This window comes from Homalodisca vitripennis, chromosome X (genome assembly GCF_021130785.1).
Source record: "Homalodisca vitripennis isolate AUS2020 chromosome X, UT_GWSS_2.1, whole genome shotgun sequence".
Lineage (NCBI taxonomy): Eukaryota > Metazoa > Arthropoda > Insecta > Hemiptera > Cicadellidae > Homalodisca > Homalodisca vitripennis.
This window is the reverse complement of record NC_060215.1, coordinates 143,964,189-144,108,367: the sequence shown is the minus strand read 5'-3', so window position 1 is coordinate 144,108,367 and position 144,179 is coordinate 143,964,189. Positions and strand designations below refer to the sequence as shown.

General features: G+C 34.1%; 1 protein-coding gene and 1 pseudogene across 1 annotated transcript; one reads left to right on the top strand and one right to left on the bottom strand.

Annotated features, from left to right (window-relative positions):
* Nucleotides 1–66,345: 66,345 nt before the first annotated feature.
* LOC124369653 lies at nucleotides 66,346–70,467 on the bottom strand (annotated as a pseudogene).
* Nucleotides 70,468–80,287: 9,820 nt separating this feature from the next.
* LOC124369652 lies at nucleotides 80,288–143,660 on the top strand. Its single transcript, XM_046827704.1, has 3 exons — nucleotides 80,288–80,509; nucleotides 120,514–121,335; nucleotides 138,220–143,660. The coding sequence occupies exons 1-3, from the start codon at nucleotides 80,288–80,290 to the stop codon at nucleotides 138,238–138,240; spliced, it is 1,065 nt and encodes a 354-aa protein (XP_046683660.1). The 3' UTR covers nucleotides 138,241–143,660.
* Nucleotides 143,661–144,179: the final 519 nt, after the last annotated feature.

Sequence of the window (144,179 nt, the reverse complement as noted above, 5' to 3'; positions counted from 1 at the left end):
TCAACTCAAAGACTTTCAAAATAATTTTATATATTAAAAAAATGAAGTAGCTTAAACAATAACCGACTTTGTCCTCAGAACATTTATACATTTGAAATATTAAATACCAGCACCGTACCAGCACCGTGTTCTAGCACCGTAATACTGTGCAATCAATTTTGGTTGGATTGACTTTAAAATATTTTTTTTTAATCTTTTGATTTCTCTAAGAGGAATTACAGGCATTCAAAGAAGGATTCAAAGTTGGGCAGTATTATCGTCGAGTACAAAGTTGGTACTCTTACATGCTTTTAATTGTGTAAGACTTCAGAAAATTACGGTTTTTTAAAAATAAATTATTACCGAAGTAAATGTAATTTTACAATATAAAACATGGTACAACCTTCAGTCTCCTTTCATATACATATTGTAAAATACATCAAACTCAACCTTTTCCATTTTGGGTTTTATAAGATGCTCCTTAATTACACTTTAAACACTTATATGTCCTCATGGTACTCCAAGTGGACATATAATTACTATAATACTATTTTTAGCTTTCCTTCCTTCATAAAATGTATCTGAAACAACTTTGACTAGAATGTAAAGACATTCTACTATTTTTAAAAGTAAAAACAAAACAATATTCCAAACGAATACCAATTACACCACTATTATTTTTTTACCTTTACGTCATAGTCTTTTGTTAAACCTTCTCTGAAGACCAAAAATAGAAGACCTTTAATGCAACATGGAATTGTAGGTGTTGAAAGTAATGACTGTGAGTACCTTGTAATCAGGTTCGCAGAACAAAGGCTGAAGGTAAGGGTACGAAATTGTTACAGTATTCATGTGAAAGACGACACAATACAGAGTAAGGACTGTAGTGTGAGGGTGACTGTAGATAAAGCTGGGTGACTGCAAAGTGCAAAGTAGGCTAATATAAATGGTACAAACGTTAAAATATACTATGGCGTATTTTAGTGGGACAGCGTATTTTAGAAATGAAAATAAAATAAACCAGACAGTTATATTTTACAAATACAATTATATTCAACACTGTTGTACAATTTCCTTGATCAAATATACCTAACAAAACACGCTACAGCAATTAATTCAGTAATTGTAAGTTCTAATTTCAAGAATGAAACAGGGAAAATGGATAAATTAATATGTAATAAATGTACAATACTAAGCTTAAGGGGATTATGTAAAAGTTGCAATTTTAATTGTTGTTTGTGTAACAGTACTCGTGATTAAGATTTATTTATTTATTTCCAACGGTAAACCATTATAATTCTTACAAAATATTTGACACAATATTTCACACAGTAAGATGGCATAGCTTACAATATAGGACATAGAAACAACTGACCAGAAAGACTGCAATAATACACTTACTAAAATATAAATATAAATAATAATATTACCAAGATTGCTTTCCTTGTAAACAAGTTCTCTCGCAACTCTTCTCACCAGTGTAAACATAGTTTCAGCTATGTTTATACTTGATTCTCTGTTAGGACTGTGATTGCAACGGGTGCAAATAATGTGGCAAACTAATCTCTTGTATCTAAAGTGGAATTATTAAACAGGGGGAGGATCGTTATCATTATAAACGTTTTTGTATTTGATGGTTTTGTTGCAAATTCTTGTGTAACGTCTGGAGAAGGTCTGTTATATTACACTTCAATATCAATGGCCGTTCTTTATGCTCGAGAGTAGGGTAGTTAACAAGTCATTAAAGATTAAATTATGAAGAGACGTCGATAATCCTTACTTTTGGGGCTCGAGTGATCTAAAACATTAAGGTCTTCAATAATTAAAATGTCCAATATTTTATTCAAGAAACAAATCGAATTTGTCCTACGATGTTTGAATAGGCCCATTAAAGAGAGCTAGAGGGTTCAATAACTTAGATTATTCCGGGTCTTTCACTGACAATTTTTAAGATGGTTTTGCAGACAGATTGTGTTGTATCTATAGTTTTTATTTGCAAAAAGTGTCAAATAGACATTTTTTAAAGTTACAACACTTCAAAATTCTTTCTAAAGTCTTTTCAAGGAGAGGCCGATCCCTTTTTAACCTTGTACTGTCCGTCCTTATTGGCCAGCGGCTTTGTACGAGAATCTTATAGAACATAATAATATGGAGAACAGTTCAAGGTTTAACAGTACTGATAAAAATGTCAACGGTAACGTGCAGGTTTTGAACCTACACTGCAGCTAAACCTAGACTTCTCTACCTATTGGCCAATGGCGCAGTGTAGCGGGTACAACGGTTATCGCAAGATAACCAGAACAAACAACGTCGAGCGTGGCTGCTGCTTAGATGGGTGGCCGCTGAGCGATCCTGTCCTTTCAAGCAGCCCACCTGCCCAGCCATTGGTGGTGGTTCGGAAGTCACCTTTAAGCCGTTGGTCTCACGGTCTCAATTTAAGTGTTAGGGAGGGCTTCTTAGTCCTAACTTTGACTGGTAAAATAAGACATCTTTACTTTACTTTATCTCTCTAAAGGCTATCTCTAAATTCCGATGGCTTTAAACCACTTGGCAACTTATTCTCCCAAAGTGTATTACTATCTCAAACATAGTCATAGCTGGAATTTGTAAACTGTGCTGCTAAAAACTGTGCAGTCTCTATCCATGTAATTAGTATTTCCAGCTTTAATAAAACAATGTTTAATGTTGGGTGTTTGTAATAAAGATTAATTGAAATAGCTACCATAACTTATATGTATTCAGACCTTAACAAAGTAAATATTAAATTGGATGTTCAGCTTTGAAGTTATTAGATGTTACTAATGATTTAGTGTGGTTTTTATTTAATAGTATCCGAGGTGTAATAGTTCTAATAGCCCGGGAGTTAAGAGCCAAGTTACATTGTATAAGCAAAAAAGGTGGGTTTTTATATCATGAAATCTTTATAGTAATTTCCAATGATAAAGAAGTTGATATTCAGGCATTATTTGTTATATTGATACCTAAGGGTAAACATAATCAAACGACAATGTTCAGATCGCATTAGCTTAAGACACCTTCGTCAAACATGTAAATAAAATTTAAATACTAACGTCAAGCAAAGAAATAAAGAGATCAAAATCGTTTTCAGTCTGTCTTCAAACTATTGATTGACGTTGATTTCATTTATGTTTCGGCTTCTGCTGACAGGCTAGTAGTTGGATTTATACAAATCTAGGACAAATGATTATAGACTAGGAGTAATGTTAACAAAGCCGTGAGTCGAATGTGTTGAATTCTCCAGCGAGATCATTTAAGATCAAACAGCAGATGTTTAGTTTTTATTTCATTATACTCCAAAATACAACTCCAAAAATACAACAGAAATTACAACAATAAACCAGTAGAATATGCATATCACATAAAAAAAATTTTAGCATCATAAAATATTAGTGACATCATGTTTTGTTTGCACTTAAATAGCGTTTTGTTTTTTGAAAGAACTGACATAAAAGGAACACACATATGTATACTGTTTTATTATACTTTACTTGTGCAATTAAAACTTAACACAAGCAGATAAATAAGCAAAATTGTAAAAGTAAAAGTAAAAAAGTAAAGTAAAGAATGTCTTATTTTACCAGGCGAAGTTAGGGCTAAGAAGCCCTCTCTAACACTTAACCTGGGGACCAACGGCTTAAAGGTGACTTCCGAACCACCACCAATGGCCGGGCAGGCGGGCCGCTTGCAAGGACAGGATCGCTCAGCGGTCACCTGTCCAAGCAGCAGCCACGCTCGGCGTTGCTTGATCTGGTTATCTTGCTATAACCGCCGTACCCACTACACTGCGCAATTGTCTAAGAAAATTGGATCTCAAATTGAATCATGATTACTAAATAAGAAATCACAGCTGCAGCCATCGATGCTAATGTTTTTCTATTGATCTGGAAACACCCTTCTGCAGAAAATTGTGCGTTTTCATTGAGTAACTGCAGCAAAGACGAGTGTAACTCTTCTCTCAGTTCCGAGGCCAAGTCCTGGTTGATCAGCCTGCAGATGAGCGGTGCGGTCTCAGCGGCCGCATCCGAGACTCCAGAGCTGGAGAGCACCATCAGTACTAGGAACGTGGCGTCGGCAAACATCGAAACTCCAATTAAACCTAAGTTTATTCCAGTTACCTTCAAAATACTAAGGAAGGAGAAGTAGAGAGATTCAGTAATGTGATGAATGTACAAAATATGGTTACCAGTAGTAGGTCACCGTAGAAGACATCGCCTTGGTACACTGCGTCAACTTACAGGTGGTAGGCGTTCATGAGATGCCTGACCTTCTTGTAGGATATGCAATCTTGTCTGGTTTGATGCTGACGTTAACGACTCTGAACCTCTGGGCAATGCCGTGGGTGACTTGTTGGAAATGGACCAATACACCAGTTCGCCCGCAGAATCCAATCGTCATATATACATACAGCAAGGTCTGTCTTATGACGAGTTTCTCCTCCTCCAGCAATAACCGTGGATGAAACATCAAAGACCGTACCAAAAATATTGGAATTGCTGTCGAAAGGATGATGATCGGTAAATTCACTGTACTACAATACTCCGGTGTTTCCAGTTGCAGATTGCGATCGAAGGTTTCAAGAAAGTTACATATTTCCAGGAATTTAGGGTACTTAATGGCGTAGATCGAGAACACAACTAGTCCCATCATTAGGTGGATAACAGTGATCACAGTGTGAGTGAGTAAAAAGATGTTGGAACCCATGTCGACGAATAATACCGAGTGGTTTCCCATATATACCGTAAAAAGTTCGAAACACAGAAACCCAAGTGGTAGTAAGCTCAAGGTGAAGCCCCACCAAAACACTGCTGGGGAAAAGATGAGTCTACTCATTCCCGCATGCTCTGGCGTGTATGTCAACGGAAACCCTATGGACACTTGGCAATAAAAGAAACCCTTCTTGGACAAAATACCCATTCTAGTGGAGTGGCTTGGTTGTATAGCAGCGCTTAAGGCATCAGTGCCTTAAAGACGATCTATTTATCTGATTCAAATTAAAATTAAGGCAACATGAACGCTCTTGTATTTTATTATCAGTTATCGCAGCCATTAAAAGATTTGCAGTCTACTCAAGAAATGTCTAATCGCTAAAGGTAGATAGCGTAATAATTTTGGAAAATATCTAAAGCACTCACATAAAAACTTGAAGTTCAGTAAGTATATAATGTAGTAAAAGTGAGAATTATACCGCCTATATATTGTTATACGATGTTGCTTTGTTTACTGTTACTACGACAAATTATGTTACTGGTCACGCAAATGTTGCTAAGCAACAATAATTCCTTAAAGTAATCACAACGGCTTTACATGTCAAAATACGAATGTAGTGTTTATCCACAATTCTTTATATTTTCAATTCAAGTGCACTTCACTCATGCAGTATTTGTAACTATTTGAAAAACATCTAATTAATGCTTCACGACTAGGCAGCGATGCTTCAAAGCTGTTCGATAAGAATACTAAATTTAACTATTGAAACTGTAATGAAAATGTTCTAAAGTGTTTTTGTTCTGTGCACTGAACGTATTCTATGTATTGTTTGTTTCTGGAAAAGATGATACTAAAAAAGAATATTGACAGAAATAGTAAACTAAGTAGCTACTATTATACACCGACGGTGTTACCTTTCTCTTTATTACTCTGCGAGTCTGAAAGAACAATATTAATAGTAATCTATTTTTTTCAATAACTCTTACCGTAATAGTAACCATGTTTTTGCATGTACAATGCAAATTTCCTTTCGGCTCCTCGACTTTCAAATTAATTAAAATAAAATGTTTTCAGTGTAAAATATTAAAACATTTTAATATTTCGGTAATCAAAGTTGCTTACGAAAATAATTAGGAATTCAAACTTAAAGATTTAAAATTTTAATAGGAATCTATTCAAAACACTATTGTGTTGTTTATGTGGGTGCACTTTTTATTTGTTGAAAAAATATTATTGAAATATTCATATACACAGATTGAAATTTACGTTTTGTTTCCTGCCGTATTTTCATCTTAACAAGAGTTTCACAGATCTTACTGCAAACTGTTTACTGGTTTATAGCATCAAAAGAACTTCAAAAACAGTTAAAAATTTAATATTTTACGCTGAAAACATTTTATTTTAATTAATTTGAAAGTCGAGGAGCCGAAAGTAAATTTGCATTGTACATGCAAAAACATGGTTTTGCTCGAAATCTACAGAGGAATCTTTCATAAACAGGAAATTAGTCGAATCTATAGTAGATGGAGGATGAAATGAGACAGTTTTAAAAGGGCGGGCAATATGAAACGATAGTTTTTTCTTGGTTTGATAGATAGAAAGAAAAATAATAGGTAGGTACATCTTGTAAAGTTAAGCGATAGTTTCTCTATATGATGAGACAGAATTTTAAATGTACATTACAACTGTTTAAAAAAAGGATATTATATTGTACTTATTCTAAATGTTACTAGAATAAAAAACATTATTTATGTTATCTTAAAAACCAACATAAATTAAAAACATTAAACAAAACACTTTTTATGCTTGATAAGTCAAAAATAATAATGATATCAGTTACAAAAACATAGTAAGAAAACAGATGAAATCAAATTTAATTTCCTTTAAAGCCAGTTTAAGACTGTAAAGGAGTCCAACTTACGATTTAATCCCCAAGTTATAACTTTCTTGAGACCTTTGTTGGAAATCCCCGGAAAGTGTAACATCTTGTTTTGGGGTGCAACATCTTGTTTTACTTTTGCTGTGTACGTTCACCGCTTTGTATATTAACAAAAATTTAATTTAATGTCCCAACATTACACACTGCCTTTCAGTGGTTGTCGTTCCGGCAATGATGCTCATATTGCAGTGGTCTACTGCAGTTTCCAAGTTTGATTATGGTATAGTAGCGTGAGCTAGGTTGGTGAAGTAGTTGGTTGGGGCGTAAAGAATTAGAACTGGTTTATAATATTTTAAACTCATAATTACTTAAATGATATACAATTTGTACATACACTTTATTGTAAAATTAGATTACTAAATCGCAAACATGTAAGTTCTCCGCATTCTTACGATACTAGTTACAAGTTCAGGAGAGATACCTGAGTCGGATACGTTATCTTGGGACTGATCAGTAGACTAGTGACCCAACAGCGAGAGATTGTCGGGCGCTATTTATAGTCCGTTATCACTGATTTTTGTGTTTACGATGATAACGGTTGATAAGAGTGGGCCCTAATTTAGTAGACTGGTTCGATCGTTAATCTCCTCTATCTTTAATGTAGGATAAACATTGGCTAGTTGATAGCATACTGCAATATCACATTCCTAAAAGTACCTAACGATAGTCATAAAAGGTATTAAGAATTTACCAATAATTTATTATGCCACTGCATTTGTCTAAGACAGCACCAGGTTGTCTCTCTGCTCTTAACTAAGAAGTTTTCTCAAACTCCTTACTTCATGGGTAGTAGTCTATACTTGGTTTACTTTCTCTTGTTTCTCCAAGAGGCAAATTATATTTTTACTTTTACTTTGATGCAACAATTTGATAAGAAATTCATGTTTTTATAGGCTGAAGTTGATGTACTAAATGGAAACAAAATGTTATAAGCCCGAAGATTCAACTGTGTTGGTCAAAATTAAACCCCAAACCTAAATATTGATACTGTTGTTACAAAGGGACTGTCCTAATGTATGATTTGATGCCCCAAGCCTCTCTTCTCGAAGATAGGCTCTACCTTAGCTGATAAGTCGCTCGATCTCTACATCGCAGAACTTGTGCTTATGCAATCCGACAAGGCTTTTTAGTGTGGTTACAGTACGTGCTCCCTTACTTTTCACTTGAGTATGCACAGTCTGGCAACACTGCGCGGTCTCGATATCACGTTCATCACATGATGACTCTGATGACTCACAACTATACTGAACTATACTGTTAGTGAAAACCACACTTATTATGCAAAATTTGACTCAAAAATTAATATTAAAAACTATAGTGTCAGAAAAGTCTATTTTTTGTCAGAAAAGTAACAGACGTGATAAAAAATATTAACACTCTTACTATTTTACGGGGAACGTTTTAATGTTCAAGTTCAACAAACAGTAATTAGCTTAAATTATTTTAACATATTTATCATACATAAAGCAAAGCCAATAGCAGCATGCATTAAATTAGTGAAGGAGAAAAATTTTCAACATTTGAAGTTAGGATGTAGTATACTCGTGAATCCTTGATAAGAATATGAGAGCGTGTTTTTTAGTGTTGCTGGTCACCAATCTCTTACTAAACGGCTACTGTCTTAAATGAAAAAAACGCATGTCCTATTGGTTGTTGTTTAATTCAACCTAATTCTCAAATACAACTTCGTTCTTGGTTAGGAACGAATTGGGACCATGTTGACAATTTTATATTTTGAACAGTTTGGTAGTAGGTTAATAAAACACTTAGGTACATTTTTTTAAATCAAATGTACCGTGACATCAATGAACCAAGACAGTCGTTGTACATCTTCCACATTCAGAGGGGTTCGCAGATCTATAATTAAGAGTCGGTTAGTTACTACTGGTGTAATGTTTCTTAAATGTTACAAAAAGGTAACTTTTTTGAGTAGATTGTATTTCGAGACCACTGTTGCCTTCGGGACTGCTTTATGAAACAATGAAATATTTTGTGAAAATCAATAGTCTCCCAACAACGTTTTGAATTATAATTTTGCTGGTTGCAGCCCAGTACCTTCCAAAGCTGAATTTTGGTTTACCATTTTCACCACATAGTGTGTCTGTATAAAAGTCCTCGTTCAAACCTGTATAAAGATAAAATTTATATTTCAGGCAAATACACTACTGAAATTGTAGTAGAGATGACAACGTAGAGATAATATTAATTTATAAATAATATTATCTTTTTTTAATTTAAAAAGTGAAATTATATTTGGACAGGAACCACAAAGTTTTGTGTAATATTTACTCTTAGTGGTTCATTAGACGATTAAAATGGCATAAACTATATCTCAAAATTCTTTAAAGGATTCATTTTTATTTTCAATAAAATAAAACTGAACCATTGTAATCTGACCCTCACCAGTATAATCTCTGTGTTGAAATATTGGAACGCAGTGTTCTGTGTAAAGTGAAAAAATGTGTTCCGCATTTTGCGTATGATTTACTTTTTCTTGTCTCTTGCAGACGATAAACGACGTTTCGGATATACATAATTTTAGAAATTTTTTTATTTCCATCTATTTGACAGAGTAATAATAATAATAATAATAATCAATATATTTTCCTGGACAGAAAGGAGGAACATTTCCACCTTTTTCTGAGAAACTTTCTCAAAATTCATACCAACGTGTGTGATGTATGTCTGCCAACATGTCAACTAAATGAAACAATGTTTGAGGGAATTTTACATGAACTGCTGCTGTGTTTATGTCATCAACACAATCAAACCTGTCGACAGTGCTATAAACCACGATACATTTTGTTGAAGGTTAATATTAAAAACATAAAATATGACTTCCTCCTCAAAACATTTTTAAAACGAATTTTAAATTATTTAATTAAACATTGTAGCATCGAATAGTGTAATTAGTTCACATTTTCCTATAACTGTTATTAAATATGAAATTGAATTACCTATACATTTTTTAAATTTTTATAAATTAGTTTACACATTTTACTCCATTCTTAGTTACGAATTACAATAATTATTTGTAGGGTTTAATGTTTAACATGTTATCTTAAAACACTCTGGTGCTTTAAATTTCTTCTTCAGATGTTCAACCATTTTAAATTAAAAACGAACTTCATTATGTAATACCGATATTTTCAAAACGTTTACTGCTATCTTACGCTTGTTGTTAAAATACAGTTTTAAAAAACTAATAATGACATTTTTTCGGATGAACGATTTAATCTCATTATTTTTCAATACGTTTTCCAACAATATTTTCCAATAACATAATCCAAGCCATGATACAAACGTTCTACATAAAATTATAAAACATACAAGTTTATTACTTTTGATTGTTAAAAAAACAGAATACTCTGAATTATGAATATATTACTTTTTCGAAATTGCAATATTTATGTACATTGTTTAAAAAATGTTTAATAAAATAAAAAAATTAAGTATATTATTAACAGTACCATGCTTAGTTTTATGAACCTGTTTATTAAACATATTTAGATTCAACCATACCGTATAATGTTATTGGGACATCTTGATATTGCATTCAAATAATTAAAATTAATATTTTTAGTATAACGTATAACACATTGCAGGTATTCATAATACGTTCGGCTTGAAGGAAAACATGGGCCAAATGGCATTAATACATTTTTACATGTCTGGTTCTAACGGAAGATATTCCTCGTAAGTATTATTTTTACAGCATAGTTTTTGGCTTGGTTAGTAGCGAAGAGCCAGCAGTTACAGATTACAGTATGATACAATTGCTATGTATATACCGGACTGTAACTTCATACATAATTGACAAAATAGTAACTGAAAAGTATTATGTACGACCAGTATTATAGGTATGTATTCTCATGAAATATCCATAAGAATTACGCTATACTACAAAAGGAAGTAATACGGTCAGATTCCGTTATATGCCCCCAACGCTTAACCTTTTTCAATGAACTTAGAACGTTATAAAACGATGTAGTTGAGTAACAGAACTGACATTCCATCAATCAACAAGCATTTCCAGGTAATGCGATTGGTATTGTTGTCGCTGTTATCTTATCTTTCTCGAGAATCCCGATTACGGCAAGCCGCGCGGCATCTCATGATTATTTAAGTTTTTTGCACGGTACATAATTAATTGCCTTTCCATTACAATTCAATTTATATTTCTGACCAGTCCCTCTAGAATTTGATATTTTACTGATAGGTACTATCTCGAGGGATGTTTTCTTTCGTTGACATCAGCTCGGGCTTTGGCAGCACCTTGGGGGCCGGAGGCACTCGCATTTTGGGTGGCAGAGTGTGATCAAGAATAAAAACAAGTTTTGTGTGTTTTTTTTCAATATAGAGTTTAGTTTATGTTTGGTAATGATTGTTTTTGTTGAATTTTTGTGTTTGGAGAAATGAAGGGGTGTGGTCGATATAATACGTAAGTACCCTTTTTTCTTAGCTAGTAACCAATTGTAATTCATTATAATCATCCGTAAATGAAAAATTAGCGTTGGGGGCATAATGTTAATTCTGTTACTCAACTACATCGTTTTATAACGCTCTAAGTTCAAACGTTGGGGGCATATAACGGAATCTGACCCCGAAAAGTGTAAAATTAACCGCATGATAGGAAGGATAGTTATTGCGTAGTGGTAGAAATAACCATAGTGAAATAACAGGTCGGTTATTACTCATAAGATTTATTGTTTTTAGACCTGATGGGTCAAAGCATTGTTTATATATCTACACAAGTATTTAAAGATTTTCACCTGAAATTAATTGACTAAAACACTAAACTTACGACTACTAAGAAACAGTTTTACGACGTTATCAGTGAAACTATCCGAGTCAAACGTCTTATCGCTGGAAAGATAACGGGCTTGCAACTGGTCAGCCGGGCTTGGAACTACAAGAACTAACTGTTCCTGATTCGGAAAGGTCCCAGTGATCTGCCTATTCTTTGTTTTATACAAACTTATTTATAATGTACAATAAGAAAATCACGTGGGCTTTTCCGAATCAGGAACAGTTAGTTCTTGTAGTTCCAAGCGGGGTTTCTCGACTACCGAGGCTATGTAAATGTTTTGTAGGCATATAGGGCCTATTGGTCTTGGACCGGCTAGGTGAAGTTATTTATTACTCATAACAATGAGTATATAGGTATAGATATACTACATATTACTTTCATAGCCAATTGCCTCGTTATATGGATGATTTATTAGTCACTTATAATTTATAAATTATTTAACCGTTCTAGTAATAACTGAATTAGGTGTAATATATGGTTTTACCATAAACAAAATTGAAAGTAGGATGGGCCGATTACAAAAAATTGATTCCGATACTAAATTGTGATTTGGTCTCGATTCTGAATTTGATGCCGATTCCCGCGCAGATAAGTCAGAATACAAGGCAACATTTCAAGTCAGTAGCTCATTTAATTCTTGACACGTCTTGCGGATAGACGGGCAGACAAACAATCAGCATACAGGAAAGAAATTTTTAAATCCCATGCAACGACGTGCATAATAATTATATAATTCATTTCTGTTCATGTAGAAATTAAGTTTCATATAAAGTTTCAAGTCTATAGGTCCTTTCTCGTGATATTGTGAGAACCGTCAGAAATGCAACTTTTCCATCCCGTCGAGTAATAGGTTTTGCTAACGCTCAGCCAATAATGATTAATAATAATAACTAAATATTATCAATAATTTACAGCTAAATGGTAAATGAAGAATTTGGGTAGGATAAGAAGAGAAATATCCTTCCTTCACCAGACTGAAAGAATATTCCTCTTCTTACACACATTAAAGAGAACACACTCTACCAAGGAGAAGAGGAATATCCCTTCAATCTAGTAAAGTTAAGTCTACTCTTTATATCCTATTTAATGTTTCATGTTAAAACATATACGTATACACCAAAATATCAATAAAAGTAGTAAAGTTTCATGATACTTGGCGGTTAACTAATTTAAAATTACTGATCGTGCGCTTGCTTATGTACATAATGAATTATTAACCCGTCAGAGGTTTACACGGTAGCAAATTTATCATACCGATTCACAATTATTTAATATACCTATACGATTTGGCCAAATAATTTACTGCAATTTTAGATTAATTAGATAATGCTAATAGTGTGTAATATAAAGTAAAGAATCCTAGAAGTATCCAATATGTATATTTTCAATCATTGCAATCAACTTGCTTAATCTCTAGAGTTTAGTCAGCAACAGTAAACATACAAATAAAGTATAAATACTTTTCAATTACAAACAAATAACTTTAGTATATGCCACCTGAGATCACCAACATGAGGAGTATATACCTTAAGTATACAGTATTATGGTATTTGTGAAACTATATTTAATGTGGACCCACAAGGCAGAACTGTAAAATAAATTACGCTTGCAGCTTTAGTTCGGTTTGATTTACAGTTGTGTAAAATCCACGGTAGTAAACCTGCAGCATAAAAAAGTTTGTTTAGCTTTCGTTTTGAAAAATAAGAACCAATATGGAAAACATATATAGTTTATATATAATTCGTTCGTGTAAGAAAATTAATTAATTGAAGCTTTGTTTTAATGGGGGAGAGTGGTAGGGAAGGCTTTATATTGAATTAAACTCAATTATCTTTAGTACCTTGGACAAACTCGGCGTACTTTTTAAACCCCTTTCAACCCGAAAATTGTATTAGGGTAAAACGCCGAGGAAGACTTTAATATTGTAAGATGACAAAATTTAGTGCCTTTGGCAAAGAATTTGTCTTCATAGTTTACAATAGGTGCCAGTGATTTTGGATATTCATTTATGATGTAAGGGAATTAATTTTTTTTTAATTAAGTACAATATTACCTTATCTAAAACTTAAATTTACGAATTATTATCACTTTGTAAACTAGGAATAATACCGAGCAGGGGTCACTTCTGGCTGGTTTATACCTTCCAGTTGAACATATCACTGGGCACAGCAAAAACCGTTGTGTCACTTAAATCCGGGCAACCTTATGGATGTCCAGGAGCGGCGCATCACTAATCGCAAATGTCGAGATTCTGGGGTTCATGGGCAATTCGATAGGTCTAGTCTACTGCGGGAGATGTCTGTTGGAGTTGGGGTTCGTTCCCTAAGTATCAGAGGTTCTTGTTAGCCTCCACAAGGGTGTGCCACCCCTGCCTGCTTTGACCGGAGAGGCTGGTTTAGATCTGGCCTCCCTTTCTTCCGGGGGGACATGACTTTAAGATTAGTGCCCTAATTATTCCTCATGGATCTCGATGGGATGCGGCCCCTACCCTCTAATCTTACCCATCCTGAATATCCTGTCATTCAGGAAGCAGCGCTAAGGTTCTTACAGGACAAAGAGCAATTTATAAGCTTCTTGTCCTAAAAGAACAAAAAAACTAGGTATAAACATTCTTACATGTAACTTATTTTGCTTAGGACTGGAAACTGAGTTAATCTCTTATTACACTCACTCATAGTCCTAACATGATCTTTGCGCTTGGTTCTGGAGTGACAGGATATACCGTGTACTTTCAGGATGTATGGTCAAATTTAGGTTTTGGGACCGCCTCCAGTTGATATTCCATGTTACATCCACCATGATGATGGATAGCAAGCACTGTATCTCAGCCATGCCACTTTGGAAAAAGGGAAGGCTTGCTATGTTCCAGCCCCTTGTAGTTAAAATGAGTAGGGGAAAGAGAGAAAGAGTTTTAACGAGAAGAGGGCCACACTCAGTTCAATAATCATCATCCACAGTAAACTAGTAGTAACCTATCGATCAACCCTTAATGAGAGCAATTGGTGTTAAGTTGGAATATTCTTTAAGTATTGTCTAAGCCTTTTAAACACGCATTTTGTGAATATAGAAAAATAGGAATTTAAGTATAATGTAGTAATATCTTACAAATAGGCCCATAGAAAACTGTTAAAGATAAGGATATGAATTTTTGCAGTAATTACATTAAAGATAGCATGGAGGGAATGTCAATCTTAACTAAAAAAATATACTTTTCCATGAATTTAACAATTTAACAAAAATTCTTGTAACTTTCTTAAATTATATTTAATTAAAAATATGTATTCCTTCAGGCGTAAATAATTGAGTACGTGTCACTATCTGGAACTAAAACCCATGGACTTAATATAAAAAGTCACACTTTTATCATGAAACTATTTTATATAAACATGATTACAAAATGTCCCACATTTCACTCTTTAAATGCCTGTAATTCCTAGTGGAATGATAAAAACAGTGGTTTTTATACTTTTCCAACACTATGGAAGTTACTAAAGGTCTGTGACTTTGAAATAAGACATTTCTCAGCCAAAAAAACCAATCGTACCACCGGAACCTCCTTATCGACATTTACAGCTGATGATTTGTCACTCCTTCATATCACTGAATTGGTCCAGGGTTTTGCTGTACCCAGTATACATTCTACTGGCAGAAAAAAAACACTAAATATAAATACTAAAAGGGTATGAATCAATTTTGAATATAATTACGAGTATAGGCAGGACTATAAGATTTTTGTTTCCTAACATCAATTGATTTTTACATGCCATATGTCGTAAAGTGTGTTTATATCACCAAATAGAACGTTTTGTTCAACATATCTTTTTTCATCTGTATGATACTGAAAACAAAAATTAAAAGTTAAATTATAATTCATCGTGGTTAGCCAATGATCCATTTTAATTACTAAAAATATAACAGGTTATATCCTACCGCCAATTGAATCCAAATTCATGTGGTCTTAATGCTTATGAGGGGGTAAATTATGGTATAATACCTGTTTAAAGCTATTTGAAATAGATTTGTACACAACAGTTTGTATAAACAAACACTCAAAAGCAGTTTATATGCGTACGGTATATACACACGTTTAAATATTATGATTAAATATTGTTTTTTTCTTGTGGGATAAGTCCCCAAAGTCCTTCTGGGTTCACTGTTAGAATTGGGCCAAAAACTTTTGTTGATCCAAAACATATAAAAATGATGTTTTATAACTCATAGTGTACTTAGCGTATTTAGCTTTTTATCTCTTTCAATTTACTGCAGGATGCTTCAAAGCAGATGATATACTGTGTTTTTTTATAACAATATGATTCGTTATAATGTAAACAAATAATTTATTAAGAAACGTAAGGTTTTTAATAATTGGTAAAATGTAAGTATGCCCTTATACGAGGGCATTGTATTTAGTGATAATATCCTGAAAATTTGGCGTAAGAATTAAACCATTTTCATGTACCAATTTGCGCAACATTTTCACAACAAAATATTTTTCGTGACCCGTCGACCAAACACCAATGAGAGCAAAAGAATTCCTCGATTTTACGTCTTCGGAAATCACTGCCTTGTATGCTGTAAATCCGATTACAGTACCAAACCACATCTTTGAGATAGATATATAAAAATGTGCACAAAATCTAGATACGTCCAGGATTCATATATCTGTGATATATTATTATAATTTATTAGGGGCCAATAGAGAAATGTTAACAAAAAATGTGGCCTAATTCTAAATTAGCCTGGAATCCAAGTTTACTACGTTTTATTATCATACAAGGAGTTAGAGGAGGCGTTTCTTCACGCAGGAAATCAGTTCTAATCACGCTAGGCTAAAATCAACACCAAAAGCCGACCTCCAAGTAGATTAGACTTACGCCACCATTTACAGTAACCAAGTAATTAACCATAACAGGCTTGATGTAGACCACCTTTCTATGTAGAATTAGTCAATGGATGGAATCATGTTCTTACCATATTTTGTTATATATTCTACTGTTCAAAAATAGGTAACAATTTCTTCAACTCGTTCTATTTAATACGGCTTTAGTTGTCATTCCTTAATTTTTTGGCAAAAAAACCTGCAACCCTCTAAAAGTTTTAGTGCAAAGTAACCTGATATTTTTGAAATTTCTCATTCTTTCGTTTTATTTTTCTTAATACCAAACCTCAATACAGAGGTCTTTTAAATAAAGAATTAAGCAATTAAATGTTGCCACTGATAAAGCATTTATAATTAGTACTTCACTTGTACTTTGAAGAACAATATAATTTAAACCGTGAGGTGCCAACTGAGAAAACTGCGACAATGTTGGAACGGTTCAGTAAATACAATGTTTGATATGTGAACGGAAACAGTTTATTCTGTAATTTGGGTGTATTTATTAATCTTTAAATTATCATCGATTTTTATGCATATTATTATTGTTATGTTTCAATTACTATTATTCTGTGTAAGGCCTGTTAAGTTTTATGATTTTTAAGATTTTCCGTAAATTTAATTTTATAGTGAAACGTAAACAATCATTACGTACAGAGAAAAACAATACGATGGTAAAAACACTCAATTTTTTAGTGAAAAGATCCATTTTAGAGTCACGGAGTAAACAGTGGATATGATGCGAGAAGCTACGCCCCTGCCTACATTCGCACGCGTGTTTTTGCGTACCTGTATGTCTGTAGGCGTCGAGCGTGTTAAAGCTGGTGGGCTCTGAGTAAAATTGCGCGTGGTTGTAGATAATACTTATTGATACTTGAAATCACAATATTGATTAAAATATACGCTCCATATAGAACAACTTATCCGAATATATTTCATTTTGTGGATTAACACTTACTGTTGTTATTCAATTTAAGTTTTAAGATCTCATCCAATGGGCATTCCATTAAAAGAGTATTATATTACATCCCCATTCATTTAAAGGAGTGGGGAGTAATATTTTGTTATATACATAAAAAACATCTGTAGGTGATTTTATTGCACTTTTCCAAGGTATATTTGAAACTATTTTAGAGTTTAAACTCTACCACACATGACATTGCACGAGTAGAATGTTTGAAACAAATTTCATATAAGGGGTTACACAAAAGTCCTACATTCCACCTTAACTTTAAAGTAACTCAAGTTACGGTTGTAAGCAACTAAAGTTGAAGTAACTTCAAATTTAAGTTGTAAAGTAGGACTTTTGTGTAACCCGTTATATAAAATTTGGTACAAACGTTGTAGAAGAAATAATTTTCTGTTGTGTGGTCCAATTAAATTACAACCTTGATCAGGAACCATATAAAAGGCGTGATTACGACTAGGATTGACGTATAATTAAAGATTATCAAAAAGAAACTTTTATTTATTTTTAAGACTTTCAACCCAGTATTTTTAAATCATTAAATAAATCACGTTTATTTTAATTTGCAACAACTTTTCCAGGGATCATTGTCTTATCTTGTCATTTTACAGCTTTCAAAACGTTTCCATTATTGCTGAATCTGTTAAATAGAATGAGTGTTCTGCTCTGTAAGTGAAAAGTTTTGTATTATATTCTGACACTAGTTATAAACTTGAGTTGTATTTCACCTTATTTTTTAATTATGGGTACGCGCTGGAGTGTAAAAATTAAGAATATGACGATTGGCCTGTAATTTGCCAAGCAGAGACGCAGAATCCTCGGACTGTGTGATGTGCATGTGGGCTTTCTGAGTTTAGAGCAGGAGCTCGCACGCCCCTCACTATTGACCGAGAGCCTCCTCATCGTCCTCTCATAGCCTCATAGTACTCATAGTACTCATCGCATCATCTGCAACAACTCTACGTACAGCAGCGTGGCCTGGCCATCCGCAAATGAGTTTGATTCGTCCAATTAAGAATTAATGTTTGTACTGGAAATAGTTTGAATTTTTTAAGTACGGAAGAACTTATAAATGGTACAGTTGCATACATGTTAGTAATACAGATATGTATCACGATAATAATGTATAACGCATGGATATGTACCGGGTGTCCCACGAAGAGGTGTACACGTTTGATTTTATATTACTTGCCCATTTATGCACCGAACATTTTCAAACTCTACACAATTTATTAAGTAAGGTTTAAACATATTATGTGAAATTTTCAGGTCTATAGCAATTGTTGAAACAAAATGGTGGCATTCTGAATAACTATACATAAAAAACAGTATGTTTGGTTTTGTAAGATTATTTATTGTCATATTCTAGAGAAATAAAGCATTTCAATCAGAAAATTAGAACGATATAAAATATATAGAAATAAAATCAAACGTTTAAACCTCTTCGTGGGACACCTGTATATTAGAGTGCAGTCGGTTTTCGGTTAGAATATGTTTTTAAAGGACATTTTTGTCACAGCCTTATAAGTACTATTTCTGAAGGCAGGAGAAACAGAAAACAATTTAGTTTGATCGTTCTACAAAGAGTGTAGCGTGCTAAAGCAGCATATAATCTCAAATATAAATATAAAATATTAATATAAAACTGCCTAAATTTCCTACGTCATCACCTGTCTCATTCCTTGTGGGGTGGTTCAAATTCTACTTTTTCTGTCTTCAAGGAAATCTTAAGGGCTATGAATTTTTATACAAAAATATGTTCCTACCAAAATCGATTGAACTACCTTAGTTTTAATGAGATTGCAAAACGTTTTATTGCTTATTTATTATAAGTAAATTTTAAATTTGTGTCATATTTTGTTTTCTTATATTTAGATTAAATGTATTTCGAACTGAAATATTTTACTTTTTAAGTAACTAGATATAACCTTCATACAACTTTAGATTAAGTACCGTCCTGTAAGACTATTGAAAAAACAGTTTGATGCTTTAGAAATATTTATTTTAAATAACGTGCCATGTTTATTATTAATTCCTAATGGTTAATTAGATAATACTATGAAACATGTGACACAAAACATTCAGCTACGTATCGTTTAATATGTCTGGGTCTGCAGTATACAAATAAATTACTACTGTCACATTATTATTTTTAGGGTTTTTATTTATTAAAATTAAAAATTTAAAGTATGTCTCATTTTACTGGGCGAGGTTAAGGCTAAGAAGCCCTCTCAGACACTTAACCTTGGAACCAACGGGTTAAAGGTGACTTCCTTACCACCACCAATGGTCGAGCAGGCAGGCTGCTTTCAAGGACAGGATCACTCAGCGGTTGGTTTTACAAAAGATTTATAATTAAAAAAAAAAAATCATATTTTACATATTTATTCCTGCACTTTAATTTTGAATATCTATGTATGTGTCACATGTTTAAAACATACAAATCTTGATGGTAACGACCAGATAGATGAAAACGTTCGCCTTAGTCTAGCGTCGTTACTGTTTTTAGATTTCATATTTTTCAAACAAATAAATAAATAAAATCTATAGTCCACAATACTTTAAACGTTTTTCGTCATATAATAAATACTAAGGAACACATATAATATTCGAATAATTTAACTTACAAAATGTGCAGCTTTACGTAAAATTCAGTCAATATTGCAAGTGAATTTTTCAAATAAAATAAAAACTTATAAAACATACCTCACTTAAACTTATATAATTCATTAAAAAATACCAACTCAACCCACAAAATTAATTGGCTGTCACAATTAGGACGGCCATGCATACTTTTTTAAATATTTTTTATAAATGGTAGTGATATTGTCATGATTTATTTAGAAAGGGCTTTTTGTAAAGAAAGATGCTGAAACAACTGAAACAAAGGTTAAGGACATGCTTTGTTTGTTATGCTCTAACTGTATGTTTTTGGTGTAATAGAAAGTCAAATCCTGAAATAATATTTGCGTGAAATGTTTTTAAGAATCGTGCTTCTGTTACACACGGCTCTTCTATTCAAAATGTAATAAAATCCTATTCTTAAGTAAACATGGTTCAGATAGATGCATATTACATAGTAAACTAACAGGAAATTGCATACATTTTATGCCCCAACTAAGGAGGAGGATTAGTTTATAACTTGATGTGTCTTAAAATTGGAATATTGCTTCGACTGATTTACTTGTTAAAAACGTACGTGTCGAATTAAATATATAATGAGTTTCAATACATAAATACATAGAATAACCACTTTGGTTCAACTACAACTACACAGTAGATGTTGTCACTTCGTTCTGGATTAAGCTTTCCCCAGTCAATCCGCTTTCAATGAGTGGGGCATGTGTTCACATCTGTTTTGTTACACCGTACATATTCTGGCACTTCAATACGGAACATTCCCCAGTTGTTCTGATGTTCAGCTGGACAGATTTGTAAACATAAATACTGTACTATAAAATTGTGCAATGGCGTTAAATTTACATCGTGTTCTAGTGTATATAATTTTACGTGATTCTACAAATACTTTTTATATTTATAGTTTTTATTATTTTAAATCTCGAATTTTCAAAACGAATAACATTATTTGGGGATATTGTGTAGTCGAAGAAAAAACTGATTGTGTACGCTATTTGATTATCTCAACTTTTCTGAGTTGAGATAAAACCAAACACAATTTTTGATCAAAACTTAAGGATACAATTAAATACTTTGATTTTCATTGTTAGTGAATCAATTCACTATTTAAACGCACTCTTTGGGAAAATCTCATTTTCCTCTTCAGGCGTTTTTCTTTGATTGCACAATCGCCCAAAATACCTAATTTAAAGTTTTATAATAATAATTATAAGTAAGTATTCAAACCCAGACGCAAAACGTAATTTAAACTTGTTAACATAACACTGTATAGTATTAAAATTAAAGGTTAATGGCTAGTATATTATCTTATACATTATTACTAGTTAGGATACGAGTTATGTATAATAATAGCATACAATTAATAATATCGCGAAATTTATTACACAAATTAAAACAACGCGTAAAGCTGTATCGTCAGGATTATAGAACAATTATCCGGTACAAAAAGACATTTTAAGATTAAAGGTGAAAAATTGGTAAAGTGCAAACTAAGTATCATGAAGTTGGCAGCGATAGCAGGCTAGATAATTGGCAATTCGGTCTGAACCAATATTGAAAACTAAGTTTGACGCAAAGCTTCTGATAGTTAAAAGTTTGTGCCCTTCCTCCATTTGATTCCATCCCACTTCCCCACCGAACTTCACCCCCCCCCCCCCCCGCCACACCCGACAATCCACCAAACGACACACAATAACGCTTTCTCTGAGTTTACGTTGTTACATTTAAGCTTGAATGCTTCCATTTTCTTATGGGTAAGGCTTTTCACTGTTGCACAGTGTCACTACAAAAGGTGAACTGTATTGTTCACCTTTTATAAAAGTGTATAAGGAATCACAATGTACTAGTCGTTTATACTATGTCTGTTTGTGCTTTTATTTCAAAAGTCATAATTCAAAGATTTTAAGTAAAGATGTATTTTTCATAAGTAATAATCTTAACTTTAAAAGTAAAAAATCTGTCCTGTCTAAATGGTCCGTTATAAAATTTAAGAGTAGAATTTCGAGAACTTCATAACCGTGAATAATAGTAATAAACTGTTACACATACAATAAAATAAATTAAATCTAAATAGAATACTCTTTGTATTTTATTAAAGTTATGGGTACAATCTGAAAAAGTACAGTTACTATTGCTGTAAGTCCCTGTCTAAAACAATATACTGGATTTTATCGGAACTATTTAGATTTCAATTTAAAACAATAACCTTCTAAGGAGATAAAAACCAATCTTATAAAATTGCAGAAAACTAATAACTTTTTAAGAAGTGAATTGCGTAATCAGCAACCTATTACAGAGCGCTTGTCTGCCATTTCCGCTTAAATTGAACGTAGGTTGAACTTACAAAGTTCTCTGAAATTAGGTTTTAGTAGCCTATGCATTACAATCACCAAAAGTGCCATAATTTGGTTTAAATTTATCAGATATTTTTGTAACGGGGCAATTATTACTAAATCGCATTTACACCCTCAAAACCACAATTTGCAATGAATGCAAATACATATTTCGAATATTTATAACTGTTATTGGTTGTAACAGGGCACTAACTGTAAACGACATTTGAGATGACGTATGATAGTGATCCATATCAGAAACTCATATTTAAATATTACAAAAAAGCAATATAATTATGTTAATACGCCGGACAAAAACCTTGTTATAACATTGCTTATGAAAATGGAGTATATACACACAAGGCCCCGAACTATTTACAAGCCTGCTCATCGCTTCTTGAGACATCGGTGGAAAACGGAGACAATATGTCTCCGTTTAGGTTTAGGTTATATCTGGTTTATACAACATATATATGTCGTGCAAACATCAACTGATAAGGAGAAATCCCTGTTTTAACATCTAAGGCCCTTTTCATTTGTTTAATATGATAGTCAGCCTTTTTCAATATCCCTTTAGCAGACATTATTTTGGTGCCTGACGTTCGGTTTATAGTAAGTGTACTATAATAAGCACCCACGTATTGTTACTGATCAGAGAGCGATAGCAAATGTTAACCCTCTGAAGCATTGTAAATTCCAAGGCGTTTAGGTTATATATGGTTCAGACGAGAAGAGATATAGTAACACTGAACAAATTGGCAATGTTTAGCTATTGGTGTTAAATATTAAACAGGCCGTATTATTTTGTGTTAACAGTTCACCCATACAGGTATACTGATTCAGAATAAAGTAAAGTAAATAATTAAACTAAAGGTGTCTTATTTTACCAGGCTAAGTTAGGGCTAAGAAGCCCCCTCTAACACTTAACCTGGGGATCAATGGCTTAAGGTGACTTTCAAACCACCACCAATGGCCGGGCAGGCGAGCTGCCTGCAAGGACAGGATCGCTCAGCGGTCACTCATCCAAGCAGCAGCCACGCTCAATATTGCTTGATCCGCAGTTGTACCCACTACACTGCGCCATTGGCAAAAATAGATATCTGCGCCAGAATAGATTTAGAATAAGTAGACGTAATATATTTTGTTGTAAAATAGGTTTTTAATAAAGTAATCATTAAAACCCCAACCGCTTCTCAATGTCTAGAATTATAAAAATTATTCTTATCAAATTCCACTAGTACTAAACTTTGTTCCACCTTTCATACCCTGGTCTAATATTTTCGGTCAGACTACTGTTGAATCATGATAATGTAAAATTGATATGGGTTATAGATAGCTTCAAAACTTTTGCAAGAGTTTTCACATTTTGCTTGTTGTATCCCCATTCTCCTTTCTTCAATCCACAACAAACGATATGCATAGGTAAAAAGACCTATGCTCACATTTAAGTTTTACACTGGTTCTAAATGACTGTCTCCATAAGAAAATGGGCATGATTGAAAATTTACATAGTTGAATTTTGCCATACTATAGCGTGGAACCTGAAAATAAAAACTACTGAGGTCCTAAATTCTAATCATACCTATAAATCTAATCAAACATTTACCTAACCGGATTCATAGTTTTGTTCTAAACTTTTGTAAAACAGAATGTTTAAAACCTTTTTCCAGAGACTTTTCTTTGTGTTATATACGCATTGTACTTATGTTTCAGGTCCGAACTTCAGACACCAAAATAATATTTGCAAAAGGGATATTGAATAAAGGCTGAATATCATTTGAAACACATTAAAAGGGCTCTACATGTTAAAACAGGGATTTCTCCTTATCAAGTGATGTTTGCACGACATATAATGACTACCTTAGACTTACTACGTGAAAACCCTTTAGAATTAAAAAAAAGGTTATGAGGGAATTTAAAATTGGACAATCAGTACTAGGTTAAACTTACTCTACAAAATTAAATTAAAATGGTGTTTTGGAAAAGTTTGAGAAAATATATGTATTTACTTGAAATATAAAACGGCGTTAGGCGGAAAAAGACATGTTGAACAGTTAAGGAAAGTGTAATGCGTATAAACTTAAGTGGGGAGAGTTTATATGTTGTTTTAACACATAATTAATAATGGTGACATTGTTTTATTATTATTTGTGTTATAATTATTAGTAGATGAATACATTTTTTCCGAAAGTAATATTTTTATTTTACTATAAGGCGTAATTGGTTTCTTGCACAATTTATTGTTTAATACTTGTAACCTTTTTACCTCCGAATTCGGCAGCCCCACTAAAATTAGCGTGGTTGACGATCGATTTCTTTTTTATTTGAATGAATTTTAATATAAACTGGTTGTGTGCGTACATAACGCAAATAGGCATCCGGACGCATATGCGTTTACACTGGCGAGTAAATAACTTTGCAACTGCTGTCACATTACAAGTTGTGAACAAAGATAAGAAAAGCTAATGACAAGTACTTGCGACAGCTGGTTGTTGTGGGAGTCATTGCAGAATCTGTTCACGCACGACATTGATATCAAGGCAATGTTCGAAATAGAACATTTACTGCCCGTCACTGCTCCCCAATACTAGTGTACAAGTAGACGACATTAGTTGCTACACTGCCCATGGGTGATGGTCTACAAGGAGTTCGGCAAGTAAAGTAAGCACAGCCCACGCACATTATTTTAAACGAACAATATTTGATGTGAAGAGTCAATAACTAACTACCTTAAAACTATTTCTTAAGTCCAGTATTCATTTACTAAGTTTAACTTTCACAACTTGAGCCAAGACAAGAATAATACACCACTTAGTACACGACCTACGTTGCAAATGTTTCAAACTTTAAACCTGCGTAATTTTTTAAAAAGCAAACCTTTTCAGGGTGGATTTGCGGTGTTGTACTCTAATAATACAGACCTTTAATTTTATGTCGGCATATGCTCTAATTTAAGATTTATTATGACTCTCACTCTTTGCAGCCATCCCCCTGACGTGACAAAAAGTGGTAATTATTTCAAAAAGCGTATTTATAGGTGCAGTATTGATGTACCATGTTTTATTGCCTTACCTGTGATCGTTCAGGAATTACCAAGCTCCCGCGGGGCTTTTTTAAACCCTGTATATAAATTTATTAAGAATGCTAACGACTAACACCTACATTTTCCGGTTTACACAGCGTTGAAGCATTACTAACTAAATTCAAATCTTAAGATGTTGTAATTGTGTTAACTATCTCTCCATGTGGTATGCAGCTAAAAATACACGATAGTTAGGAAAACTGGCATCTTAGTCAATATTGGATGCCACAATAATAATAATAATTTTAATGAATTATTTATACTAATAAAATGAATATTTAAACTTATTAATTACAATAATATAATTAAAATTTAAATTAATTAATAATAATAATACAATTATAATTTATATTAATTAATTATAGTGATATAATTATAATTTTAATTAATTAATTATAATATTAAAATAATAATTAATTAATTATAATAGTTAAATAATAATAAATTAATTAATTGGTTTTTAATTATAATTATTGACAATTTCCTTAGTTACAATTTAATAGTTATTAAGCTTTTATGTCATACCACAAGTCATTTCGTTAAAACCGGTAATAATATGACTAAATTATTAAATCATAAAAATAAAATAAATCAAACTATTAATTATTTAGATATGTATTTAAACGACAAATATTAACTTTACCTACTACTCCGATTTAAAAGTTTTCTCTTTTAAGTAGATTATTTGTATGATTATGATATACATATGTTTTTTAACATTTTATTTCGGTATGGTTCTGAGATTGCATGTATAAATCCTACATTATGTACTTACAGCTTGAGGAAGCCAATTTACTCGTATTCTTGCGTGACCCTCGATTACAGCATTGGCAAACGTTCACTCAAGGAAGTGAAAAATCCATTAATTAATTTATTGTATGTGTATGCAGTCCTACAATGTGATGTTTACTTAATCATTCCATTATACTTGGTATGACCAGCCATACCTACACTGCTAGTTACAAACTACGTCTCTCGAGATAGTATCCATTAGGTAACTAACATACCAAAATTCCAGGTCTGATTACGAATGCCTTCGCCAATTAGTGCAATACCTTCACGAACCTTCCAGTATCACCATAGAATGCTATGTGAAATATATTTTTTAAATCAAATTCTTGATATTTAAGTTTGATCAGTAAAATACAGCCTAAAAACCAATTTGTTATCGAAATACGGGAAGGATTACTCATTAATAATTTTGATTTAAAGAGTACAAGATTTAAAAAAAACCACTTCTCCAGTATTTTGAAGATCACTCTTCCCTTATTTAAACGATGAAACGCCATTTTGTTGAAATACGTTTTGTTGCTGAAAATAAAAATACTTGTTTCTTAAAATTATCTATAGAAACCATTGAACACTTTTTTTCAAGCGATAAGACATTTGATAGGTTCACTGATTCTTAGTAGTTACCATTAATGTATAATATGTGTATTAATGTATAATAGAGTATGAAATTGTTTTAGCGTTAAATAGTTATATTGAAAAACTCTAAGATTTATTGCCACATAACATATGTTGACCCTTTTAGGAACTGATCGGATAACAACCAAAAGGTTTACTGACCTTCCTGCTTTTCATTTTTTTATTCTTCTTTATCTTTGAGAGTTTTTTGTTAATAACTAAGCCAATCTTTAAATATATTTTATAACTTGATTTTATATATAATATATAGGACATTGAGTAATTAAATAATTTTTTCACGAACATTCTCTATGTATTGACTCTTTGTCTCCATTATAAGTTGTGGCTTGCAGGAAAGAAGTCTTACAAATATTTATTACTCTGTATCATCCTCTGTATACACACATGTACTCAGAAACCATCTGTTGCTCAATAACATTTGCATAGAGCTGTTTATAAAACATTCGACAACCGTAAAAAGTGACAAACACAAGCTGTTCCTTACTACTTCTGTCGAACTGCCAAACGGAAGAAGGTTTTGACCACTTATAATCCGCTATATTAGGGCACTCAAGCCTAATGTTCTAGTTGGCAATACCTACGCCTTAGCTAGGAAACAACTTGGCAACATCACATGATGTTTATTAGCTGGTTGTAGAACACGTCACTGACAGACTTCTCCTTCGATGGACTTAATGGCTGAAACTTCCTGTACAATATGTACGGTCTGTGTTATTTATTGATCCTTTAAGCCCGTGGAATCTCGAAATATATTTTTCTGATTTCCTGTGTAAAACTTTCAGCTAAAACAACAATTTATTGTTATAAAACGTTTATAATAACTTGTTATATCGCACTCGTTACGCGTTTATCTCTGAAGTGAAGGGATTATCAAATCGAGGTATAATTAAACAGGAAATTCAATTTTTATACAATTGTTTTAGCATATAATATTATTTTGTTATGTTTAATTTACAGGTTTTCGATAACTTCTGGTGTAAATTATTAAAATTTATTTTGTTTAAATGTTGTAATTTTAAAGTTATAACCCACAACAGTGTGTTAAAGCAGGTTTTCGGTTAGTTTGTTTTATAATTTTCAAAACCGTTTTAGTTGTACCTCACAAAGAGCATTTCCACGGAGAAAAAAAATCTAAAACCTTTTTGATCATTCCGCAAAGAACTGTAACAGGTAATATGCGATCCATCTTGAAACCAGGCTGACAAGATATGACATTTTTGCAGTGAAATATGAAACAGTGAATAAGCGTTTCATTCAATAAAATAAGTAGTTTTCTTAATTCATGTTTACTTTAAAACTTGCTATTCCTATAATTCACCATTCATCAAGACTTAAGTTCTATAAAAATAATATCCTATAGCTTTTTCTCAAACGTTAGTAGGACTAACAATTGTGGACAGCAGATGATCGAGCGATCTAAGACGTAGGCTTTTGGAGATTTTTATCAGTACCATGGACCTTGTACTGTGTCGACTCTTCCCCTTATTTTGTTTGATAAGACCCTCGCAGAGGCCATATGCCCATGAGGACGGGCAGAATGAGGCTGAGTTTACACTGGCAAGTAAAGTTGCGCAAGAACTTGAAACTGCAGTCGTATACTATGAGCTGTCGAGTGACGTCTTAAGTAATTGCGACAGGTGCTGTCGTCGTAAGTAATTGCGACAGGTGCTGTCGTCGTAAGTAATTGCGACAGGTGCTGTCGTCGTAAGTAATTGCGACAGGTGCTGTCGTCGTAAGTAATTGCGAAAGGTGCTGTCGTCGTAAGTAATTGCGACAGGTGCTGTCGTCGTAAGTAATTGCGACAGGTGCTGTCGTCGTAAGTAATTGCGACAGGTGCTGTCGTTGTAAGTAATTGTGACAGGTGCTGTCGTCGTAAGTAATTGCGACAAGTGCTGTCGTCGTAAGTAATTGTGACAGGTGCTGTCGTCGTAAGTAATTGCGAAAGGTGCTGTCGTATACTGTGAGCTGTCGAGTACCGTCGTAAGTAATTGCGACAGCTGCTGTCGCTGGTTGTTACGTACGTCAGTGCAAACTCTGTTTACACACGGCAGTGTTATCTCTTTAATGTTTATTTTTGAAATTTTAATGTCCCACACCATTCTCCAGTTCTCACGAACGGTTGTCCGACTCTAGTAGGGACAGCATCTTCTTGCCAGTGTAAGAGCAGTTGGAAAAGTAACTCGTTTCGCTTTTATAATAATGACTGTATAACTGTTACTTTTAAAGGCGATTAATTGAAAAATGGTGTATTAAAATTAACCTTGGTAGTAACGAATCACAGGAAAGACTCAAATTGAACTTCATTTCAATAATACTTTTAATTAAAATTAAGACTGCTAATTTATTTCTTATTAAGGAATGGGTTTCGTTGGTTTTAATGTTTTAAAATATCATAGTCCACTACAGCCAGAATACGGTTGGGTTAGGAAGAAAGATTGTTACTGTATGTAGTAAGTATGTAACTTTATGTAGTAAGTAGGTAACTGTATGTAGTAAGTAGGTACTTGTATGTGGTAATATGTAGTAAGTATGTAACTGTATGTAGTAATATGTAATAAGTACTTAACTGTATGTAGTAAGTATGTATCTGTGTGTAGTAAGTATGTAACTGTATGTAGTAAGTTTGTAGCTGTATTTAGTAAAAGTATGTAACTGTATGAAGTAAGTATGTAGTAAGTATGTAACTATAAAGGAAATTAATTAATTTATATCATAGTTTATCTAAAAGCGTGCCATTTTAATACGTTATATTAAACTTTTGAAATTGTATTTATGAAATAATATTTTATTAAAACAGTTTTTCTTTAAGTTGTAATATACGTCGTGGATATAACGTCCCTTTTTTTCACCCGTTTTTATACCGGAAAATATGTAATATTCTGGGGTTATTTTTTTTAACATGTAATGATTGTTCTACATTGTATTTATATTCACCTAATATGTAATTTTCTCAAGATATAAACCGTTAATAAACATGTCACTCCCTGAAGTCATCATTAATGACTACAAAATCCACAATTATATCTTTATCCATTTTTTGAATCTGGTTACAAATATACCCAACATTACGACTGAAAACGCTTGTAATTCCTTGTACAGTGATAATAACATTTGTGGTATTTTTGTCTTTTAATAAATTATTTTTCAGGGAAATTATGCTGTATTCCGTACTGGTTTCATTCCAAGAAGTTGTAGGTTTAAATAATTATACTACACGTATAAAAAGTTATAACAGCACATACACTATAACATATTTATAAATACACTTAGCTCAGTGTACACAGATCTACACCACAACGTTAGATCCAGCGTCCGTTGTCCGTTTCGGTGTCTTGCTTTCTCTCCGGCTATTTTTCTTCTTGTTATCTTAGGACGAGAAGCTTATAAATTGCACCAGTCCTAAAAAGACCTTTGCTCTTCTTCCGGTGTGACAGGCTATTCTGGATGGGTAAGGTTAGGGGGTAGGGGCCACCTCCTGTCAAGATCCACGAGGAAGAGTTTAGTACGTTAAAACTCAGTCATGTCCCCTCGGAAGAAGGGTAAGACAGCTCTGAACCAGCCTCTCCAGTCAGAGCAGGCAGGGGGTGGCACGTCTGTATATCCAGGCTCTAGCAACAGGCCTTAACAGTTGAAGAGTTCCATCAACTCCAAGAGTCATCTCCCGCTGTAGACTAAACCTATTGAACTACCCTTTCACCCCAGAATCACATTTGCGGTTAATAATGTGCCGCTCCTGGACATCTATATGGTTGCCCAGATTTAAGTGACACATAGGTTTTTGCTGTACCCAGTGTGGGTTCAACTGGAAGGTATAAACCAGCTAGAAGTGAACACGCCTGGCGATTCTGTCAGGCTTAGGTTTTATAATGTGATTGGTTGAGCCCTACGACACATCTCAAAGCTCACATTCAAATGCTATTTTGCCACTTTGTTGCCGCATATTCTATACTGTTCCTTCATATTTATTATTAACGTGGAACAGTACCTAATATAAAATGTATCAACACAGGAAGATATGGGTTTTGTTGCATGTATGTGAACCTGTCAATTTTGAACGAATTACTCAATAACGGCTAAAACCTATTATTTAATGCAAACCGTAATTGAAAATCATAAAAAATTTAATGTCATTGCAGCTCAGCTGCTAATTGATGCATTTGGAAATGAGGAAAGCTTTAAATTAATGCACACACTGTTATAATCGTGACTGTTGCCAATATGTTGTCCACTCAAACGTGCCAGATGATCAATATCACGTTTGATAATTTCAGCAATCTAGGATCAAACAGTTTTACAATTATACAATTACCAATAACAACATAGGATCAACTGTTATTGTACAACGAATTGTATAATTAACAATCACATCACGGATACCATTCCAAATACAAGCTCTCAACACATTCCAACTAAATTAAATTTCATCTCACCAAAGTGATGTGGTCGATGGTTGGACATATTGCTCCAATAAATTTAGAATCCTTTATTATATTTGCCGATTGAATTGTTGAGGTAACAATAACAAATACCTACGCCGTACTTTGCTTTATTAATTTCCAAGGATAGACAGACTTCGCCACGTGGAATGCTTCAGCAATTTACAGTATTTTCGTTATGGATTTTATTTACCAGGCAGTTTTGATTGAGTTTTTACCAAATTCAATAATTAACAAAATTAATATTGAAGTAGCTTCCGTTGTATGCCTACAAATCGTAAACTTACTTCTATAGGAAAATAACAAAATAAGAGAGAGTCACGTGAAAAGAAAAACGTGCGTTATCCAACTGACTCTCTCTTTCAGGAATCCTCCCTACTTTCATTACGACAGTTATATATACAAAATTTACTAATTCACATTTACAAAAGTGTTACTACAATATTTCCAGAAATTTTGCACTCTTACCAAACAAGATATTCAAAACATGTTGGTATCCATGTAATCAGATTATATGACTCCTTCTCAAAAACCATTTCCTACTATACTTCACATATTCTATTTAGAAACATGTGTAACAATTTTCAACATTTAAATTTATTTGAATCAGGTACTATTCAAAATAATGGCAAATTTTGAAAATAATGTCACAGGACTGTTGTTACAAATTGGAGTCCAAGGATCCGAGAATTTCATTCACTCAGGCTGGGAACCAACCTGACCTTGACCCCACTCCCTCCCTCCACAGTGTCTAATACAACAATATTATCTCTTAACTCCTTCATCACACAAATAAATATTTCTACATGTTATGCCCCAAAATACACCGACACATAACAGTAACAATTTTTTTGGCATCTAGATAACATTACACTTTTGGTCAGATTCCACTGTATGCCCCCAACGCTTACACTTTTTTCAATGAACTTAGAACGTTATAAAACGATTTAGTTGAGTAAACAGAACTAACATTATGCTCCCAACGCTAATTTTTCATTTACGGATGATTATAATGAATTACACAATTGGTTACTAGCTAAGAAAAAAGGGTACTTACGTATTATATCGACCACACCGCACATTTCTCCAAACACAAAAATTAAAAAAAAAACAAACATTACCAAACAAAAACTAAACTCTATATTGAAAAAAACACACAAAACTTGTTTTTATTCTTGATCACACTCTGCCACCCAAAATGCGAGTGCCTCCGGCCCCCAAGGTGCTGACAAAGCCCGAGCTGATGTCAACGAAAGAAAACATCCCTCGAGATAGTACCTATCAGTAAAATATCAAATTCTAGAGGGGCTGGCCAGAAATATAAAATAATTGAATTGTAATGGAAAGGCAATTAATTATGTACCGCGCAAAAAACTTAAATAATCATGTGATGCCGCGCGGCCTGCCGTAATCGGGATTCTCGAGAAAGATAAGATAACAGCGACAACAATACCGATCGCAATACCTGGAAATGCTTGTTGATTGATGGAATGTCAGTTCTGTTACTCAACTACATCGTTTTATAACGTTCTAAGTTCATTGAAAAACGTTTAAGCGTTAGGGGCATATAACGGAATCTGACCAAACTTTTTAATACGACTCAGTCTCTTTAAACTGTTTAGTCTACGCACAGGCTGCTTGCCCATGTAGGCTAATTTCCATTGCAGACATTATATTTAGCTGTAATATATAGTTTTATAACTCATATTTAAGTTTGATTAATCATATAACTACTATAACTACTACTGTTAACTACTGTACTGATATTTAAACTGTTTTATTTTATCGCCACTTACTAAGTATTGTAAAAGGGTAACTTACAATTTTCACTTGTATATAGGTGTATATGTTCTAAGAAATTGATAATTTGTTTATTCTAACGCATTAAAAAGTGTCATACATTATTCTACATTGTTAACGACTGCCATACCGAGGTTTTTAAAAGTACAGTTACTGTGTCAAAGTGGTCTGAATGTGTCTCACATAATAACTGGTAAATAATAAGAGATGACAGGGCAAAACCAGCTATTGGTATTCCCAGGACTTCCTAATGGGCTTCGGCCAGACAAAACAAAACCTAATAAATGCTAAAACCTAATCACGGTTGTTGTTGTTTGTTGAATAACTTGTTTCATGATTTCGTGTCGTAAGTTCTCAAAATAACTAGTGAGTGAATGTTTTATCTGTCCTACAATAACTTTAACGAACAAACTGTGGGGTTTTATACAAAATTGAAACTTTAATTAGTCACCAAATTTGATAGAGTAACCATTATGGACCTCTAGTTTGCGACACAATTCTTCTTTTTTATACTACCTTTAAAATGAGTTGCCACTTGCTAAGGGTTCCTCTTGAAATATTTAGAATTTTGGGGGGAGGGAGAGAAAAATTTCAATACGCTAAAAACTACTATGTCGGTGTAAACATCCCCCAAAGTACATCACTCCATCCCAATTCATAAGAAAGTTAACAGGGTGGAAGAGGGGAACTTTTAAGACAACCCAATTATATGAATTAGTTTTACGGTGTTATCAGTGAAAATATCAAACGTCTTATCGCTATAGAGATAACGATCTTAAAACTGGTCGGCTAATCTTAAAATTCCAACTAATCCTATAGAATACAGGTGCAGTTGGGTTTATACTAGTTGATAGTTTTCTAAGGCATTTGTGATCACACCCACTGTAACTTTATTCTGTTGAGTTATATGCACTATCTCGAAGGTTTCCGCAGCAACCCAAACTGGTGGCTGGGGGCATTGTAGTGTCATACCCTTTAGTAACTAGGAATACTTTATAATTTTGTGGTGACAATTATAAAGACTCTTAGTGTGATTTGCTGTTTCAGTCGTTTTAGATCGTTATGTATCTATAGAGAAGTTGAAGATTTGGGGGCATACAACTGAATCTGACCATACTGTATAGTAAATATATGAACAAACCGCGAGTCACAGTATCAAATTAATGCTCATCCTCTCGTTTCCAGCACTCAAGTTTCGCTAATTAATCGATGCCCAGTTTATCACTCATTATTTGCTTTAGTTTAAACTTCTAAATTGTTCCCAAATACCAATGGCTAATATAAATCAATGAACTATTGGGGCTAATATCAATCAATAGCTGTGTAGCTATTGAGCTAGACAGATTGAAATTGAATAAGCACATAAAACGCTGCTCCGCGCATAGTGAGAATTGTATGGTGGAGGAACCTGTTCCCAATTTTAATTTATTATTCTGGATGTAATAATTCTACAATCATTTAAAAAGATTGTAAGCTACTATCTGTTTACTAATAACACCCCAAGAGGAGTAATTTTACTATTTATTTGCAAGAGAGCTTTTTGCCCGTATGGTCAGCTACGTGCCAGGCAACATCTGGCTCCGGCTATCCGTATCGTTATTAGTTTTATATTAGTGTTGGAATATGTTTTTGCACGGACAACACTTGAATACAAATGATAATATGTTTTAAAGTAGAAAATAAATAGCTTTTTCCTAAAATGTTACAACAAACTATTATAATTCATAGTATATGTAGTAAGCGACACTTTTACAGTAATTACCATTATTATTTTTACATTGATTTTTATTTATTTTGAAACTATATGAAATTAATTTTGTAGATGAGGAATCATAATAAACTGGTAAATAGAACTTCAAAATTTAATAATACTTTTGAAATGTAACTTAACGTGAAAAGTGTTACTTTACTTCCTAAAAAGATTGGGTTTCGGGTGAGTTGGCTTTTTATTTTCTAGTCACAGCGTTTAAAGTAGTAATTTTTTTCAACAATCAGGGTCACCGAAATACGGCTGAAGATAAAAATATATGATTTGATTCAAAATATGGATAAAATGTAACTGATATAATTGGCATACACAATACTATGTCATTATATTAACTTTATTTAATTAACAATAATGTACCTCTTTGTTACCGACATATATAATTCCTATAAATCATACTTAATTTTTCCAAAAATCTCTTGTCACAAATCATATATCTTGAAAAATTACATATTTTTATCATCAACCATTTTTCTTCAAACCTGATTACAAAATTACTTAAAGTACAGGCGCGCATTATGTAAAATTGCAATTGTGCTATATTAAAAGTTTTGCATCTTGAATATTAATATTGGTAATTATTTATAGGCCTATAATTTTTACCTATGTGATAATGTAGCATAGTGAATAATTATCATATCTTTCTCAGATAAATATATATTTGTATTGTACACCCTGCAGTTTTTTTTTTGCTCAGTAGCAACAATTTGTGTAATTGTACAAATTTAATTTAATGTTTTTGTTCAGTTAATATAAGCATGCTGGCAAAGCATCTAAATCTGTATAGTAGTTAACTGAAACACGTTTTTAAATAGATTGTACAAGATACTAGTAATTACTAAGACAACCACCAATGAAGACTATTGGACTATTCGGCCATGGGAGTTGTGATGTGCATGTGAGCTTTCTGTGAAATGACCAGAGGGTCGCAAGCACGTCACCAACTTCCCTCGCCTCTTCAACCATCTACGGCAGCCTCATCAGTGCAGCCTCAGTAATCTGCATCATCAACAGTCTCTGCAGTCTCTTCGTTTTCATACAGTCTACAGGGGCATCAGCAGCACGTACATGTTCAACTCAGGCAAAATAACTCCTCATACCTTGCTACCGATTAGTTACTTTAGACCAAAAACCATTTTATATCCACAAGACTTCTAAGTTGTGTCATAAATGTTCATTACATTATTAAACATTGTTATAAAAATCCAGATTAATTTTTAAGAAATTTGGGCGACACTTGCTCAATGTTATTTATTAATAAGGTGGACGGTGGATAAGCATCAGGAACTCCTTATCCGAAATTAATGTAACTGTATGTCTTGTTACAAGAGTAGCCTCAATTCATTAAAACAGGTGTAGGATTTTTGAACGTGTTTTTGAGGTTCTTCTCTCATTTGAGGGAAGAAGGTATACCGTGTACCTCACCAAGTTAGTTTCGAATAGAGTAAAATAATTACATCGTACATTTTGACATAAAGTAAAGATGAACAAGTGTAAAACTACAACATTTTGAAATACAACTTGAAATATCTGGTGTAATAATCATCTTTAAACCAAATAAACTTACGTGGAAATCTATATATTACAAAAAACCTCAGTTTTTAGCTAAGCAAACTATTGTAAAAAAAAAATAGTCAGTTGCACATTCTATATATAAGTCTATTCCTTATAGATCTTTGTAGATTTAAAGATTCCTTATAGATATATTTATTATAGATATACGTATTTTATAGAGATTTGGCAGAGGCGTGGTCAGGAGAGCTGGCGGGGGAGCAACATAAAAAATCAGAAACAACGAGGGAGATGGAGGAAGTCGAGGAGTGGATTCGAAAAGCAACGATCGGGAGTGCCGGTGCTTGTGTTTGTGTGTGACAAAAATCTTTTAGGCGAAATAGTGTCAAGTGCAAACAAAATGTAAGTTAAGAAAATCTTGTATTAAACTTTAGGAATGTAAAATTATATATCAGGGTTTCATTAATCATTATAATATGTTTCATTTAGTATTCCAAGGTACCTGTACCTAAAGTGATTAAAAGAAAAATATTATCATGTAAATCAAATTAATAGTTTGATATTGAAATTTTATTTTCCTATTCCATATATTTTATTTAAATTTTCTCAATTTGGAAAAGTCACACATTTGTTTTAATCATGTAAATTTATATAAACGTTTAGATATTATAAAAGAAAAATTTCTCACGTTTAGTTCATGAATACATTTATTGAAACACTAAAAAATTTACTATGATGTTTAACTAATAAATGTTATAAAATAATCAATGAAACATAACTTGTAATAAATAATTCAATATTAAACACAATTCATAATTGGTATTAAAGTTTTGTGTTCAATATATCTGTTGATGATATCCATTGTTATTTAAGAATTAAATTAATTTGATGAGAAGTTACTATAAATAAAATACGTGTTTCACTTGAGTGAGTTGTATTGCTAATCGAACCTACTATTTAAATCCTCTCACAACAGTCCTAGCTCATAATACATTTTAATATTTCACAACCCAACAATTTAAATCTTAATCTAACCATAAAACCTTAAAATATATATGCTATCGAAAACTCTCAGGACAAAATAACAGTTTTTAACGATCTCACGTGTAAAAGCAAATAACATCACAATCAGTAATCGCCTATTATTTTTTTATTGTTTAAATGCGCATTCAACAGTCCAAATTCATAGTGACACAAACTGAAAGATATAAAAATCTAGACTTTGGACGATCCTGACAAAATGGTGTTAATTAAAAGTTCTTGACTGTTGAATATTAATAAGCCATATAACTTCCTCTTCCCCTTCGTTAATCTTTGGCCAGACAGATTTTTCTAACTGTATTGGCCTTATAACATCGTATGTAGTTTATTCATTTTGTGTGCACATTCTTATAAAGTTTCAAATTAAAAAATAAAACTGTAAGTAAGCTTAAGACATAAAAATAATCAAAGTTTTATCTCTTTTTGGTAGGAGGCCATAGTAGGTATTGGATAATCTGTTATTGACTATGAAAGTTTATGTATATTTCATTGGAGGAGTTCCTCTTATTGGAAAACACTATTTTCTATTATTTGATAAAAGAAAAGTCACAATTGTCCAATAATTTTATTTTTGTCACACGAGGCCTTTCGACATCAAAGACTCCATCTTCAGGTGTTAAACAATAATTTTAAATAATATAATTACTTTACAATCTAATACAATTACCAGCTGAATAAAACTTAATACAAGATTTGTTTAATTAAAAGTAAAATAAAATAAACATGACTATATGTATAAAAGTTTTGGTCAAAAGGAATTTAGTTATATTTCAAAGGAAGAGTGTATTTGGAATTGGTCCAAAATCATTGTTTAATATTTCATCTTTATGTTTTTTTTTATGTATAATGTTTTATAAGCGTCGAGTTCTTCTTGTTTATAGACTTGTTTTAATAATGTAAATTTTTTAAAGACGTGATTTGTTTCTAATGCATGTTAGGCAGTAGCTGATTTTTGAGTTTACTCTTGTTACTCTGAACAATGCTCCCAATGACGTCTAGGTTTATTTCATCGGCTGGTCGAAGATCTACGTAGCAAGGATCTTTATTCATCAAAGTTAAACAGGCTGAAGTGAAACCTAGGTAGTCTGTATCTGAAGTTCTAGCTTTAATTCGCGCTGCAACTTCTTCAAATCCTCGCTTAACACAATTCCTTCTGGATTACTGTTGAACTTAAACGTTGTTTAATACAAGAAAGTCTAAACTTTTTGACTTAATTTTTAATTACAATATGTACAGCCTCTGGAATATTTGACCGACGTGGTAGACAGCTTATACAGAAATGTAATGTAGTTAAGATGTATGAACTAGGTTAAATAATTTATATTACAGATATAATAATGTAACTTAAACTTTATTTAAATTATTGTTAAATCACTATAACAGCTAACGTTTAGATGGCACAATACAACTATACGCGATTGGTGATGTCAGAATAGTATTAATTAAACAAGCAATAAGCAGACTTGCCACATTGCAGAGCAGCGAAAATGAATGGACAGCGGCAACCTTTTATAAGGTAATGTACTATATATAAGGTAATGGTTGGTTTCCTGAGCGTCTATACGAGTAAATAGATGATTCACCGGTATGGACTTGCGTCCTCACTCATCTCATTGCTACTAGGATGCGCCACCGTCTGCAGCATGTTGTAGCGTTTTTCAAGACTTCTCTACCAGGTACATCAGGCTTATTGTTCTGCACGAATAAAATGTCCCCAACAAATCCAGTGGCGTCCTGTGAACGTAAGGGCCAGTGGAATTTAGGAATAAAACATGTTGCGTTAAAAATTTAAGCACGCTTACTCACAACTTGCCTCCGGGGTCTAGTGGTCAAAGCGATCGTATCACATTAACAGGGGACCGGAATCAAGTCTCGACCAGCTCGCACACACTTTTGCGTAGTCACTCATCCGTTCGCTACCATGCTGCGCCACCGTCGCCATCACCACCAAGATATCCCGCTATGACAAGCCAAAGGGGAGCCCGTTCTACTCAGTCTTTGTCCGAACATTTTTACCGCTAAAAAGAATAAGAGGGGGGGGGTCAATTTGGTAAAGTGCAAGATAAACATTAGTAATAAAAAGTACTGCCAGCAATGACAAGTTCTAAACACGCGCTATCTGTATATCGTACCCAAAGTCTAACTCCCAATTAGACCTTCCCTAATATATATGGAAGGTTCCTATATTGTTACGGTCATATCGAAAGATTTTAAATTATTTAGTACCTGTAGTTTACTAAATGTTTTACTAAATCAATTAGTATAGAGAAGTGAGAGCAATAAAATAATGTTACACAAGTGGGGTACATCTCTTAATTTATGTACATCGCCATAGCCAAATTAAAGGGAGTAGAAATAAACATAATTTTAAATGCATGGTAATAATGAAAAACATTACGAAATAAGCATATATGGTAATTAACAACAACCAGTATGGATGTCTATATAATAGTATATCCATAGGTAAGAGTGAACCAATAACAACCAAGATAACAAAAAGTAGGATGAAAAACACTAGGCAATGAAGTCACAGCGATCAAATAACAAACGAAGTAGTATGAAAGAGAGAGGCGTGTGTTTGTGAATGTGTGGGAGTTCACCTTAATACTTTCTAACCCCCTAAAGGCCTACCTACGTAATATATTCTCATAAAACTATACCTCCATCACTTAATTTATTAATTTCTTTAGCCTTTAGTATCATAAATATATTTATATGTCATGTTTAAAATTGATAACGTTTCTAGAGTTGATATTATAACCTTTAAGTTGGCGTCACATATGATAGTACCTAAACTTACATTTGAAACTTTCACGGATTACAATTAGGCCAATGCAAGAGGTGAAGAAAGAACACTGAAGAAATGTAACAGCTTTCTAGGTTCAGTTCCATTTTTAAACGGTGTTTAACATTGAACATGGTCTAATTCCATTAGCTGACCAAAAAACTATAGCTAGAATAAGATAGGAAATACATTTATGTAAATGAGTTTACAAATGCAATAGCTCTCTGAAGCATTTGTGATCTCACCCTCTAGAATTGTATTCTGCCACGTGAAATGTACTATCACTAGGAATTTGTGGGCTGCCGAGTCCGCATTGATGTCTGGAGGCCCTAGTGTCTGACGGTTCGGCATCTAGAAATACTAGAGAGTATTTTCTGAACAATCAAAAGGTTTTTTTTTCTTGGTGTGAAATACTATTTCAGTAAAGTAGGTACTGTAGAAAAAAGTTTTAAGTTCTGCGAACAGCTAACGATATTTGGCCAGGGTAAACGAGGCAGGGTCTCCGCTCATCGCACAGCAGCCAATCTGATGCCTATGGAGGTTGCTGGACGTGCTGCAAGGTTCACAAGACCCTGACACTTGGGGAGCTGTTGTACCTGTACGAGAGGGTCATGTTCCGGGAGGAGGTCGCCTTGGGTAGCACCTGTCAGAGCAAAATCTCCTGTGATTCTTAAGCTCCAGAGGGATTTTTTTTGTTATTTCGTACCGGCATTGTATAACTTCCTCCCCTGTGGTCTTAAGTCACTGCCTTTATCTAGTTTTAAAAAGAGACTTAAGAAGTAGTTTAACAGAAATATCTAAATTTGTATTTTTTCAACTGGGCCATTTTTTAGAAATATTTTAGTAGTTAATTAATGAAGTGTAGTTTTAAGGAATCTTTAGCTGTAATAATTATATTAGTGACGTAACTTTGACTGGACTTATTTTGAATAATACAATTTGCTTGAAAATTGCTCAACAATAAAGACATGTTTATTTATCTATTTACTTTCAAGGATAGTGATGTTGGTTAAATAAGCTTGAAAATTTGCATTTTTATCCCTGCTTAAGTTTTATTTCAATATATTTGTTCTGGTGTGTACAGTTTCAAAATACTTTAGCGGTGATTAAAACCTTAATAAAAGTTTATAATTTTTTACACTGAGCATCATGTCATCAGGTGTTACTGATATTAATTGTTATCAAACTAAAAAATTGAATACTTGAAAATACATTATGGTATAGCACCACGCTAAAAATAAAGATGATGCTGGTTGTTAAAACTACTTATTGGTCATCTTTCTACGCCACCAAAAATTCTATGACAAAAAATGTAACTTAACAGGCAAACGGTGACATACAAAAATGTAAGGTAAGAATATTATATTATATCGCAGAGTGAGACATCATAATTGAATTAGAAGTATCTTTGTACATATGTAACCATCACCGATCTGTACAAAGCAAATTATCCTTAAAATAACTTATCAATTCATTCATATTTATAACATACTTATCTACATACTGGAGACCGTATCGTTCTGCTTCAAAATCTTTACGGTCTATATATAGTCTGTTTAGCTCGAGTTAGAGATATTCGAGTACGCTTACAATACTCGAGGTAGTAGGGGCATCGCCGAAAGCAATATACAAACGCATGCCTGCCCTCACAAGCACGTGTGTTTTTGTCAACAGTCTCTCAATGAGATGAAAAGAGTTCAGCATGGATTAGCTTCAGTAGCCTGGAGGAGTTCCTATCCCACGATAGTGGGGAGTTGAGACTGAACTGGGTATGGGTATTTGTGCAACATTATGATCATGGAAGTTAGAATGCTAATTGAATGGCACGTGATCCATGTAGCCTTGTGATGTAATTTATGTAACTCGTATAATCAGAGCAATGATTCTTAAATTCGGTCTATCTCTGAACTCCAATTAACAGTTGTATAATACCAATGCGCTCTATCCTGAATGGTGTTTATATATTCTTCATTCTTGTTTTGAGCTGTATTATTCAATTATATAATAATAGAATTTATCCCACGATAGTGGGGAGTTGAGTGCCTTTTTTGAGACTGAACCGGGTAGAGGGATTTGTGCAACGTTATGATCATGGAAGTTAGAATGTTAATTGAATTATTGCACGTGATCCATGTAGCCTTGTGATGTATTGTATATAACACGTATAATCACAACAATGATCCTTAAATTTGGTCTACTTCTGAACTACAATTAACAGTTGTATAACACCAATGCGCTCTATCCTGAATTGTGTTTATATGTTCTTCATTCTTGTTTTGAACTATATTATTCATTTATATAATACCTACATAATTAAATTCACAATCAGTTTTCCTGTTCGGCTGATACAAACAGGAGACGTGAAGACTGTCTGAGTGAAAGTAAAGAGATACGTCTTTAATAGTTCAATTATTATAATCATATTAGTGAACACACTGTAATTACTAACGTTTTGAGAGAATATAGCTTTAATAAATATTAACTGTTTGGAGTTTAAATATTACGAATTTAAACTGGCGAATGAATTATATGCAAGTCTGTACTTAAGTTTTTTAAACTATTTTGTAGGTTTCATCCTTAAGCATTTGATATAATGGGATTCTCGCATGTATTAAAACAATGAAATTCTAGCTGTAGCCTAGTTAACAATAAAAGTAATTAATTGGCTGGTTATCAGTAAAAGGTGTAAGCTACCTTCTCACGTATTCATAGCACCGGAATTTTCTAAGGTCGCTGTAGCCTAGTTAACAATAAAAATAATCCAATTGGCTGGTTATCAGTAAAAGGTGTAAGCTACCTTCTCACGTATTCATAGCACCGGGATTTTCTAAGGTCGCTGTAGCCTAGGTAACAATAAAAATAATCCAATTGGCTGGTTATCAGTAAAAGGTGTAAGCTACCTTCTCACGTATTCATAGCACCGGGATTTTCTAAGGTCGCTGTAGCCTAGGTAACAATAAAAATAATCCAATTGGCTGGTTATCAGTAAAAGGTGTAAGCTACCTTCTCACTTATTCGAAGCGCTGGGGTTTTCTAAGGTCGCTGTAGCCTAGGTAACAATAAAAATAATCCAATTGGATGGTTATCAGTAAAAGGTGTAAGCTACCTTCTCACTTATTCGAAGCGCTGGGGTTTTCTAAGGTCGCTTTAGCCTAGCTGGCGATCAAAATGTATATATTTTTTATCGATGTTTAGGTGTAGTTCAGTTCGGTCGAGTGTAAATGTCCTACTGGAAGTGTCATTTTTATAAGATGTAGAGGCTGGTTTTAAAAGGCTTGAAATTGATTTCTCTTTAAAGATGTTATAGCGTTATTTATATGAAGTTTTGTTACGTTTAAACTTCCTCTGAATATTAGTTTTTGTAGAATATGGTTTAAAATTAGATTATAAATTATTAGTATTAAAGAATAACGAACGGTCATTGCTGAATTTTTAATTTGATTGATAATATAACAGAATTCACGAATCTGAGCTAGGGAATTGTATCATTATTTAAGGAAGTAATTGACGTGAAATTGAGCGCATAATAATTTTAGTTGCTAACTAGTGAAAGTTTATTATAAAGTTTAACTCACTATAAATATCATCGTCACTTTGATATTTAGTTTTACTTCAATTAATAACACTAAGTTAAGTATTAATACAATTTACAAATACTTACTAAGTTTAAAAAAGTGTATTTGCAAATCATTGTATACAGAGAACTTAACAGTGTAGTTTTGAAAGCATCATTAGAGTAAGTTTTTTACTTCAAAGTCATTGAAGGAGATAATTAGTCTTCTGTTCAAATGCAACAAGAATAAGCGTGAAGTAACGTTTTCCTGTTGAATATTTTATAGGTTGAACACACAATGTTTAGTCCACTCCACAACCCAACTGAAAATCTGGTCTTAACATTAATTATTCTTTATATCTTTTACGCTTGCCTTTCTATAATCCGCTTGCCTTCTTTGTATGTAATCAATTATACAAAGCATTTTAAATCAACACATTGTACAACAAACAAGTATATTATGAGGAAAAAGGGACCCATTATGCAAGGCATTATTTCAATTTTTTACCTTTTAAGGATTTTGACGAGTCATAGGCTTGCAACTACGGACTAGTACGTATGATGGAGAGTTCTTAGAGAATGTTGAGGTTAGCTTCAGTTAACCTTCCTCTTAATGCAGCGCCTGGAATGTGATGCTGTCACAGACTTGACTCCTGGAATCTGGAGCCATGTTCGCCTCAAGAGACGAAAAAGCTTAAAATGATCTCTTTACATTGTTTCGACCTCAGAGTATATGTGGTTCTGCAGAACATAGTGTAATCTAGATGAAGAGGTTTCTCATTGTCTCATGAGGCGCACAACGAGTACATTACGATGTTTTAGACACGATCTCTAAGCACGGTGGAGTAACCGAGTTTCTATACGCCACTAAGCTATAGCGGAAAGGTTTAATTAAATGCGAATTTTTATTTTAACTCCAGTTTACCTCCTTTTTTGTGCAGAATCTGAAATGTCACTGAACTTAAAAAAGGTGTATGCTGGCAATCGAATTTCAGTGTGCGAATACGTTTTGCTTCAAGCATTTAGACCAATCACAAAATTGATTTCTTTTTCATTACAACTATTACTTTTCTGTCTCTTTTGCCTAAATTATCTCAATTAAAAAAAATAGCCTTGGTATTACAAGCAACTACCGCCCAATTTCAATTCTCTCTGTTTTCAGCAATATTTGTGAAAATCGTTCCTATGAAATATTTAAAAGCTTTATGGATTAAAAGCTGAATCTGAAAGAATTTGGTTTTTTCTACAAACAGATTCACAACTGACGTTATGAATCACCTTTTACAGTATGTTGATGGGTTTGAAAGCGTAAGAACATGGGGTATAGCATTACTCGATCCGTTCAAAGCTCTTGACAGTGTAAGACATTTTTACATCATTTAAGTGAAATCTAATTTGTGGTTTCCTTACTAATGAATCACTTCTTACCTTAAGTACAAACATATATATTAGAGGAAACAGGATTTTTCCGGACATTTGCCATCGTCCATAGCAATTCATAGCAAATGTGTGTTTGCCTCCTAATCACGCAGGTAGAGCAAACACAATATAAATGTATACCATTAGTGTCTGCCACCGGAAGTGGATGGGTTGGAAACAAATCAGTAACACTACGTTTCGAGATCTGAAATCTGATCTCTTCTTCAGATCAGATTTCAGATCTTGAAACGTAGTTTTACTGATTTTTTGTTTCACTGAACGATGGCAAATGTTCGGAAAATATCCTGTTTCCTTCACAATCCTTCCATCGTCAAAAATAAACTTTAAACAAAGAATATATCTTGTCTTCTCTTTGTTTGTTTTTTTTTTTTTTTTTTTTTTTTTTTTTCTTTGTTTGTTTTTTTTATCTTATTCTGTTTGTCCTCTAGGGACTAAGTTCGGCAGTACTGATGAAAAGTGCAATGGTCAGGATTATAACCTGCGTTAGGAATAAGTCCAAAGTCCGACACCAAACCGTGAATCCACCGGCTCTCCCAATTTATATTTCTGATCTACGTTAATATGTTGTTTTCAGTAGGACATCGTGAGAAACTAATTGAATTTGTTGTTGACACGATAATCTGTTTTTAAAATCAATTCATGAAAACGAGTATTTAGTATTTAATCATACCAACTAGAAAACGAATCAGTAAAATCAAATTTAAATATATTACCTTTGTAAAAATACAGCCTGATGTGTTTTGGGGTATCTGCTCTTAGAATAGACCAACTTCTGGGGATTTTCTTAGCGAAGATACTAGTTACTGAATATTTCATCTAATATTCTTGGATATGTTGCTGACCTTCAGCGACGACCTTAATATATTAAACGTAAGAGTCAATGTGTGTGAATTTATAGCTGAGAATGTTTATATTCAATAAAATTATTTACGATTTTGATGCAATGTAACATTGTGTGTATAATACAATAAGAAAATTATAATCATTATGGTTGCATTGGATCCAACCCATCCACTTCCGGTGGCAGACACTAATGGTATACATTTATATTGTGTTTGCTCTGCCTACCCACGTTCGCGTGATTAGGAGGCAAACACACATTTGCTATGAGTTCAACACATACACCCACCTTGTGCGGATATGTATCAAGAATTATACACTTGTACCGTGTCCGGTATACCAACCCAATCAATCAGTCATCTTTTACTGGCTTTGACATGAATTACTAGTATGTCCAAGGCCAGATTACAATAATATACGTTATACACAATAAATATATCATAATAATAACAAATCGTAAAATAGAATACTAATACTAAACAAACATCATCACATTGAAATATATATAGCACATCCCACATATCTTCCAACTAACACATAATACCTCCCAACATCTTGAAAGGAAAATCGGGCCAAGTACTCCCCAACTGAGTAGAAGCTTTCAACAAATACACTTGCACTGAGTCCGGCACAACCACCCTCCAGGTGCTTCTAGACAGCAAGAGCATACATTGCAATTGTTAGGTACCCGCAACCTCCTTGTGCTGATAGACAGCAAGAGCATACATAGGAATTGTTAGGTACCACACCCTCCTTGTGCTGATAGACAGCAAGGTCATACATTGGAATTGTTAGGTACCCACACCCTCCTTGTGGTGATAGACAGCAAGGTCATACATTGGAATTGATAGGTACCCACACACTCCTTGTGCTGATAGACAGCAAGATCATACATTGGAATTGTTAGGTAACCATACCCTCCTTGTGGTGATAGAGAGCACGAGCATACATTGGAATTGTTAGGTACCCACACCCTCCTTGTGCTGATAGACAGCAAGATCGTACATTGGAATTGTTAGGTACCCACACCCTCCTTGTGGTGATAGACAGTAAGATCGTACATTGGAATTGTTAGGTACCCACACCCTCCTTGTGCTGATAGACAGCAAGATCATACATTGGAATTGTTAGGTACCCACACCCTCCTTGTGGTGATAGACAGTAAGATCATACATTGGAATTGTTAGGTACCCACACCCTCCTTGTGGTGATAGACAGTAAGATCATACATTGGAATTGTTAGGTACCCACAACCTCCTTGTGGTGATAGACAGTAAGATCGAACATTGGAATTGTTAGGTACCCACACCCTCCTTGTGGTGATAGACAGTAAGATCGTACATTGGAATTGATAGGTACCCACACCCTTCTTGTGCTGATAGACAGCAAGATCATACATTGGAATTGTTAGGTACCCATACCCTCCTTGTGGTGATAGAGAGCACGAGCATACATTGGAATTGTTAGGTACCCACACCCTCCTTGTGGTGATAGACAGTAAGATCGTACATTGGAATTGTTAGGTACCCACATCCTCCTTGTGGTGATAGACAGTAAGATCGTACATTGGAATTGTTAGGTACCCACACCCTCCTTGTGGTGATAGACAGTAAGATCATACATTGGAATTGTTAGGTACCCACACCCTCCTTGTGGTGATAGACAGTAAGATCGTACATTGGAATTGTTAGGTACCCACACCCTCCTTGTGGTGATAGACAGTAAGATCGTACATTGGAATTGTTAGGTACCCACACACCCTCCTTGTGGTGATAGACAGTAAGATCGTACATTGGAATTGTTAGGTACCCACACCCTCCTTGTGCTGATAGACAGCAAGATCATACATTGGAATTGTTAGGTACCCACACCCTCCTTGTGGTGATAGACAGCAAGGTCATACATTGGAATTGATAGGTACCCACACCCTTCTTGTGCTGATAGACAGCAAGATCATACATTGGAATTGTTAGGTACCCATACCCTCCTTGTGGTGATAGAGAGCACGAGCATACATTGGAATTGTTAGGTACCCACACCCTCCTTGTGGTGATAGACAGTAAGATCGTACATTGGAATTGTTAGGTACCCACATCCTCCTTGTGGTGATAGACAGTAAGATCGTACATTGGAATTGTTAGGTACCCACACCCTCCTTGTGTTGATAGACAGTAAGATCGTACATTGGAATTGTTAGGTACCCACACCCTCCTTGTGGTGATAGACAGTAAGATCGTACATTGGAATTGTTAGGTACCCACACCCTCCTTGTGGTGATAGACAGTAAGATCGTGCATTGGAATTGTAAGGTACCCACAACCTCCTTGTGGTGATAGACAGTAAGATCGTACATTGGAATTGTTAGGTACCCACACCCTCCTTGTGCTGATAGACAGTAAGATCGTACATTGGAATTGTTAGGTACCCACACCCTCCTTGTGGTGATAGACAGTAAGATCGTACATTGGAATTGTTAGGTACCCACACCCTCCTTGTGGTGATAGACAGTAAGATCGTACATTGGAATTGTTAGGTACCCACACCCTCCTTGTGGTGATAGACAGTAAGATCGTACATTGGAATTGTTAGGTACCCACACCCTCCTTGTGGTGATAGACAGTAAGATCGTACATTGGAATTGTTAGGTACCCACAACCTCCTTGTGGTGATAGACAGTAAGATCGTACATTGGAATTGTTAGGTACCCACACCCTCCTGGTGGTGATAGACAGCAAGATCATACATTGGAATTGTGTCCGCCACACCCACCCTCCTTGTGCTTGTAGACAGCAAGAGCATATATTGGCAGAGTTCGGTACCTCCACCCTCCATGTTCTTTTTATATTATTTAGTTCTCTGTAAATTAAAAATAAAATTTTAGCTCTGTGTCTCAAACTATCACCAAACCATAAGGTCTGTATGAAAACAACATACGTACACTTCATTAGTGCGTAAAAATTAAAACCATTAATCCATTGAAAATTTAAAATACAGAAAGTGTTTCCCATAACCGTTCTCTGTTTTTATAACACACTGTACTTAAAAATAAACAACATATTTGGAACGGTTTCTTTTCTCAAGTTAGTTGAACGATTGAAATTCCATTCATTAACCCTATGTCTTTATTATGCATGACGAAAAATATCCATGTGAAGTTGAACTTATTGGTTGTTACACACTTTCAAGTAAATAAAAGATAAATAATTATAAGGCAACAAAACCAGACGCACCGTATGCTTGTGATCCAGAGAGTTCTTGCATTCAGATTTATAATATTCTTATTCTACATATCAAAGCAATTCCAAAATAAAATGATGTTTTCCTATATTTATAATTTTCGATATTTAATATATAATATGTAATTGTTTTATTTTAGTAACATGTATATGAGAAAACGTTCTGCACATTTTGACAAAAATGGATAAGAAATAGTTCTACATTGTATACAGTCTTCACAAAGTACTTTGCAACCCATGTAGGAAGTGTTATGCTCCAATGGCGCAGTCAATTACGTATATAAATATAGACGTATGCATATAAAGACGGATAAATATTGATATTGTTCGTCACTTGTCGAGTATTTGGCTTTATTACATTCTACTGATAAATATAAACCCATTTCTACTAATCCCTAATTTAGTAGTTCAGCCATAAGATGTAAGGCAAACACCTAAAGACGTTTTTCGTAGACCATTTAATGTCATTTACAAACCTTTGTTTGCACTATGACCTATACAGTATGGGATATATCCAGTTTGGAATATAAAGAACTATTGAAAATTGGGTTCCTATTTGTCTCCTTGTAACTGTCAATAAATTCAAACGACATCACAAATAACCACAATATTGTTGATTACTTTGTCGTTATAACCTCCGAAAACTCCAAATTTTAATAAATGTTTGCATTATAGGATAGTAAAAAGCATGCTCGTGATTCACAACCATTGATGCATACTTTTCATTTTAAAAATACTAGGTTTAGAAGTCTGATGGTGCTAGGTAAGTCCTGTATGAGGGATAAGGCAAAACATGGTGTGACGATTGGTTTGAGGTCTTTAAACTTTACGAGTTTCTTCCAAGGTGACACGACTGAGCTACAGCCCGCTACCAATCCTCATGGTGGATATAACCACCTGGCCCCAATCTAGCCATCATATATATTCTGTCACTCAGGATGTAGTATAAAGGTCCTTTTAGGAACTTCTCAGCTCCTTATCCGAAATTTACAACAAAATTGTTAGGAAACTATTTTTATATCTTTATTGCGGTCATTTAACGTTCTTGATACCCACCATGCACACACTTTGCTGTAATCCTGATGTGGTAAAATCGTTACACGTCATACATAGTCACCCAGCCGTCACCACGAATATAATTATGTCACCGACTTGCGGTATGTTGCATGATCCACTGCAGTCACAGGCCTGTCGTTCTACTTATGGTCAAGACAGAGGCAATGAATTTTCTGTTCCTTTACAGCGATGAACACAACTTCAACTTCATTACGATCGTGTCAACCATTTTTTTAACGGATGCAGTATTTCCTCATGCTGACAGAAAACGAGGCTATTGCAGTTGATTGTGAAAGAAGGTTTTGGAATTGAACCAAATTCAATTTTATTCACGTAACTGACACATTATTTTAAGGAGAAAAATACTAGGTGTCATACCTTATTAGCTGATCCTTGTAAAGAATATTTTTATAAACAACGTGAATTTTATTTTGGTCACAACTCCGCAAATAAAATATAGTCTTTTGAAAGTCGGCAGAAATTTAGATTTTTAGGTCAAATTTCGGGGTCTTTTGCGTTATACGACCTCATTTCTTTAAACGTTTTCTACGTTTACTTAGAGTGTTTAACTTATCTGAAATAGTGATTTGATGTAGTGAACAAATGTTCTGCACTATATTCTACACAAAAAACACTATATTTCAATAAAACACACACACACACACACACACACACACACACAACATAACTTAACCCTAACGAACTTAACAAAAACGAATTCCTTGAACTGCTGATGGCCAAAAGCCAACTTATAAAATAACAGTATAAAATATACTATTAGAACTATAAAATATAATGGTTTTGAATGACAATTTACTTCCCTACAACCACGTGCCTTTCCTAAAACCAACTGCAACGCGACATTCTTTATTCTTGCATCGCCATCTGTCGTGTTTGTCACTCAAACTGAGCGCCATTTAATGTCTACGCGCGTATTGTGGAAAATACCGACCTTCAGTAAATATGCAACAGCTTTCTCCTTGGTATAAATTTCCCTTACAAGACGTTACAAAGACATCAGTACTGCACACACCGGAGCGATACTTTATCGCTGGAGCGATGCGATACAATTCCTGGAATTTATCTGCGATACTTGGGCGATAATATCGCAGCGGAAACAGGTGCTTCCACACCAGAGCGGGAAAAGAGATGCGCGGGAAAGCCAGTACACCTCAGTGGAGCGTAGGGTACAGTGGTTGTGTGACTCTCTAGACGTAAAAGTGTTGTGCTATACGAGTAGTTAGTGGTTGTGTGACTCTCTAGACGTAAAAGTGTTGTGCTATACGAGTAGTTAGTGGTTGTGTGACTCTCTAGACGTAAAAGTGTTGTGCTATACGAGTAGTTAGTGGTTGTGTGACTCTCTAGACGTAAAAGTGTTGTGCTATACGAGTATTTAGTGGTTGTGTGACTCTCTAGACGTAAAAGTGTTGTGCTATAGTTAGTGTTTGTATACTGTACGGTGTGTTTTACTTACCATGACATCGTATGATGAAGAAGAAGAGTTGCTGTTACTAGCCGTACTAGAAGACGAAAGATGAAAGAAAAATGTGGGTACACGACATAAATAAAAGAACGGCTGCAATTTGGGCGAGTACCATACGCTCATGCCCAAGTTTAAGAAAAGATGAAAAAAAGATTCTACATATATTTTAGAATGAATCAGGAATGTTTTGACGAGTTGCTGAGTTTGATTGCTGACATTATTGAAAAGGAAAGTACCCACTACCGTGAAGCGATTAGTGCCTGAAGACAGGTAGCAATTATTTTAAGGTAAGACTTTAAACTTTAAGGTAAAGTTCACATAATTTTCTGTTATCTATAGATACATTGTTTTGTTAAATCTCATGCCTTTAAATTTTGAAAACTCGTAAATTCTCTATGTATTTTTAATTTTTTATTTTACATCATGTGGTTATGTAATAGTTACTTTTTTGTTATTATTGTTACTTGACCTGAAGGTACTAGCATCGTTAGTGTAAGATCTTGTCAAAAAAAATCAAAATTCAAGAGAAGCACAAAAAATAAATACTGCTTTTGTTACTTGAAAGTTTTAAATTAAATATTATTATATTTGGTTTTAAAAACAGGGGTTTAAAAAAAGGGTTAAAACACAGTTTTGAACTTCTTTTAAATTTATTTATTACAGATAAATAAGATCATTATGTCATTACATGTATCAATATTTTATTTAATTAGGAACACAAATGTAACTCTTCATTCAGAAAAATCAACACAAACATTGTACAGTCCTAATTTAGTCAAGTTTTAAATTTTCTAACAACAGAAGTACAGCATGTTGCCTACAAATTTGCAAACCTGTCATACAACCTTGATTTTTGGTCTTCTAATACTGTCTCAGTAAGGCAGTTGAGTTCCCGAGTCAACCCCAAGATCCCGTAGAAGAGCTACATTGTCTGGAGAGGTTTTCTTCCTGGATCTGCTCTAATTCAGCTTGATTTAATTATTTGTGCTATTTTGAACTTGACGTCTGCTTGACTTGCCGAGTGAAAGTCTTTTATAGTTTCCGAATATCCAAGCATCAGGTGATCTGTTTGCATCTAGAACAGGTTTATTTTCCCCTCTAAATACTGAATCACCTTATCTACGTTGCTCCCCAGGTGACATAGGGTTCCTTCTTTTGGCAGCTGGTTCAGATGGACTAGCTGTAGGATAGTTTCTAACAAGATTCATATTGATCGGTTTCTTCGTGGATGGACATTTCTCTGCGTGCTGGCTTTCTTGATTGTCACCTCCATCGTCAACCACTTCATCGGGTTCGTCAACAAACTCATCATGGTTTTGTGTTGTCGCCTTCAATTTCAGGTGCTGTCACGTTAGACATAGTTTTGGCCATTACCAAAGTGCTTCTTGGTACCAGCATTTTTGATACTTACCAGAGGTATTCAGTGTCTTTCCGATGTCCTCCCAGATCTTGTCCTTCTTCCGTATGTTCTTATAATCCTTGTGATTTAAATCATAGAGCACCGGGTATGTATATACAACTTCAAGTAAGTTTTCAGTGATACACGACATGTTGTTTATACGTGCACCGGACAGACAAAACTCACATAACTGAGTAGTTCAGGTTTTGGCCGCATTGTATCGCTGCGATAAAGCGCTGCGAACAGTGCATGCAGCGTTACTGCGATAATATCGCTACAGTATCGCAATCGTCTCGGTATCGCGTATCGCAGTTCGTTCTGGTGTGTGCGGCTCCATAAGCCACCATGGGTATCGCACGGACCACTGGCATCGCAAGAGAATTTCCAAGAAAAAGTATCTCACCCGCTCTGGAATCGCACGGAGTAATCGCTCTGGTGTGTGCAGGACTATATTCCACAGTTTTCAACCACTGTAGAACAAGACACTGTGACTGCATAGGTAGACAGGGACCTGCGCCAATACCAGATAAAACCGGATTTGCGATAAGATAAGGAAACAATGATTACTGGTCGCCGCTCACTGATTACTGCTTATCTACTTTCTTGTATTGATGTAATATAGGTCTAAAAATGTGTTCATAGCATTAATGCATCAGAGAAACACTCTTATTAAACGTAGGAAACGTTTAAAGAAATGATGTAGTATAACGTAAAAAGACCCAAATTTCGTTTTATGGATCTAAATTTAAACTTGTTTCTACAGAAAAATAATGATTGAAACAAATCCAATACAGTACCCTACATTTTTTAACAACTACTGTATAAGAATCAATTACACGAATCAGTTTTACAAATGTATGTGAAAATATCAAGCGTCTTATCGCTATAAAGATAGCGATCTTAAAATTGGTCTGCCGGGCTTAAAAATTCCAAATAATCCTATAGAATACAGGTGCAGTTGGGTTTACACTAGTTGATAGTTTTTCTAAGGCATTTATGATCACACCCACTGTAAACTTTATTCTGTTGAGTTATACGCACTATCTCGAGGGTTGTCCGCAGCCCAAACTGGTGGCTGGGTGCATTGTAGTATCAAACCCTTTAGCAACTAGGAATACTTTATAATCTTGTGGTGACAATTATAAAGACTCTTAGTGTGAATTGCTATTCCAGTCGTATTAGATTGTCTGAATTTAAAGATTTGGGAACATATAACTGAATTTGTTTAACTTCGAGGGCATTTTGTAGTGGCTACTAATTGGTCTACTGCCTCATAGCCTACTATCAAACATTTTGTAACAAAGCTCCAAGTATTTTCAACTTGGTACTTATTGCCTAGCGTGTTTTCTTATGAATCCTTACACAATATCTATAGAACATCTTTGCCCATTTAGAATAAGATACCTCATTAAATATCCATAACGGCCATTTCAATTACTGGAAGATCCAAGGAATTCAATATAAAAACCCACTTTACAATAATTAATAAAAATGTTTAATATGTAATGCTAAGTCCCTTGTGTGCGATTGGGTATAATTACGAACGTAAGTTTCAGATTTATGAGAAAACAGATTGTTCCAAACTTGGCGAATCCGACATAAAGTACAGCTGCTGTAGTCCTTATACAGAAAAACACAAACTTTGAAATGTTTGTCTTTATCCGGAGTACGTTACGCTGCTTTACTACGCTAGTCAAACTTTATAATTGATTTTAAAACCTCTTCTAAATAAACTAAGTATTTTCAGTTTATTCAGTACGTTATAACGTGTCTCTGCAAGTTATTTTCAGTTCAGTATTGTGCAGATACTTTATGGTAACGAATTCTGATACATGTATAGTTCAAATTAAATTGTTGAAACTGATTTAAGCATTTTAAACTTAAAAAACCCATTTTTTAAACTGCGAAATACTCACTATTAACTTAAGAATGATTTTAGATCTTCAGATAAGGTTTAACTTTTCATTTGATCCGTACTTTTCTACGCAACAATTCTACTATCCAAGCGAAATGCTTAGAAAGCTGCAAAATGCAAAATTACGCATAGCCTTTCTGAGTCACATACATTAGGGTAATGTAATTGAAATATGGTAAACCCGGTTTGTAGTATGACCTCAGTTTTTAAGCAGCTTACTGTAATCGTGTTTTTAACTTTTGCGGTACGCTATATTCATATCTATTTGGAGGGAGCCCAAAATTACTAAAACAGTAAGAGACATGAGGTCTAAAAATGTTGCTCTTCTCAACACTTGCTTTTCCAAAGAAAAATAAAATTTTCTAAATTTAAGTCAATCCGTAGTACAGCAATTTAAAACGTTTTACGATGGCCTAATTTTATTATCTAAATATATGCTCTCCTACAAAAAACACCAGTGTTTGTCGTAAAAGGGCGAAAAAGGGGATCACTAAAGGCATATTATTTTCGAGAGAAACTCAAATTTTTCTCCGAAATCAATAAAAATACCTCTAAAGAATATTTCAAATGTTTATTAAAAAAGTATAAAAACACAAAGTTATCTAACCAGCAAACACATATGATCTCTCAAAATCAATAAGTCCCAGTTCCACAAACAACTACAGGCATGTCTCAATTTTTCCAGTTTTGAGTGAAGCCTCTGAAAAAATATTTTTGACAAGAATGCTGCCGTAATTGGATAAACACGACCAACTTTCAGATGAACAGTTTGGTTTCAGAAAAGTTAAATCGACTATAGACGCTGTTGTGAGTCTGGCCAACTTGGTTGTCGAGGGATTAGAAAATCGAAATACCACCCTAGGTACGTTTCTTGACTTATAAAAGGCATTCGACTGAGTTGACCTAAAACTCTGCTGGAAAAACTGAAATCACATGGCACCCAAGGCGTGCCATACTTGTGGCTTAGATCATATCGAAGTGACAGAACTCAAGTTGTCCAAATCTCAAATCAGCTTTCAAATCCAATCCAAATGAACAACAAGGTCTCGCAGAGATCAAACCTCAGTCCAAGTCTATTTCTCATATACGAGTATGTCAATGACACTGGGTCATCACTACTGCATGGATGCATGGAATGAGCCTGCAGAATGCTGATGACACGACTCTCTGTTTCAGTGGAAAATAAAAATAACTTTAGGAACAACAGACTTTTGTTTTGAATCAGGACGTGTTCCTGCCGTCATGTTAGCATATTTAATTCTAGAATAAGTCTACAGCACTAAATTCCATAGATGGAGGGTTAACATGGAAGGACCACGTTGACCATGTTTGCGCCAAATTATAATCAGGAATTTATGTTTTAGGGTCTTTAGCCAATTATTGCCCAACTCAGTTTCTGGTGACGGCGTATTATGGCTTGATTAATTCCAACCTTACCTACGGAGTGTTATTGTGGGGTACCTGTGCAAACAACCAGTTGACGAGAGTGTTCAAATAGCTGAAGCAATCGACTAGAAAATCGCTCAATAGAATTTCAGAGTTATGTAGAGAAAATTGCAACTGTTGACTCTGCCAAGTCTCGAAACAACTCTGTTCTGTATGTCTAAATGTGCCATGATGACTGGGTAAGACATTCATTCGTATGAGACCAGAGGCAGAGGAAACTACCGAACTGGTAAACACAGAACAGTAGTTTATCAACATCTGCCCTCACCGGCAGGTGTTCACTTCATCAACGAGCTGCTCAATGGGATAAAGAATGCAACAAACCCAAATGAACAAAAAACTCGTTTGAAACCTGTTTTAGCATCACAAGCAGTTTATAATGAGTTTTTTGGCATTTGACTGGAAGATCGCCCTATCAGGAGAACTATTTTGGTGCTGTAGGTGGAAAATTCGCAAATAGATGAAGGATGCATGAATTTCAAATTATTTGTTTTTAATTTCACACAAAATTTTAACTCTGAACTCTAATTGTTGACTTTTGTTATACATGTAAATCATGTCTTCGCAATAAACATTGATTGATTGATTTGCTAGAGAACCGCAGGTTAACAAAACTGAAGCTGTGTACTTTTGGAAACTTCTAACACAGACTAAAAATATTTCTGTCTTCTTATGGATAACTGCTTGTTAAACATGTTTAGACGAGTCCTTGTATCCAAAATTACCAAATAAAATTCCAAAATAAAAATTATTCTCTCATGAATTTCTTATTTTCACTTTTGTCTATAGCAAAAATAATACAATTTTATTCGTAATACGTATATGTTGTTCACGTTTCACCAAAGTGCCATAATATCAAATAATACATCAAAATTTAAATCCGTAAACCAGTTTTTATTACTTAACTTCCTTTTGAAATAATTTTAATAAATGTCTCACCGATTACAAAATATACAGGAATTTCATAGTGCGAAGCATTTAATTATCAAATTTTAAAAGTTTGAATGCTATGGTTTCTTATCACCTATGTTTGAAATTAATTATCAAAATAAAAAAGTTTTTATTCATAAGTTCAATAATAAAGAAGAGTATTTGAAAAAGACATCATACAGAGATAAGTCCTAAAAATAGAATTCTTTGTTTACAACTACAGAGATAAGAAAGAGATCTCACGGATAAAGCACAGGTCAGATGGCACGAATTGAAGAATTTATTGTAATTTAGGATATGCTGGTCTGGATGTTGGATTGTTGCGACAGGATGTTGTGCAGATGTCACGTCCAAGGTTGGTAGACCTCCCGCCACAGCCAGTTAGTTAAATCGGGCGAATTTGTTCCATAAATTCACTGTAGTAACCAGGGTCTTACCTATCTCTGTAAATGTAAATAAACAAATCCTTTTGACAGTCCACTGTTGCGATTTTCCAAATACATGCCTCCCAATCTAAAGCATATCCACGAGGAATCATTAAAAAACATTTCATTGGTGTATAATTTCAGTTTCATGATTTTTTGTTAGTAAATGATTCATTGAGTAAATTATTAGTTAGTGGCCAATCATTAACTCTTGGAGTTGCATTTTACGCAATAACTACAACTTTAGTCTATCCAGAAAATTTTAATAAAGTGTTTCCAAGAACAGTTATAGTGCGTGGAAAACTCACGTAGCGGTTTCTTAGTTTTAAAGTCAGAACTATAGTACTACTTGTTGTTTGTTCGGGTTTAGGTTCAAACCAAACTAACAAAAGTTATAATTTCCCGCGTATTCAAATTTATAAACTGTGGTGGATGGTTTTCTCTCGTCAGATGAGTGTCCATTGATGGACAAAGACGGAAAAATGAAACTCAGGACACCTCTCTAGGAAACAAAAGCGAACCATTTCCCCAAAATGGGCTTTAAAACTCTGATAGAAACCTTAATGCCGAAGTACACCAGGAAATGTTACAAAATCAGGTTTATCCCGTTAATCAAGTAGGAACCAACAACTGTAATGAAGTTTGGTTCCAGCAGGATGGAGCACCAACACGCTATGGCCCGCATGTCCGTGTATTTAAACAATATTTTTCCAATCCAATTATTATTATTATTATTATTATTATTATTAATCACTGAGAATAGGCAGAAGAGGAAGTATCGAGTGACCATCAAGATCGGCATATCTATCTCCACTTGACTACTTTGTGTGGGGTCACATTAAAAACGTTTATAAAACGAAACCCTAGTGCATTAATGACCATAGTGGCAAAATAATAGTAGCGGAAATTCGAAAAAGTCCCGCATGAATCCATACAGCGAGACATTTCAAGGTTCTACAACAGGATTGGACATTGTCAAACTGTCCTGGCATAGCAGTTTGAGCAGTTGGTATAGTGCAGACTGATGAACTCGTTTCCCCACACACAGGCTGATGCCCATGTAGGGATAATTCCTTCGAAATATATTTTTAATTTATTTTAATTACCCTGTACGGAAATTTAGCAAATAAATGCAATCATCCAATTATTTGATATAAAAAACACAGGTTAGTAAATTTTAGCCGTGTTATTGCTTAAAGTAATTGCAATTACTAGTACTACTGTAACTTTACATTTAAAAAAATGTAAACTGCTCCTTAAAAAGCTCATTTTGGAGAAATGGTTCGCTTTTGTTTCCTAGAAGGGCGCCCTGAGTTTCATTTTTATATCTTCGTCCATTGAAGGTTGATCAGGATCCAACAATGCTTTTAACTTAATTAATTTCAATGGGCTCCATTCTATACTGGTTTGAGAGAGAAGGCTCTAGTTTCCACGGTTTTTCTTCTTTTATCAAGACATTTTAAATGAGCTGTCACTAAAAGTTTTGAGCCATTCCTCTAAAATCCCATTTTGAGGGAATGGGAAAAGTTGTAACAGTGAATAAAAAGTTCACTAGATTTCCTAGAAAGGTGTCCCGAGTTCCATCAATCTATCTTTATCCATGAAAAACTAAACAGAGTGTATCCATACTTAACTCACACTTTATAACAGAAATTAATATATCAAGAGTGCAGCATACATAGGTATAGATTGAGGAAAAATACTGGTGACAAAATTTTAAGTAAGCCAACCATAAATGGTATTGCTTATTGTCAGCTAAATACAAATTTATAAAGATTGTTGCTATTTTCTAAAACAAGTAACACAGAATGTTCCGAAGACAGATATCTGAAATACTTCGCACGATTACGATCTAACAATGTTTCTTAACTGTGTCCGATTGGAATGTTAACCCACCACAAAAGGTACTTGTATATGGTCACAATACTTAAAATTAATACGCGCGCGCGGTGAAACTAATAACAACGTTGCCACTGAACTGAAGGCTCCTGTGCGTTCCAAGGGAGGGGAGGAGTGGAACTGAGGGAATCGTGTTGAGACAGGCTCGTCTTAACCCACCACATCTCACACTACCTGATCATGAACAAGATGTTTGACACTACTCAGATTAAGAGAATAATTGACAATGTACCAATGCCAGTTCGTTATTAGGATTACGCGGCCGGTGTCACGACTAGTATATGTTTTGTAGTCTGGGTGTCTCTGATGTCGAAACGATGCGGGAGGTTTGTTTTGAGCGCCTTCATTCTTCGTCACCGACTATTTTCGGATCCCTTCAGACGAACATGACTGCAGATTTCATGAGTCAAGTTTGCAACAGCATCAGATTTCAGATGCTGCACGAAAAAAGGTGAACTGTAGCTAAATTCTACATTCTCATCGAATCAGTCCTTCCCACCATAGTTGCGTTGTGTGTAGAAGACTCGGTTGCTCCACCGTGTTTTGGGTTCGTGTCAGTCAACATCGTAGTTCGCTAAACTGTGCACTTGATGTGACAATGAGAATGCCTGTTCACTTAGATTACACTACCTTTTGTGGTCTGGGTGTCTCTGACGTCGAAATGATGCGGGGGGAGGGGTTCGTTTAAGCGCCTTCATTCTTCGTCACCGACTATTTTCGGATCCCTTCAGACGAACATGACTGCAGATTTCATGAGTCAAGTCTGCAACAGCATCAGATGTCAGATGCTGCACGTAAGAGTAAGGTGAACATTCACATAGCGTATGTTTTCCCGTTCACACCGCGTCGAATCAGTTCAAACAGCGTCAAACAGTCAGTTTTGGTGAATCATCTGGTGAATGAAGACTTCACAGTAATACCAGAATATTTGATGAACTAAATTGTGCAAGTAATGTTATGATGTAGTGTAAACAACTGGAAAACTTAGCCTAAAAAGCTATATGAGACAGAACTTTCATTTTTAACTTATTATCTTAAATTAATATCCATATTATCATATCTTCCAAAGTTTTTTTGTATTTATCTTGTAGAAAACTTCACAAAACTTTGATCAAAGTTAAACTAGTACAACTTGGGAAAGATATTGTATATACCATAACTAAATAATATTATCTAAGTTTACCACCCTCGATGGTAAAAGCCAGGAAATTCTGTTAGGCTTCTCACTGGAAACAGAATGTACTGGTGTTGTTTTGACAACACCAATGTAAGAACTTGACAAAAATATCAGTTTGCTGTTATTGGAGGTATTCACACGAATACTGTATTACTCTCCAGCGGTCCATGAAACATTTTGATTTTTAAACCTTTACTTTTAAAACCCACTCACCACGTACTTTTACGTTATTGTTTATGTCACATTTTACAGTATTAATTTAGAATAATGACATAACCTTTACACCTTAGCGTTTTGTATTTAGGACAACTGGATTTGTTCTAAATCACAATGGCCTACATATAGAAAGCTATGCATTTTGTTATTACAATTAGTTTTAATTCACAGCTGCATGTCCATAACAAAATTACAAACATTCATATTTTGATGAAACTCTATGGATTTATTTGTGTTTAAAATTGTTTCCAAATTTACCTATTTTTCATTATATTTTTCTACTGCACATTAAATTACAACATACAAAATACGCGGCCATTGTTTGTTGGCAAAGCCCAAAGAAAAGTGTTCAGCCTTAAAATGAGTAATGCCGACTTTCATTCCTACGTGACAAACATTCATTGAACTGGAGTTCTATCTGAATAGCGCATCAAATAGCTTTAATATAGAAAATGGTAGGAAGCGTCTTGAATATCGAAAAGGTAGAAAACTTATTGAATATCGAAATGGTAGTAAACGTCTTGAATATCGAAATGGTAGAAAGCGTATTGAATGTCGATATGGTAGTAAACGTCTTAAATATCGATTTGGTAGAAAGCGTATTGAATATCGAAATGTTTGAAAGCGTATTTAATACCGAAATGGTAGTAAACGTCTTGAATATCGAAACGGTAGAAAGCGTATTGAATATCGAAATGTTAGTAAGCGTCTTGAATACCGAAATGGTAGAAAGCGTATTGAATATGGACATGGTAGAAAGTGTAATGAATATCGAAATGGTAGAAAGCGTCTTGAGTATCGAAAATGCTGAGCTCCGAAATCAATAATCCAATGAATAACCCACTCATATTAAAGTCAAGTAACAGAAATATAAAATATTTCACAGACTTCGGCGTTGTTTTACTATTAGAGCTATTCTGATATTATATATTTACTTAATATTCTTACTCATTAGCCACTAACTTTGTACTATTTACATTTATGCAATGTCATTTAAGACATTAATGTTTACTTCGTACTTGCAGTAAACAATCTTATAAAAATGTACACAACATTATTGTTGGAGTATTGTTGCTTTTCAAATGTAGTATTTTTGAAATGCTGTGAAAATAGAATTCCATTCATCGTCCGAGATTTTTTAGAGTGCAACACTACGAGTACCCAAAAGCACAAAGTTAGAGTGAAAGGTTGGACTTCTAAGTAATTGCAGAATTTATTTATAGAAAACACGACTGGCAGCAACTTCTATTGATAAATAGTGAGTTTTCCCTTGGACTCAGAAATGTTTGTGAATAGTACGCTCACCGTCTGACACTCTATGTAATAAATAAAAGTCCAAAGCGCTACCACTAGCTCCATACTGTATAATAAATGGTCTTTGGTGTTGTAACAAATTTAGCTTTTAATACTCATTCACGCCCACATAAATGTTTGAGAAAAAGAAAAAGAAACCTGTAATAAACACTTGGTTAAAAGTGAACAAAGTTAATTCAATATTAACTATTCTATATTATTCAAAATCATAAACTCCAAATAAAAAAAGATTTAATCACACACAAACGTTATTTTAAAATGAAGATGAGCTTTACGTGGTAAAACGTCAAAAAAATTTAAAATTAAAAGTTATTTATGCAATTACAATGATTAACAGGGACAAAATAGAAACTGGGTTTTAAAACTCTCCGAGGAAATGTGCTTTTTAAACTAATTAGCAAAAGTTGAAAAATCGTAGAATTAAAATTCTGTTATGACTTTCCTAGCACTAAAACATAAATAGACATATTTCTAAAATAAATTATATATTAAATATAATTTTCTCCTTTAAATCTTTACGAACCTACAAAATGTTAGGTAGCATTGGAATAATGGCATCAAAAAGCTCTTAATTATTTTTGTCACACTGGAAAAGGTTTTGTAACTTTGGCGGAATGTTACAGGGTCTATTGCTTTATTAAATAAAACTGTCAGATTGTTCATGCTGGGGGGGATGCAGAGTTATATCTAGTTTCGAAGAGTAGTTATTATTCTGAGTATAGTTATATATCCAGGCTAGTAGTATGCCCCAAGGTTAAATCCTAGATCTATTGCTCTTTTGATCATATGTAAACTGACAAACCATGTTGGTATCATCTGATTCAATACTTTGAGGATAAACGCGTTATTTTAAGATCAAAGTCATTTTATTCTTTGACGATCAGATCCTCTCAGATCTGAGCTCGTGTTCTGGAATAGTGCAGCATATGACTGTTTGAAAGAGTTTTTATCCTGGAAAGCATTATTATGCGGCTTAAATGGCATATAATGCATATATGCTGGTTTCGACAAGATCGTATTATGATTCGTTCCTTTTTTATTCTCAGTGAAAAATATTATTTATAATGACCCGCACGTTTTGCCAATAATACTCATTTGTGTGTGTGTGTGTGTGTGTGTGTGTGTGTGTGTGTGTGTGTGTGTGTGTGTGTGTGTGTGTGTGTGTGTGTGTGTGTGTGTGTGTGTGAGAGCGCGCGCGTGTGAAAATAATGAATCCAAGTTATCCAATTTTTGTCCAACAAATTTCTATATACGAGTTTGATAAGTCAGTGACTTCTTTGAATGAAATACGTTTTTTGGCAAAGAAACATTATATTTTTTTAATATAATGACCTTTTAGCTCGATATATTTAGTCCAGCGTTTTTCTAATTTTTTTAATTCCCTCCAAATAATAGGTTTTCTCAAGGCTCTCAAAATAAGCGTTTGTTTCAATAATAGCTTCTTCATTCGACCCAAATCTCCTACCGCCAGCCATTTATTTAGTTTTGGAAACAGGAAATAGTCGGATAGCGCTAGATCAGGAGAATATGCAGGATGGGGGTTGCAGTTCGTGGCCCATTTCATAGATTTTTGCCATCGTGACCAGACAAGTGTGCAGACGTGCATTGTCTTCATGGAACAGCACTTTCTTCTTCGCCAAATGCGGCCGTTTTGCTTTCAACCAACGTCGAATCTGTCCAAAAACTCTGAATAATATTCGCCGGTGATCGTTTTACCTTCTAAAGGTAATTCATGTAAATGATGCCCCGTGTGTATTACATCACATTTTAAAATACTATTAATGTGAACTTTAATCTATGACTTGAAAACATACAGAAAGAATACTGTACTCGCTAAATGCTGTTTCGTAATCTGTAGAGAACGGTGTTCAGAGAATAACTTGACTTTGAACTATAATAGGAAACAGATAAATGTTTGAGAGCGCTTAATCTCACTACAATGTAAGAACTAGAAATCCTGAACAGACTTTCCCGGAACTTGCAGTCAAATATAGATTGAAAAGTAATCTCCCACACGCAATTACAGCGATATGAAAACCGATATATCCTATACAAAAATATTTCCATGCATGCAAGATCATACATTGTCAAAGGTTTTGCTAAACGAGAGAGACTTCTTGAGATAAGGTGCTAAATAAGGTGGCTTATGTCACGTGACTGAGTAATGTGTTAGTACGCCTACTGCTCGAACACGATTGAATGCTTTTTCTACTATAATATGACGCCAATTGAGTTCTAAGAATCCACATCGAAATTAAAGGAGGATCGTGATCGAATAACGAGGGCTTAAATGTCTTCTTTCGTTGAAGTATACTTTTATCTGCCTTCTGCTCAAACATAATAAGTTTTCTCTATACTGGTTAAAAGTCCCATTCCCTTATTAACTTACTTATAAACAAAGACGGAGTGATTTACTTTCGGTGATGTTTATATGACCAAATGAGGGGTTTTTGTCATGTATGAATATTTTTGACTCACCTCTCTCAAATTGGGTATTTTGGTGGTAAGTAAAAATGTTTAAATAAACCTCTAGCAAGTGACATCTCATTTTAAAGGTATTGAAGAAGAAAAAGAATGGCATAAATTAGAGGTCTCTAATGTTACCCTATCACATTTGGTGGCTAATTAAAGTCTAATAAACCCCCGTTGCTTGTGAATAGTTTTGTAACGAAATTAAATGGTAAAAATTGTTACCTCAATTTCACTCAGATGAGATGCTCGAAATGACTACCATGTACTTCTTGATCAAGTAAAGCCAGGATTCAAAACCGTGTCTCACATTCAGGTGTAATGAGGTAGCAAGCACCTTCTATCTTTGTCCTTAATTCATTGAGGTTTGCGTGTTTTGTGTTATAAACTTTACTTTTGAGAAAATCCCAAAAGAAATAATTCCAGAGGCGAAAGGTCAGGTCACTATCATAGCACCACGTCGACCTATCCATCTGTCTGCAAACGTTTAGTCTAAAAAGATTCGGAAAAGCACATTGTAATGTGGTGGAGCACCGTCCTGTTTATTTACGAGTAAATTAAATTCATAAAATTCTAAAAAATTTTGTTGTTGAAAGTGAATTATTGGCAATTGAACATGGTCGGTTGTTTTGATGAGCGGTGCCGAGTTGATACTTTAGAGATTTCTGCTTGACAAAATCTAGTTATATTGGCGGCCATCTTTATTTTAGTCTTATCAGAAAAATGTTAAACCTCAACAAATTTTACTATCTTGCTTTTGGTCGTAGAGTAAGAGGAGTAGCTCTTATTTCAAATATATGCCTAAGACGCAAACATAACTTTTGCGATTCTTAGTAGTTTTTTTTTTTATCTTTGTTGAGGATTAAAAAAGGAGCCTTTGTTCGACATTGCGTGGATGCTCGAAAATATCAACTAAGTAAGAGCATTAATTTTATTGTTACGTAAATTGTTACTCTCATTTAATTATTACTACGACTGTGTATTTTAATAGTAGCAACAAATTAACAATTGATGGATATGGACTGTTTTTCAAGAAATATTTAAGAATGTCTGTATTTTTATGTTATATGACGATTGCATATGCATGATATATTGCAATTGGCATTAACTATAATATTGTATTAATAAAAACTCCCATAATCTACAACCAAAAACAAGAGATAAAAGTTGTGAATGTTGAGATTAGTTCCAGTTAACCTTCCTTCCAGTGCAGCGTCTGGAGTCATGCTTTCAGAGATTCCAGTCACTGCACTAAGAGGAAGAAGAACTGAATCTGAACTCAACATTCACATTGAATCAACCCTTCCCACCATAGCTACGTTATGTATAGAGACAAGCGTTTTGAAGTTATGCATTGTTAATATAGTGTAAAACTAAAGATCGATCCTCAAAACCGATTAAAACGGATTCTCGACATTCCTGAGATAAATTACTGTGATGTGAGTGAGAGGTTGAAGGGAAGGTTGCCTCGGGGAAACAAGGGTTTCCTTCTGCGTGGTGTACGGAATGTCAGGTTGGATTCCTCGACCTGTAGCCTCGGAAAGAATGTCACTGCTTTATACATCCAATCCCATATTGCATGTAAAACTCGCTTCATATCACCAACATTTCTCGCTATTCGGTCGTGGGAATTGATAGAACTCGCTTACATTACATTGTGAGTTCAATAATACTGTAACAAGATCACCACATTTGTTTTCTAAAGATTTTCAATATATATCACGGTGCCACTGACTTATCATTAGGCCTCTTTCACACACATCGAATTTGGACGTCCGATAAAATAACGGCACGATATTTTATCGTTTGGGTGCCACTTGCACACACATCGATTTTTTAACCGTTCAGAAAGTTATTCGAGTATATGGTTGTGCTGTAGTGAGTGTTGTATTGCTTCTCTCTAATGAATAAAAAAACGTGTTGTGGCTATGTGGTTCCTATACCGCCGTATAAAGCGTCGTAGGATTAAGCGGAAGTGCTGGATACATCCGATTAATAAAACAAGGGAACAGGTGGGAACCTTTCACACCCTTTTTGAAGAACTTCGACGTGATGGAAATAAGTTTTTTAATTTCTTTAGAATGTCTACGGTTTTCGTTTGATGAACTTCACGACAAGTTAAAAGATGTCATCAAACACGAAAAACACTAAAATGAGGAATTTGTATTCCCACACAGGAAAGGCTTGCTATTACGTTAAGGTAAGTAAAAAAATTATTAAAAATTCTAACTACCACTTTTTAGAGCTAAACTTTAATTAATAATGATAATACAAATGTTTGTTTAAAATTTATTTTAGTTGAAAAGAGAAAGGCTTTCGACATGAAACAATCTTATTTTATGTGATGCGTCAAACTCAATTAATTTAAAATCTGATATTAAAAAAAAAAACTTTGGTTATGAGCTACAAGCTGTTTATACTGTACGTCAAGGGCTGAAGTTTCATCGATATTACAATGGAACTCTTCAGAGTTAATTTAATTCATGTGTACAATTTATAAATTAACTTGATTAGTCCTAAAGATGGCACTGCAAAATTAAGAAACGTTAGCAATTAATGTACATGACACAGTTTGTATCGCAAAAGCAACTTTAATTTGTATAGCTGCTAGCTGTAAAGTTTAACAAAAGTATTATACAACCTGTAAAACCTATGTAACGCAATGATTAGGGGGAATATAAACTAACATGGTATATAATAAAAATTATATTTATTTATTGCATTTAAAGAAAGAACCAAACAAATAAATTGAAGCGCATGAAAAGTCAACACATAATAAGAAAAATTGTATAATCTATTTATTGCGCAATAGAAAAAAAACGTATTATTAGAAGTGTATGGAAATTCAAAATATAATAATATTTAAATTGAGGAAATCATAAAATATTTCTTGTTACAAAACAACTTAATTTTTTAATGTAAACTAAGAAAAAGTCCAATCCAATAGAGTCGGTGCACACGGATAGGGATGGTGAAAAGGCTCCCCGAAGGGGTATTATCTGGAGATGTTGCTGATGCTGAAGTGTTATCAAAATTGATGATAAAACGGTGAAGTATTTTGTTGCGTCTGAGTTGCTGTTTCATCGAAGAACTGACCTGCTGATTAACAGGTGTATTGGGAATGTTGTTTTTCGGGGTGATAAACCTGTTGGTGGGGAAAATGCTGCATTTAACTGATTTGCAAATAACTGTGGCGGATGATTAGGAAAAGGCGTTGGAGGATGGGAAAACGATGGAGGTTGTGAAAAAGGTATAGGTTGGATGGTAGTAGGGAGGTGCTTGGGGTGGTAACTGAGAACTTCTTTTTTGTCATTTATTTTAGAAATCACTTGCAGCACACCCATTTGAAATTCAAGAACATCATTGTCATCAAACTTACCAAGATGAGGTAAAAGTCCTTGGAAGAACGACATGTGGGCATTTGGTTTTGGCTCTTCTAAAGCTTTTAAAATTTTTAACTCCACGTCATCTGGGCGGCGGCGTTTTTCTACCTGAACTTGCTGGATTCTTGCATTTTCGCTTTAGTCCTACTACCTCTTCAGTTTCTTGCAAACCTGGATGAATCTGCTCGACTTCATCACCTCCGTTATCGTTGCTAACATTAGAGTCTTCCAAACTTTCAGTTACTTTCCTAGACTGATACAGTTTGTCCAAAAACTGCATTTGGTCCGCGTACACATATTTTTTTTATGGTAGGTGCTCCAGATCCCACTTTTCTTAATGCATTTCAGCTTCTTTTTGGATTTCGAAAAGGCATCGCGGAGATTGGTCCATCTCTTCGTTACTGCCGTTCCTAAAACAATAAAAATTAAATGTACACAACAATTTTATAATTAGGGGGCTGACTGAATAAAAGGAACTATTAAATGTTTTAAAGATTGTTTTAAATCTCCACAAGTGTCAATTATTTTATTTATTTTAATTTTTCAGTGTATTATCATTTATTTATTTACAACAATTGTACACAGAATTTTATTATGTATTTCAGTAACGTTACTTTTTCCCATCTGCTGAAAACTTGTAAACATAAAAACTAAAAACGACGAGAAATACGAAATGATCATATTAGCTGAAAATTATATACTTTATGCACTTCAAGTTATAAAAAAAATTTACTAGTTTTTAAATTCACTATTACAAATTTGATTTATACAGTCTATAATAATACTTGAAACTTTTTAGTAAAGCAATGTTTTACTATACTAAATTGTTATAATGAAATAGCTTATTATTAATGTTTTTTTCCCAGATATCTTGCAAGTGGTTGCACCTTCACTGATCTACATTACTACTTCAGAATTGGCATCTCTACTGCAAGTGAGATAGTGAGAGAAGTATATGCGGAGCTATTTGGACATTTTTGAAGAATGAATGTATTCCTGAACTCTTCCAAACAGAAATTTGAGTCCATTGCTTCTGATTTTTGAGAAGCATGCAAACTTTCCACATTGCTTAGGGGCAGTCGATGGAAAGCATGTTCGCATAATTTTGCCCAACTAGAAGTGGATCCATGTACTTTAATTACAAAAACTATTTTTCTGTAGTTTTAATGGCAGTAGCGGACTCAAAATACCGATTTGTCTATGTAAACGTTGGGAGCTTTGGCAAGGATTGCGATCCCTCTATTTTCAAACAATCCACTCTTTGGCAATCTGTAATTACAAATTCATTGCCATTACCCCGAAGAGAAATGCCTATCGGGAACCGAATCTCCAAAAGTTCCCTACTATTTTGTTGGAGATGAGGCATTTGGCCTTCATAAACATTTGATGCGGCCATTCGGCGGGACACATCTAACAATCGAAAAGAGGATATTTAATTATCGTTTGTGTAGGGCTAGGCGTTATGTCGAGTGTGCTTTCGGGATTTTAAGCAACAAATGGCGTATCTTCCACAGGCCTATAAACGTTGAACCTGATTTTGCAATTGACATTATAAAAAGCGTGCATCGTTTCTTCACAACTTTGTTCGTGATCGGGATGGGTATTTACCAGAGGATACCACAACAATCACTGGATTGGAGGATTTGCCAAGAGAAGCTACAACACGAGGTGGACTTCAAGCCAACAACGTATCGAAACATATTAAGCCAATACTTTGTAACAACTATTGGCGCTGTTCCCTGGCAAATGAGTAAAATATAAATAATAAAGATGAACATTACAGTTTACAATTACTAGTAACTTAAATATAAATACCTAGTAGCTTATGTATACCTTAAAACTATCGTTACCATTAAATAATATCACAAGAATTTCATTTCGATTATATTAATTAGTTTAAAAAGGTTATTCTAGATTAATATAATTATATTTAAAGATGCTGTTAAAAAGAATTAATAAAGTATTTATAATAGTGTACTTACCGAATATATTTTTTCTTTTACCTCCATTTCTTCAAAATCACTATTGAGTACACAGCACACTTCTCTCCAGGCATCTCTGGTCGCATTCCTGTCTTTAAAAATATCTAAACTTTTGTCCCACAACACTGGTTTGGCTTCCACTAGGGAAATAAGCACGTCATTATCAATAGCAAATTCTCCATCCATATTAACAAACCAAGCTGGGCACAGTTACAGTTTAACAGCGATTGTGTAGGGAGAAGGCGCAGTGAGAAGTTAGAGAGTGAGGACGGACGGTAAAATATCGATATGTCTGGAAGCGCACGAATGGACACGTACGCCACTGTAAGGACGGCAACGGCACGGTGCCGTTGGTCCTGCAGTGGCAGTGGACGGCTGCTAAACGGCATTTTATCGTTGCCGTTCAGAGATCGTCTCTAGTCTGAAAGCTCCCGTTTACTGCTATACGCCACTATTGGAATTTGGACGGTCGATAAAATATCGGACGTCCAAATTCGATGTGTGTGAAAGAGGCCTTATTGTTTTATTACATTTTTGTCCGTTTCCTATAGAGGCGTCACCTAATGGTCACTCTTAGATTCAAAGCGAGGTGTCGTTAAGATCACGGAGCCAGAAATTGTTGGGAGAAATCGAATGAGATTACTATCGTAAATCCATATTTGATTCAAGTTTTAATAACGATCTGAGAGTGAGGATTACTTGAGATATGCAGCTACCAAACGATAAAGATAAAACGAGTATTAATACTTCCTTAGGGCTGAAACTAGAAAGTAGGCCATATGGCAGGAGAATAGGCCCTTAATGTTCAAGAATAGAACAAATTGTCTGAAATTACTTTTAAATTAGTATTTATTTTGTAATAAACTTTTTTGACTTTCTATTCGATTTTTACTCAGGTTTCAATTTTTCTATTAACAACAAAACAAGTGAGAACCTAATAAGTGAAGTAAATCTTTATACTAAACTTAATGTTATGGCGATTTCCGAGGATATTTAAAATAAAAATTTGAAAGTTTAATGTATTTTATAAAATCCTTTTTTGGTCCTAGGTATAGCCGAAAATTTATGAATATGAAACGTGAAATCGTTAAAGAAATGTTCGGGTTTTCTTACTTGGAACATATTAAAACCGTAACCCAAAATCACTTGCACATCTAAGATTTCGTGATCACTGAGAATATGTGCAGTTTTAGATTCTGTAATATTTTAAAAACTGTTTCTTATCATCTATGTATGAAATATTATTTCATCTAAATCAGTTGGATGGGTGTAGAGAGTTCGTAACATACACGGTGCCCCACGAGTAACCCGACAAACTTCTCATGTACATTAACTTCATTCAATGGGTGATAAATATGCAAACTTGTTAACTAAAACTTTTAGAGAATTTAGTTATGAAGAAAATGATAATAGGCCAATAATACACAAACACAATGTTTAAAAATGAATGGTTAATTAAATAAATACAAACAAAAAATAAGACAGAAAATACAGTGTACGTTTGTTAAATGAACTTTCTTCGTAAAAACAAAACATTTTAATTGCTGATCTTTGCTAATCTTTTATTCCAATTTCCATTCCTTTTAATGTGTTCAAAACTACGTGTCGTTTTTCGGACAGCATCTCGGTCATTCTTAAATAGTTTACAAGCGTTTAAAATTCGGTTAAATAATTCTTCATCGGAATTGACTGGTTCTGCGTATGTATACAAGTGGATTAAAATGTATACAATTAAAATTAAAATTAAAATAATCTCCCTTCGAGTATGCTAATAATCTAGGATTTAAATAAGGGGACCTAGGAGGCCAATTAATTGGTCCACCTCGACCGATGTATCTGCCTGGATAACTTATCTGCAAGCGCTCTCTAACATTTTTTAATAATGTGCCGGTGCACCATCATGTTTTATATAATTTGAAGTCTTCTTTCAAGTTTAAGTAGAACTGGCAGTTCATTCTCTAAAAAGTCTTTGTACACAAGACCAGTAAGACGGTTTTGAAAAACAAATGGGCCGTTTAACTGGTTCCCAATGATACCACATCATACAATTATCGAAAATCGAATTGAAAAGTTTGACTCTACAACTGATTTTGGATTTTCAGTTGACCACCGGTGACTATTTTTCAAATTTAGAATTCTGCATCTTGTAAACATCGATTTGTCTATTAATAAAAGACAGCTTACATTATTCTATTTTCTAACACCCATCGTCAAAATTGTAATCTTAATGCAGTGTCACCTGGATGAAGATTTTGAACTCTTTGTAAATATATGGATAAAAATTGGTCTTTCAATGTTCTCCAAGACTGTACTACGAGATATATTTAGTCTACTTGAAAATCGGTGAGTGCTAAGTTCAGGGCCGCGTTGTATCGTGTCAATGATATTATCTTGGTCGCGTACAGGCTGTATTACAGGACGTTCTCTCGAACAATTAACGGTTAGAAAAGATCCATTTGTTCGTAAGTCATTGAAAACCAGGACTTCTATTTGGAAATCGTCTTTCATATTCACGTTATGCATGACTATTTCCATAGGCAAAACCATAGACGGAAACAATATTTGCGTAGTATTAATTTGAATATGTAAATGGCACATCGTCGTTACAAAACATGAACAAAGTACAAATAATACAATAATACACATACACTGCACTAACAAAAGATGATAGACGAATTACTGCAACAGCTGAATTGTTGGACAGCTGTACAATAATAACTTGTATTCAGGCATTGTTGCAGCAGTGTTGCCAACTCTTGATTTTCAATAAACAAAAAGCATTTCAATTGATGCTGTATTTTTAAAATCTTGTTTCTAAACCTACAATGTTTTATACTGTAAATGTTTTGTAACTATTTACTTGACTGAAAAAAAACATCTTTAAATGTTTTGTTTTTACGGAGAACGTTCATTTAATAAACGGTTATTGCACTTTCTGTCATATTGTTTGTATGTGTTGATTTAATTAAATATTAATTATTTAAACTTTATCTTTGTTTATTAGTAGCCTATTTAACATTATTTTCTTTATAACTAAATTCTATAAAAGTTTGATTTAAAAAGTTTTCGTGTTTATTACCCATTTATTGAAATGAAAACTTCAAATCTAAACAAAGCATGTTTTTCGAGACAGAGTTTTGCATATTCTTTCTGATATCTCAGAAATGAGTGGCAATACATGTCTGAGACATACATATCTTATTCAATTTTTCAGTTCATTTTATATAAAATCTAATAAATATAACACTAGTTTCGCATTATTTCCGCCCTGCCCCAGAAAATCGGGCGAAATATTTCGTTAACCGTAGCTCGCTAACAAAGCGTTTCCGGACATATGTTTAAATTAACTTTTTCATTATTTCGATGAGATGAAACCACCTGAGAAGTTTTGTCGGGTTACTCGTGGGACACCCTATATATTTTATAAATGGCATTTGGAATTTATAGATACAGAAAAATTGAATCTGAACTATCTTTCAGACGGATATAGTTTGTTAGAACAGTAAACGAGTATTCAGTTTCTACAAATTAGTGCTTATAATTACACTTAAGCCATGGGCGTATATAAGGGTGGCAAGGCTCGGGGGGTTTAAACCCCCCTAATTTTGAAAAACATACATTAAAATTGTACCCAGTAGTTTCTTTTAAACTGAGGTTTTAAAGCTTTCAGCATATGGTTAGTTTCCAAGGGAATATTCCCGAGCTCCTATTTTTGGGGTGTATTTTACACCTCCTAAAGCACCCAAAAACTCCTAAAAACCCCCTCCCGAAATAATTTTCGAGACAGAGTTTTGCATATTCTTTCTGATATCTCAGAAATGAGTGGCAATACATGTCTGAGACATACATATCTTATTCAATTTTTCAGTTCATTTTATATAAAATCTAATAAATATAACACTAGTTTCGCATTATTTCCGCCCTGCCCCAGAAAATCGGGCGAAATATTTCGTTAACCGTAGCTCGCTAACAAAGCGTTTCCGGACATATGTTTTAAATTAACTTTTTCATTATTTCGATGAGATGAAACCACCTGAGAAGTTTGTCGGGTTACTCGTGGGACACCCTATATATTTTATAAATGGCATTTGGAATTTATAGATACAGAAAAATTGAATCTGAACTATCTTTCAGACGGATATAGTTTGTTAGAACAGTAAACGAGTATTCAGTTTCTACAAATTAGTGCTTATAATTACACTTAAGCCATGGGCGTATATAAGGGTGGCAAGGCTCGGGGGGTTTAAACCCCCCTAATTTTGAAAAACATACATTAAAATTGTACCCAGTAGTTTCTTTTAAACTGAGGTTTTAAAGCTTTCAGCATATGGTTAGTTTCCAAGGGAATATTCCCGAGCTCCTATTTTTGGGGTGTATTTTACACCTCCTAAAGCACCCAAAAACTCCTAAAACCCCCTCCCGAAATAATTTTCTATATACGCTACTGAAAAAAGTCATACAAAGGTATATGCAAAAATCACTGTAGTAATTTTAGCTAAATTATGCCATTACAAAATATAATTACCATAAATCCCTCCCTAACAATTCGTATTATTTATGAACAATTTCTGAACAAACTAAATCACTACAAGTCTGTAACCTTCTTCAGTAAAGGCAGGGTATAAATGATCTGAGAATTCACTGCATTTCCAGTTAATTTTCCGGGTTAGTTCACCAGAAGTCTCCACGAGTACTTTTTATAGGGAATTAACGCTTTAGAGTGGATTTCTTTCTTTCTTGTTCGGTTTGTTTTTCTCAGCCTTAATATTTAAACTCGCATAATAACTTCTACTCCTGGCACTAAAATTGAACATGAATCAACCTTAAATCGATCAAGTAATACATTTAACACCTTAGACAATAACATTTCTTCAATTGTTTGGCTTTACACAATTCCTGATAAAACATACACCATTTGGTGTACATGACATTTCAGTAGCGATAAAGCAGTACAGTATTCAACTAAATGGTTAGAGAGACAATAGTGATCTACATGTGGAGTAACAACATATGTTGATCCTCGATATTGAACTCGGTTCCAATGTCGCGGCGATGAAGCGTGACAAGTTCATTCTTGAACACTTGAACGGTGCTTCCACGTCTGAGTAATTATGTTTCTGTGCAACACAATTCAAGTTTATAACGACCTAGATTCGCTTATGCACACATGTTATTTTAGTGTAAGGCATATCATTGCAAGCCTGAGTTGTTTATTTTATTTATTCATCAACGGTACAACCATCTCGTAACAATATACAGGGTGTACATAAAGTCCTGCACGGGTATAATATTTTCTGAACGATAACAGATAAAGAAACAAGATTTGGTACATCAATACTACACCTAAAAATCTACTTTTTGAAGGAACTATCAGTTTTCTGTAATATCATGGGGACGTCCCGCAAGGAGTCAGAAGGAAATCTTAAATAGGAGCATAGGTCAATATGGAGATCATTTTAAAGGGCTTATCTAGCAGAGTTTAATGCCGCAAACCGCACTCAAAAAGATTGATCCAGTACAAAATGGCGGCTGTTCAAAGATTTTACTTGGTTACATTTTATTAGTAGCCATAACCCCAGTAAAGCAAAACTGCAACCAAACGAATACTGCAGCTAACTACTACATTATGCTTGTCAGTTGTACAGAAGTGAATTATGACATTAGTTATCCTCAAGAGTTACAAATTTGGTCCTAATATATTGATAACGGGGATAACCTGATAACAGTAACAATTAGAAATCTCAGCGAACTATGACGATCGGAAACACTTCCTGTTTTCATAAAGTGTTGAACAGTTCTCCCTACAGTTGTTCTAGAAATTGGCTGCCTCTCGTGAAAGTAGTCATTAAATAAATGGCATGCTTCCTCGTGTGATCGTCTGTTATTTCCCCAACCATCATAAGAAGTGTTATACGTTCACGTTCGTCAAGCGACATAGTGTAGTTGAAGAACTATAAGCAATACGACAAACTCTTTTGTACTAAAGCGCACTGATAAAATGGATGGACAGCACTACTAAAACAAGAAAACTAGAATAGCCTACTATGAATAGACTGGCTAATAGGAAAGTCCTAACTGCGACCCAAAGATAAGAGATTTCTAATCGTTACTGTTATCAGGTTTTCCCCGTTATCAATATATTAGGACCAAATCTGTAACCCTTGAGGATAACTAATGTCATAATTCACTTCTGTACAACTGACAAGCATAATGTAGTAGTTAGCTGCAGTATTCGTTTGGTTGCAGTTTTGCTTTACTGGGGTTATGGCTACTAATAAAATGTAACCAAGTAAAATCTTTGAACAGCCGCCATTTTGTACTGGATCAATCTTTTTGAGTGCGGTTTGCGGCATTAAACTCTGCTAGATAAGCCCTTTAAAATGATCTCCATATTGACCTATGCTCCTATTTAAGATTTCCTTCTGACTCCTTGCGGGACGTCCCCATGATATTACAGAAAACTGATAGTTCCTTCAAAAAGTAGATTTTTAGGTGTAGTATTGATGTACCAAATCTTGTTTCTTTATCTGTTATCGTTCAGAAAATATTATACCCGTGCAGGACTTTATGTACACCCTGTACATATAACAAACAACGGTCAGATTCCGTTATATGCCCCCAACGCTTAAATTTTTTTCAGTGAACTTAGAACATTATAAAACGATGTAGTTGAATAACAGAACTAACATTCCATCAATCAACAAGCATTTCCAGGTATTGCGGTCGGTATTGTTGTCGTTGTTATCTTATCTTTCTTGAGAATCCCGATTACGGCAGGCTGCGCGACATCACATGATTATTTAAGTTTTTTACACGGTACATTATTGCCTTTCCATTCCAATTCAATTTATATTTCTGATCAGCCCCTCTAGAATTTGATATTTTACTGATAGGTACTATCTCGAGGGATGTTTTACTTTAGTTGACATTCGCGCTGATGGCCGGAGGCACTCGCATTTTGGGTGGCGAAGCGTGATCAAGAATAAAAACAAGTTTTGTGTGTTTTTTTTCAATAAAGAGTTTAGTTTTTGTTTGGTAATTTTGGTTTTTGTTGAACTTTTGTGTTTGGAGAAATGTAGGGGTGTGGTCGATATAATACGTAAGTATCCTTTTTTCTTAGCTAGTAATCAATTGTAATTCATTATAATCATCCGTAAACGAAAAATTAGCGTTGGAGGCATAATGTTAATTCTGATACTCAACTATATCGTTTTATAACATTCTAAGTTCATTGAAAAAAGTTTAAGCGTTGGGGGCATATAACGGAATCTGACCCGAACAACAAACATACAACAAGAACAATGAGAAACACAATAAGATCAAAAGGCACACATTACAACAATTTTAACAATACAGAATCCTGTCCAAATAAGAGGGAGTTTTCATTCACGTGAGATTCAAAAACTGGAAAACTCTACTCTTAAAAGTGATGACACACATTTCTTCAAAGAGGTCCAATCTAGGAGAAACTTCATCTAGGCGTTGGAGTCGAGGCAGATGAGCAAAGTACTCATAGTTTCTATGATGTTTCCTGCTACTAAAGATGTTTCTAAAGCGAGTTCCGGTAGGAATGCGGAAATCCATCCGACTGAGGAGATGAGAAGAGTCAATAAAATAGTTGAGAAGCTTGAACTGAAATGTGACGTCATGAAATCGTCTTCTGTTGTGTAAGGTCAGGAGACCAAGGTCTTCAAATGGCAGAAGGGGAAACCAATTCTTATTCCAACAAAAATGAATACAAAATGTCCAAAATCGGTTGTCAAATTATGGTTGTCAATTTATGCATCCCAACTTTTGATGGAATCATTCAAAGCCCACAATAAAAATATTCAGAAACTGCAACGAGTAGCATTTAGTGGATCATGATCTCTATGGATGTACATTAGAAGTAGAAGTAGAATGCATTTATTTCCTCAAAATATAATAAGTATTTACATGTGATTCATTTTAAATTGAAAAAAGATTAAAATTAAAACTCAAATGTCTTGTTGCCAGATTTTTTTCAGACTACATAAGCCCTATTTAAGAATAAACTTAAATTAAATTAAATCAAATTAAATGCCAGTTTAGTTTAATAGCTTTAAAATAAAATAAAAAAGAGGGCATTAATATAAAAGCTAAGCCCGTTTGGAGGTTCCATCAATGTATACAAGAATCCATATTCAGAATTACAGAAAAATAAAATTCAACTTCTCGCTCAAAAACAAACAAAACAAAACAAGCATCTATTTAATATGCTTAAATTGTGCCATAAAATGTAAAATGAAATAACTCCTTGTAAAATATGCATTAACACACATATCTACATACATACATACATATAATAATAAAATAATATTAATACAGCCATTACGAATATAAAAATATAAGAATCAAACAATTAATGAACAATACCTGCAATGTATGCTACTATAACTTTAATTTACTTCATCCAGGAATCCAGGATGTGTATGGACTTTGGTTACGTAGTTCAGATATTTTCTACGGCTTGAGCAGAAAGTTGGCTCCTACAGTGGATGGTCATCGTCACTCAATACATGTCTAATTATCTTAGGCGTGTCAAAATTTACTCTTATTAAAAGGTTTCACCCAGCTAAACGAAGGTATGCTAACATCCAAGGTTATAGTTTCCAGAGTTCGTTGAAATGTTTAATTCTAATAATAAGGAAAAAATTATTCTCATTGATTCATAAAGGCTATTTTTATCTAGCACGACAAATCCGCCTGTTGGCTGGTTCTTTGTTAAACTCACTTTCCAATATCCGGATTTAAAATCAACTACTGAGACATTTTTCCAATAACTGAGATTCTTTAAGTGATTTTATAGTCATCTTTTTTGATCCGCGAATTAACCTTTCAAAGGCCAATGCGATGACGAAATATTTTAAAAACTGTCTTTGTTAGAATAACTGGCGAACTCTATGTGCTACTGGATTTGTTCAGTTGTGTTATCAGCCAATGTTGAATCGAGTTATTCGTTAATTATTTCCTGCGTAACAAGGGTTCGTGAATCAAATGTTTGCTTAATTGGTTCGTTACATTTGTCTCATGTTCCATTATTTGTAAAAACAGAAAAGCCCCAAACTCACGAACTATTTCTTCAAGCACTCTCTGACTTTTTGTCTTAATCCTACAACAACGCAAACATTCGTACTTGGTAGTTATTTTCTAAAACTTTAGAATCTTCCTAAACGAAAAGTCATCCTAAAAGATGACCTGATTAATTCGTTCTTTTCAATAATAACCATATCTACAAGTATATAGGAAGTAAGACCTCAACAGTTAACTAGCTTGAGAGTATTCCTCGCGTCCACTAAACTTACTTTAATTCTACACGTCTTCTTACTTCAGTTTTTATCTGTCTGCCATTTGAATCTGGATCATTGGGTCGTACTTGGAACCCCTAATTGAATTAAGTTCCAGAGTCGATCAAATACACCACCCCATGCACGTGGGTTCGAATCCCGTTTAGGGTTGGATACTTTGCACACTAACAAGTAATCAATCACCTGAGCTGTCAACAACGCAACGGCCCTCGGGGAAGTAAAGGCTCGCTTGCACTGCCGTGCTTGCGTCTGTCTGCCAGAGGGAAGGTAGCTCACATACCACATGATTACATAGGACTGTCTCACAAAAGCACGTTTATAAACCGTACTGTGCCGGATTAGAAATTCCCTTCTTCTCTGAAATATACGATTTTTTATTTTGATTGAGAGAACAATCGTGTAGAATCATCTGAAAGGGTTTTGAATACGCCTTATGAGGGAGTAAATCTTGTTGACGTCAGGGAATTTATATTACGATTCGGGAAACGAACGAAGTCCGCGGTGGGGGTGGTGGGAGGCTTGAATGAAACGTGTTATAGGGACACCAAAGTCCAGGGCATGAATGGCGGACCCGGCCCCCTCCTCGGCAGTCAGACCAAATATTATTGACCCGTACGTACATCCGGATATAATGCGCCATTCAAGCGAAGTAATTGAAACTCCATAATACAAAAAGGGAGATGTTGCCGGGAGTGGTCGATACGCGCCGAGGGGGTCGGATCTGCGCTGTAGCGGCCGTTGGCCGGCGGGTGGAGGGTGGTGGTCGGTGGGTGGCGGGTGGTGGGTGGCGGGTGGCGGGTGGAGAGTGGCAGGGCGGCGTGGGAGCCCGGCGTGTACACTACGGAGGGCTGAACAGCGGCAGGCTCAGTAGCAGACTTGCGGTGGTGGCGTCAACTGGACAGGTGAGTGGCTCACCACCACGAGCGGTGGACATCTGGTCTGAACCAACGCTCTTCATGTTTCATACTTTATTTCACAATTATTTACTTATGAATTCAAGAAATGTTGAATTATTTAAATTTTAGTACAGTATCATAAAACAATATAAAATGTTGATAACAAGTTTTTAGAGCAACTATTTAAAAATTTGTAATTTTAAAAAATATTTCTGGCCACATAATTTTATATACAAGCGTTTAAAAATGTATTTCCACTCTGCGTATACTGTTCATGAGTACGACATAAAAATAAAATAAAACAAACATTCAATTTTATTCATTCACTTGAAAAAAATAAAAATTCACCCTTAAGCTAAATTTTACTGAACAGTGGAACAATATCCTGTTATGTTTGAATGTAATGTTGGTTGACAGTAAGATAAATAAAATTATTAAAAAATTGTAGAAAAAAGGGTGAGATTGATGCTCTGAACTACAGCTAGTAACGTATTTTAGCATGTAAGAACCTTACAATTAAGTATAATATTTAGAGTATTATTATAAGTGTATTACTCATGAGTTTGGTAGTCTTCTATGCATAAAATTACGTGTATTGTTGTTAGATAAGTAATCCAGATAATACATTTTATTTTTATAGCATGATATAATAGTTTTCAGGAGATAAAAATGCTTCCGGAACACGCTTGAGAATGAAAGATATGTGTATATAACATTTCAGTTTCAATAGAGAAAGATGAAACAAAAGTACTGGCCAACAGGGATTCGAACCCGGTCCCTCACTTGCCAGAAAAGCATTTTAATCACAAGACGCACAGAGCCTCGACTTCTTCCCATTAGCTCATATTGTGTACTTGGTATAATTATATATGTCATAATTTCGTTAATATTCAATCCTCCAGTTTCATTCTTTGGAAAAATCATCTTGAAAATATCATAGGTTCCTTATTTGTTGACACCTGTTAAAAAGTCAAATGATGGAAAATAAATAAAAATGTCTTTAATGCGAGCGTTTCGCAGACATATTTCTGGTTTACAGAAAAACCCAATGTCAAACATCATATTTATAACTAATAAAAAAAATAAATAATCCTGCTAGTCAGGTACAAATCTTTTAGATGGCTGTTAAATTCTAAACTGGAAAGATTCCATAAATTTCGGGGAGGTCATTATTCATGATGGAATCGAAATAAGAGAAGCTTCTGCCCACCTCCAGTCTCACTTTTCGGAAGTGAAGCTGTTTCTCATGGTGGGCTCTACGCTGGGAGACCTCATTCTGGAATCGCAGCCTCTCGCACAAGTACTCTAAAATTTTATGCATCATGCAGTTGGTCAATACCCCGCTCAGCGTTTCCATTTGAATCATATTAGTACAAAGCCGATAAGAGGACACGTTTCTAAAATATTTCAAATTGTAAACATAGCGTAATGTTGTGTTTTCTATTCTCTAAATTCTATTGGTGTCCTCCATCGATATGCTGTTGCCATAAGCGTTATAGCAATAATAGAACACTGAAAGAACCAGTGACTGCATGATCTGTAACTTGATGGATTCTGGCAACAAGTTTCTAAATCTTTACAGGCCTTTCAGTCTGTCTATAAGCTCACTGAATTGCGTGGGCGAAGGATCAGAAAATGTAAGGTCATTGTCAACTATGACAGCTAAGGTTCTTACTTTAGTAATAAGCGACAAGAATTTACCGCCAAGTTGAACCCTCACGCTACTATTGTACCATCTGTGTTGGGCGAATCAAACATCTAAACTAATAATGCATTTTCAGTTTGACATTTCGAGATGAACCTCATGTGAAATCTACCTTTCTTCCGAATGAGCCAGAAGGGATATTTTAATTTCATGTCACCATTCTTATTTTTACTTGAAATATTAAATTAAAATTACCCTAATAGCCTGTTGTGGTTACGGACCAAGAAAAAAGTCACCTTGCTGGCTACGTATATGGATTTCCCATAAATAAACCAAAAATGAAAAAGACAAGACAATGTTAAGTGGGTTTGCAGAACTTTGTATCTTGCCAATGTGAGATAAGGCTAAGTTTATGTATCTTTTCTCAGAAGTCACGACACATACAGTTTACGGTTTTAGTTGTTCCCCACCAAAAAACATTTATTCTATAAGAAAATTATTTTTAAAACACCAAAAATAACTTCTTATTGCTTTAATTACCAAAACCAAGGTCAACTATCATAAAGGAGACAACAGGCTACCTCTATTTTAATAAAAGGCTCGTAACGATTTAAAGCCCTAGCTTGAACAGTTCTGAGAAAACGTACACTATATATTTAAAAAAGCAAAACTTTTGTAAAAGGAATACAAACATTTTTTAAGATAACTACCTTTATTCAGTATTGCAGTATATTTTACGGAACAAATTGTATACTATGTTCCATTTACAGAAATGATTGAATATATATATATATATATATATATATATATATATATATATATGTATGTGTGTGTGTGTGTATAATTTTAAGGGGAAAGAAACCTACATTTCTATGTCAATATTTCATTTAATTATTGAGGTACGCTAACCCCTTAAGAAGTGTACCTACAGATAATACCTATGATTATATTAAAGATTGAAGAACTTTACTTATATACTTACAATAAAGATTGCCACATGTATCGATGCTAGAAAAGTATGTTTTTAGGTCCAGTATCGACAAGTGGGGTTTTAACGAAGGGTTAAACATTTTGAACTTGAACTTTAAATTTGCGTATAACCTTGTATACCTATTTACCTAATATTAAAAATATAATCTGCTTGTATAAAAATACACTACACGAGCTGTAAAGATGGTTCTTCGCACATAATATTAGATTAAGTATTAATACTTCACCAAGCAATTAATTCAGAATAATGTTTTTCTTGTCAAGAGTCCATATGTATAAGTTTAACTTTTAAACTTCAATTGAAGATTGATTGTTTTTCACTACAAGGATTCATTCCTGGTTGGTTTTTACACGTTGTTACAAACGCTTTGGGCTCGTACATTTTAGAATTATATCTCTAATGTAGGTATTAACTTACAATTACTTTTTAATTTCGTCTTAGTTTATCTGCTAGTCACAACTGTACTATATTTCCTGAATTAATGAAATCGAATAGTAGTAATAAAAAACTAGACAATGTATTATTGCAAGTACTTTGAGTTTTAAGACTTACCTTCACTTGTGAGTGATATTATATTGAAATAACGCATCAACATTATTTTGCATTTCGTTAATCTATTTGAAAATGGGAACTTTTTGCATTGCGAAAACTGAATATTGCTTAAAAAGAGTAAATCTACTTAAAGCTTCTCAATATTAAAAACAATAACTTTTTATAACAAAGCCACTGGTCACAAAAATGCTGAACCCGGATATTGTTGCAGGAACAGTACAAGCTCAGGAATCTGCACTATGTTCGCCATGCAAGAACGCTTAAATAAAGCAAGCAATTAGTCACTGTGCATAAAGCAGCATCAGAGTAATTTATTTATGTATTCCTTAAATATCAAGTATATAGATTCAACACTTTTGGTGTAAATAGTTTTGTAAACTATTCTTTGTTTTAGTTATGTCGTTTTTAAGTTCTTTTAATTTCACAACTTATAAAGGAGGCTATTTCAAAACCGATAAAAAATAGAAAATATTTACAACAATTAGTTCGTTACGTTTTGTATAATTAATTGGGTAATTAAGGAAAGTTTTTGAATACATAAAAATTCACTGGTGCCCAAACCTAACAAATTAAACATGGTAGTGAACATGTATATTTATAAATTAGATGTGCGATCCGAAATGCCAGGTAAACATTTTTTCAATATCCTTTCCTCTGCCGATTATCCGTATTAAAGATGGGACAGCACCCTTTATACCAGAGCAGTACAATCGATACCCAGAAGCGACATTTCTTCACTCTGCCCTTATCCAGTGTTCGTGAATTACTTGACAGTGGCCCTATGATCGTTGCAGAGAACGTATGTTGACGTAGGGATGCTGCCGTTGATGGTAAACAGACATACATCTGAGTGACAACTACTTCTGCAGCGTCTTTCATGCTTCCTGAGTGGTGGGCGCACTATTCCTACTTTTCAAGTGTTGAGCCAGAGTCTGGATTTCGGAGAAAGGGCGGTTCCCCCAAAATCGGATTGCCCTTTTGGAAACTTGTAGGATGTTGAGTATAAAATAATGAATTTTACATCTTTTAAAAGAGCATGATGCCATAGATAAATCGGTTTCACTTTTAAAAGCCGTTGTACAATTTTACAGAACGGTGGCCACTGTTTTTAATGCAGCAGCGCGTCATGCACATTTTTTAACCTAATAACATTTCGAATCCCCTTAATTTGTCTGTAAATGTAATGGAAATTACATTCGTATAAAAATCCTGATGTAATAAAACCGGCTTTAAAAAGATGGCTTTTCTTTATTCTAAACATGCAGGGTGAATAAAAATTAAGGATCCCCCCTCTAATTTTTTCTAGGCTTTATGTAATGAGATATTTATTGGGTAGTGGTGCAATGTCGAAAGAAAGTTTCATTTAGTAATTTTATGTCTCCCAAAAATGTGGGATTTTGAGGGCAACTAAACATTTTCAAATTTAAACTCCTCTCAAGTGATCCCTCATGTTTAAGAGCATAAAGAAACTTAAAGACTTGTAGAAACCAGAGATCGCTATCTCTTCCGCATCCAAAATATTATTCAGTGTTATCAGAACAATATTTTTGTTATCTCACCATGTTGACAAGCCAAATAAAATGTTCAAACTGAAGTTTTCGTACTATTTGGCAGCGAAACAAGCGTAGGGGTAGCTCCTTTCTCACGTTATGAAAAGTCTGAAGGGGCATTTGGTTGCAGGCCTCAAAAACCAGTTTCTTAAATATTCAACTTTTCATACTGGTGTTTTGTAAATGTTAGGCTACTGTAAAGACTTCTTTAAAGTTTTAACGACCTATAATTTTGGATGGGAATTAGAAAGCAATCACCATTCATTAAGTTTGTTTATGCTCTTCAAATTAAGGAGTCACTTGGGTGGGTTGAACATTTGGAATATTTGAGTTGCCCCCAAAATTTCGCATTTTTGGGGGAGACTAAAATGTTCAAAATGATCAAATTTAACTTTCTTTCCAATTTGTACTATTACCCAAAGGATATCTCCTCATATAAACTAAAAAAAAAATAAGAGGGAGGTCCTGACTTAATTCAGCTTGTCTATTCGGTCATTGATAACAAACTGTCTACGAAATTTATCGTTTTTTGTTTATGGATCATTTCACACGCACTAATGAATTTTAACGCGGTTCGGTATAGTACTCTGGAAACACTACTAGAACAAAAAGGTTGCCGCGTGATGCGTTACCTCTCGATAAAGAGCTTACTTAGTTGCGAATTCTACGATCGCATTATTACTCGAATGCGGTATTAATTTCAAAAAGTTATATTCTTAAACGAGTCACTGATGTAACCGTGTCTACAGTTATATGAGGCGAGATTTAGAAACGACATTAGTACGCTTTCTGAAAGCCATGTCACATTTGAATCCTACATTACATACCACAATCGGTGTTTAAAGAAGGTGACAATCTCTATCAATCACTTGCACACCTAACCCATCTCTAATTAAAAATTGAATTTTATGATTAATATCGTTGCTATCTTAAACTCCGATACTTACTTGAATCAGAATCGATTAGAATCCAAACTGTCGGAATCTGCGGGAAATATCTTGATTTGGAAACCATTGTTTGTACTAATGTTATACTGACGGGTTTGAAATGAAATGGAAATTAATAGTCCATTACATTTCAAACCCGTCAGTATAACATTAGTACAAACAATGGTTTCCAAATCAAGATATTTCCCGCAGATCCCGACAGTTTGGATTCTAATCGATTCTGATTCAAGTAAGTATCGGAGTTTAAGATAGCAACGATTCCAGTTATCGAGGTAGCCTCAATATCCAATTGGTATGGAGCAATCTAATCGCCACTGTAACGATGCCGACTGTTTCAGATACGATAATACAACGCTATCAGTTTATCGATCGACCTTTTTCCAGTTAAATCTTTTTTTATGCATATGAAGTTTCCGCGGCAATTGAAATCGCCCGAACGTTGTCCGATGGTAATTTTCCACATTTTTTGTCAATAACCAAAATTGTTTTCAGTGTTGTAAAACCACGTTGGGCGCCAACCATTTGTGCATTTTGAAAATTTTGAGATTCGAACTTCTGTTGTTCACTGTACAACACCTTCAGTGTAAACTGCATTTTCGTGTAGTTTGAAACTATTTTACCACATTTCCCATATTTTATTTGTAGAGGGGGATAAGTACAAGTTTATTTATATTTTTACGTCCAGTGATTTGTCCTAAATAAATTTTATATTTTTAAACATCTGATATACAGTTTAACCATCAATTCACTTTAAGAGCTCAAATGAATCATGGGACATTCGTATGCACTTTGTAATTGAAATACCCATTCGAATATTTTACCATTTATTCAACTATTCGAATATTTTAAGATCTATTTGAATAGATATTAAGTATAATAAATCAAAGTATTTAGGCCACTCGATACCGTACAGTATTATAACTATTCAACAAAACTACCTCTTTTACTTAAAACACCTATTATCGACGTGGCATCGAAATAAAAATTGTAAGTTACATTAAACCCTTACCCTTAATTTACCCGAAGAAAGTGTGATAAATGTATGTCAATTTAAAATTAGCCATGCAATTTTTATTAAAAGTGCTCTAAAAAACCAATTAAATAATAACAGAATATTAAATCTTACATAAGAGTAATGCGATTTAGTACGAATAAAAATGTTAATTTTGTGAATTATCGTTGCCTTTATTTACATTTTTAAAATATTCATAAATAATTCTTCCTAAGACTTATTGGTTAAATATCCATGAAGCGAAAATATTATTAAGTAACAATATTTTTATGAATTTATAGATGATGAATGAAGTGTATGTTTTTAAGATAACAAGGAGGTAATACGCTGAACATTCAAACATTCAAAAGTTAAGGTGCAGTAGCAAAGCATCTTTACCATTAACGAGATTTGCGTACACAACTCTTAACAGTTCGGTTGCACTCAAGTACACTTTTAACTAAAAGGATTTGTGGTGGCGATAGTTAATGTTTCCTTCACTTAGTGTTACCGTGGCATACTCGCGTGTTTAATACTGAGTAATTCTTCTCATAGTTGCGTTCCCATCATATTATTCATAACAAACAATCATAGGGTTGTTATGTCTTTATTTACTTGAAAACTACAACCATGAGGTTCCGAAATTTACCGGTAAATTCCCAGTTGTGTAAATAAATATGTTATCCTAAATGTAAAAAAAATACATCAAAGGACGAATGAAATGGGATATTCAAACCGAAATGCACTTGGTAACGGAGACTAACAGATTAACGAGAGAAATTCAATCGTTATTTATACATTATATGTAATGATGAGGGATGATTAAATATTGAATTATGTTTTAACGTTCTACCATGAATACAGTTCTTTTCAATCATGATAAAATATATGTTTACTATATATTAAAAGTACCAATTTGTTAAAAGTAGTTCAAAACATTCATGACAACAAACATAGAACAAACTTATTCGAAACACCTCATCACTAACAACGGAGTCGATCTGTGTTCATGCACTTCTGGTAATGTATGAACAACCCCTCTGGTTCATGTTCGTAAGTGAATGAACAAAAAGGCTCTCTTCATCTATAGCAGTCATTCGTAACCTTCTGAGTGCGTAGGTCTCTCAATGCGGGCGCAGATTCAGAGGAGACAATAGAGTTCTCAAACAATGTAGTCAAGTGTATCTTACTGTGAACATATTGTCCGGATTACCAACATCGAGTGTTGACAAAGCATTTATCACTGGCTGTCATGGCCTTTGTTTCCTCAGTGTTATACGCAATTTTATTTACATCCTTCTCTGTTAAACGGTTTAAAACTATCATTTGATGTAATATGCAATACAAATAGTGCAATGCTGTGTTAAAAACAGTTCATTTTTTCATTCTGAGGATATAGATACCTAATTGGAATAGTTATATTAAACGCTATATTCTATATAATACAGAAAACATTATATATTACTTGAACATAACCCGAATTCATTACAGCGGTATATACAAATCCATGGACAAGTTCTCAATCTTCCATTGCAACAAGGCAGAACTCTATACGTAGTGCCTCAAGGCAACATAGGCCTACACACACATATATATATTCTCACTATGTTAATTTAATGTATGTGGATGACGTGTCTAACAATAGTTTGCAAAAACTACTTGTTACGTAGTATGGTTATTAACACGAAAAAAATTAATGGTTGTGAACTTGCAGTATGACATGAATGTTCACATCTCACCGTGAACACAGAACGCAATTATTCCTGTACTTAATAATGGTAAATATCAAAAACTACTTTACCAATAGATAAAATATTTTAAACGGAATGCATATAGTTTACCTTCTTCAATAACTCACTCTCAATATTTGTCAAATTTTATCGGTTGCCACTAAATTGTATCGGTTGCCACTGGTTTTCTATGGAATTTGATACACAGAACGCTTTCTTCTCAGTCTATGTGTATCAGTTAGATGCACAAAGAATGTCTCCTCAATCCATGAGAAACTAAAGTGAAAATGACTCCTCACCATTTCTTTTTATAGGCGTATAACAAAAAAAGCATTGATAAAATTTAGTACTACGTATCCCTAAGACTAAGTTCAATAAATTGATTATTCTCTGATTACTATTTTATGTTTCCACTCAGTACAAACACCATTATCGACTTTTGCACTTTGTTTGTTTGAAGGTTATTTTTGACGATGGAAGGATTGTGAAGGAAACAGGATTTTTCCGGACATTTGCCATCGTTCAGTGAAACAAGAAAACAGTAACACTACGTTTCGAGATCTGCAATCTGATCTCTTCTTCATTAAGATGCAAGCTCTCAAGGTCTTTGATTTGTTTACTGGTTCCGGGTCCGTACCGAGAATCAATTCTTTGTTTGAAGGTTATTTTAGACGATGGAAGGATTGTGAAGGAAACAGGATTTTCCGGACATTTGCCATCGTTCAGTGAAACAAGAAAACAGTAACACTACGTTTCGAGATCTGCAATCTGATCTCTTCTTCAATTAAGATGCAAGCTCTCAAGGTCTTTGATTTGTTTACTGGTTCCGGGTCCGTACCGAGAATCAATTCTTTGTTTGAAGGTTATTTTTGACGATGGAAGGACTGTGAAGGAAACAGGATTTTTCCGGACATTTGCCATCGTTCAGTGAAACAACATGTAGGTTGTGATTCCTGACTTAGGCGTGCCACAACGCTTTAGTAAGATTTGTTTATTTTAACCTAGTTTGTAATTATGTATTAGGTTAGTTCTTTACCTGAAGAAGAGATCAGATTGCAGATCTCGAAACGTAGTGTTACTGTTTTCTTGTTTCACTGAACGATGGCAAATGTCCGGAAAAATCCTGTTTCCCTCAATAATAAGTATAACATTAAATTTACTTTCAAATTATAAGAATATAAACTTTGAGTTTTTGTAATAATATTATTACATGACGTAGTTATAAAACAAAACAAAATCGACCTCACTACATCTACAGTCATAAAATAAAAGTGGGCAATGTTTTGTCACAGAAAATCTGCTATAAATCGGTTATTTATTATTCGATTTAAATAATTTTGGTGTCATTAGATTAGTGGTAAAATATTCTAAAAACTGTTATTATTGCAATGGTTGATAAAAATTCAGATTTTTAATATATTCAAAGTTTAAAAGTTTTAATGGCCGCCATTTTGAAAATACTAAGGACAATTTCATGTTTTTTTCAGTAACTGGCCTTGTTATCATTACATTTGATTCAAATTTGGTTTAATTTAATTTATAACTTTTTAAGATATTGAATTTTTATAAAAACACATACAGACAGACAGATGGGAAACTAAGAATCGGAGACCCATGTTCATATGGTGAAATATGTTTGTCTTGACCTGAGCAATAACGTGGTATACCAGATGGTTACGGGACACTCTGTGTAATGTATAACTGAAGGCTGAAATTCTCTCGTTAATCCGCTAGTCACCGTCGTCAAGTGCATTTTTTGTTTGAGTGTTCTGTTTTCCTTCGACCTTTTATGTACAGTATATGCTTTTTTTAATGTTAAGTATAAGATTTTTATTTACACAACCATGCAATTTACCGGTAAATTTCGGGACCTCGTGGTTGTAGTTTTCAAGTAAATAACGATATAACAACCCTATGATCGTTTGTTATGTATAATATAATGGGAACGCAACTATGACAAGAATTACTCAGTATTAAACACGCGAGTATGCCACGGTAACACTAAGTGAAGGAAACATTAACTATCGCCACCACAAATCCTTTTAGTTAAAAGTGTACTTGAGTGCAACCGAACTGTTAAGAGTTGTGTAGACTACCCAAATCTCGTTAATGGTAAAGATGCTTTGCTACTGCACCTTAACTTTTGAATGTTTAATGTTCAGCGTATTATCTCCTTGTTATCTTAACAACATACACTTGATTCATCTGTACCTTTATACAAATATTGTTACTTTAATCATATATTTCCGCTTGATGGATGTTTAACCAGTAAGTCTTAGGAGAAATTATTTATGAATACTTTTAAATGTCCAGAGTTGCGTATCTAAACATCGTTGTTTCTGAAGGGGTTTTACTACTTCAAAACTAACTTTTATCTCTTGGTTATTGGATTTATCGACTCAAAGTTATTGTTGACCTATTTTATTATTTGTGATTTTGAACAAATTATTTTTGTAAATTTGTTCCGAACCTTGGTGCTTATTTTTAAAATTGAGACATTAGGAAGATAGAGTGATGAAGGTTACCTCAAATCTCTAAATTATGAGGCAAATAATAACGTTTTACTTTATTGTAAATGTCTAGAAAATCTATTACAAATTAATGTGACGTGACTAAAAAAATCAAGAAGTGCGTACCGATCTTTACTGATGTTTTAGTAAAAGCTTAACTAAACCTGAGCGTTAGCCAACCATTTTAGAATTTGACTGAAATTGGTGACTTTCAGTCTTCAATCTCGTTGCCTGAAGGTATTTATTATTTATGGCTGAAGATCGATTTATTTCTTACGGAACATTCCTCTTCTCGGTTCTTAAACTGTAGCAGAAACAGGACAAGTTGATGTATGAAAACTACCTGCTCGACAAAAATGTTTAAAAAGATAATTAACAACAAAATATTCTAAAAGATTGTGTAAATATAAATCGAATTAAACCCTTACCGGTTTTAAGCGATACACAAATAAACGTAATATTTTGAACTAATAAACGATTCGCCCATAGAGGGAGGAAACGTAGGATTTTGAAATTGTATTTTCCTCAACGTTAGATGTGATTGCAAACGAAGCTTATTGTTACTCACACTAACCTTATATTTACGTCAATCTTTTCTTCATAGGTTGCTGGTAAAACACTTTTTCTTAATATATCAAATTTTATTCAATATTATATCAAATGTCACTATTTACAACTTCTGCTCAAACCTTAAAATTTGAAATACACAATAGCAAAGAATTCACAATCTGAATTTTGTTATAAATGCAAAAGTCAGTTTGTTACACGTAAAGTATTCAACTGATTATACCTAAAATTTACTGAAACATTCTTAGGGTCCCAGGTTAACATATAGGCATATTCTTATTTCGACAATTTATCCGGGCCCCACTAGTCTCTAAACTTACAAAAAAGTCCTATTTTGCTTTCTAAAGTAGCATTATATCAAACAAATATTATTAATTGAAAGAGCCTGCAAAATTTAATCAACTCTTTTGTGTAACATTTGTTTTAAGACAGCAAAACCATTTGTTTGATTAATTATTTCAACCTTTTCTGTAACCAATGTTGAGCATATAGTAAGAAAATATCGAGATAAGAAAATTAAAGTGTTAGTAAATATATACTTTTAACTGTACATTTTATCAAATATATGACATATAAATAAAGAGGCAAACTCAACCATGGAACAAATAATACTAAAACCAGAGTAACTTACAATAGCCATAATTATACCCTTTCTGATAGATATTCTTTATCATTGCAACAAGGTAAAATCAATAATGCAACTTATTATTTGCGAACTAAATCTTTTCTATCAGAGGTCACAGTTGACAGTTCATTACTTTAGTTGGGAGTTTAATTATTCTGCCTCTACTTCTGTCTTTTACACTTCTACTTACTTTTTACAAACTTGTTCTTTTCTTCATTCTTTACTCTTTATTCTCTGTTACTATTTTTCACTATACAATTACTTTCTTGATTATCTATTTTACAAGGTTTTCCCTCCGAACCATCACACTATAGAGTTAGTTGTATTTTTAAGGGATATACAGGTTGAATAAAAAGTATGAATTCCATTTTTAACTTTTTAACAACCACACCTAGAGAAACCAAACTCTATAACTTTGTATAGTTCAAATCTGCAATTTTCGATTAGTATCACAAGATTGTCCCTTTCCCTAAAATACAAAATTCTGGGCCCAACTTAAATATTGTAAATCTAAACCCACATCAAGTTACGGATAGTTTCCAAGGTCTTTTTGAAAGAAAACTAATAGTGAAACTTAGAGGTCTTAGTACAAAATGGTAACTAATCCAAATTTAACATATTACTATGGCTAAAATTGTTAAACAAAACAAGCTATGAACTAAGTTGACATTTGTACTAGTTTTAATGATTTTTTTTTTATAAAAATAATCTTTGTAAATGAAAATATTTGTAAAATTAAAGTTCATCCGGCTTAGTGTTTTCATAACAGATGCTCAAACTGCTCCCCATCGACGGTTTAACAATATGCTAACCTGTTGTGAAATCTTGAAGTGGTAAGTTGGATGGATTTCTGCTGAAAGTCTATGAAAACAATGTTATTTAATGCTGTAGGAAGTGCGGGTATTTGAAAACTAGACAATCGTCAGGTTGCAACTGGTGAGCTGATAAGCGGATAAACAGGGTACTGGTTATCTCCTCACCTACTGATAAGGCCGTGGATATCAAAATAACATCGCTCAGTCCAGCAGTCTGGTCACAACTGTCGTTTAATTTACTTCGAGTGAAAATCGTTTTCCGGGAAAATTATCAGTGTAAAGATTGAGCAGTGTGTTGTGATTATGTTTTTGGTTAAATTTTTAAAACGATAAAGTGTTTGGTGACTCCACTATGCGTGTTTCTGAATAGCACAAACAGTTTAGTGAAGGCCGAGAAAAGTTGAAAGATTATGAGAATTCCGGTCGCGTTTTCACTTCAACTACCGAAGGAAACATCCAAAGAACTAACCAAATCGTGAGAAAAGAACGTCATTCAACCATGTAAAATACGAATGTATCGGTGTTATGAGAGGGGATAAGAGTACGTTGAATGGGATAAATAGGAGGTAATGTAAAAGTTATTGCCATTTGTAACCAATTTCACTTTTTCAAAAAGTAGCGATTAAAATAAGCGGTATTGTACATGATTACCTCAATTTGGACTCGGTGATCGAAATCGCCCTCAGTAACTTTATGAGCTAAGTAAATTTTGTAACGTTCTGATCCACTGTCGTAGATCTCCAACATTCCAATTCGTCCCATTTAAAGACAGGTTAGCCATTAATGTTAAAATAAAACTTGCTTCATAGGGTTTTAACTTGTTAAACTGGCGCTTTTCTCAATTGTCTTGTCCATATACTCCGTGTGCTTTGATTTGGAACTAGGCCGTTCATTCCTTTCTTTGTCATTTGTTAATGAGAGCACGTTACTGTTTGACGTTTTCTATCACAAACAAGACATTTTGATAATTATCTGAAATATCTTTATCTGTGTCTCCTTGAGATACGTAAAACAGCACCTCTTCTTAGCTAAAATGTCTCTTTTCTGAATTGTTGTCATCTTGTGTGTATTTCAACAGTGTTTACTATCTTGACTTTTGTCACGAAAATGCACTTGGCGTCCCTAGGTTAATGACTCAATCTTTTTGTCTCAAATTACAAGCAGTCACTGTATTTTTCTTCGTTTTCAAAAACCCGTTTACTACCGCCATTGACTTCGAAGCCAGCCCTTGCCATCACTATTCATTTTTTGCTCTCAACCTCCATTCTTAAGACGAAGAACAGTTTTTATAGTCTATTAAACTCAGTTGAATTTATGGATTGAGTCTCTTCAGCAGATTCCAGGCATGTACTGACACTTTGAGCAAGAAACAGCCCATGTGATGAATATCGCAGACTAACCTTTTTAACTGACACAACCTGATTTAGAAAGTATAATTTTAATAGGTTAAACTTTTCACATCCTTGACATCTCAAAGTACCAACAATAATTTTATTAATAACTCCATGGCTTCTGATGACCGCGAAATGACTACAAAATCTTTCTGCTACGAAACTTAACACCATGAACGCTTGACACCAACAATCCGCTTAAAATAGTTATGAACTAATTAGCTTTAAGCCAAGATGTTCATTAACTGCTTCATCAGAATGCTTAAGCACGTGCAAACATAAGAACTAATAGCTTTAATCGTTAAAAGTAAAGTGGCAAGAACTGGCTTATTTAATCAGTGGTTACATAGTACATTACATTTTACAACTGATACAATACGCAATATTACGAGCTCTACCAGCTCATGCGATTTCACCGGAAGTGGGTGTTTAACTCAACCACGTATAAAAAATCGAAAGAGTTTGTTTGGTTGTTAATTTATTATAATAAATATAACTCCGTCCAATTTGTCTTATACTTGACTTAACACTTTGACTGCGGCAGACGCTAACTACCTCTATCACGCTGTGCTTAAGTCGGTACAAGGTCGTGTGGCAGTGAACGTGTTATTATGAATGTTCAGTTTAGCTACAGTTCACCTTGCTCTTAATGCAGCTTCTGGAATATGATGCTGTTACAGATTTAACCTCTGGAATCTTGAACCATGTTCTTCAGAAGAGATCGAAAAAAGTCGACAACGAAGAAGCTCAAAATCGAACAATTTACATTGATTCAAAATCGGTGAACTGGCATTGTCATTGTCTCAACATGTGCACAATTGAGTGCACTACGATGTTACTGACACGATCGCTAATCACGGTGGAGCAACCGAGTTTTCCACACACACCGTAGTGGGAATGCTTGACTTTCTATATATTCATCTTCACAACTTTCCTCATTTCCTTCATGTAATATAAAGATTTCAACTTGTTCATATAAATATTCAAATAATTTGAAATTAGTTAAAGTTTCTTTAAGTAACGATAATTGACTAGGTTCTGGAGGTTCTAGGGTTTCCTTTAAAGTTTTACAAGATGAAAAAATTTTGTCTTTTTTACTAGTTTGTATGTTTTTATAAATATTTTCAGTTAAGATCAGTTTGCTAGTAATGATACGGCGATATTAATGTACTATGAACAATCACGTCGCAGTCACTAAAATGTTGCTTAATCTATTACCTTGCGTCATATTTTATTGTGCATACGTTACTACTAAAACACTCTTTCTTAAAATATAGCATTTTATTCAATAAATTTAAACATTACACTGCAACTTCTCTGGACCAACCTTCAAATTAATACGTACTAACAAAGGTTCCAAAATAATTAATAAGTAACTAATTACTTGTGAAAAAGCAGTTTTCTCTGACGGCTAATTTATTAGATCTTATAATTGTCACCAAGGCTAAATTAAAAGTTACAAAAGTCTTCTAGAATATATTAAATGTAAAACTTTATAAAAGCAGTGCCAATTAAGTTTATAATTGGCAACTGATTTAAGTCATGTTGTAGCGGCAAATTAAAACTATTTGTAATGGTTATATTTGCTCAAATAATCAGCTTAACTACATTCAAACTAATAATCAGCTCAAAATGTTATATTACAACTTTATATTATATTAATTTATTACATTTAATAAGAGGATATTTGCTTGACAAAACACCAAGTTGGGATTTAGTTTGAAATCTGGGTTAGTATTAATTGTCTGGATCGGAAAGAATATAAATTGTCATTCCTCAGTACATTGAGTCCAAAAGACGTTAAAATAAGTTCAAGGTAAGTATAGAGTGGGCGAATACGAGAAACTTCCGTTATTGAGAGTAACTTTGGCGCTTCAAATATTTCCTTCTGTCAAGTTCTTGAGTTTCTTAAACTTATATCAGCCTCTTGCAAAGTGTGGAGGAAGTCACAACATATCTTCGAGTTCCAGGTGCGTTTCAGAAGATTTTAGGTGCATTGGTGAGAAACCTTTCTGTCAAACTTGTTAAATAATAATATCTTGTCGTATACAAAAAGCAACCAGCTTTTTTGTTCTCACTATTTTAGAAGAATTGCAAATTAACTGGCTGTTTTTGAATGTTACACATCAAAATCAACAGTACTATTATTTTTTTCCAAGATGGTTGATGAGGTGTATTGAAGTCATCAAATTAGTAGCGCTTGAATCTCGAGATAAAATATAAACTAACTTGATGGAGTCTATGGTACATTTTTATACAATCACGAGGGTTTCATAAAATTTATTGAATTATGGAAAATATTTTGTGAAACCGTTTCTATAATAATTTTATTTTCTGGATGAAGTTATGTTCTGGATAATTTTGTTTAGGATTGTTTTGTTTAGCGTCTTTTTGCCAGAATGCGGATTTTACTCAACTTAAATCATCTTATTGACGGTTTTAGTTTTGTAATCGTAATTTTAAATAAAAATTTATACATCTGCTGATGAATTAGAATTGGACAACACATGTAAGAATACGGTCTATGTTTTCAAATTTTTGGTGTTCCATATAGTCACTGTTAAATACTCGAAAATCGTGTAAAATATAATTGTCAACGGACGCACAAAATTAATAAAAATTGCAAAATGTTTAAATATTATTCATTAATGTCAATCAAAAGATGGTAGCGAAACTACATGTTTACACAAAAATTTCAATTGTATTATGTACATTGATTGTACATGAAAATGTTTCGTGCTTATGTACAGGATGACGTTACCATGACTAATGAAAATATATATTACTTTGGCATTTCTCAAACAATTGATAGATTATGTTCATGATTTGTATTTTCTCGCCTATATGCAATATTTTTGAAATAATTGTTAATTATCTGTATAGTTTGAAAAGATTTTAATCGGCGTTTTAAATGGCCACGACTTTTAAACAGTTTTTTCAAAACTTTTTACACAATATTCAATTCAATTTGGAGCAATTTTCATGCACAATTACAGTGATGTAATAGATATGATAGGATTTAAGTTAAAAACATATACCGGCACTAAATGAACCAGAGCGTTGTGACATGCGTAAGTCAGGAATAACAACCATCATGTTGTGTATCAATGTCACTAACTTTAAAACATGCACTTAATACTTCCGCGTGTCACAACGCTCTGCTATGGTTTGTTTATTTTAACTTAAGTTGTAATTATGTATTAGGTTAGTTATTTACCTGAAGAAGAGATCAGAGTGCAGGTCTCGAAACGTAGTGTTACTGAGGTTTTGTACCACTGAAAATGTCAGGAAAAATCCAATGACAACATTGTACATGAGTAATCCCTGTCGGATGCAAATACTCAGAACCATAAAATTTTCGAAAACCAATTTCAGTTTAAACATTTTAGTAAGGTTAGTGTTTTCTGTACCAATCATCTCTGGTTCTAGTACGCTGATGATGAAAAGGTCCTGTTAAAATATTACCACCATTTTTAATGATAAGGTCATTCTAAATGGTAAAGACTTTATTGACTTTCTAACAAACATTTACGGTAAATGTGAGTAAAAAGCACACAAAACTATCAAATACTGATCACTGACTCTCCACCAGTTAACTTGATCGGTAGAACAATTTGATTTCTCGAATAGAAAGAAGAACAAAACTTTAACAAACATCAATTAACACATCAAATTAAATTGTTCGCGGAACAAACAGGTCTCTCATCAAGCCATCAGTGATTCAACTTAATCAACTTCAGTTTAACGCGGTTACCAAATGAAGCACTCGTGTTATAAACGTGGGCGATGTTATATTAGTAAACTCGCCTTCGGCTCGCTGGGGGCTACGCCCCCAGGTCCCAAATTGTAGTGGATACACGGACTAATATAGAATTATGCCCAATTTTAAGTTTCTGATACACCAGGACGTAGGTTTGACTTTGTATAATATGAGTAAGTCCGTACAAAAGGGGTTTTATGCCTGTGCTACGAGAATATGCGCACATTAGTTTTTATCAAAATAATAAGTTAATCAGGGGGTTTATTTAACTCCGGAGATTATCACTCCTCGCCAGAGTTTTGACAGTGAACCACTATTTCATGAAATTAATTAAAAACTACTCTGTTCCCATCTACTATTGACGCTTCGCTAACGCTCCGCCAAATGACGATAATTCGGGACCAGAATGAATTGCACAAATTATAGTAGCATCAAAATTACAACAAGATTTTTCCATTAAGAGCAATTTTAGGGCTTACGCAAGGATATACGACAAAAAACTTGGCCTTTTTTTAGATCTCATTACTTTTGAGTTATTGAACATTTAATATTTAAGTTACGACCGACGGTTCGGCTGCTACCGCCTCCAGAAATAGTTTCTCACGTAAAAATTATAACATATTTCCATTTAATCGGGGTTTTCGGCCAAACAATTGAGGATAGGGCAAAAGATAGATCACATAATTTCCTAGTTTTGATATAAAACTTATTTTGAGCTACGACCGACGGTTTGGCCGGGATCGAGCCCGGAAAGTAAATTTTCACGTGATAATACGTAAGTTTTGCACATAACCACGTTTTGCGACTTAGTCGATGGAGATAGGGCCATATGTCAATGGACCTTTTTTGTAGAACACGTAATTTATTAAATATTGCTATCAGCCTGTTTTGACCCCCGACCAACGGTTTCGCCGGTACCGACCCCAAAAACTAAATTTTCACATGAAAATGACAAAAAAATTACACATAATCACGTTTTGCGCCCAAACGGTGGAAATAGGGCAAAAATTCACTAGGTTGTTTTTGTAGATCATGTAATTTTATAATTTAATGGGTCAACCAGATTTTAGCTGCGACCAACCGTTTGACCGCTATCGGGCCCCATACATTATTTTAAGCGAAAAAATCTCTGGAATGTCAAATATTCCAGCGTTTTGCCGCTTAACCACAGGAGATAGCACAAAAAGTCACTGGGCCTTTTTTGTAGTTCGCTTCATTCCTGACTAGCGATTTTTCATCAGATCCGAGCTAGCTGCAACGGTACACCCGCTAACGGGCTTACAAAAAAAGCCTGCAGCAATGAAAAATGCGCGAAATTTCTCGTATTTTTTGAGGGGTTTAAAAGTAAAACATTTTCTTGCGGGTTATATTGCAAAAGGTATACTGTATGCCAAATTTCAAGTTTCTAGCACTTCGAGAAGTATGTTGGAATTTGTATCTATATATCAGTGAGTGAGTGAGTGAGTGAGTCAGTTATACTGAGTGAGGCTGTATATAAGGATAATACATTGAAACATATCCCTTATACCGCAATCGGACAGGAGATAGATTTCATGCCTTGCTATCATCTCAAAATATCATATTAAAGATACAATATTAGTTTTAATATTAATTCGTCAATTACTGATATCAACTATTAACACAAAATGTCGAGCGTTTTGGAACCTTTCAAGGTAGCATGGGTTTATAAAAATTAGGATTTGATTTGGTTGCAATTGGATGTAAGTAATCATATTTGTGAATATGTATGCTATCGTACAATTCTCTAACTTTTGTGCTGCAGCCATCTGAAAATTTTACGAGTTATTAAAGAATTGTTAGGAACAACAGTTGTTGAACATTATCTGAAAATCAACGCCCAATTCCGTTTTGTTCTACAATGCCTTATTAGGAGAGATACAACTATTTCATTTTGAAATTCAGAAACCTTAAGGAATATTAATTGTTCTTAGATTGAAGTATAGTTTAGGTACGTTTTGTTTTTTAGAATTTGTTGTTGGTTAGTCCAGATAAAAATTTTTAAAAAATGCGAATGGGTGCCATCTAGAACTTTTTGATTTTGAGACTGTTTGACAAACGTACGCTGGTTTTGGGTTCACGACATGCGGCTGGCTATCGTGGGCTGAGCACGTGGGTGTGATTTATTTCAAATACGCCGTAGCATTATTATGTATTTCGTAACTTTTGTTCTTTTAAGCTTCTAAAACCTGTTTTTGAATAAACCGTCCATGTATCATCATGGAATAATGTTCTTGTGTGCTCCACAAATCAAATATGTAAAAGCAAACTTTAAAACATCCGTCGGGGGTTATCCCACATCCTACTTTATCATTCTTTGCGTTATGTCTGTCCTCTGAGCAGTGTGTGGTACCAGAGGCAGAGACAAAAGGGACGTGGAAAAAATGTGTAAATAATTTCGATTTAGGGCCTTCTAGTGGCTGATCTCTATATTAAGTGAATGAGTTCATAGATAGAGGTGTTCGTATACAATAGGTATATAGTAAGCTGCCACCTATATTGTGTTGTGTATTGTGTTAGAAAAATTTTTCAATAAATTGTGTTGGAAATTATTATAAATTCATATCTTACTACTACTACTACTACTACTAATAATAATAATAATAAATTAATCTGATTTAAATACTGTACAAAACATATTTACCTATAATACACACTATGCTCGCAGTGTGCGTATTTAAATTTGACGAGATACCTCCGCGGCTACGTCCATATTTATAGTTATGGTAACGATTTTAAGTCACCGGATTGGTAAAGTTAAGTCACTGCTCCAGGCGGCAGAAGTAACTTTATTGATCAGCGCCATCCGACTCCAAACTTGCACACATACATCCCAGTGACCTGTATACCTTCCCTTCCACACCTCACACAGGCCAACCAGACCTCCTATCCACATTTTGCTGCATACTTGTTCATTGGAATTTCTCGACGTTTCCCCTAAAATAATACAATTAAAGTAATCATTTACTTTTTGATTAATAATTCAAAATGTGTTCTTGTATTCGAATTTCTTTGTTTAAGCAAGTAGTTTATTTTCAACAATACCATAATTTTTTAAAGTTTATAATACCATTAATCTTTACTTTTCAATTCTTCTCCTTGTTAAGAGAAACTTTTATCGTGTTTTAGTGAACCCAGATCCACATAAACGCTCTGTGTTATTGTTAAATATCTTATTTTAGAAGAGGGTTTTACAACTTTGGATATTTTTCTGGTATACAGCTTTCTATAGTAACTTATAAAAGTTCCACCAAACTTAAATGATTTCAGATCTATTTTCACAAGTAATTACGAGTATGCACTATCAATTGAAGTATAGTATAAGTTGCCTTGAAATAATTGGGATTCCAACTTTAACGCGCTAAAATACAACGTACAATAAGTATATTAGTTTGTTCTCTTCATTAAATTAGTGAGGTGTCGATATCCATGTCGGTGGAAAGGAATGGTCTTTTTGCTACCTGTAACTCCATTGTATAAATAAATTTCAATCCATCTGCTTCGGTCATAGTAATAATAAATATGGAATAGTATCCAAACACAACAAATTTAATATATTTTTATGAAAAATTAAAACCAAATAGTGTAGTTTATTTTAGCTACGGTATATGGTTAAGTATTGTAAATATCCATGTTATATCCAATGGCCGAGGAGTTTTCAAAAATACATTTAATACAAAATTTGAATATGTTAGGATTCAAGAGATCTCCTATATTAGTATGTACAGCAATAAAAACATAGATTATTTTTTAGACGTAACGTAACAATGGCGTAAAGACTTTTAGTGCAGCATCTGGAGTCTGAAGCTGTCTCAGACTTGACTCCTGGAATCTGGAGTCACGTTCGTCTGAAGAGATCCAGTAAAAGTCGGCGACGAAAAAGCGCAAAACGAACTCTTTTCATCGTTTCGAGATCAGAACAACAAAAGACCAAAAATATAGTGTAATCTAGGTGAGGAGGAATTCTCATTGTCTCATCAGGTGCACAATAATTATTATTTGGTGACAATTTTGAAACACCATTTGTTTTTAATATTTCAGTGCTATACGTTTGATTTTGTAACGGAAGTAGGACTTAACGAACATTTCAAGGCTTACAACGATTCTGAATCCCTTATTTGCTTTCGATAACAGTTTGATCCTATCGCTATTAATACGACCCTAGGTTGAGATTAATATTTTGGTTTTCATTTGGGTAATAACCACCACATATTACAGACAATAGTACTTTAATATTTCCGAATTCACAAAGTTTGTAAAGGCGGAGGTACAATGCAACGTCGTTGTGTACTGAGTGGCCATGTAATTAAATCGACTACACCACTACAAAGCTTTGAGACTTATAGACCAGAATAGTGTTTCTAAAAGGAGCGTATATTTAAAAACACATACCAATAAATAGCCAATGCCTGATTCGAATCATTTACTGCAATATTTAAAACTCTACACATATATTCAATTGTAAACAATTTACTAAAGAATTATTATAACATTTATTATTTTAATAATTAAAAATGATTGATGTTGTTTTCAAGACTATGTATGACATGATTATGACAGGCTTTTTCTTTGGGTTGTAACCTCTTCCCCAAAATGACGTAGTTAAGTATTTCTTTGAGTTTCGGTAAATAATAACAAACTGGTGCAGTTGATCCCCACATCTACCTACTATGCGGGCTGTACTCCCAAGATTTCGCCCTTTTACTTTACAAAGAGGAACTATACAGTGCGAGTTAAAAGTATGGATACACTCTGTTTAGTTTTTGATGGATAAAGATGGAGGGATTGGAACTCGGAACACATTTCTAGGAAATGAAGTAAAAGTGAACTTTTTAGTTACTGTTACAACTTTGCCCATTTACCAAAAAACCCATTTGTTGAGGCATGAGGATCTTCTACAACAGACTTTAAAACGTAGCCGATTTTTGTCGAGCAAGTTTGGGGCGGTCTTTAACGCTGCCTGATTCCTGGAAACATGGGATTGTTTTTGAACTCCTGATTTAAATACAGGGTTTCGATTGGGATAAATGTCATAAAATAGATTCCTTACTTCATCATAAGATCTCGCCCGGTCTCCGTAGCCTCGCATCATCAGGATTATAATACGCTCTTGTTCACTTAAACACTCCATTTCAACGTAAATTATCATAAAAACACGTCTTAGTTTTGTTAATTCCAACCAGAAACTGAACATGGTACTGGACTTCCTCAAAACTGATAAGATAAGACAAGGAAGGCCTGTCCTGCAGCAGGCAATTAATATAAAACCTTTTATAAGGAAAGCGGTTTTCTGTTGAAGTTATTCACCTTCTGAATGTGGATGTTTATGTTTTGCTCTAATTAATTTTTAATTAATTTCAATGAGCTGCCATTTTGTACTGGGTTGAGATAAAAGCTCTAGTTTCAACTGTTATTCTTCATTTATGAAAACATTTCAAATGAAGTGTCACTTAATGGGTCTTTACATTTAAAACTTTTGAGCCACCCCCTCCCCCAAATCCAATTTTGGGAAAAGTCGTAACAGTGATTAAAAATTTCACTTCTAGTTCCTAGAAAGGTATCCCTAGTTTCATCCCTCCATCTTTATCCAACAAAAACTTAACAGTGTGTATCCATACTTTTAACTCCCACTGTATATAGGCACACAAATTTAGGTAGATATACAATGTGAATATTGATATGTCAAAACATATGAAACAAGAAGACTAAGTTCTTGTTTTTTCTGTGTTTTTTATCTCGCTAAGAGTTTGGAGACGCCTTTTTATTTGAAGTATGGCTATGTCTGAAGGTAATAGTCATTAAATACCTGAATATTACTTTTACGGCCTTCCTTTTTGTTTACGTATATTCCAGTCTTATATTCTTTTTAAGTTTTATTTTTCTTGTTGGTATATGGTGTTGATTTTTACTTACACAACAATAAAGAACGTCACAAATGTAAATGAAAAAGGTAAATTCAAAATAACACGAACTACTATTATAAAGAAATTATGTGACAATGGGGCTTTATTACATAACGAGTTGTTTTTACTTGTGACTCTGCAATTAAGTATAAATCTAGAAGTTTATAAAATACTTTATTTGCTTGACTAAAGTTTATAAAACTGTTAATAAAAGGGCAGAGCTTCATCTTGGCACGAGTGTTTCACAAGAAGATTATATGCATAATTTAAAATCAGAATTTATACATGTTTTGATATAAAGACCTTTCTCGGAGCTTTTTACATTGAGGGTTCTTTGAATTGTAATTTTCATTGACTATACAGGCTAAAGTTCTACATCGGTACTGCTACGTTTCCACTAGGGCTTCTACTGGCGGTTGGTAGAGACACTGGACTAGCATGACTCGCTATAAAATGAAAAGTTGAAAGACTTTTAGGTCGTAAATGTGGGTTGCCATGGTGTCAGTTATGAACATATTTTATCGTGCACATGTGTTGGACTAAATTCGTTTAGTTTCCATTACCAACGAAATCCAGGAGCAATCACCGTTCTAAAAGCTTGTAGCTTTGAGAAGTAACACGTTTTCGAGTTTTCCAAATCGGTATTTGAATAATCTTTTTGAATAAACTAACGTATAAATTTATTTCAAAGATGCCCAATCGCGCTTTTAAGACCAAAAACGTTGAAAGACGCAACGGGGAAACTGTGTTTATAATAATACCTTTGTGTACAATGATGTATTATGTATTATTATTGAATTATATGATGATTAATGATATTAAATAAACCCTTCCGAATATGGCTACCTTGTGTGTAGAAAACTCCACCGTGCCGTATAGAGATCGTGTCAGTAACATCGTACTGTACTTACTTGTGCACCAGATGAGACAATGAGATGACAACTCATCTGGATTACACTATATTCTATACTTTGTAACCTAGTAGTCTCTAATGTCGAAACGGTGTAAATTGTTCGTGTTGAGCTTCTTCGTCGTCGACTTTTATCGATCTGGAGGACGAACGTGGCTCCAGATTCCAGGAGTCAAGTCTGTAACATAATCAATTTCCAGACGCAGCACTAACAGCAAGGTGAACCGTAGCTAAACCCAAAAACTGTTGAAATTGCTCAGATGTTGGGAGTCAAGATCGAGTTAAAAAAAGAGCACGCTAAGTAAAATAACATTCTGTCGAGCATGGGGGATCATCACATCCCGTTCAATATTTTAAAATGTAAAGTAAAGAAAATATGTCTTATTTTTCCACGCGAAGTTAGGGCTAAGAAGCACTTAACCTTGGGACCAACAGCTTAAAGGTGACCTCCGAACCACCACCAATGGCTGGGCAGGACGGCTGCTTACAAGGACAGGATCGCTCAGCGGTCGCACATCCAAACGGCAGCCACGCACGACGTTGCTTGATCAGGTTATCTAGCGATAACCGTTGTAACCACTACACTACGCCATTGGCAACTTATAGCGTATAAAACGTATTCTACGGTATATTAGAAACCATCTTCAGTCAGTTTACTTCCATGTTAGAAAGTGTGAATGATCTAACCAGTTTGATTGTTTTATTCATTTATCAGTAGACCAATAATTCCACATCCAATAAACCCAACTATATGCTTAATACAATGAAAATTTTACAGACAATTTTATAATTTAAATTCTATGCATCAACCAAGAGATTATAAACGATATGAAACCGAAAATATCAGTGAAATAAGTAAAACTTCTATCTAAAGAACAATATATATCTTCTTGCATTATCTACTCCAATTAATCGTTTTACAGTATATTCATTATTTTAAATTTTCAAATTAACCGAGAGTATGGTTTCAAAGCCATATTATGTTTGACCTAATTGATTTAATTCTTAGTGTACGTCCAAATTATTTACACGTTTCGAATGTTACATGTAGAACATTATTTATAAATATATTTTTCATACATTACTTAAAAAAATTAATGCAAGCTTATTGAAGGAAATAAAAATGTACAAATAGGACAATGTAACAGGAACGGTTTTAAAATTAAAAATTAAATGTCGCATTAAAATTGCAAATGTTGATTCTAATGTCACAAAAACAATCTAAACATTCATATCATATATTGAAAAAGAGATTTGCAAATTAAAAGACTTTTAAAGTTATGGTTTTCCAAATTATTAATGACTACTATGCAAGGCAAATTTATACATTTTTATTTATCGAAAGGGAGTTTAATTGTGAACTATGCGTATTACCTCTAAATATTAGATGTTCTACATGAATTTTCAATTTTAAAAGTATAAAGTACATATACGTTTTTGAAAATTGCAATTCTGAACAGAAAAAATTAGTTTAATATTGTCCTATTTTAACGATGGCTATTGGTACAATAATGGTTATCATTAGTATAACTAAAGGCAGACGATAGAGATGGTATCGTTATTTGTAATACAGTATACAGAGAGGTGTACTTCTGTAATTGAGTTCCTCTCCTAAAGCTGGGAAGAAGCTCAAAGAGAGCTTAGCTCTCAATATTCAACTCTGTTCAATGTGCTAGCTACTCATAGTCCCTTCCCAACCGGTGTAGAAAATACCCAACTACAAAGTTTTCCTGGCTAATACTTGTGTTATTATAGTTAATACAATTAGAAAGAGATTTTCTAAATGATATTATAACAATTTTGGCAAATTTGGTAAACACTTTAGGTGTTGAAAATTTACATATTTTTGTATAGCAACCTGTTATCAATAGGCTTTAGTAATACTACATTTTCTAGATGGCCACTAGAAAAATTTGTGTTTACTACTTAAATGTATACAGTTCTTATTCCATATGAATCAATTTAGAACTTCATCAGCAAGATGAGTTTACATAACAATAATTTCAACTACTTCATTAGTGAATTAATACTCAAAATGTCAATTATATTCTAAAATAAATAGTATCAATTCAAGAAGATAAATGCAAATATTGATTTTTTTAGTCTAATTCCCAGCCCACATAAACCATGGTACCTGTAGGTAGCAGCAAATTCTACCTGATTCTTTCATGACATCAGTGTAATCATCAAATTCAGTACCAGGAATACAGTCTGGATCACTATCACTATCTTAGTTTTATCACTAACTACCTCTTTTCCATCACCACCCATACAACCCCTTTATAACGATCATGCCAAATTCACTTGAACTGACTCCCTCGTGGGCTCATATTTTGTAGGAGTACGTATATATTGACCACGGGGATACCCGAGCCGAGTATGTCATTACTTCCACTTGCTTCTTGCATTTTCGTTCACTAATGAACATCAATGCCCTCTAAATATAAGTTTTTCGCTACAACAAACTCTGCTCCAGGTACGGACGACGTACACTATGCCATGCTGCAATGTCTATCCGCAGCAGGTAAGGACTGTACAATAGAGTGTTTAAGGAACGAACTCTCCCACGAGCATGGATTGGATCGCACGTCATGCCTTTACACAAACCAAGGCAAGATAAACTGTCTCCTTCCAGTTACCGACCTTTTTCGCTCACCACCTGCCTTTCAAAGATACTGGAGCGGATAGTAAACCGAAGGCTCGTTTAGTTTCTTGAAAAGAACGATTTCCTTTCAAAAGAGCAGTGCGGCTTACACCAAATGACGTTCAACTGGTTTCCTTGGAGGCCTTCATACACGACGCGTTCCTTGAGCGGAAGCAAGTTGTTGCATTCTTCTTCGTCTTTGGAAGTGAGTTGAAACATGCTGCTATTTATTCAAAGATTTATGGCCGATCGAAAATCCCAAGTAAAACTCGGGACAGCGTTGTCGAGAACAACAGGTCTTGAGAATGGAGTGCGACAGAGGAATGGATCTGTACGCTATTTGTTGTAACGGTATAACAGCTTGTGTTCGCAGTCCTGTGCACTGTTCTCTGTTTGTAGACGATTTTGCCAATTACGTCTAAGCAAGACGACTTGCTACGGAAGAGCGTTCGCTACAGCTAACCATAAATTGGTTGGAATATCAGAGTCGAAGGACAGAGTTCTTGTTCTCTACCTCCAAGACCCAAAATATCACATTCTCTAAACTAAGGAACCACGAGGAACCGATTCTTACTTCGAAAGGATCCCAAATAACATCAAGCCGGAATGTGAGGTTCCTGGGCCTTACATTTGATTCATGACTGATATGGATCCCCCACATTAAATCCCTCAAAGCAAAATGTTCGCAGAGACTAAATGTGCTCCGAGCTCTTTTACTGGGACCAAGTGAGGCGTGGACAGGACATGTATGCTAAGTTTTTACAAAGCATTTGTCCTTTCGTGTCTTGACTATGGCTCTCAAGTTTATTCTTCAGCTCGACAAAGCACTTTGGGAATGCTGGACCCTATTCACCATTCTGTAATTAGGCTAGCTACTGGTGCATTTCGCTCCAGTCCTACACCTAGCTAAAGGAAAGAAACGTACGCAGTTAACCTCCAATTACCTCCACTCCCTCAAAGAAAACCCTAAAAATCCAGCATATGAGCATGTATTTGAGAGCAATTTAATCAACGTCTTTTAAGATAGCTTTAATGATTAATCTCCCTTTGGAGTAAGGGCTAAAACGCCAGAACATGATATCAAGAAATACCAAGTAAGTCTATGTCACCAGAACGATACTCCTCACAAGGTAATATTAGGTCCAGAAGTCAATCTTTTCTTCACAAGTTCAAAAAGGAAACTAATCTTAATGTGGTGTTCATGAAAACTTGCAGGGAACTCTTGAGAAGGAAGCAAGCTCCTTGCGACGTAGTTTATACTGACGGATCCAAGTCCGAAAATAGCACCAGATGTGCATTCTTAACGACGAGTTGTAGTACAGGCTGAGTCTACCCTCGGTAGCATCAGTCTACTCGGAAGAGCTGACCGCTATCTATAAAGCATTGAACATCGTTTTACCCAGGAATAGAAGGCTGGTAATCTGCTCCGACTTGCTAAGTGGTTTACAAGCAATTAAGGACATGCATTCAACCGTCGTGCACGACATCCGATGTGCCATTCACTGGCTTCAAGTTCGAAATATCGAAGGTATACATCTGTGGGTTCCCGGTCACGCGGGAGTTTCTGGCAATGCTTCCAGATAGGGCCACTAGGAGTGCTTATTACTCTATTCTTTTCTGCAGTGACGGGGTAACTCTTGGTCTCTAATGTGTTGCAACAAACTTAGAGTTATAAAGCATATTGTAGTCTCCTGCGGGAAAGCTATCCGCGTGAAACGCACTGAGGAAGTAGTGTGGTGTTGATTGCGAGTCAGACACACACTGCTGACTCACGGGTTCCTCATGACCTGCAGTGACCTCCCGGGGTGTACGCGTTGCGGAGTGGTTCTCAGTATCAAGCATATTTTGAGCGAATGCCAGGTATACTCCAAACAACGACGCTTCTGTCAACTACCGCCATGTCTAGTCGATCTGTTGGGGAATGACGAGTGCTTTATCATGAAACTTTTGGCATTCTTTAGAATAACATCCCTTATCTCAAGAATACAATGTAAAACACGTACCTGATTAATTTTAGAAACCTTTGCCTTTGTATTGTTATTAGAAAAGGTGGGTCCCTTTACAACCCTCCTCCGCCCCTTCACTAACTTCAAAGCGTTGTTTGTTATGATGTTATCGTTTTTCGTTATTAAATTGTCATATTTTATCTAGAGAGCCCTCTTAGAGCATCTTAGCTTATTCTACTTGGTTTTAATCTTCTGATAGATATTATTGTTTTGTTAATGGTGTACTTGATAACTTCGTGAAGCTTATTCTCTGAATTACCAATGTGATACGTGCATTGATACGACCTTGTGTTTTATGCCCTTATAAATAATAAGAAAAATATATTATAACTCATATAACAGAAATACTTTTTCAAGAGTCATAAAACATATCAACAAGGCAAGACTTATATTATTTTAAGAAACAAATATGTGAAAACAAATTTAGGTTTACTAAGTTAGGATGTTTAAAGACCTTTCGTCGTTCCCAAATCTTAAAAAGTTTTCTATGATACTTCATATACTTAGACATTAATGTAAACAGAGAAAAAAGTCTTTATGATTGTCAGAACAAGATTAGAACGAATTTCTAGTTTCCGAGCAGTCTGGCTCGGAACGGAAACATCCCTCGAGATATTGTCTATTATGTAACGGAACACAATTATAGAGGATTTGATTACAAATGCCTGGAAGAGTAATAAAATATTATTCACTCATTGGTACAAGTTCTATAGACAAAAGACGGAGCCCCAAGCTCGCCTGACCAGTTGCGTAAGTCAGTTATCTTTACAGCGATAAGACGTTTGATTCGGATAGTTTCACTGATAACGGCCGTGAAAGTGATTCTTAGTAGTCGTTTAACTTTTTTTTAATTATTAGTACTCTTATTAGTTTCTTAGAGTCCGGAGCAGTTAACGGGATTTAAATGACAAAATTTACTCTAAGAGAAGTTTAAAAATTATGAGCCTACGAGAAAACCAAAGCCTCAATACACTATCCAAATTGGTTCGTCGATTCATCACTGGGGTTTTGATAAAGTGTAAATTGGTTCGTCGATTCATCGCTGGGGTTTGATAGTGTTTGGTAAATTGGTTCCTCGATTCATCGCTGGGGTTTGATAGTGTGTGGTAAACTGGTTCGTCGATTCATCGCTGGGGTTTGATAGTTTGTGGTAAATTGGTTCTTCGATTCATCGCTGGGGTTTGATAGTTTGTGGTAAATTGGTTCGTCGATTCATCGCTGGGGTTTGATAGTTTGTGGTAAATTGGTTCGTCGATTCATCGCTGGGGTTTGATAGTTTGTGGTAAATTGGTTCGTCGATTCATCGCTAGGGTTTGGTAGTGTGTGGTGACGGGCAAACCACATTGCACCGAGTTGACCAAAGCTCTGGTTTACCCACCTCGGCCACAAACACGCGTAAACCACGTACGTCCCGGGTTAGGTCCGTTTGCGGCCAGGTTCGATTGTGTATGGAGAATCGCAGACCAAACATTTGTGCGTCCAATCAAACTGGTACGGTATAGTCGTCAGACGGAGTTGAATAGTATATAGATGGGAGTGTAACAAATGAACTGTTATGTTAAATACGTATACAAAATATTAATTTCATGATGAGCCAAACTGTAGATCTTTTCCTATTTTCACAGAATTATAATCTGAAGTCTTATACAGTAAAGGCTACTTCAAGTTCACTACCGATCGAGCAACCTCTCAATCAACCTTTGTTCACTATGTGAAGTATAAATTTGTATTCATTCTTATTTAATCCATTTTATTGTATTAAAAATATAAAATACTATATATACTTAGGAAGTAGTAAAAATAACATTTAAATATATACAGCTACATTAAAATCATAACCTTACTACGTTAATATGTCACTTGTGTGCCATGAACCAGTTTCAGTTCGCCAATAAGAAAGGATCAAGTATTGATTCCTGTGGTACTCATAGTAACGACTTCCCGAAATAGCGTCATCTACTTTTACACACTGTCGTTTCTTTGATAGAAACGGTCTCAGCTATTTTGATTCAGAAAACCCTAACAGCGTTGATGTAGCTAATAGTGTTTACGCCCCGCTATGTAGTGCATAGAAATCTTCAGTCATCATCAGTCATCTTTAACAGTACAGCTTCGTATCGTGGTCGCTGCGTAAACCAGATTCGTAATTGTTAATAACTGCGTAGGTCACACACGAACTAGACGAGGCAAGTTACATTATTACAGAGTATAAATTAATACGAAACTATTCACAAGTGATGATCTAATAATTGCATCAATTTTCTTTGTACTGCTCTGGATAGATTCAGAGAATTAGATGTCGGATAGAAGGGTACGATACTTATAACGGTTTACCGCTTTTATTTATTAATCAAAGTATATATTATGTAAGTATATTTAAAATTCCTACGAGAGAAAAAAGTATGAAAGGTAAAATCCAACTATTACAAGATATGATACAAATTACAATAAGAACATTTGGTAGTATATTTCTTGCCATGTTTGTTCTGCTCAGACAACTATCCATGCTATTTAGCCTCCATAGTAGTGTGGTATATCTACAACAAAGGAAAATTTAAAATTTTATGCTCTCTAGAAGTTTTACTTATACTACACTAAATTTCCAAAATACGCCTTTTATAATTACTTATAAAATATCAAAGGGTTGGACCTCAAACAAGAAGGCCATACCGACAACGCGATTAAAAAAAAAATATATATATATATATATATATATATATATATATTAGATTTCCATGAGTTTATTTATTTATTTATTGCCCATAGAAAGTAAATAAATAACAGAGTAGCGGAACCTAACTTAGCTTAAAGCACAACAGGAAGGAATGTATCAGCCAAGTGTAAGCCAAAAGGGACTTTTCCACCTCGGTTTCAGACCTAGTCTTAAGGAAAGAGGTGCTGTAGATTGTAGTGAAATGAAAGCAGCTCTTTGAGCTTTTTATACGACTTTTAGAGAGTGTTAAAATTGCAACGTGCTACCTTGGGTCACACCACCCAATAACCCAACTGCTTTACTAGGCTGTTCCATTGCACATGATAAATGATTTGATACTAATACCAGTGGGACACGATACGGGATATATCCGAATTGTGTCAAAAGTAACTTCTTGGAATACCTTGATAGCTTGTTACAGACATGTTAGTTTGCATGTTTATAAATATACTAAAAGAGTGGTTTTATATGTGCATCACAGTTAATGACACATTAATGATACGTTGTAATAATGGGTAAGAAAGTGACCTAACAATAAATGAGCGGTTTATAGCTGATGGTAAGAGAGATTATCACAAACTGAATAAATGTTATTGCTGGATCAGCAAGAAAGAGACTTAGATGGGGTAGGAGGGTATTTGTGTGAAAAAAGAATAAATATTAACTAACTTTGCAATTTTTTATTTGTGCTCCTTAAGTAGTTACAAAAGAGGCAATTTTAGCCCATGCATATTCAGTTAGTCAGTCTAGATTTCTTACAATAAGCATTATTCATCGATGATAAACAACTGTGTATTTACAACTGATTGTCACTGTACCGACCATCGATTAAACTATTCTGACAAACGCAGTATACTCGTATTAATTTTAACACTCAAACCAAGATTAGCAATCTTCATTTAAAACATTTTTAAGGTGAGAGCTTGTGAAGGTAAAGGAATTTTATACATGCTAAGTGAAACAATAACATTTCGAGATGTGCAATCTGATCTCTTGCTCAGGTGGATAACTAACTTAACAGATAAAATATAAGTTTAACGTGTCCGAAATCACAACAAACGTATTGTGTATCAGCTAAATTTGGTTGAAAGAATCCAGTTACCTTTTCAAAATTAGAATGGTCACAATGGGAAAAAACATAATCTTCTATAAGGGTTAATCTTGTTCATGGTATAACCCAGTGTATGTATGACATGTATAACGCAAACTAATCCTTAAGTGATTAATTTTCTAAAAAAGGTAATAATGGTCATACGGACCTGCAATTTGAATCATTTAGATTGCACTAATTGATAAGTGTTTCAAATAATCGTCGGCATTCAGTATGATTTAAGGAAGGTCTTGAACACTATGAACCTCATGCTTCTTCTCAAGAAGACAGATATGTCTGGTAACCCAAGCGTATCTTTTGCGTTGGCTGGGTCCGAACCTGAACGCCCACAAGAGGCTTCAACTAGATTGTCCATACGAAATGTTGTTCAATGTTTTATTGTAGGATCACTCATAATTCTTGCTGGTGTTAATAATTTTCTTGATGTTGGCGATTACTGGAATATAACATTATTTATGGTAGGTCATTAGGGCAAAATTCCTTTTTCCTTTATTTAATTCCTTTTATGTTTCTTTATTACTGTTCTCCTCCTTGGTCTTCCAAAATATCGATAGTGCCAATGTTTCAAAATAGTGATGTTTCACAAATATCTCTTTTTACTCCACCCAGAGGAGACCCTATTGGACAGTTTCTAAAACATTGAGTAGTGAACCATCCTGGAGTGAGCAATTGTTTATAGTTGCTCTGGAGTGTTTCAATCATCCAGCCTTGGAATTCCTAAACAGCATACGTAACTGAGAGAGCCTCAGCCACATAAACCGAACTCCTCTGCAGAGCAGTTGATCCGTTCAACAAGTCACCATCCATTTCGGTACCTCAAAATGTACGGTTAGTAACATGACGTTCCTGAAAATCCATTGAGGTGAAAGTAGCAATACCACTTTTTACTCCACCCAGAGGAGACCCTACTGGACAGTTTCTAAACCATTGCGTAGTGAACCATCCTGGAGTGAGCAATTGTTTATAGTTGCTCTGGAGTGTTTCAATCATCCAGCCTTGGAATTCCTAAACAGCATACGTAACTGAGAGAGCCTCAGCCACATAAACCGAACTCCTCTGCAGAGCAGTTGATCCGTTCAACAAGTCACCATCCATTTCGGTACCTCAAAATGTACGGTTAGTAACATGACGTTCCTGAAAATCCATTGAGGTGAAAGTAGCAATACCACTTTTTACTCCACCCAGAGGAGACCCAACTGGACAGTTTCTAAACTATTGAGTAGTGAATCATCCTGGAGTGAGCAATTGTTTATAATTGCTCTGGAGTGTTTCAATCATCCAGCCTTGTAATTCCTAAACACCATACGTAACTGAGAGAGTCTCAGCCACATAAACCGAACTCCTCTGCAGAGCAGTTGATCCGTTCAACAAGTCACCATCCATTTCGGTACCTCAAAATGTACGGTTAGTAACATGACGTTCCTGAAAATCCATTGAGATGAAAGTAGCAATACCACTTTTTACTCCACCCAGAGGAGACCCTACTGGACAGTTTCTAAACCATTGAGTAGTGAATCATCCTGGAGTGAGCAATTGTTTGTAGTTGCTCTGAAGTGTTTGTGCAGTAAACCTGTGTACGTCAATGTTCCCAAAAAGGTCCGATTAATAGGTTCTGTAATTGCAATTTCTTAAAATAAACATCTTTAGTTATACAGAAATGACACTGTTACTAATATGAAATAATATTTACCTTACAACGTGAAAAGAATAAGGGTTTGAATATGCTTCTATTACAATGATATAAGAGCTTTTTGTTTACACGACTGTCACTATTTTTCATTGTTCACTTGCGCTCTTTTAAACTCCGGTTAAAGTGGGAATCACATTGTCTGTTGGCTTTGCAGAATCCTGAATGGCTTGTTGTGTTCCCAATATTCCCATTTACCTTTGTAAGAACTGTTTTATTCTTGTCTTATTGCAAAAAGAGTGTCAAAATAAAGGTTTCTCAGTCATTATTACGTTTTTTGGTACATCGTAATTTACACTTTATACGAGTGTATTCGTCTAATAATATTTGCAGGGGCTTGTTTGGAAATATCGATACAAAGTAGTTTTATATCAATGTGTTTCAAATATAAACATGTACTATCTCAATTTCACGCATTTTCGTCCAAAGGTGGCTCAAACAAAGATTCTTGAAGGAAAGGAAAATGTATACGCTGTTATAACGTATACATGCATCGACAAGTGAACAGCGTGAATAGATTTCTAAATTTCTAGATTCTAGATTCTAAAATTCTAGATTTCTAGATTTCTAAATACGATTAATACCTGTGTAAATTGTTTAGAAATCGGTCCAACCAGAGAAGTAAAATATTTAGGTGTAATCCTAGATAGCGAATTGAGCTGGAAAACGCATATAATTAAACTAAAATCAAAACTCATAACAGGAATTAGACTTTTATATCACTTGCGGGACGTATGCCCAATCCAAACTCTTCGTTGTTTATATTTTGCCTTAGTAAATAGTAGATTAGAATACGCTATAATTTCTTGGGGTGGAACGTATAGATCTACAATAAAACCTGTGGAAAACATTCAAAAATGGTATGTTAAATTAATTCTAAAGAGAAGATTAAGAGAACCATCTCATCCATGTTTTGTTAGTATGAATATTTTGCCGTTACGTTGTATTTATATATTTAAGTTTTTAAAAGCTTTTTATTTAATTAGTGGAAATTTATCATCAAATGTTAACTTTTTTAGACAAGGTCTTAGAAATGCTAGCAATTTTAGAGTTCCTAAACCTAATGTAACTTTTTATACAAAAACATTTAATTATACAGGACCAAGACTTTTTAATAGGTTGCCGCAAAATATAAAAAATATTACAAAATTAAATAAATTCCTTAGAAGTGTTAAAACCTTGCTTTTAAGTATGGACAGAAGCAACGTTGAGTATCTGTTAACTATTATCCAATAAGTAATTTGTTTTTCTCTTATAGTGTATGTTACTGTGGCACGTAAATATGATAGTGTACTAAGTTTCTGTAAAATAGGCGTGCTTCAGTGTATAAAATAAAACCTTTATTATTTGTTATTTTGGTTTGGCGGTTTGTGGAGATGTTTAAACATATATTTTCTTTACAATAAGTATATTCTGTTTATTTTTAAATTCACGAAGGGTAAGATTAAGTTTTGTTAATTCTGTTTGCTAAGCCATAAAGATTGTAACAATAAATTAATTTATGGGATTAGAAGATATAGATAGTTATAGTGTCTGCAACCGCAAATGAACTCTTTATTTAAATAAACTTATCTGATGGAATCCCTCATCAGGCTTTGCCTTTGGGACCCTATTTTCCTAATAAAATTATATTTTATTTGTCATAATAGAATTTTATATTATGTTAGTATACATATGTAATACGCATATGATTTTGTCTTGATACTTATATTTGTGTTTTTTTTAGGAAATAAATCATTTATTCATTATTTAGTAAATATCTTTGAAAAATCTTAAGCGTGAGAGTTGTGCCCTATATGTGATGCATAATAAATCCTATAACGACACCTTTAATAGTGTAGTTTTCTTATTGTGGTTGGGTCTGTTAATTGAAAATGGCTCTCCACAGCGAAATACGTCGTCAATTTAAGAAAAAGATACGTTTATTTCAGGAATTTAGTAGATATCTACCAAATTCAGGAATAAAATATACGTTGATTTTAATTATTACTTAAAATGCCAATGGCGCAGTGTAGTGGGTACGGCGGTTATCGCAAGATAACCAGATCAAGCACCGCCGAGCGTGGCTGCTGCTTGGACAGGTGACCGCTGAGCGATCCTGTCCTTGCAAGCGGCCCGCCTGCCCGGCCATTGGTGGTGGTTCGGAAGTCACCTTTAAGCCGTTGGTCCCCAGGTTAAGTGTTAGAGAGGGCTTCTTAGCCCTAACTTCGCCTGGTAAAATAAGACATTCTTTACTTTTTACTTTTTACTTTATTACTTCATTGAATTTCCTTACTGCCTTCCATTTCTCATGCTAAAGGAAAGTATGGTTGCATTAAAATACATATGTTTTCCATTTCACAGTTTGATCGTCCTAACACTGCTCGCACAATTAAATTAGCGAAATATTACCCTGTAAAAAGCCATTTCCAGTCAAGAGATGTTAAACCAAAACTGATCATTGAGTTTATACCTAACATCTATTGACTTAGATGGCTCGTTTTTACTTAAATACGTCTATAAATAGCGTTTCCTCATCTTATTGGAAGCGTGCTCTTGTCCTTTCTCTTAGTACGATCTCAGCACCAGTATCGTGTACAGATTTTATACCGATAAATATTCAACCATTATCTTAAGTCATAGAGACAGAATTGTGACCATGCATTAAATCAGCTGAAATCGTTCTATTAAAGAAACGGCATGTGTAAAAGTTAACGCAACTTTAGAAAGTCGTGACATGTGTGCCACAGGTAAAATCTGTGTTCCTTTATTATTTATGCTTTAAGTGAAGGACATTTATTCTGTACTTAAAAAAGATCATACAGCATGTACGCTGATGACTTGCAAGTCCATTCACATTTTGAAATCACTCAATTAATGAATATGGGATTTTTGTCACAGTACAGTTTAATTCTTGAATTTCGGCCTCAATGTGGGGATTTCCAGTCAAAAGAAGTCATACCATCACTGGCAGGATCAGTAATGCAATTTCACAAGTAAGCGAATGGGGCGGAAGTTTACAGTGGTTAACCGGAGTTTAATAAATTAAATATTACCGTGACCAATCAGCGACCAATATAGTTTCTTTATCACGGGCTGCCAGATTTTTGATAATCTGATGCTACTTCATTGTTGAACTTATTTTCATTGCTTTATTTTATTATACTCGGTGTAGGAGGGAGTGTTTGTAAGTACTTTTATCATTCCGAATTCTTTGAAATTAAGACGATAACAAGGAGCCAAAATATCAAAACTGTATCCACATTGATTCTAAAGTGAAATAATTTTGCCCTGTGAAGGACACGATTTCTCTGTATACGCCTCGGGTCTACGATTTTTCTTGTAGTTGTGAATCAGTCTACATCGGCGAAACAAAACGTTTACTATATAAATATACACGAGTTGATGATTACTCTTATTGAACCCTCACTCGTGTGGGTATTACACGTTTTGTCTTCCCAGTGTACACTGAACTGTACACAGTGGAATCTTGGCCTTCATTGGTCTTAAACAATTCTTTAGTTGGGTGGCTTCAGTACATTTTTGATAATTGTCTCCCTAATGTCCTCCTTATTTTGTCTGTCCTTGCTTGAATTCAGGGATGATAGGGTAGTTTCGGTCGTTCTTCATTTTGACGTCTTTGACCTAAACGTGGCACATTTTGACATGTAAGTTTCGTAATTTACGTCGTAATCTCTCTTTCGCACGCGATCGGATAACACATATCTGGCTACATTATATGTGACTGAGCCAACATACCTGACAATAGACGTCGTCGGAATGCCTTTTCGTGCACATTCGACAACCTAATACAGTAGTGCAGGTTTTGCGTCAGAGTTAATCAAACCTCTCTTTGGGGCCTCTTCGATTTCCCTGATAGATCTGATAGCTTTATATACTAACGAAGTGGTATACTCTTAGTAGGATTCTAACTGGTTTGTAGGAACTATCTTTTAGAAAGTTCTCATTTTCTCCTTGTAACTTTCTATTCTAATATCTAAAGCCGCATTTCCTATATTCGCGGGTAGAATTATTCTAGAATCTTATTTTAAAGCTCGCAGGCCATATTTTCTTCTTTCGTTAAATTCGACTAAGGTGGCTTCTATTTTCTCAGCACAGTAGAGACATCCTGAGTGATCTCTTCTGTTACCGAAGTTGTAAAATTCTTAATTGCAGTTCCTATCGAGGAAATTATGTCTCCTATTGGAGTTCCCTTTGAAGCAAAGGCAAAGTTTCGACCTTTCTGGAGTAAAGTAACTGTAGTCCCATCAAGTTCTTCCTCAGTAGATGAACTATTATGTTTTTCTCATGAAGTTGGCTATCTTCTCCTAATCTTCCTGTTCTGCTGAAGTGTGTTTTCTGTAATCAGCTTATGAACCCTATCTCAAATGTTCTGGGTGACTCTGACTATTAAGTTCCAATCTTCTGGTTTGAACTCATTCAAAAACTCCCCTTAAGCTTAAAACTAGTGAAATGCCATTGTCTAGCTCGTAACAGACTTGTAATATTTGGTTTCGAAAAAAGGATATACTAACTTCTTCTAAATCATGTTTACATATCTAGAATTGTATGGTATTTCAGTTAATCACCACTAGGTGAAATTCTATTGTCCTGAACTCTTTTCAATTGATGTCGTTTTGTTTGAGGAGAAAAAATTCCAATAGAATGTGGTTTTATGGTTAGTCCCGATGTTACACAGGAATCAAGGAAGACCCCCAGATAGGACCTTCTCTATCTGTTTTAATTTTACATTTTACGAGTACCTCCTTATGAGTGTGTGAACCCTAATCGTCAAATCTAGATGACTTTCTTTTCTATAAATGTATAGTTGCTCTTTATATTGCAAGTCAATCCAGAAGGTAATTGGGTTCATAGGTTATGAATAATTTAATTTCCGTAATAAATCTATTACAAGTTTTCCTATTAATTATTGTTTCGTTAACTATGTGTGTCTTATTGTTTCAGGTTACAATGCGTCCTGGTTTTCTGAACACATGCCTAGTGAGTTTGTATTTCCTGATCGCATCTGCCGCGTCCCCACGCGACAAATACAATGAACACCTGCCCGAGGTGGTCAAGTCCGTGTCGCCGGACCTGAGCAAGGAACCCACTTGCGAAGAGCTCCGAGCCATGTGGAGATTCTCCAAGCGGCAATCTCGGGCCGCGGAGAGCACCAACGAGATACCGACTTACCGCGACCCGTTCGCGTACAACGTCTGGGAGGACCATGCTAGCGTACGCAGTGTGGGCGGGCGAAAGATACAACGACCGTACATCTACGGTAGGTTGGTTCACAACATCCAGCGGCCCAGGATACCGGAGAACACTCCGGACAGGATTAAATCCTACGAGGAAGTGATAAAGATGATCACCTCTTCGGCGCACAACCTGAAACCGCACAACCGACGCAAGCCTACGTCCATCCGACTGGTGGGCGGCAACAACGGACTGACCCAGATGCACCTGAACGCGCAGCAGACCGGCAGCTTCCAGCACCTCAAGGAGCTCATCCAGTCCGAGCGCGCCAGAGAACTGCACGAGCAGAAGATGTCGGAGGAGAACGCCCGGGAGGGCGCCCTCCAGTACCAGAGGATGATGCAGGATCAGAACACTGCCGGGTACGTAGTGAGGGATCGTGACCGTGACCGTGACCGTGATGATCTCAACTTCAAGACTGGCAGGAGCAGAGGAGCCATGGAGGGCGTAGTCAGCTTTCCAGACGTATTGGCGCCGTCCAAGTACGACAGCGACTACTACTACCTGCAGAGATCATACCCTGATACACTGGTGAGTACACATCTTTTACTCCAACTGTTCCACTCAAGCTGTTACCTTCTCCTAAAACTAACGCTTATTGAATGATAAACTATAAAGTAATGTTGCTCACCAACTAAACATTCAATCAGATCTAATATTCACGACTAGAGAACGTTAACTTGCCGCTGCAAACATTCTCACGTGCACTTTCTTAGTAATCAAGTAATATTGATACACTACCGTAACAATAATCAGTAAAGATTGAAAAAAGAACATTTTTATGTATTATTCTCAAAATATTTCGTTCTTTAAGTTAGCTGTTCCTAGCTTCCAAAATACATATGGTTTTACTGGCTAAAGATGGCAACTTCTGTTTCAGCTTTAATTTTGTTTTATAAAGACCTTTAAAAGGATATTAATCTTGACGGGCGTTCACATTACAAATTATTAAATTGGGCCCGAACTTTGGTATTTTATGGGCAGCGACAATCTTGCAATGCTAACAGAAAAGTGCACTTTTTCTACTCTACATATGTAAACTGGTTTTTATAGGTGCGGTCGTTTAAAGGTTAATATGGGGCATGCACACTTTTCATATACTCTGTACAGGGTGTACAGGGTACATCCACGTACCCTGGGCATACTACCAGTGTACCCACGAAGAGGTTTAAAAGTTTGATTTTATATTACTTGCCCATTTATCACCGAATATTTTCAAACTCTACACAATTAATTAAATATGTTTTAAAAATATTCAGTTAAAAATTTTCAGCTCTCTAGCAATTGTTTAAACAAAATGGTAGCATTTTGAAAAACTATACTTTAAAAACAGTATTTTTGGTTTTGTAAAATTATATATTGTCATATTCTAGAGAAGTAAAGCATTCCAATCAGAAAATTGGAACATAGCTTTTAAAAAACCTACAATTTCAGTCCACAATTATTCGAACAGTAATCCATCCACAGCGACACACTGATAACAGTGCTTACCAAATGAATCGTAAGCTCTTACAAAGAAATTCTGCGGTATCCAGAGAATTTCCTCTTTAATTGATTTTTTTAATTGCTCATAATTATTGAAGCTACGAGTATAAACTTGTTCCTTTAAGTAACCCCATAGAAAGAAATCACACACAGTTAAATCTGGGGATCGGGGTGACCAATCTATAAAATTACTTCCACGACCAATCCATGAAGGTTGTCATTTAGTAATTGCTTGGCAGGATTTGCGAAATGAGGAGGAGCACCATCTTGATTGCTTGATCCATTTCCGGAACCGTAAAATGAGACTTGTTCATTTAAAACCTGTTCATACCTATTACCAGTCATTGTACTGTCTGAAATGTTGTAAGATAGCACCCTATTACAACTGACAGCTGCCCAAACAGTAATTCCTTTTCATTTGAGTAGAGTTTGTTCAAGAATGTGTGGATTACTGGTGTTGTAATAATTACAATTATGCCTATTTACAGCACCATTGCGGTAGAAAGTGGACTCGTCTGAAAAAAACAATTTAACTAGGCCCATTAGGATCTAGCTCATGAAACTCAATGATACGAGAACAAAATTCCACTCTTCTATCCGGATCATCTTCAAAATGATTATGTGGTAGGTGACTTTTTGCAAAATTTAATTTTGTTTTTCTTAACTGGTCTCTGTACTGAAGACTTTAGAACACCAGTTTCAAGTTCAACCTTCGTTAGTGATTTCGGTTTACCTGGAGAGCCGAGCATTGATGCACATACTAGGACTTCTCTTTCCTCATTTAATCCTCTAGAGTACTTTTTTACAAAATTTCCAGTTTCTAACAAAAGATTTTTCCACTTAGTTATTGTTGATTGCTAGGTGGTTCAACTTCTGGGTAGGCAACTTGAAATTGTCTAATTGCTTCTGTAATGTTGCCAAAAGCAATGGCCCAGGCACAACACTTCACTTTTTGTTCAACATTAAAAGCCATTTCTCGAACTTCAATATCAGTAAAACTGTAATGGAGGAGGTTAGGTTATGTGTTTATAGTAAACGTAATATTCTTCAATCAGACAGCTGTTTTCAACAATCTAAATAACTGTTCTTTAAAACTGCAACGCAGTAATAAAATCAGGCAATTCAAGAAACGCATTTTTATAGGAAGCAAAATGGTAAAATTTTCAATATGTCACCATTTTGTTTCTACAATTGTTAGGGAGCTTTAATTTTCACAGAATATTTTAAAAATATACTTTATTATTTGTGTAGTGTTTGAAAGTGTTTGGTGCATAAATAGGGCAAGTAATATAAAATCAAACGTTTAAAGCTATTCGTGGGATCTTCGTATATAAAATTATAAAAAAATTACAACATTTGATCAGCAGCACAAAGATCTCAACGTGATACTCAATCATATTCATGTGCCGAACAGATCAGAAGAAATCAAAGTCAAATGTTTTCCTGCTTCGGTTATGAATTTAAAACGCTGGTTGATTTACTGAGAATATTTGTAAATTAATAATTTACTAAGAGCTCATTATTTACAATTCCCATAATGTTCTTTCCTTGCAACAAACGTCGAATTTTACTATCACATGTCTAAGACACATTTTCAATATTCAGTTGTTATTAACAATAAACGGTCTGTACTTAAAATTAATATTTTGAAGCTACAGACCTTTTCGATGCCATTAGAGTTTTCCTTCTAACGCTAAAAAGCCTTGCGGTAAAATATTCCATGCAATAACGAAATATTTAGTTTTTATACACCACACTGGTTGAATACATAACTAGAAACATCTTTGTTATTAAACTTTAATGGCAACAGAAGGTTTGTATAAGTCTTCCTCCCTCTCTGATATGTTATCTCAACCAAACAAAATGTACTTTAATAATGTGTCCCTAAAAGTTAGCAATGGCTGGGCGTCAGGTCACTTTTTGAGCTTCATCCGAGGTAAGTTATCCTGGATCGTTTTCAAATCATCGTTGTAATTAAGTATATATTATACTTACACACTGGACTGTCTGCATGCACACACTGTAATTAACCTTAGCTCCATAGTAACAAATCGAATAAATTAACAGTCATAGGGCGAAAATTTTAAGGCTTTAAATCTTGCGTTAAAGACAGCATGTTTCAAATGTTATCTTCCAACCTGAGTAGTAGTGCCCCCTGTTATCTCATCATTTTGGACTCTTATCTTATCTTATAGATAGTAGCTCATGCATTATCTGTTTGATAATATCCTCGCATAGATAGTGATACTCATGCTTTATTATGTTTGATAAAATCATCGCACGAACTATATGATCTTCTATTCTATTTGACACATTAGCGTACCTACCGTTGCTCAAGACTGATTATGAATTGTTTATTTGGCAAAATGACCTCAAAAGGCTCGTAACACAGTTCTTTCTATGTTTGATAATGTCTCTCTGGCTCATAATATCTGTTTTATTTCCTTTGCATATATTATTATTATTTCACATATGTTTAATACAATGAGATGAGAACGGGAAGTAAAAGGCTAACAGGGTTGGATTTTGGAAAAATATTTTCTTACTGAAATTGGTAGAGTGAAATAATGGTTTTTCTTGATAATGCCCCTTCAAAATATCAACATTGTTTACTGAATATTTTAAAATTGGAAGGGGTAACTAAGAATATCTTTGATTAAAACCTTAACTTCTTCTGAGAATAATAAATTATCGGAAATATTCTTTTTACAACGTAAATTATTTGTTAATCTGCATTTTAGATGCAATTTCGCAGAGTGCAGACCCAATGAGTTATAAAATTATTCAATTAATAAATAATTTTTAACATAGCTTAGAGGAGAAAGGATTAAAAACCTTTCTCACCCTTACCCTCTGAAAGCTTTCTCGTTGAAAGTATTTTAATGTAAATCCCTTTCATATTCTTGTGTGTTTTTTTAATATTGGTAAATACTTTAACGATCATCAGGTTATGTGACGAAAAACACACTGAAAGAAGACTTTAACAATCTTCAACTTATTTAACAGAAACACAATGAAAAAAGACTAATAATCTTCAGCTGATGTTGTGGGAAAATATACATTTACTGAATACTGACAGTGATTCAGCCACATAATTAATAACGGGTGTATAACGAAAAACTTAAGAAAAGTCACTCATGACCGTTCTCAAAATCGTGGAGTTAGCTAATAATGTGGAAGAATTTATGAATAAAAGGAAATCTGTGAGATATTGGTACTGATAGTGGAAAACATAAAATAAATAATAAATAAAATACATAAAATAAATAAAGTAAATAAAATAATAAATAAATAACGTCTTTATTCAGCAAGCGTTCTTGAAAGTTATACTCTAATGAAAACATGTAATGTAGCCATTAAAATTGACAATAAAAGTACATACTGGCACAAGTTATATAGTGTATATTACCTTTAATATGACATTTATTGGATAGAATCGGTTTTTAATAACATAAAATAAATTGCTCTGTTACTTTACAAAATAAATTAATCGTTGGAACGTATTCGGTTAGGGAAAAGTTTTAGATAATTTATGTATAGTTTTGTTCAAGACCTTAAGATGAGCTGTTTGAAAATCTCGATGAGAATCTCTATTTAAAAAAATAGATACTGAACAATACTTTTAAGATTACTGTGATGTCGACGACGTGCTGATACATCATGAGAAAAATGATCCTCATGATGAGATAGGCGCCTTTGATCGTTAAACGGTTATGCCTCTTGGTTGGCTTTGGCTCTGGCGGTTGACCTACATTGGCAACGTGGCTTACCGGTCGTCATCTAGGCAGCCACCCACCCTTTGTGTAAATGGACCCTAATTAGTAAGCCTCAGGGCACCTGATACCTCTTCATTACTTGGCTCACTAGATCAAATCCTAACTTATTTCTGGCACACGAATCGTACTGATGTTTAACGGTCAATGTTTTAATTCCATTGAAGTAAGTCAATCATATCGTAAGACATTATCGCGAAATAACTTAGTGTTTTATACAAAGTCATGAATAATACTTCAGAATAGTCTAACATAAAGTTTTTGAGGCATAACTTTGCAAGATTACGTGGATAAAAACGTTTGGCAGTGATACTAATACTGTCAAAACCTCATAAAATAACGATGACGAGATGCTTTTTGGACACGAATCTTAACCACTTCTTAGTCTGGTTTCGGTCTGAAATGAATCTACAGTCACCCACCTCATTACAACATGAATATTCTCACATAATATACTATTCATTAAAACAATTTTTAATGCTTTTAAAGTATCTAATAAAAATTATGCCGATTTAATTTGAATGAAAACTCTGTGCATTAGTTCTGATTTAATTATTACAACTACTTTGCGATAAAGAGTTCCCCGTTTTATTTCACGATTGTAAACTCGTTGAGTAATCAATCTGAAAGAAAATAGGTTTTCAATTCAGTTCATTGCTCTACCGTCTTGCTGATTTCTCCAGTTCTTGCATAATTGCTAAAATTCTGAAACAACTTTGATGTGAATAGGTGAACCCAAGAAAGCTCAATGTGGGTTGAAGCCACAAAAGTCTCCTTAGGTTACAGAAGGTATTTGAATAAATATATCATTCTATAGGTAACAAACAATCTTTAAGAAGACTTTGAAATATATTTCGACTCAGTGAAGTCTCCATTCTTTTTTCGCTGTTTCACGATTATTAGTGAATGTTAAGCGATGTTTATACCTTTATTTATATACTGTACGTATAATTTTGTGAATATATTTAAATATGTACGATTATATTTAGGATGACGTGGAAAAAATAGGATTAAAAGTGTTTAAATTTTAAAAACTGTATCAGAGGTGCCTGTCACACAAACATGCTGTTGCATACTACTGTGTATGGCATTGCATCCATCATCTTGTATGGAATTTAAAAGAAGGATTTCTACAGAGTATCTGTACCGTAGAGGTGGTGGTACATTCAATATACAGCCTTCATGCAACTAAATAAATCTGCTCAGAATACTATAATATGTCAAAGAGATTTGACTGTAAACATAAATAGGAGGAAACTAGTAATATAAATTATTTCAAGATAACAACAGAAAAATTAAATGTGGCTGAGGCTCCTTTTATTATCATTCCACAAAAACTTACTATTTTACAACTGAACGTGTAGTTAATTTAAAAACATTACGGTCATTTAAAAAATCTTTAAAACTTGTTTCGTGTTTTAAAATTTTTTTCTACAAAATAATTGTTTTGAAGGCATAATCAGATTATATTTTAAATTAACGACTCATAATTTAAGCTTAATAAAGTTATATAGCTTTAAAACATATATTAAATATAATGGTAAGAATGTGTATACCTTTTAATAGGAGTTGTGATTATAACACAATGAATTAAAGTAGTAACACAAATAATCTCGAAACAGTGCCTTGGTAAAATTTCTCAACGATCCTATAGGCTGTGTCGCAAGCGCCACTGGGTGGGCGATCCACGTTGTGTCGCAAGCGCACTGGGTGGGCGATCCACGTTGTGTCGCAAGCGCACTGGGTGGGCGATCCACGTTGTGTCGCAAGCGCACTGGGTGGGCGATCCACGTTGTGTCGCAAGCGCACTGGGTGGGCGATCCACGTTGTGTCGCAAGCGCACTGGGTGGGCGATCCACGTTGTGTCGCAAGCGCACTGAGTGGGCGATCCACGTTGTGTCGCAAGCGCACTGGGTGGGCGATCCACGTTGTGTCTCAAGCGCACTGGGTGGGCGATCCACGTTGACGATACAACGGAATTTCAGCTACACATCAAAGTGCCATGTAAAAGACCTACGAGGAGATTGGATTCTCTCAGGATTAGACATTCCATGTCTCTAACGTCTAACTATCTCACTGAATGTTAGTAATTTTATTTAAAATATTATGAGTTCGAAGTAGATATTCCGTATGTTTCAGTAATTGTCATGAAGGTGTCCGCTTGCAATTTTTAGATTGTTTAATTGCATTTTAAATTAAATTATTATTCGTTTAGTGAAAAATTCTTATATTATTTTGGTGATCCTATCAGCTGACACAGTAATAATAATAATTTTATTGCTTTAGAACATGTACATGTTATAGCAATTGTCAAGGAAGAAAATAAGCTAAAATTTTGGATTCATACATGACATCTAGGTTACTTTCATACATACAATTTATTCCATCCATCCTACTGCTCATTCATTCGAATTTCCCACTCTAGCACCAGCGTCAGTCAGCCAATTATGTGGTCACCCAAACATGTGCCATGAACTCGTCTGTATTGTAAAAAGCTTCTGAGAGCAATGCAGTTTTCAGACGAGTTTTAAATACCTTAGGCATTGCGGCACTTTTCATGAAATTTGGCAGTTTTTTGACAAACTGAGCTCCTGCCTGAGAAGGCAAACGCTCATGTATTACCGTCCTGTGTCTCCCAGTTCGGTAGTTGTCCCTGCCTCTAGTCTCATATGAGTGTATATCACTACCTCTGATGCGATTGCATTTTGACTTGAAAACCATAGAAGTCTCTAGAATGTAGAGGCAGGGTAATGTCAACAGTTTCAGATTTCTGAATACTGGTCTGCACGACTCTCTCCATTGTAGTTTTGCAATTAATTATTCTAACGGCTTTTTTAAAAGTGTAAACACTCTAGAGAAATGTGTATTAGCACAGCCTCCCCACAAGACCACTCCATATGACAGGTGGGGGTATATCAATCCATAATACGCAGTCTGGGGCCATATACACAAAACTCTTCTGCTGGCGGAAATGTTTAGAAATGAACCGTTAGAACCACCCTGCACTGTCAATAGAGGTCAACCGCTAGGCCACGTCCACCAAGTACTCCAAATTCTTTTATCAAGAGAGCACTTGCGCAGCTTTTTGTTTGTAAAGACTGTCTAGATGTTGTTAATGTTGTAAATATTCTTTACTGTTTATAAACAACAATTTTTTATGTTCTGCATATAAACCATGGTAAATTACAGATGACGCCATTAATTCCTTTGACGGATTAATCTAAATACAGCAACGAAATGGAACCCCTTCACCCCTCGATATTGACTCAGTCCATTTGACACGCATAATCATTCAGATTGGTTAAATTTGGTTGAATACAATAAAATATAGGACCAACATATGTAGTGTTATTTTAAGGAAAATTGTCGTTACGAACCATAGCAAAGAAGTAAATTCTGTTCAATACCATACATGTGGGCGTGGCCTGGGAACAAAGAATTGTTTCTAAAGGAGACGTAATTTCTATACTATAAATCACGTAATTTCCAAAACATGCTGTAATATATCGAGCGAAAGAAATCTTGACAAGGAATATACTGAACGTTTTGAATCGCACTACTCAATACATTTGTTTCAATTTCGGGTTCTGATTCTTATTTCACTTGTTTGGACAGTGTTTTGGCACTATGAAACGTGAACATTTATCATTTATTCGACAGAGCGTTCATTTTTTGCGCATTCTAAAGTATTGTGCTTTTAGGGTCCTTGTAGAAACAGGCAATGATGGATATATAGAAAAGGCGTTGTTGCATTATCCTTAACTCTAAACTGTCTACAAAATACAAGTCATCGTATTTAAATATTTGCCTTTTTCAGAAAAGTGAGTAGATGAATAAAAACATTAAACAAGATTGTTTACATTGTGACACTTTCAGAGCCAAATAACAACAACTCGAGTGTTATTCTTCCATAAATAACAAACTTCATACAACTCGCGTGTTTGCTGATCTTGGAGGGGTATGGAGTAATTTATTTAAGTATATAGCTGTTTTATTTTGAAATATTCTGTACTTGGGAAGGTCTTTTCACTTTTTCAAAACTGGAGAATGATTTAAATTTAAAAGTACGATTCCATTATTTTCTTCCTTTCCCAGGGTTTTGTTGGCCCAGAATTATTTCTATCATATAAGTTTTCAGTTGATTTATATAAGGCTTGTATATAATAATTTTGGAAAATTATAACTAAAACTAAATGCATTTTCAATAATTCTGCGAAGTGAAGATAGGTCTAAAAACAAGCACACCGCTACGGAAAAACAAAAATAATAAGTTTTACTTAGTCGTTTCAAAATTGTCATTAACCCCCCTCCTGACCCTAACAGAATAGTTACAAAAATTATTTAATATGTAAGATCGATGTTGAAGAGTTGGTATTTTACTCATTTTAAAGTAAAGTATTAACAAGAAATATACAATAGTTTTCACCATGAAACTAAAGTGCCGCATAGCGTTAGATTATGATTAACGCGTAAAAATTTAAACTTAATACAAATTTTCCCTTCTCCACATGTGTGTCAAATCGAGTTTGACTATTATAAAGACAAGGTAAACTGAACTGCTAGAATAAAGATAAAATAAAGTATGGAGTAATCAGGAAGTGCGATGAAAATAATAATGAAGAATAAATAATAGCCTGCGAACGTCTTTAATTTCTTATTTAATCAATTCTTCGCTTTTTTCTTTATTTACTTCATTAGGAAATACATTACGTGAGACCATAACACCTTTGATATTTACAGTATACATGGACAACTGTGGATGTTGAAGGATTAACTCTGTGTTTGTGCTGTGCATGATATATGTGGTGAGCATGCCTTACGTTGTACGTTAAAACGAAACGTCACATAGCCTTTCCATAGGGATGATTCTAAAACTGTCATGACAGTTATTTTAAGCGATCTACTTATTATTTAAACAATTCCAAATTATAACTTTGTTAGTTTTATTGTAATTTGTCAGGCAAATTTTGTAATAAAAATTTTATTATTATTTAATTTTTGTAAATCATAAATTAAATTTACAAAATTCCATATAGAGTTTGAGTAGTGTTAGTGTGGTTGTAAAACTTTCTTGTGAATACAGTCTTTTACAAAATATCAAGCATTAAGATATTAGACAAAATTGAAATATTAACACATTGAGAGAATGTCTTTCTCAAAAGGCTTTATATATTCCTTAGGATCTGATTTACGTTAATTTTACATAATTTTTCTATTTATATAGGTAATTTACTCTTATTTGTGGATATGTTTCTACAATAATAAGAACCGTAAAAAACAGTATTCTATTATCTTAAATTGTGACATTGCAAGTTATAAATAAATTGTAAAAGTTTGTTTTTAAATTTAATTTTACTTGTCTATTACTCTTATATTTAAGTATATTTATCTGAAACGTATGTTGAGGATCAAAAATGTATGTTTTCTATTTAGTTTAATATTTATAAGTTATATTATGTATGTATTATTTTGTTCTATTATTTTATTTAAAAGGAGTACCATATTATTTTCTCCTTCCAGACCTTATGAAAAATTATTTCTACACTTTAAAATAAATGGCATTTTGAAATAAGTGGCGATAATGTTTGGAAACGAATGTAATAATAGATTTAACTGATAGTTAATAGATAGATCTGATAGTTATGAGTTATAAATATAAAGAATTATATAAAAAGCAACACTAAATCAAAATAAACCTATTTTCTCCGTAAACCGTGTTTAACATAAAATATATAGATTTGCTAGAAATTTCAGTAAGCCAATATTAACATTGTATGTAAAAAGCAGGTTAAGCCATACAAAAATTCTGTTAAAACCTTACATTTGATCAAAGAAAGACTTTAAATTATCGGTTGTTTGATAACTAAGGAGTGTTTTATGTTTTTATTAATGTTTACGTAAAATAAAAATGTGCTTGATTACTACCTAACGCAAACCAGATAACGTCCCTTTTCCTTGTGATATATAACAATTAACTTTTAGAAATTATTTTCAGTAAAAAAATCTATATATTGGAAACAACTCACATTGTCGTAACTAATTGGTTTTCAAGTAAAAAAAGCAGGACAATTTGTACATAAAAAGTACATAGTCGTAAAAATAAATAAAGGTACCTAAGCTTGTATTTATGACCAATTTTTCTCAAAAAAGTATTAACAATTACTTTTAAAAAGATTCTTTACGTGTGTTTATTCTGTTTATTATTAAGTTTGAAATTATTTTATATATTATTTTCATTGTAATAAAATTATTAAATTTAATTATACTAAGAGTTTTTAATGTTGACTGTTAACTACGTACAATATCAGCCTAGAAGTATTTGACTAAACTACTGTAAATCTAGGATTATGAGGACATCTGGAGGATTTCTGTGAGTTGGGTTGTCTCAAAGAGGTGTTAGGCAGTTTACAGTTTTTACGGAAAAATATCTCCTCGAACTGGAAATTTCCAGTTTTTTAAATTTCCAACTCACGATAAGACAGGGATATGAATGTACAGAGATCGGGCTAATATTGTATAAAATAATTGTATTTTTTAACTTTAATGTATAATTTTTTTTTATTTACAATTAAATAATACTGTTTACATTTAGTATTTCAGAAATGTGTCAGTTTAATTCATAGTAATATTTGATCAGGAAGTTACAAGACGACCCACTACTACACGAAGTATCCAAGTAAACAGTAGTACCCTAGTAACCTGTTACAATCCGCAGGCTTCAGTTCCAGGAAATCAGTCGTCCCTGAATAACTTTGTTTGTTATCTCTGACAGCCTAGAGATAAATGCATTCTGGTTCGACACGGACCCAAATGCTGTTTCCCATTTGTCTGAGGTTTGATACCTAATGCTAGTTTTCTCTTAATGTTTTTCAATTAATCATGCCAATAAATTGTAATATGTGATATTAAATTCTCTTACGGATTTAGATATCATGACAGAAATAAAAATCCGAAAAATAGTGACAGTGTAAAAGATTACTATCTCAGTCATTTTAAAACACCAGTTTTGACAGTAGTGGCAATCAACAATTTGAGTGCAGGCTCTGTGAATTGGAAATACGGCATATCAAATTTTTAATTGTTCCTTGGCTGCCTTATTGTTTATACCTATGTTAAGAAATGTATTAATATTTAGAACTGCAAGGAAATTCATATTGAAATTCTCTATAGTTGTATTAGGTATTAAGCAATTTGAAGGAAATGGAGCAAGTCATTTTCATAGTCTAGTGAAGCCAAGTCATCATTAGTTAACTAATATCCCCTACTAATCAATAGAATACAAATATATTACTTTCAATTAGCTGATGAAATTCTTTGTGTATCATTTGATTTATATTTGCTCTTCTCCTTAAATTTTTTGTCCTACCTCTACATATTGCTATTTTAGTATTCCAGTCAGCCCTCGATCTACAACTGGGAATTCTAATTACTTACTGTTCCAAAAAGGTGCGAATGTATTTTATTCGGACTAATAATTTTTATATAATTGGGAAATTTTATGAATGTTAGAAGAAGGGTCAGTGTTAAGTTGTAACTTGTGTTTTATGTGTTCTATGTTTTTGATGTGGTGGTCGTTGTCGGAGACTCGGTGTAGAACTGTAGAGTCGCCATCAGTAGGTAAGTCTACTTGTTCCATCTATTCAAATGGCTATAGTATTATACTTACTCTGACTCTGAGTCACTTTGCTGGATGTGGATTTCAGTATATTGTATTTTCTTTCTTCAGGTTTAGGCGCCAATGTTATTTGTGTGGCCTGTTGAGAGCGCTGCAGACACGTTTCGACGAACGTATGACGTCGTCAGTTTTGGTTAAACACCCTGATTTTGCTTTCAGTGCAGACTTCAGCATTTCTTGACTACATAGGTGTTTTCGGATAAATTTATTTAGCTCTCGATGCGTTGCATCGCGTCACACAGTGGTTCAAAAGTGTTTTTTTTTTTTTTTTTTTTTTTTTTTTTTTTTTTTTTCAAAAACCTGTTTTTCAACCATAGCACTCAATTTTCCCATAAGTTCTAATGTGTCATTAAATCGAATTAAATAATAATATAATATTTATACACATAACCCATTTTTAGAAAACCAGATTTATGGATTAATTATAATATTTCATTAAGCTGTTTTTTTTTTTTCTAAAATTCATTAGAAAACATTAGACTTACATGTATATATTTACAATTTTGGAATATACCAAAACGCATATAGGTTAAGAAAACAACCAAATGAAGATAAAGAATCGTTCTACCTGCATGTTATATAGGCTATTGTAATTGGCTGAGCGTTAGCGAAGCCTGTTATTCTGGCGGCTGGAACAATTTATCTTCAACCTGTTTAAATTTATCTGTATGCCTGCGTAATATATGAATAATTAATTGAGGCATAGACTTTAAACTTTGTATGAAGCTTCATTTTATGTATGAAACTTCAAATTTTATCCAAGGGAGGAGAAATTAGCTGCACGTCTTTCTGCACGATATTTTGAGAAGAGAAATTGAGCCATAGATTTGAATTTGGCTAATTTTACTATCACTTATGGGGGTAACAAAATTTTTCTTTTGTCTTTATATATCTGTCTTTCTGTTTGCAAAGGCAAGCTCGAGTTCTATTATAGTCCATGTCCGCCCTTGGGATATGGGTGAGCATTAGCAAAGCATATCAGGCAAGGGAATATACAGTGCATGAATATATCAATTTTGAACGAACCTAAGTATGCGATATGTGATATCACTCTGTATTTTATAGTGCCTATAAAATGGCGTTGTTTGTATCAATTTTTTTACAAACAACATTAACATTAATTTTTTAATTTATTACATTTAATGCATGTGTAATTTAAGATAACAGGAAACAGCAGTTGAAAATATTATTTAAATTTAAATATACTGAACATTACAGAAAAATATTTAAAGTGTAGTCAATTGTCAGTAAGTTCTGTAATGGCTCTTTGAGTCGTTTTTATAATTCAGTATTTTCTATGTAACATCTAGACTTTGTTTAAAGATCTTTTACATAACTAGGAAAAATATTGGTCTTTTTATTTGTATTTATTTGTCAGAAAACACATGCTCATATTTGAACATTAAAGCTCGTTTTGTAAGGGTTAAAGTGGAATCCCTATTAAAAAACTGGGCCTTTATTTTTATGACGTAACGAAGTTGTATCACTCAGCTATTGAGAGCAAGACTTTCACACGCTCAGAGAATACAATACTACTGAGCTCTTTACCCATAATCCATAAGATGTTTGAAGTCCCGCCACCACCAGTAGACTCACCGGATTCATGTGGTGATTCTTTGTTAAATTTATATTGAACCCAGTTCCTATAATTCTTTTAAAAGTGTTCTTTTTTGTGTTAAGATTTGATTGAAATGTAGTTTTTATTTTAAAAAGTGCTAGTGTAAATTGAATTTTACTGTGCTACGAATATTTTCCACAAACCTATAGTTCTAATAATCACTCATTGTCAATTAAAAACTCACATAAAACAGGGTGTGGAATAGAAAAATCTGACATTTTTAGTTCTCAGAGTAAAACAGTAACAAGCAACACAATATGATATCTACTGCTTGAATATCAAAGTATGGAGTAGACAACAGACCTTGTTCTATGCGTGAAAATAAGTAGAGATAAGAATTATAACAAAACTGTATATCACATCATTACGGTGTATTGTTATAAAAATATACTTTAAAAAACATACATTTTTTGGTGATTTTAAAAATTCGCTCTGCTGAACGTTCTTTAATTGTGTTATAAAAATAATTTATAAATATTTACCCTATTAAATATACTAAGCTTACAATATATTATAAAATTTTTATTAACAAGTTAGATTTAAAAACTCAATATCTATTAATGAGAAAAGCGTTGAATTTCAAGACGTTCCTACATAAGAGGGCATGTACAGTATATACAAGTAATAAAATATAAAAGATAACGAGACAGTATATTACTCTTCACGTATCTTGGAATCGAAAAATCATAATTTTGAGGTAGAACTAAATATTTTGAGTTTTTTTACTAAACGAACCACTGTGCGTCGTGGCTATTCACATAACTTACTTCAGTTCAACGAACAGCTAATCAAACAATTAGCCAATGCCAATGGCTTAAGGGGCCCATACACGGTCAATATTATTGTGTAATATAATATTGCACAATAATATTGACCGTGTATGAGTTATATTGAAAGCCAAAAACTGGTTGTGCAATATATTCAATGAAGTCAAAAAGTTTATAAATCTATTTTACAATCTTGAAAATATTGAGTCGTGTATGAGCAGTATTGCGCAATATCGTGCCAATTATCCGGTAGGCAATTCTCCAATGACTCTGTATCTAATCTGACAAACTTCTTAAAATCATTGGATTCATTTGTACGAAGCTCATTCAGCAGTATATCATGAGTAAACTGGTTCCTTCTTTTTAACCACTCCTTCATCCATACCCGCTTCTTTCTCTTCTTCTTTGGCTTCACTAACAATGCGACCACAACACACGCTGCAGCATCCACATTCACACATCTTTACCATACACGGCACACGAACTGCCTTGCCCCTCGGTAATTTTGATCACTCTGATTGCGTAAAATTATTGAACTGTGTGTGTCCGATCCTTCAATATCATTGCGCAATATATTGCACAATAATATTGACCGTGTATGGGCCCCTTTAGTGTAGCAGGTACAATCGTTATCGCAAGATAACCGTATCAAGCAACGTCGAGCGTGGCTGCTGCTTGGATTAGCGACCGCTGAGCGATCTTGTCCTTGCAAGCAGCCCACCTGCCCGGCCATTAGTGTTGGTTTGGAAGTCACCTTTAAGCCGTTGGCCCCCAGGTTAAGTGTTAGAGAGGGCTTCTTAGCTATAACTTCACCTGGTAAAATAAGACATCTTAACATTACAATTCTAGTGGGAAAGAAATACCTCAATGCACTGTCCCGTTCCCATCACTGTCTTATCGTAATATCATTGAACATTTTTATATCCTGAATAGGATGTTTACATCGAAAAAACTTTATTTCAATCCATACTGTAAAGTAGCGCATTATAAATTAATTACTGCTGATATTTAGAATCTTAAATGTTCCACTATGATTCCTCAATATCTAAGCAGTAGTTCCAAATACGGACAAACATCAGTGACGATAAAGTATTTGATGTAATAAAGTAAATAACGTAGCTATGATGGGAAAGCTATAGTGGCTTATTCAATGTGAACTTTGAAGCCGATTTTCAGTTGAACATTATTTCGTTATTTCAACACCAATTTCGTATTTGAAGTATACTTTCTCTTTAGTCTCAATCTAATTTTTCTTTGATAAATATTTTCAATTATAATTACTCAAAAATGGTGAATAAAATTTAGGATGTCGCAAAATATTATCTATGATTATTTTAATAGGTCAAAATTACAACCGTGTACAAGGCCAACAGCTACAGTCTTCAATGCACTAAAGACTTAAGCACTACTTGTTTGTGAAAAGATATTGTTGTCACATAATGAGTTTTAGTTTATTTCTAGGTAAAAGAAGATATTAGCCACCTGAATTAAACATCGTCAGTTACTTACGTAACATCAAGAAATACTTTGTTTGAAGGTTATTTTTGACGATGGAAGGATTGTGAAGGAAACAGGATTTTTCCGGACATTTGCCATCGTTCAGTGGTTCGATGTCGGGTCAGTCGTAGGTGGTTAGTAGACGAGTGAAGACGTATTGTGACCTGTATTCCGTAGTTAAATTTTAATGATTAGTGTTTTGTATAGTTTTTTATTAAGTGCATGTTTATAGAGTTAGTGAAGTTGACAAACAACATGTAGGTTGTGATTCCTGACTTAGGCGTGCCACAACGCTTTGGTAAGATTAGTTTATTTTAACCTAGTTTGTAATTATGTATTAGGTTAGTTCTTTACCTGAATAAGAGATCAGATTGCAGATCTCGAAACGTAGTGTTACTGATTTCTTGTTTCACTGAACGATGGCAAATGTCCGGAAAAATCCTGTTTCCTTCATCAAGAAATAACTGTTATGGTACTTATTGCTAGGGTTCCAACTGTGGTGTCCATCCTGCGTCTGGTTTGCAAGCAAACGTGTCATCGCTTCAGACATAACCTTAAGCTTTTTATTTATTTCAGACACTGTCTGACAAACTGGTTCAGTCTGTTGCAGGAGCTGCCTAATCCCTCGTGGTGACGCCTTTGTGTGCAGCATCCCCACCCAGACTACACACCGGTGCACATACGCTGCGGCCGGTCACATTAGTGTAGCATAGGTGTTCTGTTTCCCCTACTGTCTACCCAGCATTTAAGTAAACATAAATGTTCAGTAGTATTAATGTCTTAAGCTAAGGGAATCTTCTTAAACTGTGCAAAAGACGGCACTACAGTAGGGACCACCAGAGAGTGCACTTGAGGGAGGAGCCTATTTGGCGTGTGACCTTGGACTACCCGAAGACTGAGCTGATGAACTGTTAGTTTGAGGTTTGTACAGTACAACACTTTGATAACGGTCTTTGTAGCCGGCAGCACGCTATGCTAGGCGGTAGTTGCCGTGTTGTGCCAAATACACTCTTTCGTGGCCCCTACTGTAGGGCACGTTTTGGTATCTTCTAAATAGTGAAAGTTCTCAGAAGTGAATTATGATTTTTGTATATCTTAAAAGTCATTCACTTCAAATTGATCAATAGGGTATGAACCCTAACAACGTGGCATGAGAATAAAGCGTGTACTGGAGTTTACATGGAAATAACCAAAACAAGGAATTTAATTATAGCACTGTTTCAGTAATCAAGTATACCAGATACTGTAGAGCTGGTTTTTATAGAATTCATATTTTTATCAGCATTGAATACAATTCAAAGTAAAAATAAAAGTTTCCTTTCAAATACACTCATTCGCATTCGGTATTTTGATCTGATTTAATTTACTCATTAGCCTCAAGAATAAGTTATCCACATTAAAAAATCTCATTTTTCACCATTTGAATAAGTTTGTTTCAAATCAATTGTTTGTTGAGCGACAAGTATTTTTAATACTGCCAGTGTTGCCGATAAATGATAATCGTTGATAAATTACATCTTAACAATATAAGCGATTAAATTCCAACAAACACGGTAGCTACAAACCGACATAGGTTGCTGTAACTATTGTTAGGGCTAGTTTTTAATGTGTGACCTTTAAGTTCCGCATCATCGTCTTATTCTGTACATAGATTAATTGTGTCCGATTCTCCAGCAAATGTTCAACAGAACACAAAAGTATTGAGAACAATTCATAAACGATCTAATTAATACTAATAAGTGCTTTTAATTCCCGAGTGAGTAAATTAAATTTCCATTATTTCCTGCACAAACATCAGTAATAAGCAACAACTGGGTAAAGACTTAAGTACATACCATGTTCTGGTATGATATGGTATATACACACTTCTTTCTCCCAAACAATGCTTACAATCCACAACCTCATTTTGTATATGAATTCTCCCTTTACCTGCGAAATAGGGGTACCTCTGAATTTATAACCTGACATTTACATTTTGTTCAGTTACTGCGATGTGAAATAAATTTAAAATGAGCTTTTTTAATCATAAAAATTTTCTAAAACAGTAAAATTGGTCTAAAACCAACTAAAATAGTGTAAATTGTTACATACACACGTATATTATGTCTTGAAAGTTGCGACCGTTTTGCCATTGTGAAACTTACGAAATTCTCCGTGGCAGTAGGAATGGATCTGTATGTGTCTGAGGTATTGGAGAGTGATAACAAGATATGAGTAATTCATGAGTGCGTGTGTATCACAGTGAATGATACAGCCTGGCGAGCTGTTGACGAAATATGGAATGATGACACACAGAAAGTAGGTTGTAAAATGACATTTCAATAATGTATGTAAATACTCATGATCACATTCTAAATAACTGTTATACAAGTATATATGTTATTATTATTATCGTGTAAAACCATACTATTAATATATTGCTTAAAATACTAATACATTGTAATTTTAATATTTGTCTTAATTATAGTAGTTTGTTCCATATTTAGTTTTAGGAAGTAGAAAGGAATTTGTAGGTAGGACATAAAAGATACCCACATTTTTTACAAAGAACTACACATATGTTTAATACTTTTAGAATTTATCCTGCATAAAACTTTTGTGATTAAGTAATACATATCATGTTATTTTGAGATTACACATACACATATTTATGTAGATTCACATTTTACCAGACAAATATGTATGTTATTTTGCTACACACTATTATCACGATGTGCAGACAGTAATTTTAGCAGCATGAAAACATGGCAAGTGGTTAATTAATTGTGTTTTATTTAACGAAAAAACATTACATTTTGATATACCAACTAGAACATAGTTACTTACAATATAACTTTAATACTGAGTTTATATTTTTTAGACTAAGTTTAAAAATCCCAATCCAATGTGTATTCAAAATTTCAGATGCCTGTGTAACATTGCAAACCACTTTTAAAAGACTTTAAAGAAAATTAAACGCCGTTCAAGAATTTCTAATATCACCCATCCATAATATACTACTTAGACTTTTTAAACTTTTTCTAAAATTTATGGTGCCTATGTTGTATTAAATGTAATTTTATTAGATCGAGTACATACTGGTTTTAAATTTAACCTAAAAATTCTTATGAATAATCTTCTACAACTTTCCGGTCCCTTTAACACCATCCAAGAAGGACCTAACGAAAATTTGAGATATAATGCGAATTTTTTATACAATCATTATTTTGATGCTACATTCAGCACTTGCCCTTAATACTAACAAAACATACTATCGCATTAAGCAATACTAAAAAATGCCGTCTTTGAAATTTATTTTCGAACCAATAGTGTCTCAAATCACACACTAACCATATATGATTGTCGACTTTTATTTAGTAAAACTACTTAAGAACTGTACCTATTGTATTGTTATGGATCTTTTGATGGTTAGTTACCTTAAAAATCTGTAAATGGAAAGAGCTTGATACTGATGAAATATTGTTAGCACTTTTGTACGATGGAACCATTGCTTCTACATATTGCTTCATACAACTTAGATAGTGATGGATAATGATTACATAGGGTCACGTTAAACCCAACTGCTGCTAGTAAAATACCAAACCTTTTGGTTAAAGATTCTGCATTCCGGTTAAAAGACATTTAATATGTAAAAGACCTAACCCACTAAAGAGTAACGTTTCATTTATCCTTAAATTCAGTTTATTCTGAAAATCAGCTTTAAAAAGACAAACTAAGTTTGAAATTTCCTGAGCTTTATTAGTTCTTTACTGTTACACATCCAGCATTTTTACGCTTAAAATACTCCAAGCTATAGGGTAGAATACTATTTATTTTCTTTGCTTAGTTGGTCTCTATGAATCCAGACCGCACTAGTGTCGGCCTGTAACGGTTTGCAGGTATTTCCCACTCGAAGCCGCTAGAGTCCGCTAGTGACACAAGATAGCCTTGCACGCTTTAAGTGTACATAATTTATAATTACACTCCCAAGACCCGCTTAAAACAAATTCAATGTCGCTCGCTAAGCCAACCGGATCTGGCGTCCACCTGCGTCTTACCACCTGTGTGGGCTGAGGTGACAACTTTGACAGAAGACAAATATCTTCATTTATAACATAGGGGCAGCTTTAGATTCCGCTTGCAAAGTGGAAATACAATTTATATATTTTAAAAGTAACTTTACTTCTGACGATTGAAGTGCTGAATATTTTTTAGTTTCACTAACACTCTGAGTAATACTTTTTAGTAATACCCGAGTAATACACCCTGATTACTACCTGAGTAATAAAAGTAATTAGACATTTTTCTTATGTAAATTCTAAAGGCCCATCGAAGACGATATTTTACAAGAACGCATCTTAAGATTTCATTTGGGAAACTTGGATTATTACCTATTAATCTCGTTGTTGTGTATTAAGTAATGTTATAAGGAAAACGATCCATAAAATGTCTTGTATAAAGGTAAACGATAAAAGTTATGTTGAAACGAGTTAACGTGTTTTATTTTGCTAAACTAATGACTTTATAAATCCCAATAAAGCTTTGAAATTTCAATCTGCTCAAAGGTCTATTCAGTAATATAAAATCTGTTGAATAGGATCTATGAAAATGTTTGGAATCACTCGAAACTTGTTCTACAGTTCACAGGTTTGTTTCAATTTTAATACTTTTACCATTCACCACTCTTAAAAGTGTTGAAACTTTAACGAAAGATCTATAGTTTTTAAATAAGTGTGTTTTTATTAAATGTCGGATGCAGATTCAACAGAAATTTAAAGAGTCTAATTCATTATTAGTAGTATTGTTAGGGCCTTGCTATGTCAAATTCTAAATATGTACGATATTTAGAATAAATGATATTTATACATAATACATAGACATTTTTAATTATAAATTATGTGGATAGGAAGGAGTGAAGATCTTTCAATATGAACTCGTTTTATGTCATTTATGATAATTCCACCTTTAAAATTAAATAGGGTTTCTAATGAACCAGAGTAGAAAATTAGTGTGTTAGGATGCGTTGTTAATATTTGTTAGAGAGTTTAAGATTTATTTTATTGGTTTATGGAAATTATTTAAGGTCTCTTTTAAGGAAATCGTTCTCTAGTGATGATTGATGTAAAGAAAATGGTGCTCTATTGTGTAGTTTAAATATTTGTTACAAGTCTATAATGTGATATAGTAGCGATAGTGTTGTTTTTGTAGCTTTGGTCATTATAGGTGTGGTGCGGCCTAGAACACAGCTTACTGAATATTAAAGCTTAACAGAAAATGTTACATATACTGTGTATAATCTTTTAGCATAAAAGATATTAAAGTGATACAAAACTTACTTCGATCAGAGAGATCTATTGCTTTAAGATATATACTCAAGAATGTAATTTAATTTCTGGTATATGATGATTATCACTAATTAGTTAAGGTATAACCTTAACTTGGATTGCAAGGGAATCTAACAACTATGAGAATTGCAAAACAATGTTTAATGCTTCACTTTCCAACACCATCTTATTAGTATACAGTACTTGTAGTAGACTTGCATTATCTAATTGTTCTTCTTTATCATGGTAGCTGTTGTGTGTGTAATATATGTCACTGCTAACACTATTATGGATTGTAACTGTTGTGGATAATTTTTTTGAATACCACTAATAAAAGAATTTGTGTGTTATCACATATAATTATTATAGGATGAGACAATATGAGGATAACAAAGATTGAGCCATTGTTATAAGCAAGGCAAAATTATGTAGACTGATTTTAACGCAGTAACATTAAGCCGAGAAAGATTTTATTATTGTAATTGTAAGAGGGAAAGGAAAAGAACACTATTTGTATATTGTGATGTAGAATTTAATAATGGATTTTTAACCTTTTAGAATAAGGAAAGGTAATATTATGAATTATTGCAAAGACTGTATAGGAATAGTATTTATATAAAATAATATTTATTATAAATATACATTTGATAAATTTATATGAATTTAATTTAATTAATCAACAGGTTTTGTTGGTGTAGTACCCCAAATTCAAAATAAAAATGTATTTTCGAACTTGTCTATTAGTATTTTATTTACCTCTACTAAAATTTGCCCATGAACTATTATTTAGTCCAATTCAGCTAAAATAAACTAGTGATCAATTTCTAGGAAATTCGTTTTACAACGTTGTTACGGAATTAAAATTAGTATAATAATAGGTCTCTGCTTCAGAGTAGAATGTAGCCTCTGTGGGAAACAAGGACAATTTCGTCTGACTTTGAATTCTGACTCGATAAGAGTGACTGCTTTAGAAATTTGTCAGCAGTATACATAATTTTAAAAATTAAAAGAACACAGCAAGAGATAAGTGGTCTGAAATCTCTTCTATTCCCCCCCCCCCTCCAAGGTTAGCCGTAATCATTTTCAATGGAATCATGACCAATTTATGTTTGTTTAAGTATAGTACCGATTAGATCTACTCCAATGTGTTAAGGAATTGAGCTGAAAGAGGGGAAAGTGGAGAAGAGGGTAATATTCTCTTTCGAAACATCAGGGTCAGTTACCCTGAATGGTGACCTGAGTACTTGTCGTAAGGAG

What these genes read in the sequence shown, in the direction of transcription:
- LOC124369652 (XM_046827704.1), top strand. Translation starts at nt 80,288, where the DNA reads ATGTTGCCGGGAGTGGTCGATACGCGCCGAGGGGGTCGGATCTGCGCT. An exon ending in TGGTGGCGTCAACTGGACAG is followed by an intron (nt 80,510 to 120,513) that starts GTGAGTGGCTCA and finishes TTATTGTTTCAG; the next exon opens with GTTACAATGCGTCCTGGTTT. An exon ending in GATCATACCCTGATACACTG is followed by an intron (nt 121,336 to 138,219) that starts GTGAGTACACAT and finishes AAACTGGTTCAG; the next exon opens with TCTGTTGCAGGAGCTGCCTA.